Genomic DNA, 143412 nt, shown 5'->3' with positions numbered 1-143412 from the left:
AGAACATTGTGTGTAAAAAATTAACTGGACAGCAAAGACTGATTTTTCTTTCCTTTTTGATGGATTGTTCCAAAATCTTACATTAATGTCCATACAAAGGAGTTTGCTACTTGTTTTATGTTTGGAATAATTATAAAATGGAAACATTTTTATTCAAGGCGTTGGTGTCCATTTGAAACCAAAATATTTAGAAGCCAGAGTTGCTAAGTCTAGTAAAAACCAACAACTCTGAACAGTTTCATACGCCAATTTTGTGCAAGAAAAAAATTCTACGTTCAGTTTATGAACAGTAGAACTAGCGAGGTTTGGAATTGAATTGAGAATGTGAGTGGGCAAGAGAATAAATAATCAAATAGTTACCAACAAAATAAAAGAAAATATATAATTCAAAACTTTGCAATAGAATGATAATATCAGCCTCAACGTCGTGGTTAACACTTCGATCATCTTGTATTGCATCTTTTTCAAAATTATTTATTAGAACCGCACAACAACGGTTCAATACAATATAATATAGAATAATACAATACAATAGAATATATCTTAAACCTTTGGAGAATCTGCTGTGGATTAAAACAGTGTCAAAAGGTAGGACATTAACAAATAGCCAAATGAGGCATCAAGCACTTCTACTTGCGAGTGGTTAGCTTTCTGATCAAAAACATTGGTAACTTCCATTTTACAGTTTGTGATCACTTAGGAATGTGAGGCTCATTATAGATTACACCTAAATTGGTAATATGGTATTAAATTTCGTTTTTGAATTGATTTGTGAAAATATCTATAAATATTAATCTAGCCAAAAAATTCTTTAAAATTAGTACAACTATCTGAAGTGCAATTCAATTGTTCTCCTGTTAGAACGATTTTTAAGTTTATCATTAGAAACAATTTTAAATTTGGTCGTTTGGGATTTCCAAATTTCTTTTTTGTGTTGTTCATTATGTATTTTTGACATGCTTCCTGGAATCTCTTTAAAGGCTAGGAGTAACCATATGTTATACCTCTTATGTAGAATACTGCATTGGGTATAATTAAACCCATAGAACAGATTAAACCAGATAAAAGTCATCACACGTCCTCCAAGAGTAGGTAAATTTAATACAATTACAAAATATTGTACGACGAAGATTACCGAGTACATCGGGTCATCTGGAGATGTTCCAGTTCGCGTGAATATCGCATGTAAAATGAGTGGAACTGAAACTGAAAATAATGAGCCTCATGCGATATATTCTAAACAACAAACTGAAGTCTATTTTTTTTCAAGGGTTATGATTATAATAAGTGATCATTAATGTTAAAATTTATATACAAAAGTATAATAATAAATTTAGTATGATTTTAAATTTGCCAGATACAAAAGTGGTGAGGCGCAGCTTAATTTGCCTCATATGGCGAGTCGCCACTGGTATGTGCGGAGTCAGGTCAGGTTCTCACATGACATCAAGTTATTCATTGTGTCTTTAAAAAATTCACTAAACTGAAATAGAAATGTTATCTATTATCTATTTTCTAAAATGAGATGTTTTTTACTATTCTTAGGGAAGATTGAATGTACAACTATTACGGAGTTGCCTTTTAAACGATTCCTGACTTAACCCTTCTATTCCCCGTTCTTGCGAAAGGAATAAAATTAAGCCAAATTGCACATGCTTTAAAAAGAGTAACACACTTGACCAAACTTAAACCGGAATCGGAAGATTGGCGATAAATCCTTGTTAAAATCAAACCTGAGGAGCGAAGTTTTCGTAAATGTTAAGTAACACCCAAGAGATACTTGTCTTCGTTACTCATTACCGGCATATAACAGTTAAAAAACTATTAGGCCAACTTTTGTAACGGCGGACGTCAGAAATCGAAAAAAATAACTGCTTCGTGCGATGGTTCACAAAAACAAATATTGTTATTATTAAAAAAAGGCTTCTTGAAGGTTTAAATTAGGTTAGGTTAGATATTAACTTTTCAAAATGCACTTGAAGTTAGCGTTTAACAAAAAGATGTGGCAACAGCGCTTGACGTGTTAGGGAGAACCAAATTACCAACCTCAATGAGATCTCTGAAAAATTACTAACAAAAATATTTATTTATCGTTTGAGAGCCAAAACGGCATGCATTGTGTTAAGGCAGATTTAATTCATAGAATAGTGTCGCTCTTTTGGCAAAATTTCGTCCACGGGACCGGTAAAACAGAGAAATAAAATGGTCACGTGATGTAAACAAACGAAATGCTCGGTACCGATAATTATCGTTAGAGAACCAAAATCGCACCCTTTATTACGACTCGGTCGATTTTTAATCGTTCGGCGGCAGTAGATATTAGAGAGACAAAAAATGCAAGTGTGAAAGACTTAATTGCGGGAACTCATTACACAAAAGATGTAAAAGATAAAAAAATTTAAGAATCTGCTACTTTACCGGTTTAATGCTTTTGTATAGTGAGTAATGCAATTAAGCCATAAAATCACTATTTGGTACCTGCTGTAACTGTAACTTGACAACGGAGCTTCAAATACTGCCCGAGTGTTATGACCAGTATTTTTTACCTCTTTTCTTGGGATCTGAAGTGGTATCTAAACAAACTGCCCCTTCCGGGTGACGAAGACTTTATTACTTAAAGCATAATCAAAGAAACGAACGTGTAATCAATTTCGACTTTCTAAATTTTAATCCATTCCCGACCTACTACAACAATAGCGTTTCGAAACAATACGATTTTTCATTAATTTTTCGCATATTGGGATATTTCTCGAAACAGTTACCGATGGAAATTTTATTGTAAGCGTGTGATTTTGGCACGGGGAGAAGTTACAAAAAAAACATATCTACAAATAAATCCTAACTTATTCTGTTCTGATGATATAAATTAAATATTCTTCATAATTTAATTATTAGTTCTAAATCGGCGTCACCCCATTCTCCTTCACACAATTAAAAAAACGACCATCACACAGCGATAGTCGCGATAAACAAATATGAATTTGGCTAAAACAATAAATTAACAAGGGATTAAGAAGTCCTGATGGTCGTTTTAAGGGCCCCACAAACCTCGTTGTTGCACGACGTGTTTGAACGACGTTTTCGACGGTTGGAACGAAACGGTCGGAAAAACCGAGGTCTGTGGGCAAAAACCGTCGTGTTGAACCGACCTCGGTTTTTCCGACCGTTTCGTTCCAACCGTCGAAACCGTCGTTCAGAAACGTCGTGCAAGAACGAGGTTTATGGGGCCCTTTATTGTAGTTTAACAAAAAAAGAAAAACGAACCGTTCATCATAAATATCCCGAAACGTAAGTACCATTTACGACTCGGCCGACATTTAATCGCATTTAATCGTTCTTGCACGACGTGTTTGAACGACGTTTTCGACGGTTGGAACGAAACGGTCGGAAAAACCGAGGTCTGTGGGCAAAAACCGTCGTGTTGAACCGACAGTTTTACCCACAGACCTCGGTTTTTCCGACCGTTTCGTTCCAACCGTCGAAACCGTCGTTCAGAAACGTCGTGCAAGAACGAGGTTTGTGGGGCCCTTTATTGTAGTTTAACAAAAAAAGAAAAACGAACCGTTCATCATAAATATCCCGAAACGTAAGTACCATTTACGACATTTAATCGTTCTAAAGCAGTAAATAATAGATATTAGAGAGACTAAAAATGCAAATGTGTATGATTTAATTAACGTACTTATTACACAAAAGGAGTACACCATCACAACACTTGAGTTAGTTTTGTTATTTATGAGTATTTATAAGTACCGGCATCCACTACACACCCTTTCTCACCAGAAAAAAAAACGACCATCAGACAGGGATAGTCGGGTGGCACATTTTACCCATGTTTTTCATCAATAACAAAATCTGCTATTCGGTAGTTTGGTACTATTGTGTAGTGAGTACTCCAATTAAGACTTAATGCCGACAACTGTTGCATAAATACCAAGTATCTAACAGGCTCTTTTTAGGGGTACTTATGCAAAAGTAGAACAGATAAATGAAATGGACGCGACGAGTATCAAATTTTATTACGACTCGGTCAATTTTTAATCGTTCGGCGGCAGTAGATATTAGAGAGACAAAAAATGCAATTGTGTAAGACTCAATTGCGGGAACTCATTACACAAAAGGAGTAATGTAACGGATTTTCTTGTGTAGGGCTCAAAGAACGGCACCAAAAATTAGAATAATGGATTTATTAACGAATTTGCCAATCAATGATGTACACTCTTCCGTTACTCGGGTGGTACTGCCCGTTTCCCGCGTTCCGTCAGCAGTACCCCTTCCGTTTCGAGCGCTCGTATGTTAGGGGCTCCGTTTGGGTTTGTTACAGTCGGCCACGCTACTACAATCTGCGCCCCTGCAGATTAAGGCTACCTAGAGACAAACCATAATTAGAAATAAATCCAATTTTAAATTGCCCCATAACCCAACGTTCAACAACAATTAGTAAATCAGCAAATAATAGGGTCCATTCTCGGCTGGGTGACCTAAAAGAGAAGAAAATCCCAACAAGACAACCCAGACAAAAGGCTTTGACTTCTTAGTCAAGCTTGTAACACAGCACATCAACCCTTGTTAGTAAATACTCCCTTCGTGAGTGTGTGATTCGTTTCACACCTCACATGTGGTCCTCTCAACAGTATTCGTCTACTGTGAGCTTTCATCACATGATTCTGATTTCGTGTCAGAGTCATTGCTTATTGTGAATCGTTTCATTCGATCCACGGCACATATCCCTTTGTAGAACTTTTGGGATCTGTCTGCTCCAGGCAGGTCTTCTATGTAATACCTTTCGTGAGGTAATACTTTCACCACTATAAATGGTCCGTGGTATTTTGACAGGGTCTTCTTAGTTTTCCCGTCGTTGGTAAGAACTGGTTTCCTGATCAGGACCTGATCGCCTTCCTTGTACTCGATCGGCCTGGTCCTTTTCTGGTCAAAGATTCGTTTCTGTTTTGCCTGTTCACTGCTGATTCTTTCTGCAGCCTGTCGTCTCATTTCAGCCAAAGGTTCGTTCCCTTGACCGCTCTGCACGGTATGTTGCATAAATGCATCACTTGCTGCCCTAGGTTTGTAACCCAGAAACAACTGGTATGGACTTTTACCGGTCGCAGTATTAATGCAGTTGTTCAATGCAAATTGAACTTCAGTGACTGTCTGGTCCCAATGTGCCTCGTCTTTCATGCACGTCATTATGGCACTGATGATTGTTTGATTGTACCGTTCCGCCTGGCCATTTGCCCTGGGAGTAGCCGTCGCTGTGTATATCGTCTTAATTCCACACTCTTGGCTATAACTTGTAAACCGTTTACTTGTGAAAGCGGAACCTCTGTCGCAAACAATCCTTCGTGGGACGCCAAACACTTCAAATATTCCCTTCAGGAATACGATAACTAGCCCAACTTTTGTACTTTGCACAGGCTTCATGAAGACAAACTTAGTAAAGCCATCGACAGCAACCACTAAGTAGGTGTTCTTCTTCTTGGTTCGTACGAAAGGCCCAAGATGATCAATGTGTATTGTGTCCATGGGTTCGGGAATCTTTTCTATTGAATTCAGAAATCCTGGCTTCATCCCGGTCTTCCCCTTTTTATACTGACATTGCAAGCAACTGGCTACATATTTCTTTGTGTAGCGCCTCATGCCTGGGAACCAGTATGTGTCTTTGATTGTGTCTAGAGTTTTCTCTGTTCCAAAATGTCCTTTGTCATCGTGGTTGAATTTTAGAATCTGGTTGCGAACATGTCTGGGGACCAACCATTTGGGAACCAAGAGTGTTATCTTATACACCCTGTTGTCATCTAACTGGAACTCCGAGTGAATGTTTGCTTCTTCTTTATCCACCGGTTTCCTCCTCAATACCTCATTGAGATACTTGCATCTCTCGTCAGTTAACTGTGTAGACAGTATCCAGTCAGAGTCAGAGATATCAATCCCGACGTAAGCAACTTCTACTTGATCATCAAGTGCGTTTCGGCTGAGAGCGTCTACATGACACATTTTAGTCCCTGGTCTGTATTCAACAGAGAAGTCATATTCTTGAATTTCTAACCACCATCTTCCTACTCGTGGTAAGAGGTCTCGTTTGGAAAAAGTCGTTCTGAGAGCATTGCAGTCGGTGACGACTACAAATCTCAATCCCAACAAGTAGACTCGGAATTGTTTCAAGCTGTACACTACCGCTAGTGTTTCAAGCTCATAAGAATGGTATCGTTGTTCTTCTTTCGACGTCTGTCGACTGTAGTATTGGATTGGGTGGAGGTTAACTTTGTCAGGACCTTGCATAAGGATTCCATTCCTATTCCCCATTTAGAGGCGTCCGTGTGTACTTCAGTTACTGCTGATTTCGGGTTGTACAAAGCTAATATCGGCCGGTCAATTAACCGCTTCTTGAGTTCTTCAAATGCTCTCTCTTGTTCTTCTGCCCACTCAAAAGTTACGTCCTTTCGAGTGAGTTTTGTCAGGGGTCTTGCAATTTGTGCGAAGTTCTTGACATATCTTCTAAAATACCCGGCAAGTCCAATGAATTGCCTTATTTCATGAGCGTTCTTTGGTTTCGGGAACTGTTCAACGGCTTTAATCTTTCTCGTTCCGGGCTTGACTCCATCTTGACTTACTTCGTGTCCCAGATACTCAATTGTTCTTTGGAAGAAGAAGCACTTTGATAACTTGAGTGTCAGACCAAAGTTTCCAAATGCCTTAAGAACATTCTCCAATGCTTCAAGACCGCTGTTAAAATCTTTCGATGGTATCAGCACATCGTCCATGTAGGCCAAAGCTTGGGTGTATCGTAATGGACCTAAGACTTTATTGACGGTCCTCTGGAATACAGGCCAAATGGCATTCTCAGATATTCGTAATGGCCATCGGGTGTAATGAACGCCGTTTTCTTGATGGAATCTGCTGCAATTGGAATCTGATGGTAACCAGATGCTAAGTCCAAACTTGTGAAGTATCGACTTCCAGAAAGACGATCCAGATGTTCGTCCGTCCTTGGCAGTGGAAAACAGTCCTTGATTGTTTTCGCGTTTAAAGCTCGATAGTCAATACATAGCCGTGTTTCTCCGGACTTCTTCTTTACAAGTAGAATTGGACTGGCGTATGGAGAATTGCTATCTCTCACGATTTCGTTGTCCGCAAGTTCTTTAACAATCTCTTGAAGTTTGGTTCTTTCAGAAAATGCCAATTTGTAAGGTCGATATGTCACCGGTCGATCGTCATTTAAGTGAATCTCCATCTCTACGTCTTTACATCTTCCTAATTCATTCAAATTTTGAGCGAAACAGTGTCTGAATTTGTTGAGTAAATTAAGCAGAGCGCGCTTTTCTTCATCACTTAGTTGGCTGTTGACTTGAAGATTGATGTCTGGTAATTCGAATGGTTTCCGGACATCGGCAGTTAAAACTTGAATTTTGTCAGGTTCGCGTTCCTGGCAACAAATACTTCCTCTAGCAACAACTTGAGAGGAGCGATACTCAACTGGGTTTTCTGACGTGTTAGTTATGGACACAACCCCATTTGGTGCAGACACAACACATTGAGTGACAAAATGTTCTCTGTTAGGTAGAGTTCGTACTCGTCCCTCAACAAATACATCACCCTGATGTTCTTCCTTACAGAAAACAGGAACATACCCAACGTACTTTGGTGGGATGATGGTTGTCTCGACTGCGCATAAGGTCACATTAACCTTTGGAGCAAATGCGTTGAAAGCTTGAGTTACATCTTGCGATTCTGGGACGACCCTTATCTCGTCGTTCCTCACAAGCAGCACCCTGTTGTTGGTGTTGATGAAAGGTGGACCAACAAGAATGGGAATGCTTTGAATGTCATCCTCCATGACGTAGACGTCGACATCGTCTTCGACTAGGTCAAGTTTGAGATGAACTTTAGATTTGCCTAGAGCTGAAACTTCGCTGTTTCCGTACCCTTTCACAAGACATGGTACCGGATCAATTTTCAGACTCAGGTCTCGGGCTGTAGTTTCATTTATTAGGACTCCAGTACACCCCGTATCTAGGTACCCCTTGAATGCAATGCCGTTTAAGAAGCACTCGATGTTGTAGCATGGATTGCCCCCAATTGTCTCGACGCTAAGGTTCGTTCCTTTCGTCGTCGTCGCAGGACAATCAGATGTCACATTTCCTAGCAGTCTGCAGTTAGAACATCTCTTCTTAGGTTTTGGACACCGATGAGCCAGGTGACCAACGTCGCCACAATTAAAGCATTTGACAGTTCTGCCTGAGGTTTTGTTGTCTGCTCTGTTCTTATCTCCAGACTTATGGGAGACTGAGACTCTGTCCCTCGAAAACTTCTGTGTGTTACCGAATCGCCTTTGAGTTAGTCTACCTCTCAAATCTGATTTGTAACGATCGGATCTTTCAGTGGATGGGAGAGCTGCAAGGAACTCTGAATACAGTAATTCCGGACTGCTGTAACGTCCCGCTCTGGCGCCTGTTTTTATCATAGTTTCATCAATACCGTCAATGACACATGATATGGCGTTAACATCAGAAATTTGACATGCCCTAATCAGTCCCATTTTCTCAAAGAAATAGTTTGCCCATGATTCGTCATGTCTTTTAATTCTGTCCATCATAACTCGAAGCAAATGAGCAAAATCTTTGTGCTCAGGAAAAGTTCTCGTCAGTAAGACTTTCCATTCTTCCCAAGTATGATCGTATGTGGGTAGAGTGTCTTACCAGTTTCTTGCAACACCTTTCAGACGACTCTGCATGTGTTGTATCATGATGAGTTCAGACCAGTCATTTATTCGCCCAAGCTGTTCAATTTTACATAACCATTTAGTAATGGTCATTGCCTTGATTGCTGGGTCAAACTCAGGAATGGCATCGGAGGTCATTCTATACGAGATTGTCGAAGGGTTACTTGCTCTTGACAATCTGTCGACAACTTCTTCGAGTTCTCTTATTCTTTCGCTATCGCTGCGAGACGATGTTGGCACCACGACCTTGGACCTCGGGAAATTACTTTCTGTATGCCTTTCTTGTCGAAGTCTCTTGTTTTGGTGTGTTCTATGCCCTTCATTACTTGACTCACAATCGGTTGAACTGGATGAGTCGATGTGACGCTTTTTGTGCTTGCCCATATTCTCAACTAAATTCTAATTAAGGTTCGTTCCTTAAAATGGTCAATTTTTGAGGTTCGTTCCTCAAAAGGGTCAGTTTTTGAAGTTCGTTCCTCTAAAAGGTCAGTTTTTGAGGTTCGTTAACCTCAAAAAGGTCAGTTCTTGAGGTTCGTTCCTCAAAAAGGGTCAGTTCTTGAAGTTCGTCCTTCAAGACGGTCGAGGTTCATTCCTCAAAAAAAGGGTCAGATCTTGAAGTTCGTTCTTCAAGACGGTCGAGGTTCATTCCTCAAAAAAAGTCAGTCCTTGAGGTTCGTTCTTCAAGACGATCGAGGTTCATTCCTCAATAAAGTTAAGTCTTGAGGTTCGAAGACGAAGACTTTATTACTTAAAGCATAATCAAAGAACCGAACGTCTAATAATTTCGTTTTTCTAAATTTTAATCCATTCCCGACCTACTACAACAAAGTCGTACTCTATTATCTTTAGAAATTGTAGCGTATCGAGACAATTCGATTTTTCATTAATTTTTCGCATATTGGGATATTTCTCGAAACAGTTACCCATGGAAATTTTATTGCAAGCGTGTGATTTTGGTACGGGGGCAAGTTACAAAAAAACATATCTACATCCTAACTTATTCTGTTCTGATGATATAAATAAAATATTCTTCATTGTTTCATAATGAATGAACAGGTAAACAACTCGAAGAAAACAAAACATTCTCAAGGAGCCTGTTCGGCGCTTATTTTTAATATGTAGTACATTTTCAATATCAAGTAGCAAGCTATTTTTTTCAAAGTGTCAATTCCGACTAAATATCAACAAACAGATTTGCACAATCTTATCGAAAGTCAAAGCAGACCTAAAAAGAATACTATATGCTTACAGTTAGACAAAATTTCAACAAATAAATTAAATTGATGCGACGAGTTCAAATTTTGGTGAACATTTACGATTCGGTCAAATTTTTAATCGTTGTAAGACAGCAGATATTAGAAGGATTAAACAAATTAAGCGAATTTTACCGATGTCTTTCACAATGAGAAAGTTTTAGAATCTGCTATTTAGTGGTTTTGTCCTATTGGGTAGTGACTCTACCCCAATTAACCCATAAAATCATTATTTGGTACCGACAACTAGAAGTTCATAGCCGAGCTTCGAATGTTGTTCTATTCTTTCGCGGGATCTGTAGTAATTTGGGAGGAACTAATAGAATTAATGATGTACGATCGAATAAAATAATGTTCATTACGAATAAACCGATAAACAAATATGAACTCCCAGAAAACAATAAATTAACAAGAGATAAAGAATGCGAAACCTATATAAAAAATGCGACCGGACGTCCTGATAGTCGTTTTATTGTAGTTTAAAAAAAATCGTTGACATAAAATACCCCAAAACATAAGTACTATTTACGAGTCGGCCGATTTTTAATCGTTCTAAAGCGGTAGATATTAGGGAGACTAAAAATGCAAGTAGGTATGTATGGCTTAATTGGGGTACTCATTATACAAAAAGAGTAAACTATCACACTACATAATTCTTAATTAGTTTTTAGTCCGGTCAAAATAGACATTTCAAATAACAAAAACTCCGACAGAGCCAAATATTTGTGGAGACCATGGGTACACCAGTAGAAATAAAATGCCGAAAGTCCCCATAGATCTCATGTGTGCTAAAAAAGTTATTCAAGGTCAAAGGTCCAAATTTTCGGTTTTTATGATTTTTCTCGAAAACGGTAAGTTTTTTCGAAAATATAGTTCAAACAAAAATTGTAGATCATAAAATTATCTACAAAAAAGGTCGTTATACTTTTTTCCTAAAGATCACCATTCCTAAGATATTTCCGTTCTAAAAGTTTAAAGAGTTACATTCTTAATAACAATTTAATGCATCAAATACAATTGTTGTGGTTGGTGAAGATTTTGATTTGTTGATACTAAATACAAAAAATAGTATTTAGAAGTTTATCTGGAGCAGGTAGGAGTATAGTTTGAATCGGTTCCAAAGTATTATCTGTTAATTTCCAACCCCAGTCTTCGGGGTTCAGTTGATTGCCTAGCCATGTCTGAACTTGATAGTATACTCGATACAAGTGTTGATGAGCAGAAGCCGATGTTGGAGGAAGACAAGATAGTTGTACTTGTTTTTTGTTTCGTGTATTTTTTACAAAAGTCAAATATCTATACTTGTCAATACAATTAATTTTCTTTGGAGCTCCATAAACTGCAAGGAGAAAGTGAATTCCTTTTGTGATTATCGTTTGAGGAGAAGAGTCAATTTCTTCAAATACTTTAGCGCAATCAATTAAATCCTTTTTTTCAAATAATTTCAATACTGAAATCGAAGAAGACATGACTGTTGAAGTCGAATTTGAAGAATATGAGTCAGATTAAAAAATGAACAGAAATCAGAACTACCGTGTAAATCAATCACTGTATCAATGTCAAATTCAACAATCATCATGCAGTAAATACAGTACTTTCCCATAAAATCCCGTCATAAAATATCGTGGAGTAGGCCTTCCGGGGAAACCACGCTAAAACAAAACGCGCCAAGTACACTACCTTATAGGTGGTGTGGAAATATGTGCATATCGTATATAATGTAACTCTTTAAACGTTTAGAACGGGGTTAGCTATGGGCTCTTGGGTCTAGGGTAGAAAGAGTTGTCCCATAATGTTGAAATTTTGCACACATGTTTTCCTTGGCCCCAATATAACGTAAAAAAAAAATCAACCCCAAATTCCAAAATTTAAGGGTGGCATGTTAGGGGTAGGGGGTTGAAAACAAGAAAAAGTTGAGTTTTTTATTTTTTTTTGAACTCTCCAAGTGCTCCAAAGCCCTTATGTCAAATTTGGCGTTTCTAGGGGGATTATGGGACTCACAATAAATTTATTAAAATTTAACGAAATTGTCAAAATTATGGATAAGGACTTGATTTGTAACGGATAAACTAGCTCAAAAATTTTGAAAAAATTCACGAACACATTGGAGATCAAAACAAACTAGAAAAAAAATATGCCATAAATTTTGCCCATTATTAAGGGGGTGCATTGGGGTGAAGGGGTTGTTTTTTTTAAGAAAACAAAAATGTAATTACCACACGTTTTCGACGTCAGCCAAAGGCATCTAATCTGAAAATCTCGTATTTTTTGCTCAAAGTTTACAATTTATCCAGATAAGGGGGTTTTGTAAAAGCGCATCCTGGAACTCGGCGGCGATTAATAAGTGTCAAGTTTACCACGAAAAAAACGTTCAAAAATTCTGAAAAAATTCAGATGTGCTAGGTTGATTAAGGTGATAAGGAAAAAAAATACTTCACTATTTTAGGCCTTCAGGAAAGGGGTGAAATGGGGTGAGGGGTGGTTTTTTTCGACCAAAATAAAAAAATTACGTACACGTTATTTTGGTTTCTACTAACAGAATCCTCCTCTAAAATTTCATATTTTTTTCTCCAAGTTTGGTTTCAACCCCAAAAGTGGACTTGGAAAATAATCTTTCGAAATCGGCCACCTGTGGGCTGTTGGGTCTAGCCATGTTAGAGTGGATCGAAAATTCTGAAAAAAATCAGGTATACTAGGTTGACTGGGCTAATAAAGAAAAAAAATACTCCACAATTTTAGGCTTCCAGGAAAGGGGTGTAATGGGGTGAGGGGTAGTTTTTTTCAACTAAATCGAAAAAGTAACTAGCACGTTATTTTGCTTTTTAATATCAGGATCTCCCTACTAAATTTCGTAATTTTTCTCCAAATTTTGTTTCAACCCCAAGAGTGGACTTTGAAAATAAATCTCGGGAAACCTGCCGCCTATGGGCTATTGGGTCTAGCCCTGTTAGAGTGGCTCGAAAATTCTGAAAAAATTCAGCTATACTAGGTTGACTAAGCTAATAAAGAAAAAAAATACTTCACAATTTTAGGCCTCCAGGAAAGGGGTGAAATGGGGTGAGGGGTGGTTTTTTTCAACTAAATTGAAAAAGTAACTAGCAGGTTGTTTCGCTTTTTAATAGCAGGATCTCCCTACAAAATTTCGTAATTTTTCACCCAACTTTGTTTCAACCCCAAGAGTGGACTTTGAAAATAAATCTCCCGAAATCTGCCGCCTATGGGCTATTGGGTCTAGCCCTGTTAGAGTAGTTCGAAAATTCTGAAAAAATTCAACTATACTAGGTTGACTAAGCTAATAAAGAAAAAAAATACTTTACAATATTAGGCCTACAGGAAAGGGGTGAAATGGGGTGAGGGGTAGTTTTTTTCAACTAAATTGAAAAAGTAACTAGCAGGTTGTTTCGCTTTTTAATAGCAGGATCTCCCTACAAAATTTCGTAATTTTTCTTCAAATTTTGTTTCAACCCCAAGAGTGGACTTTGAAAATAAATCTCCGGAAACCTGCCGCCTATGGGCTATTGGGTCTAGCCCTGTTAGAGTGGCTCGAAAATTCTGAAAAAATTCAGCTATACTAGGTTGACTAAGCTAATGAAGAAAAAAAATACTTCACAATTTTAGGCCTCCAGGAAAGGGGTGAAATGGGGTGAGGGGTGGTTTTTTTCAACTAAATTGAAAAAGTAACTAGCAGGTTATTTCGCTTTTTAATAGCAGGATCTCCCTACAAAATTTCGTAATTTTTCACCCAACTTTGTTTCAACCCCAAGAGTGGACTTTGAAAATAAATCTCCGGAAACCTGCCGCCTATGGGCTATTGGGTCTAGCCCTGTTAGAGTGGCTCGAAAATTCTGAAAAAATTCAGGTATACTAGGTTGACTGGGCTAATAAAGAAAAAAAATACTCCAGAATTTTAGGCCTCCAGGAAGGGGGTGAAATGGGGTGAGGGGTGGTTTTTTTCAACTAAATTGAAAAAGTAACTAGCAGGTTGTTTCGCTTTTTAATAGCAGGATCTCCCTACAAAATTTCGTAATTTTTCTCCAAATTTTGTTTCAACCCCAAGAGTGGACTTTGAAAATAAATCTCCGGAATCCTGCCGCCTATGGGCTATTGGGTCTAGCCCTGTTAGAGTAGTTCGAAAATTCTGAAAAAATTCAGGTGTGCTAGGTTGTCTGAGGTAATAAAGAAAAAAAATACTTCATAATTTTAGGCCTCCAGGAAAGGGGTGAAATGGGGTGAGGGGTGGTTTTTTTCAACTAAATTGAAAAAGTAACTAGCACGTTATTTTGCTTTTTAATAGCAGGATCTCCCTACAAAATTTCGTAATTTTTCTCCAAATTTTGTTTCAACCCCAAGAGTGGACTTTGAAAATAAATCTCCGGAAACCTGCCGCCTATGGGCTATTGGGTCTAGCCCTGTTAGAGTGGCTCGAAAATTCTGAAAAAATTCAGCTATACTAGGTTGACTAAGCTAATAAAGAAAAAAAATACTTCACAATTTTAGGCCTCCAGGAAAGGGGTGAAATGGGGTGAGGGGTGGTTTTTTTCAACTAAATTGAAAAAGTAACTAGCAGGTTGTTTCGCTTTTTAATAGCAGGATCTCCCTACAAAATTTCGTAATTTTTCACCCAACTTTGTTTCAACCCCAAGAGTGGACTTTGAAAATAAATCTCCGGAATCCTGCCGCCTATGGGCTATTGGGTCTAGCCATGTTGGAGTCGTTCGAAAATTCTGAAAAAATTCAGGTATACTAGGTTGACTAAGCTAATGAAGAAAAAAAATACTCCACAATTTTAGGCCTCCAGGAAGGGGGTGGAATGGGGTAAAGGGTGTTTTTTTTTTAAGTTAAACGTAAAAGTGTCCTATACTTAGAATCGCCCTGTTTTGAGAAGATTTACATGAAAAGGTGGTATTTTTTCGTTAAACAACTTCGGGCAGAAAATACTGGTTTTGTGACAAATTTGCAGGTGTCCGACGGCATTTGTCTGCCAGTTGTATTAATGTGATATTGTGAGCAAAACAAAGAAAAGAGTACCTCTATGTATTATGGAACGTTTGGAAAAGTAAAAAAAAACGGGGACGTTTTATGAATAAGCAATAATCCTTGAATTGGTAAGTTTGAGTACTCTTAGGAAATGAGAATGTGCTTCTTTTTATACTAATGTAATGGATATGGTCTCCTTGAAACTTTAACCCATATTTGCGGCCTGCGACGTTTTGAAAAAATTACTAATACTGAGCGTTGGGTTACTAATACCAACCCTACCACAGATTAAATTCGTCTCCCCACCAGCAGCCGTCAGAAGAAAAGATAACCGCTTCATGTGAATCTGTAAAAATGGAAACGGCGACATGGGTGTCAAAACAAAGTAACAAACGTTTGGATTTATCTCTCGTATCCGATGTACCCTCTAACATCAGCTTGGGTTGTGATTGTTTAAACAAAATAAACGGGTTTTCCACTGGCAACTCAGAATGCACTTGTGTATTGTAAGTTGCATGGTTAGAGTCTCACCCTCAATACAGCTCGATAAAATCGATAGGAAAGTATAAAAATGACAAATAATTCGTTCATTTATTCTACAGATTTCATTTACCCACACCTGCCGTCATAAAGAAAAAATTCCTGTTTCCGTAAATCGGTAAAAATGAGAATGTAGCACGGCGGTTTGGGTGGCAATAAAAGTAAAAAATGTTTGTGTTTATCTCTCGTATCCAGTTTACCTTTGCCGACTGTCGGAAAGTAGGATTGTGATTGTTTAAACAAATTAAAGAGTTTTTCCCGGCAACCCAAAATGCACTTCAGTATTAATTTACGACCATGATGATATCTTGACTGTAGATAGCCTCACCAATTTGAACTTTTAACTTCCCAACCTTTTTTTTACATATCTTTTCTTGAAAGCAATCTGGTTTGGTAAAATGTCACTGGTTTGCTTGCATTGCAACCATTAAATATAAGGATGCCATAATAAAACACAATGGGCAATTTTTGGTAATATTTTATTATTATTAATAAAATGTGGCATAAATCTTTGTTCTCTTGGGTGGTTTTGTGGAAGAAATAGGCATCCTGATAGGAACCGACAGGAAGCCAATGGTCAAGCGTTAAAGTTGTTTGAGCATTGTGAAGTAGTACCGACGCGAGACCAACAAAATGCGCGTTGTCCTGTTTGCAACGTCCCATTCAATCGAAATCCTCCTGTTGTTTTGATGGGGACGATAACAGACAATGCAAGAGAGGGATGGCGCTTCTGTTGCCCCAATGGCCACAAACGCTCACGCTTTTGTGGCACCTTCCTCGAGCGTGCTCGGCTCAACGATGTGGGGGGATCCAGGATTCTGAAGATAATATGTTGCTGGTTACAAGAAACCATACTGTGCATTGTACCACCGACACCATCAACGCGTGGTACAGTTATTGTTGCGACGTTGCGAGGAAAATTGCGTGGCACGACTTCGTTCCGATCGGCGGTGACCACGATATTGTGGAGATTGACGAAATCCATCTCTTCAAACGGAAGAACCATGTTGGGAGATACACACAATGGACGCATCATTGGCTATTTGGGGGAATCTCACGCACTACTGACAAGAGGTTTGGAGTAGTGGTGCCCAGACGTGACAGGAACACGCTTTTGCCATTGATGCAGCAATTTGTTGACTCGGACTCGGTGGTATTTTCGGACGAATGGCGAGCATATCATCGAGTAGTAGGACAAGCATTTGCTGGTCACATGATGGTCAACCATAGTCGAAACTTTGTATATCCACCAAAGGATGAAGACCCACTTTGGGCACCGGCAGGCACATTTCATCCCAGATGTCTGGAAACATTTATCGGTCCTCGTCCTCCAGGTATGGAACAAGCGTATCGCGTTTCTACAAACAAATGTGAACGCTCCTGGAGGGATTTAAAGAAGACGCTGCGAACAGTGAATAATGTTGAGCTGGTCGATGGTTACATTGGGGAGTGGATGTACCGACGCAACATCTTGGACAAACTCCCCGATGACTTAACGGCTAAATATGATCGCTTTCTGAGAGATGTTGCAAGAGCATATCCGGGTCTAAGAGGAAAGAAGATGCAGCCAGACATTCTCAACTGTGACTGTCATGAATGCGATCCATAGAGTTAAAAGGTAAGGCGTAAAGTCTTTCATTATACAGAAATAAAGCTGAGCTCTTTTTGCGATTCATTTCTTTAAGAACGATGAAACATCTCAATTATTGTTCTCATATTAGACGTGTCAAAGTACTTGCTTAATTAAATTTTATTTTAAAAAGAACGCTGCTTTGTGCTCAAGACTTTGCATTTTGATTTTTTATAAAATATATTGCACTATGATAACTGCGTGACCAAACAACCATTTTATCTGCAAATCGTAACTTGTTTAGCCGCCAACTTTGATGTGAATTTTTATACTCACAAAAATTAGTTTTTATGCACTAATTTTAAATCAATTATAATTGACCAGCGTTAGTCTTTGGTTTTTGAAAAAGAATGGTTAAATTATTACAAAGTCCACTTGATTTAATAATAAACTTTAAAATCGGTTTTTTTCTAAAGATATGCACATAACTCTTAAACACGACATCATAGGAACTTGCGATTAACACTATAGATTGTATCAAAATATAGATTATATTGCCCCTAAAAGTTTTTAAGGTAGCAAAACCTTGTCATACATTGTAATACTTATGCTCACTACTCTCACCTCTTATGTTTTAGACTTTATGGATTGCATTCATAACAATCGTAGTTGTGAATGCCAACCTGCATCTTTTCTCTGAAGCCCGGATTTGTTGAAGCAACATCTCTTAGAAAACAATCTAATTTGGCCGTTAAGTCAGGATGGTTGTCCAAGATGGTGTGTCGATACATCAATACTCCAATATCACCATCGGCCAGCTCAAGATTGTTCACTGTTCGCAGCGTCTTCTTTAAATCCCTCCAGGAGCGTTCACATTTGTTCGTAGAAACGCGATACGCTTGTTCCATACCTGGAGGACGAGGACCGATAAATGTTTCCAGACATCTGGGATGAAATGTGCCTGCCGGTGCCCAAAGTGGGTCTTCATCTTTTGGTGGATATACAAAGTTTCGACTATGGTTGACCATCATGTGACCAGCAAATGCTTGTCCTACTACTCGATGATATGCTCGCCATTCGTCCGAAAATATCACCGAGTCCGAGTCAACAAATTGCTGCATCAATGGCAAAAGCGTGTTCCTGTCACGTCTGGGCACCACTACTCCAAACCTCTTGTCAGTAGTGCGTGAGATTCCCCCAAATAGCCAATGATGCGTCCATTGTGTGTATCTCCCAACATGGTTCTTCCGTTTGAAGAGATGGATTTCGTCAATCTCCACAATATCGTGGTCACCGCCGATCGGAACGAAGTCGTGCCACGCAATTTTCCTCGCAACGTCGCAACAATAACTGTACCACGCGTTGATGGTGTCGGTGGTACAATGCACAGTATGGTTTCTTGTAACCAGCAACATATTATCTTCAGAATCCTGGATCCCCCCACATCGTTGAGCCGAGCACGCTCGAGGAAGGTGCCACAAAAGCGTGAGCGTTTGTGGCCATTGGGGCAACAGAAGCGCCATCCCTCTCTTGCATTGTCTGTTATCGTCCCCATCAAAACAACAGGAGGATTTCGATTGAATGGGACGTTGCAAACAGGACAACGCGCATTTTGTTGGTCTCGCGTCGGTACTACTTCACAATGCTCAAACAACTTTAACGCTTGACCATTGGCTTCCTGTCGGTTCCTATCAGGATGCCTATTTCTTCCACAAAACCACCCAAGAGAACAAAGATTTATGCCACATTTTATTAATAATAATAAAATATTACCAAAAATTGCCCATTGTGTTTTATTATGGCATCCTTATATTTAATGGTTGCAATGCAAGCAAACCAGTGACATTTTACCAAACCAGATTGCTTTCAAGAAAAGATATGTAAAAAAAAGGTTGGGAAGTTAAAAGTTCAAATTGGTGAGGCTATCTACAGTCAAGATATCATCATGGTCGTAAATTAATACTGAAGTGCATTTTGGGTTGCCGGGAAAAACTCTTTAATTTGTTTAAACAATCACAATCCTACTTTCCGACAGTCGGCAAAGGTAAACTGGATACGAGAGATAAACACAAACATTTTTTACTTTTATTGCCACCCAAACCGCCGTGCTACATTCTCATTTTTACCGATTTACGGAAACAGGAATTTTTTCTTTATGACGGCAGGTGTGGGTAAATGAAATCTGTAGAATAAATGAACGAATTATTTGTCATTTTTATACTTTCCTATCGATTTTATCGAGCTGTATTGAGGGTGAGACTCTAACCATGCAACTTACAATACACAAGTGCATTCTGAGTTGCCAGTGGAAAACCCGTTTATTTTGTTTAAACAATCACAACCCAAGCTGATGTTAGAGGGTACATCGGATACGAGAGATAAATCCAAACGTTTGTTACTTTGTTTTGACACCCATGTCGCCGTTTCCATTTTTACAGATTCACATGAAGCGGTTATCTTTTCTTCTGACGGCTGCTGGTGGGGAGACGAATTTAATCTGTGGTAGGGTTGGTATTAGTAACCCAACGCTCAGTATTAGTAATTTTTTCAAAACGTCGCAGGCCGCAAATATGGGTTAAAGTTTCAAGGAGACCATATCCATTACATTAGTATAAAAAGAAGCACATTCTCATTTCCTAAGAGTACTCAAACTTACCAATTCAAGGATTATTGCTTATTCATAAAACGTCCCCGTTTTTTTTTACTTTTCCAAACGTTCCATAATACATAGAGGTACTCTTTTCTTTGTTTTGCTCACAATATCACATTAATACAACTGGCAGACAAATGCCGTCGGACACCTGCAAATTTGTCACAAAACCAGTATTTTCTGCCCGAAGTTGTTTAACGAAAAAATACCACCTTTTCATGTAAATCTTCTCAAAACAGGGCGATTCTAAGTATAGGACACTTTTACGTTTAACTTAAAAAAAAAACACCCTTTACCCCATTCCACCCCCTTCCTGGAGGCCTAAAATTGTGGAGTATTTTTTTTCTTCATTAGCTTAGTCAACCTAGTATACCTGAATTTTTTCAGAATTTTCGAACGACTCCAACATGGCTAGACCCAATAGCCCATAGGCGGCAGGATTCCGGAGATTTATTTTCAAAGTCCACTCTTGGGGTTGAAACAAAGTTGGGTGAAAAATTACGAAATTTTGTAGGGAGATCCTGCTATTAAAAAGCGAAACAACCTGCTAGTTACTTTTTCAATTTAGTTGAAAAAAACCACCCCTCACCCCATTTCACCCCTTTCCTGGAGGCCTAAAATTGTGAAGTATTTTTTTTCTTTATTAGCTTAGTCAACCTAGTATAGCTGAATTTTTTCAGAATTTTCGAGCCACTCTAACAGGGCTAGACCCAATAGCCCATAGGCGGCAGGTTTCCGGAGATTTATTTTCAAAGTCCACTCTTGGGGTTGAAACAAAATTTGGAGAAAAATTACGAAATTTTGTAGGGAGATCCTGCTATTAAAAAGCAAAATAACGTGCTAGTTACTTTTTCAATTTAGTTGAAAAAAACCACCCCTCACCCCATTTCACCCCTTTCCTGGAGGCCTAAAATTATGAAGTATTTTTTTTCTTTATTACCTCAGACAACCTAGCACACCTGAATTTTTTCAGAATTTTCGAACTACTCTAACAGGGCTAGACCCAATAGCCCATAGGCGGCAGGATTCCGGAGATTTATTTTCAAAGTCCACTCTTGGGGTTGAAACAAAATTTGGAGAAAAATTACGAAATTTTGTAGGGAGATCCTGCTATTAAAAAGCGAAATAACGTGCTAGTTACTTTTTCGATTTAGTTGAAAAAAACCACCCCTCACCCCATTTCACCCCTTTCCTGGAGGCCTAAAATTATGAAGTATTTTTTTTCTTTATTACCTCAGACAACCTAGCACACCTGAATTTTTTCAGAATTTTCGAACTACTCTAACAGGGCTAGACCCAATAGCCCATAGGCGGCAGGATTCCGGAGATTTATTTTCAAAGTCCACTCTTGGGGTTGAAACAAAATTTGGAGAAAAATTACGAAATTTTGTAGGGAGATCCTGCTATTAAAAAGCAAAATAACGTGCCAGTTACTTTTTCCATTTAGTTGAAAAAAACTACCCCTCACCCCATTTCACCCCCTTCCTGTAGGCCTAATATTGTAAAGTATTTTTTTTCTTTATTAGCTTAGTCAACCTAGTATAGTTGAATTTTTTCAGAATTTTCGAGCCACTCTAACAGGGCTAGACCCAATAGCCCATAGGCGGCAGATTTCGGGAGATTTATTTTCAAAGTCCACTCTTGGGGTTGAAACAAAGTTGGGTGAAAAATTACGAAATTTTGTAGGGAGATCCTGCTATTAAAAAGCAAAATAACGTGCTAGTTACTTTTTCAATTCAGTTGAAAAAAACTACCCCTCACCCCATTTCACCCCCTTCCTGGAGGCCTAAAATTCTGGAGTATTTTTTTTCTTTATTAGCCCAGTCAACCTAGTATACCTGAATTTTTTCAGAATTTTCGAGCCACTCTAACAGGGCTAGACCCAATAGCCCATAGGCGGCAGATTTCGGGAGATTTATTTTCAAAGTCCACTCTTGGGGTTGAAACAAAGTTGGGTGAAAAATTACGAAATTTTGTAGGGAGATCCTGCTATTAAAAAGCGAAATAACCTGCTAGTTACTTTTTCAATTTAGTTGAAAAAAACCACCCCTCACCCCATTTCACCCCTTTCCTGGAGGCCTAAAATTGTGAAGTATTTTTTTTCTTCATTAGCTTAGTCAACCTAGTATAGCTGAATTTTTTCAGAATTTTCGAGCCACTCTAACAGGGCTAGACCCAATAGCCCATAGGCGGCAGGTTTCCGGAGATTTATTTTCAAAGTCCACTCTTGGGGTTGAAACAAAATTTGAAGAAAAATTACGAAATTTTGTAGGGAGATCCTGCTATTAAAAAGCGAAACAACCTGCTAGTTACTTTTTCAATTTAGTTGAAAAAAACTACCCCTCACCCCATTTCACCCCTTTCCTGTAGGCCTAATATTGTAAAGTTTTTTTTTTCTTTATTAGCTTAGTCAACCTAGTATAGTTGAATTTTTTCAGAATTTTCGAACTACTCTAACAGGGCTAGACCCAATAGCCCATAGGCGGCAGATTTCGGGAGATTTATTTTCAAAGTCCACTCTTGGGGTTGAAACAAAGTTGGGTGAAAAATTACGAAATTTTGTAGGGAGATCCTGCTATTAAAAAGCGAAACAACCTGCTAGTTACTTTTTCAATTTAGTTGAAAAAAACCACCCCTCACCCCATTTCACCCCTTTCCTGGAGGCCTAAAATTGTGAAGTATTTTTTTTCTTTATTAGCTTAGTCAACCTAGTATAGCTGAATTTTTTCAGAATTTTCGAGCCACTCTAACAGGGCTAGACCCAATAGCCCATAGGCGGCAGGTTTCCCGAGATTTATTTTCAAAGTCCACTCTTGGGGTTGAAACAAAATTTGGAGAAAAATTACGAAATTTAGTAGGGAGATCCTGATATTAAAAAGCAAAATAACGTGCTAGTTACTTTTTCGATTTAGTTGAAAAAAACTACCCCTCACCCCATTACACCCCTTTCCTGGAAGCCTAAAATTGTGGAGTATTTTTTTTCTTTATTAGCCCAGTCAACCTAGTATACCTGATTTTTTTCAGAATTTTCGATCCACTCTAACATGGCTAGACCCAACAGCCCACAGGTGGCCGATTTCGAAAGATTATTTTCCAAGTCCACTTTTGGGGTTGAAACCAAACTTGGAGAAAAAAATATGAAATTTTAGAGGAGGATTCTGTTAGTAGAAACCAAAATAACGTGTACGTAATTTTTTTATTTTGGTCGAAAAAAACCACCCCTCACCCCATTTCACCCCTTTCCTGAAGGCCTAAAATAGTGAAGTATTTTTTTTCCTTATCACCTTAATCAACCTAGCACATCTGAATTTTTTCAGAATTTTTGAACGTTTTTTTCGTGGTAAACTTGACACTTATTAATCGCCGCCGAGTTCCAGGATGCGCTTTTACAAAACCCCCTTATCTGGATAAATTGTAAACTTTGAGCAAAAAATACGAGATTTTCAGATTAGATGCCTTTGGCTGACGTCGAAAACGTGTGGTAATTACATTTTTGTTTTCTTAAAAAAAACAACCCCTTCACCCCAATGCACCCCCTTAATAATGGGCAAAATTTATGGCATATTTTTTTTCTAGTTTGTTTTGATCTCCAATGTGTTCGTGAATTTTTTCAAAATTTTTGAGCTAGTTTATCCGTTACAAATCAAGTCCTTATCCATAATTTTGACAATTTCGTTAAATTTTAATAAATTTATTGTGAGTCCCATAATCCCCCTAGAAACGCCAAATTTGACATAAGGGCTTTGGAGCACTTGGAGAGTTCAAAAAAAAATAAAAAACTCAACTTTTTCTTGTTTTCAACCCCCTACCCCTAACATGCCACCCTTAAATTTTAGAATTTGGGGTTGATTTTTTTTTTACGTTATATTGGGGCCAAGGAAAACATGTGTGCAAAATTTCAACATTATGGGACAACTCTTTCTACCCTAGACCCAAGAGCCCATAGCTAACCCTGCACTTATTAAAATCTGTCCGAGCTCTGAAAAAAACACAATTTGACATTAATTAATTACGAAAGTTTACTCTCGATTTACAAGAAAATAGATTTTTTACGCATGTTTCGGGTACAAGTATTTGCTTTGGATGGGCTAAATGAGTTCTTTGGGTCCTTATTTCCGTAAAAAAAAAATATTTTGGAAGGTACAGGCAATTTCTGAGTTGGTGTCCTCTAAGCCATAAAATGGGGCTGCTGTAAATCAATAATAATCAATCCTATTTACCCGACTTACGATTTTCTTTTGTGAATGTGGTACAGGTACGACTCTCGACTAAGTGTTCTTCATCTTCGTTCATAACTTATGATAACAGGGGTTGGAAAAGGAAAACAACAAACCACCAAAACGGCATCGATAATAGAACAGCAGTAACATAACTTATCCAAAAAAGGTTGTCAAGAATAACAGAATTCACCTTCTGCGTACATTTTCATTTAAACATAGAAATAAAATAATACAAAATAAATAGAATATTGAAGTAGCAATGATGTTATCGGGGATAATTGAAGTTACAAAATTTATTCAATTTTTTGCTGTCGGTTTTGCGTTTGAGAAGCTATGGGACCTGTCATGGGTCCCAACCATTTTATGACTTAGCGGACACTAACTCAGAAATCGCCTTAATTACTGTGGAATTCCATGAATTGAACTGACGTCATAAACAAAAATTATCAACAGCAGTCTTTCTTTAAAAACTAAGAATCTATTGTGTAATTGCATGAGTTTAATAAAGAGCGCAAATAAACCTTTTTTGCAAACAACGATACCCGAGAGGTTAACCTCCCAGAAAAATCACGAGAAAATCAGGAAAATTAATGAGAAATCACTTGAAAATTAGGGTCAATCAATAGGATAAGAGGAAATCACTAGATCAGGGGAAGTTAGGCGAAATAACTAAAAAATCAGGGGAAAATATTAGAACATCAGAGGCCAATCAAAAGGAAATCAGAGGAAATCACTAGGATATCAGGAGAAGTTAGATGAAGTCATAAGAAAATCAGTGAAATTTGGACGAAATTACAAAAAATCCGAGGAAGTTAGACAAAAATAAATACAAAGAAATTAAGGGAAGTTTGGCGTATGCCATTTTTGAAAAATTTTACTTCTAAGATGAATGTTCCTGGGAAATCAGTGGATCAGTCTTAGTAAATCATTATGAATCAGAGGAGTTCATTACGAAATCATGGAAACTTAAACGAAATAAAAAAAATCAATAAAATTTAGACGAAATTGTTGGAAAATCATTAGTACCATCAGGAGGAATCAATAGGAAACCAGGGAAAGTTAGACGAAATTTAAAGGAAATCAGGGGAAATTAGCGAGGAAATAAGAGGAAGTTAAGTGTATGCCATTTTTGAAAAGTATTAACCTCTGACAAGTCATGTCATCAATGAGAAATCACTAGACAATAAGGAAAAATCATTAAGATATTAAAACATTAAGATATCAAGGGGAAGTTAGACGAAATTACAAGACAGTCAGCGAGGAATCAGGTGGACTGAGCCTCTGGTCAATATCAATTTATGAATGAATAAATTTAAACAAATAGTTCGTTTCCAAGCAATGAGTTCCAAAATATGAATTATTATTGTAGCCCATTTAATAGTTATTGCTGAAATCTCATTTTTTTTGACTCGGCCATTTTTCTGTATGTCCGTTTCAAATATGGCAGCGAAAATTTCAAACACCCTGTGTGAATAATAATTCTTATTATCGGAGATTATTGGAATGCAATGTTTATTTGCGAATTAATGAATTTAATGAGATTCTGTTATATCTTTTTTTCTTGATATGACGTGGTGCCTAAATGAGAGACTACACCGTGTGTCATATTTTTTCTTCTTTCATTGTAATAGAATTTGCAATGGACTTAGAAACCATTAAAGGCGCAGTCTGTCTGATTTATGAATGTTCTGCGTAGTACTGTTAAATTTTAAATAGCGAAGCCCGTTGGTTATTTTTTTTAATCCTTTAAGTCTGTTTTTTTTTTCTAAAATTTTCAGAAAATTCTTCATTTTGCCATGCGTAATTATTTGTATCAGAGTTTCAAAAATCAAAAAACACAAAATATGAAGTTATTTTAAAACTTTCTTTGCTAAATGTTAAATGACAAAATACAATTAACTAGGTGGCCCTCGGAATTCTGTAAAACTCGCCTTTTTTGTTTCATAATCTAACAAATAAACAATCCCAAATTAATATTCAACGTCACGGAAAAGCGAGGTCCACGAAAAAAGCGAGTCTACAGAATTCCGAGGGCCACCTAGTTCGTTGGTCTAATTTCTGTAATCCCCATCATAAATCTCAATATTTTTGTGTGTTTTTTACTAACCGTTATAATAAGAGACGGTCTAAATCAAGAGTAAGAGTTGCCCTAGCTCTACTTTTTTATGTCTACATAATGAAGGAACTTTTCATTGCAATGCTGCAAGTTAACTTAAATTTTATACTTACACCCATTAATGTTGTAAAGTCTTCCTTCCACGCTAGACCCAGACATTTTATTTTCAATTTACTTGATGTTTAAATGATGAGATTAGTATGAAGACACACAGAACACGAGTGTGAGAACAATTTGTGTTGTCGAGTATCTGGCTTTCATTGTACACTTGCTTAAGTTGTATTTTCTTTATTGAATTTGCGTTCATCCGAAGACGAGAACTGTCTTCATCGGATGTTGAAATGAGAATGCAAACACTAAAACTAGCTATGTACAGTAATGGATATTTACAACAGGGCCGACGCCAGGGTCGGAGCAGGTAACACCCTAAAATCCTAAAAATATATACAGGGTCTGGCAACACTTGTGTCCACCCCCAAAATTGTCTTTAATTTTAAAGTTACAATTTTAAAAATTTGCATACGCTCATAGTTGACAAAGCTCTAGAAGCTGACGCAAAAATTTGTTTTTTATCACGGTTTGGTTGGCGTCGCGACGCCTAAGAAGTATAATTTTTAGCGATTTTTGAGTTCTTGCGGAAATATTAGCGATTTCATTTTTTTTTTCAACATAACTGTGATACAAATATCTGAGTTTTTATTTTAAGTCTAATGCAAATTGTGTTTAAAATTCGCGAAAAAAACGCTGTTTTATCAAGTTAGTTTTCAAAATTCTGACAGCGCAGCGGCAAACAACGTTTACACCAAAATTTCACAAGTCACTTCATTCACTCTTATAAAGGTTAATTTTGATTAACACGGGCATGTTGCACTTTATGGACACCAGAAATCGTTAATTTACATCCACAAAGTGAGAATTTCATCAATTAAGACTTTTGTTACAATCTAAAGCGAGCCAAAGGATAGATGTCATTTGTGACACAAGATGTTGACAGATGGGTGTAAACGTAGTTCCCAATTTTGATGTAATGAAATTGGAAACTAACTTGATAAAACCGCATTTTTTTCTCAAATTTTGAAGACAATTTGCATTGTATCTAAAATAACAGCTGAGATATTTTTTACACATTTATATTGGAAAAAAATTAAATTAAGGGTTGATATCACAAACTCTCACAATTAACTAAAAATTACATTTTTAAGGTGTCGCGACGCCAAAACTATCAGTGATAAAAAACAAATTTTTGCGTCAGCTTCTAGAGCTTTGTCAACTGTGAGCGTATGCAAATTTTCAAAATTTTATCTTTAAAATTAAAGACGACTTTGGGGGTGGACACAAGTGTTGCCGGACCCTGTATAAATAAATTAAATATAAATAATATATAAATAAAAAAATATACTCAACATAGGTCGGGCGCCTTGAAAACCCTAGTTTCTAAGATAATTAATGAGCAATGAACATATTTATATAATACAATATAAGATAATGAAAGCCATTTGACAAATATAATTGATCAAATAAAGAATATTATGAATAAGCTAGACTAAGAACTAGATTACATAGATTTTTGAACTTTTAATTGACTTAACATTCGATATAAACATAAAGGTGAGAAAGCGACTTATAATAATAATAATAATAATAATAATAATAATAATAATAATAATAATAATAATAATAATAATAATTGCTTTATTTACGAACTAAACAGTTCTTTACATTAAATACAAAAATAATTAAACGATTGTTAACAAAAATTATATAATCTTCTTTTAAATTGATAAAAAGTGATATTAAAGAAATCTATCTCACTAGATACACTATTATACCATCTCATCATATTATTTAGTGGACATGACGACGCATAATTTGTGATGTACACCGATTCATAAAACATAGGCGAGGCACGGGTGATACGATTAGGGACATTAAAATTAAGGAATTTCAGAATATTCGGAGCTTCACACATGTTATTTAACAATTGCCACTGTGCGAATGATGTCAGTGTAGTTCGAATATTTTGTTATGATGTTACAAGTTTGCTGATTTGTGTTGACTAGTGTGATTGATGATTTTTTGATTTCAGGAATTTCATTTCCCAAATTGGTTGACATAATTGGCCACTGGTCGCTATGGTTTTGCAGCCATGATGGCCCGTGCCACCAAAGGCTTGAATTAACTATTTGATTGGGCATCATGCCCCTTGAAACTATATCAGATGGATTATCTTTAGACGGTACGTGGCGCCATTCATCATTTTTAGTAACTGATTGAATTTCGGCCACTCTGTTGGCAACGAAAGTTTTTAAGGAGTTGGGGACGGTTGCAATCCAGGACAATACAATCATAGAATCTGACCAGAAGTACCGCTTGCTAATATTTAAATCTGGGTTTTTGGATAACGATTGGATTATTGTTTGTGCTAATCGTGCACTCAATAATGTCCCGCAGAGTTCCAAGCATGGTAAAGATATTGTTTTGAGCGGCGCTACACGAGACTTGGCGCAAAGCAGATTTACTTTTGTTGATCCTTCTGTACATATTGTTCGCAGGTAGGCGGCACACCCGTTCCCCTTTTCTAAACTGTGGCAAAATACGTGTAGCTCTGTTAATTTGTTTGGTACCGTAATGTGTCTGGGAATTTGCATAGCATTAATAAACTGTAATTGTTGAAGTAAAGTAGTCCAGGTGGAATGTATTGACATTGGGACGCTTTCATCCCAATCGCACTTTAAAACCCCTAATGACTGGATTAAAAATTTTGCCAGGGCTATAACTGGTCCCAATAAATTCAAGGGATCGTAGATTTGAGCTGTTGTCGACACAATTGACCGCTTTGTAACCCTCTTTTGAGAAACCGGCAATTTTATTTCATATTTCAGGGAATCACTGTTTGTGTCCCACAGTAGTAAACCGGGGGTTTTGGATTTTCCGTCTGCTTCAATAGGATGGTCATGGCGGTTTGTGGTGTTTTTGGGTAAAATTTTAGTGGTATTGGCGGCCCATTAGTTATACTTTTCCAAGTTGAGACTCGTTATTATGGCCCTGCAATTTTTTTTTTTGCTTTTCTCCTTTCATTTTAAAATTTAGTAAATAAAATAAATCCCTGATATATGCCTGATATAATTTTTCAAAGTTTCCGACGTTATATCTGCAGCTTCTTGGCGGATTAAATCTACAACTTTTGAGCTTAGCGTCGGGAAAGTATTTTTTCTTCTTCCAGCAAGCTTTGGTAAACATTTTTGATCATTTCTTTGGCATCTGATGAAAGATGACGGCATCTGCTACGGTTGACGTTTGAATCATCTTCACTCTCCTCATCTGCCAACGCAAGTGGATTATCAATGGCTTCGTCTATGTTAAAGCAAAATTATTGAGTAACGAATATATATTAGAACATAATTACTTATTCAACCAAATTTGAAAGGGTGTTAATCTTGAAAAAGACTGTTTTAGTAAAATCACAACCAGAAAAACAAACAAACAAACAGAACGCAACCGAATACCAAAAAAAGCTCCTTACTGCACTGAGTACGAACGAGAAATAAACTTCTAGGTGAAAATAGAAAGTTTGCTTAAGACTACCTGATTAACCCTTAAAACCTGCCCTTATTAGGATTTACCAACGGGTTGAGGGTATTATCAAATTATCTCTAAATTTTCCAACAAGACGAGAAGAGAAAATTTTTCAAAGACTATTTGAATATAGTTTAAGCAAACTTTTGTACCTGGCAGACTTCATTAAATCATAATCTGTACAAAATCTTTTTTTCCAAATTTTTTACCAAATGTTGCCCTTGTGCTTGGCTACAGAAATTGAGATAAACTAACTCTTGTGATAGTACAGTTTCAGATACAGAAAATTGTTGGATCAATTCTAGGTGTTGACAAAAAATTTTTTATCAAAAATACAATTTACATATTTCCAAACACCAAATTTTGTCAAAAAATGTTGACGTGTGTTTTGATAGCAATTCTACCATTATCAGAGCGATGCTTAAACAGTTTAATCTAATTTAAAACTAATTTTATCCATTTGGCAAATTATCATTGGACACATCAACAGCATTTAAATCATGACAATAAAAGTTTTGATCGAATTGGCTTATGATAGGTATGTATGGTTTACTATTACGAACAGAGTTGGCATCAAAATCACTGTTGTGTCCGGTGCGGTCTTGGTCGAACCCTAGTGATGAGTTGCAACCACAATTTATGGTCTGCATTGTAGAGCCATTTAACTTTTACACAAAGACGTACCCTCATAAAAACGAGTCTCAACTTGGAAAAGTATAGTCCGAAACATCTTTTAGACAGCACGTCTTGTATTTCCTGTCGTAAATTTATTGTGCCCTCAATTGTGTTGGCACCCGTTAACACGTCATCGACGAAAAAATCTTCGCGAATTGATTTACATGCTCTTGGGTGATTTTTGTTTTCAGTTTCTGCTAATTCGCGTAAAGTTTCCGTAACCAAATAGTGATTTTATGACTTAATTGGGGTACTCACTGCACAAAGGGATTAAACCACCGCATTAGCTGACTCTTATATCTTGTTATTTATGACCGGCCTCGGCAAAATTGACCACCGGTTCGTCACTACCTGATGGTGGTTGTGACAAGGGACAATGTTAAGAAAACACGTATATTATGAGAGTACTAATACTATATTATGGCAGTACTAATCCTTGCGATTGGAGACCATAAATGAGCACGAAATGAATGCGGGCCTATTCAACCATCGGTCAACTCTCTACCTAGAACTTTGTCGGCTGCAGTTTACTACAACACCTAGTTTTATTTCTATGGGTGGTTTGACTTACGCCATAAAATGTTTACTAGGTATGTGTCATCTGAGGTTACTATACACAGTTTCAAACATGGTTGGTTTATTAAATGTTAATTTTCTTCTCCATCCTCTTCAATTTCTTCGTCTTCATCGTCATCATTTAAATGTGTAATAATTTCGGGAAAGCTTTGATTTTTCACCAGGTTGTCTTCGATGGATTTTACATGCCGCACACAGTTCGTCCACAATTGGGAATCAATTTTCTTTGATTTTTCTCTAATTTACTCTACCACACTTCCACTTCGTCCCGGGGTGTGATTTGATTTTCGCACCTGGTGTTTCAATTGGCTCCAAACCAATTCAATAGGATTATTTAAAATGCAATAATATGGGAGAAGCCGCAGAACAGTGTGCCCGCACTGCTTAGCTAACTCGTCCAAAACATACACGTTTTTTTTCTATTTTCGTTTTGATCAATTCTAGCAATTGCGGTCGGGTTCTCTTTTCAGGAACTTCAATATTCTCTTTTTTACTTCCTGTCGTGGGAAACTTGTTATTTTTATCCTGTCTAGAATGGTATGGGGCGTTGTCCATTACAACTACGAAGTTCGGCGGAAGTTTTGGGATTAGAATTTCAGAAAACCATTTTTCAAAAAGTTTTGCGTCTATATCCTGATGATAATCCGCTGAACAGTTCATTATATTTTTGGCGGATAACAGTAGGCCATCCTCCACCCATTCCTGTTCATTGCCAGCGTGCAAAATAATTACCCTTTTGCTTCTCGACGGTGGTGCATCTAAAATACAATTACCCGAATTGTCAACCCAACCTCTTGTGACCACGTCATGGGTATCAAAAAAAGTTTCGTCGAGGTAGACCATATTTCTACCTTCATTTCTATATTTTCTAATTTCCCCAATAAATTCCGTACACCACCTTTTCCGCCTTTCAGTTTCCATGAGTTTTTGTCTTTTGTTCAACTTTTTGTACGTGAAACCGATTTTACGTAATAACATGCGTAGAGCAGAATCTGAATAATTAAACGGAATTTCACTCTCGTTGAGTGATACTTTAATGGATTCCACAGTTGGTACATTTTTCTCTTTATAAAGCTTATATACACCGTGGTCCACGAGTGGTAATGAGCCTGACCAAACTCAAACTGCAACCCAACATACATTTTCATAGCTGTCGTAGATATTTAAAATGAACGTCAAAGTTGACAAATTTTTCAGAACAATCTACTCACGCTATTATGTTTTTAATTTATGAAGACTGTTAAGTTTTAGCATTGTTTTTACCTGCTTAAGGCTTCAGAGATTCCACATGCGATTAGAAACTGTCTTGAGTGAAAGAATTTGTCGAAACTCTGACAGCTGTCTCGTTGTAAATATAAATTTGGCAACGAATGCTATGATAATGTATGTTGGGTTGCAGTTTGAGTTTGGTCAGGCTCATTATCACTCGTGGACCACGATGTATAATTCGCTTAATTTCCAAAAGTTCGTGTTTACTAAATTTAGTGCAAATATTTGGCCTACTATTTTTTTTTTCGTTTTAGGTCTTGTTCGTCAGCATGACTAATTTTGTGCACTGTGCTGTACGGAACTTTTGTTAACTTGGCTGTTAATTTAATTGGGGCTGCTGCATTTTTGGCAATTAAGTCACCATTATTAGGTAAACGTAAGATTATCTCTTTCCCTTAAATGATAAGATTAAACAATTATTTTCCGTAATGAGAAATTTATCTTTAACTCTTTTATAACCAAATATATTAAGAAACAAAGTCGCTTTCTAAAAAGCAACCAGGTAGTATATCCAAATTGTTTGAAAATTTAAAGTGCACCCCGAAAATGTACTGTTTTCCTACTCAACTACCAAGGTTCCTGCATCCAATTGTTTCTCCAAATCTTTAAACTACCCTGAGACGGCGATAAACCGGTGGTCAATTTTGCCAAGGCCGGTCATAAATAACAAGATATAAGAGTCAACTAATGCGGTGGTTTAGTCCCTTTGTGCAGTGAGTACCCCAATAAGATCATAAAATCACTATTTGGTTGCGGAAACTGTACTTTTGCATAAGTACCCCTTAAAAAGAGCCTGTTAGATACTTTGGTATTTATGCATTTTTTTTTTATACAGAGTATTAACAAATGTTTGTCCATCAAATGATGATCTGTGTTTAAACAATGAATTCGCGCTTGTAAAGAGAAGTTTCTAAACATGCTTCCAGATGTTCAAGTGTAAGTTACGCAGACAAACCCAAAACACACCTTGATGGTCAAAGAGATCCTGTATCAAAAATAAACCGAACTCAATTAATAAATCAATCTCCGCCAATGTTTCCTTCGTTGCTCGGACCGATTTAAATATGTGCCGAGAAAAAAAGCCGCTACCGTACATGTTGTGTGTACAAAAAATCAGACCCTTTTTTGAAATGTTTATTGCATCTTTATGACTGTCTCTCGACTTAATGGTTATGGTTTTGTCTCCACGAAACCGACGTACGGCGAGATTCCAGAAAATACAGAAATCGTACCCAGAGTTTTAAAAATTTATTTTGCAAAAACCAAACGGCCGAAGAGGACGAAAACCGGCCAGTTTGTTAGTTTGGAGACGCGTAGATTTTTCTAGCGGGGCAAAAGGAGCGAAAAAAGTACGGTTCGGACGTGAAAACTTCCTTAAATTTGCATCTTGTCGAAATCGAACATCTCAACTTCAGAGAGATGCTCACCCAGCGCGTTTTAGTATAGAGTTAATTTTTGTCTACTTTTTATACGTGATTGATACCAGGTACCATCGTTACTATTGTTATTATTTACTTCTGAGTAAAGATATGATTTTTTGCATGAAAACATATAGCAAACCTTACCATACTGACGAACTTGCAAAGAGACATGGACACACCGTTTTAAAGCTGCCTTCATATCATTGTGTGTTCAATCCTATTGAACTGATTTGGTCGGAGTTGAAAGCACACATTCGGCGAAATAATGCAGCGCCCAAATTTAGCAAAGAAGCCTTTGATTTAATTTATCAAGAAGTGCACAAAATCAGTGTTTCTAGCTGGAAAAACAGTGTTGCGCATGTAATAAAGATGGAAGACAATTATAGAAAAAATTATCACCAAGAATTAATAATTAGTTTAAATGACGACGACGATTCCAGAGAAATGGAATTTGATAAAATTGTCTGTTTATTAGTTAATAAATTGTATATATTTAATTAGATAATAAATTATCTCGTAATTTGTTGTTGATTTTTACATATTTTTTTATTAGTACAAAAAATAAAATTCATCTGATATGAATCCTCTTAATTTTGAATTTAGCAAATGCGATCCTAACAATTTGATGTATTTTTGACAGCTTAAACCAGTAGAAATAAATACCGAAATTTATGAATACCCCAACCGCACCGTCGTAAAAACCCTTAAAAGTCAAGTCATTTGAGCAGGTCAGCGCTACATTATCTTGATGGCTGCTATATCAAGTTGGGGGTCCCAATGGTCAATCGCCGGTCGGTCGAGCTGTAGTCGTTGCACCGTGATTAGGATTAGAGATCCCCTGTTGTGAGGGGCTGTAAATCATGGAAACATTGAAGTGTTGGTTGCCGACTTTTAGAAAATTGGGAATTATTTTTACATTACATTTTATTTTTTTTTTTTTTAAGAAACTACTCATGTTTGGAAAAAACCAAGGAGTTTTCCGGATGTAGAATACAATTATCTATCTATCGAGTCGTAGTTTAAGCAAAAATTCTTAAAACTGTGCCCGTAAAACGACATGGCGTTTTTTCAGTTTTTATTTTTTTAAAATAAATTTATAAGAAATTTTTGAAAATCAAAGAATTTCCCGTGTACATTTCGATATTATCTACACGTAAAAAAAATCAAAACTCCAACTTTTAATTTGTGGCCGTAAAAAGTAATGGCGTTTTGCGCTATTTCCTATGCACTTCGGCCGGGGTAGCACATAGCCTTAAATTGTATTTTCTTTATTGAATTTGTGTTCATCCGAAGACGAGAACTGTCTTCTTCCGATGTTGAAATGAGAATGCGAGAATTCACACTAAAACTAACTATGTACAGTAATGGCTATTTACAACAGGGCCGACGCTAGGGTCGGAGCAAGTAAAACCCTAAAATCCTAAAAATATGTTGGTATAGCAGCCGTCAAGATAATGTAGCGCTGACCTACTCAGATGACTTGACTTTTAAGGGTTTTTACAACGGTGCGGTTGGGGGGCCATAAATTTCGGCTCTGAGGCCTGGGTTGTCACTCAAACACTGCTTAGTGGTTCGCAGTTTGGAGTAGTGTTATTATGAAAACTCGTTTTCGCCGTTTTGTTATTTTGAATCTTTTGAGTAATAATTTTCGGTTACGTTTTAAGTTATTATAAGTATTATATTAAGTATTTTGTTCCGTTATATTACAAAAATTACTGGAAAAAATACGCTCGACGTCGGAATTATTATAGCTAATACCGTCTTTAGGTTATTGATTTTTACATATTTTTTTATTGGTACAAAAAATAAAATTAATCTTAAATGCATCCTCTTAATTTTGAATTTAGCAAATGCAATCCTAGCAATTTAATGTATGTTTGACAGCTTAAACCAGTAGAAATAAATACCTAAATTTATGGGCCCCCCAACCGCACCGTCGTAAAAACCCTTAAAAGTCAAGTCATCTGAGCAGGTCAGCGCTACATTATCTTGACGGCTGCTATATACTTTTCCAAGTTGAGACTCGTTTTTATGAGGGTACGTCTTTGTGTAAAAGTTAAATGGCTATACAATGCAGACCATAAATTGTGGTTGCAACTCATCACTAGGGTTCGACCAGGACCGCACCGGACACAACAGTGCTTTTGGTGCCAACTCTGTTCGTAATAGTAAACCATACATACCTATCATAAGCCAATTCGATCAAAACTTTTATTGTCATGATTTAAATGCTGTTGATGTGTCCAATGATAATTTGCCAAATGGATAAAATTAGTTTTAAATTAGATTAAACTGTTTAAGCATCGCTCTGATAATGGTAGAATTGCTATCAAAACACACGTCAACATTTTTTGACAAAATTTGGTGTTTGGAAATATGTAAATTGTATTTTTGATAAAAAATTTTTTGTCAACACCTAGAATTGATCCAACAATTTTCTGTATCTGAAACTGTACTATCACAAGAGTTAGTTTATCTCAATTTCTGTAGCCAAGCACAAGGGCAACATTTGGTAAAAAATTTGGAAAAAAAGATTTTGTACAGATTATGATTTAATGAGGTCTGCCAGATACAAAAGTTTGCTTAAAGTATATTCAAATACTCTTAGAAAAACTTTCTCCTCTCGTCTTGTTGAAAAATTTAGAGATAATTTGATAATACCCTCAACCCGTTGGTAAATCTTAATAAGGGCAGGTTTTAAGGGTTAATCAGGTAGTCTTGAGCAAACTTTCTATTTTCACGTAGAAGTTTATTTTTCATTCGTACTCAGTGCAGTAAGGAGCTTTTTTTTGGTGTTCGGTTGCGTTCTGTTTGTTTGTTTGTTTTTCTGGTTGTGATTTTACTAAAACAGTCTTTTTCAAGACTCCTTTAACACCCTTTCAAGTTTGGTTGAGTAAATAATTATGTTCTAATATATATTCGTTACTCAATAATTTTGTTTTAACAGATTTCAAGGTTTCTATTAATTTTGAAAATGTTCCGCCCTTGGGAAAATACGGAACTGAACCAAGACGAAGCCATTGATATCCACCTGCGTTGGCGGATGAGGAGAGTGAAGATGATTCGAACGTCAACCGTAGCAGATGCCGTCATCTTTCATCAGATGCCAAAGAAATCATCAAAAATGTTTACCAAAGCTTGCTGGAAGAAGAAAAAATACTTTCCCGACGCTAAGTTCAAAACTTGTAGATTTAATTCGCCAAGAAGCTGCAGATATAACGTCGGAAACTTGGAAAAATTGTATCAGGGATGTTGTCGATTTAGAGAATACTTTTGTGTCGCCAAATTTTAGACCTTTTGTAATTAATTTAGAAGAAGATAGCGATGAGTCTGTGAGTGATTATGATTTCGATTAATTGTTTCAATTGTTTGTTTTTTTTTTTAATATACAAATTATACCAATCAGGGATTTATTTTATTTACTAAATTTTAAAATGAAAGGAGAAAAGCAAAAAAAAATTGCGGCCCGGTCCTGGTTTGAGACCTCTCGGACTACCTAAGAACTAATTTATGACAGGGTTCTTTACAACCTCGAAACCACTGCTAATGTTTGCGGTAATCGTTATTGCAGGGCCATAATAACGAGTCTCAACTTGGAAAAGTATACAAATAATGAGAGTTGAAGGGAGATGCTACATTTAACGTTTGGATGTTTAAAATGTTTCATATAATTTTTCCTTTACGCAGAATTTTGAAGCAGAATTTACCGTTACAGTTTGTTAGATATCCCCTTAAGGAAGATAAAAGCTTATTCATTTAAAGTACAAAGCACTGTATTATTTTTTCGTCTAATCTGCAGATACATATTTCGATTTTATTTTAATTTTTATCGTCAAGCGACAAACGCCTGTAACATTTTTTTGCGATTTTTAAAATATCAAATTTGGAAAGTCGTTATTCGTTGGCGTTTTTGGACCACTAATTAAGCTAAAAGTGTCCTAAAATAAACAAATACTACTCAATGGCAGTATAGGTAACACATATTAAAAGGTTTCAACCCAACCATAGTAAAAACACAGTCAAAAATAATTCAATTTTGCATCTAAACAACGCTTTCAATGGTATTTAAATGGACCGGCACGGTTTGGTGATCCTCCATAGTGGAAGGTTGCATATTTTAGAGGCGGTAGTGTCCGCACTTTATGTTTCTTGTGTGCAATGAGGAGTTGCTCTATCCTGCTAAAGGTAACTCTAAGGTTGCAGTTCATCATTACTTGTCAGTCATTCGCAAATAGCTTAGATCAACGACGTACTTCCACGCTGACAAAAGCATGTCAAAGGTAACTGTGATCCGTTTTTTATTTGAACGCACGATACTATGCTTTATCTACAAACACAAAAATGTAGTCACAAATCTTGGATTTTTACGGCAAGAGATTTAGGGTTACATTTCCGGTATGTCTAGAAGAGTACTCATAAATGAATTTTTCTTTTTGTGGCTACACTGGCCCAATATTCAAGCTTATTAACTGCGTCTTTGTATACTTGTTGAAACAGTGGAATTGTCGAAATGGTACCAAGCATCTAAGAAAATATATGTACAGAATTAAACTCTGTTGGTACTTACAAATAGAAAACCGCCGAAAGATGGGAAATACTTGATAAAGTACCAAAGATCAAACTTTTGCAAAAAGAGAACACTTTGAAAAAGCGACAATAATGCTATAGTCAACGACGTGACTACTATTAACATCTTCATAGCAGTGTTTTGGAAAAAATCGAGATAAAGAAAACGAAGAACCCAAAGCGGATCATCTGGAAAAAAATTTGCTAATTACGAACTCGACGTGACATCCATTTAGCAAGAGTAGGAAACAAATTTTTTTTTAAACTCGCAGCAAAATGCAAAATTTGACAAAAAATAATTTACTTAACAGAATTTCCCCACTGTTTAGGAGTTTTTATGTAGATTCAACGATTGGAATTTGAGAAATCGGCACGAATATGCGTGAAATCTAACGAAACAATGCGATTGTGTCTAAAAAACGTCATTTTCAAGTTAAAATGACAATTGAAATAGCAACTTTGTAAAGCGAGTGTAGAAAAAAATGTTTTGATCAAAGCAGAATTCGTAATACGATACCTTTTTTGTTAAGTTTTTCTGCAGTTTGTGTTGCGATGTGTTTGAGGCCTTTCATTCTGGGGAACGATAAAAACTGTTGCCTTCAGTATTACTAGAAAGTTTCATTTGTTCTTCGAACTTTAATAACAAGTTTAAGAATAAAATAGCATAAATACCTGTTCAATAGGTCGTCCATTTGTCCAATGCTTTAAGGATCAAATTGGGTTCAATTACAGTCAAATATTAACTACTGGAAACAAGTTTCTAGTTTTTTTATTGTCTGTGCCACTTTAGTGACATTCTGAAGGCTTTGGTTCTTCACAGTCAAATTAAAAAGTTTTGTAATCTCAAAATATGGAAGCGCGTCTTTAAAAATCTATAAGTAAAAAAAAAAAAACTGAGGATTGCACTTGACGTCGCGTTTTTCTGTGCAATCATGTACTAGTAAATTGGAAGTCCAAGCTAGGTAATACAAACGCTTTTAAAACGGACAGTGTAGCAAAAAATTATGATACTGATGCCAAAAATAACGTCAGCGATGCTGACAATCATGGGGTTCAGTTGAGTTCAGTTCAGTTCGGAATCTAATTAGATATGTACATAAAATTAATTTCTCTTGATATTTACATAAAGAAGATCTCCGAAAGTTGGAACATACTGGATAAAGTACTAAAAATCAGACTTTTGCAAGAAGAGAACGCTTTGAAAAAGCGACAACAGCTCTATGATAAAGAACATGACTTCTATTAACATCTTCATGACGGTGTTTTGGAAAAAATGGAATTAAAGCAGACGAAGAACCCAAAGAGGATCATCTGAAAAATAGTATATTAAGTATTAAGAACGGTAAGCATACTTAAAAAACTAAAAATGTTACAAATAATTGACATTAATTGTTCTTTAATAATTCCTGAAAACTCAAAATTTCGGTATGAGAATGTATGTAAATCCTTTTTTTAAATGACTATTTTTATATTTTTGCTTACCGTTCTAGAACCAGTAAACTCAACTTACTGTTCCAACATCTATCGGGCAAAAAAAAATTGTTAATTACAAACCAGACAAAATTTTTTCTACAATCGCAGAAAATGCAAAATTTGACGATAAATATTTCACTTGACAGAATTTCCGCACAGTTTTGGAGTTTTTACGTAGATTTAACGGTTGGAATTTGGGAAATCGGCGCGAATATGCGTGAGATCTAACCTAAAGTCGTTCAAAACGATTGCGATTGTGTATAAAAAATTTTATAGAGTGATTGTAGACAAAAATTGTTTTAATCAAAGTAGATATCTTTTTTGTTAAATTTTCTTGTGGTCCGTGTTGTGTTTGCGGCGTTTCATTCTAGGTGAATGATAAAAACTGTTAACTTCAGAATTACCAAACATTTTTTTTTTATCGTCTAACTTAATGATAGCAAGTCTATTAATAAAATAGCGTAAATACCTGTTTAATTAGTCGTTCATTATCGATTATTAATAAGGAGTTAAAACAGTTTTTCATATACGATGCGCATGAGTAAAGAGAGGTAAACTGAGTCATACTGAATCTTATAATTGACATCGCGTCTTTCTTTGCAAACTTACGTATTTGGTAAATTGGAAGGCGGGACATAGGCAGTTCAAACACTTTCTGGGGTAAAACAGAATACGCAAAAATCTACAAAGAACTCTATTTTCTGTAAAATTGAATAATAGAGAAGTCTATTCTTCTGCTTCTTTGAATTATTTGTAGTCTATAGATACATTTTTTGGACTTTTAGGGTATCGGGTTTTCTTTCAATTTTTCAATTTTTTTTTATTTGAAGCTCGTTTTAGAATTTTTGGCTTTACTACTTTTTTCAATTATTTTTAAACGCTTCAAAACAAATAAATTAAAAAACATGTTCTAGACACACTTAAGAATACAATCTTATCTTATCGCATCGTACTCGTACTTAACCCCGCCATCTCAGCTGCATTGATATTTTGTAATAATAAAAATGATAAAGTTGACATAAAAACAATAGAAAATGAAATTAGCAGAAGAGCAGGTCATGTAAAAGATTGCGTATCGCGAACAAGTTTTTCAAACTCAGAGTAAAAAATTTTACAATTTTGAAATATTGGTGTGCCACTGTAAAAGCCAGTAAGAATAAATTGAATCATACTGAATCTTGCAGTTGACGTCGCGTCTTTCTGTGCAAACTTGTACTGGTCGATTGGAAGGGCTTAGATGGCTTTCTGGTCAGAACGAACAGCGCAAAAGTCGAAATAAAATTTTCTATTATATCATTGGAACGTAATTCATAAAGCGTTCCAACAAACAATAGAAAACAACAAAAAAAAAAAAATTTTTGTGTGATGGAACATAACGGAAGATCTAAAATTTAAATTTCTTTTAAAAGTACAATCCAATTATCTGTGCTTCGTTTTTCTATCCACTGATTTTAACGGAAGTATGTAAGTACTTAAATTTTTCTAAAATTTAAACATTGTATTACAATTGATTAAAAAAATGCACTTAGACCGTCTTAAGCTTGCAATCTTATCTTAGTTTATCTCGTACTCTGCCGTCTCGTTACACCTAAACTTACCAACAGTCTCTTCCTTCCTGAAAATGGCGTGTTTTTATGAATACAACAAAGACAAAAGCTTACGAAAAGAAGACGTGGAGGCTCTCTTAATTTGGGCAAAAAAACAACCACATTTACCGGAAATCAACGGTAAGAGTCACCTCAATCCAAGAAAATCTAATTTCTTTCAACACTTTTAGAGCTCCAAGCAATCATCTTTCTTCAAAGTTGCTACTACAGCAACGAAGCTGCGAAGAACGCAATCGACACTTTGTTCACAATGAAGACTTTACATTCTGACTTGTTCAAAGAACGAAATCCTTTGTTATCCATGAAGTGAACTATTGATACAAGGTAGCAATTTATAATCTAAGATTGTATTATCACTTTTGCACCAGTTTAGCTGCAATTCTTCCAAAAAAGACCCCTGAGGGCTACACGATAAGTTGTTACCGGAAGGTTACCATCATCGTCTTCTCGGTTAGGATCAGCTCCGTTGTCTAGAAGACAACCAACGATATCCAGATCTCCCATGGTCACACTTTGTACCAAAGAGAAGTTAGTGTGAGCTCCATGCTTGATTAGTTCCTTGACGTTCAAACTCCCATTCTTGAACTCAAAGTTAACGTCAACTGTGCTCTTCAAGAAGAGTTGCAAAATTTTGAAGCTCCCAACTTCGATGGCACTGCATAGAGCACTCGGAATGGAAAACTTCGCCTCGTGGGCTAGCAGCCACTTCACCATTTTAAAGTCGCGTTTTTCCACAGCGAAGATAAAAGAGCAGTCTTTTCGTCGTACGTCTTATTAATATTCATTCCGTTCTCTAGAAGAAAGTCCAGAACTCCAGACATTCTTGGCTTCAATGAGGCTTGATGCAACTCTTTCGTCGTTCACTTCAGCACCTCTATCGACTAGTGTTTTTATTATTTCGAGATTTTTATCTTCATCTCTGGAGCGGTCTTCATGGTAGTAGCTCCCAGAGACATACCCTTCGTCTCTAAGTTGATACTCTTTCATCATTTTACTAGTGGCGTGTTCTAATGGGGTCATCGTACAGTACTTCTGGTGTACGTCAGCTTTGTGTTGAAGCAACGTCGTGACGATTTGCGGGTGATTGTACTCTGTCGTCCACCCTAGGAGTGTCATTGAAATTTCTTTATAGTCGAGATTTCTTCTGATGTACGTGTTTGGGTCGATACCATTGCGGAGACAAGCGAAGACGTCTGTTAGTTATCCGAATCGAATGGCAGAGAAGATTTTGTTTTCCTGAAGAAACAATGCTGTAGACGTAGTTCAAAGATTGACAAATTTCTTGAGGAGACAATTTCTACTTACCATTTCGTTCTGACTTTGATAAATATCATGTGAATTTTTATGTAATCGTTAAATTAGTTTTATTATCTCTATTGTCATCTTTTTCTTTGTTTATCTCTAAGGATTTAGATAAGACAAGGGTTATGCTAATGTTTCTTGTTTTCATTTTTACTATGAAACAGATAAATTTAATGAAGGTTTACGACGCAAGTACGGTTTGTGAGACAAATCGTTCAAAATGTTGTAACAAAATACAGGATGTCCCAGAACTCGCGCTCCAGAGAGCAAGGGAGGGTGCCGACAGCAATACAGATGTTAAATTTCAAAACAAAAATTGACTAAGTTTAATTGTATTCAAGAACTGATAAAAAGTTAACAAACAATCCCGAAAGCTTATTCGAGAAGTGGAGTAAAAGGCCATCCCAATTTCCTAAGCAACGAGAGTCTAATGTTTAACTAACCAATCGATGATAGTGTGTGTCCATAGTTACCAGTTTTTAAATTCTGTTCAGCTTCGGGATTGGCTACAGTTTTTTTGTCTTATCTCGATTATTTTTTGAGTAAGACAATTATGGTTTCAAAATTTTGGTTTAGAATTGTTTTAGACAGTTAATAGATTTTTAGCAGCTTTTTTAATTAATGTAGAACTCATGGGTATTAAATGTTACTTTTACACTGATAAAATTTGTTAAAAAAAATTACTAGCAGAAAACCCTTTGAAAACTTAATTTGCTTAATATCTTGCTTATGTTCCGAGCAAATTACAGTTATTGGTACTCATTTTACGCAGAATTTCTCGCAGATTCCAAATTCGTGCTAAAAATCTATGTACGACGACAAATAATTCGTGCCCGGTCAAAATTTCGGATAGACTTTTTAATGTCGAAATGTTTAGTATCAATATTTCCGAAACTAAGATAGAGGGAAAGATACGGTTTTTTTTACCGGTTTTATCTTTTCCTTTTGATTTTTTGTGAAAAAATCTTCACCTAAAAACAATGATAACAAATCCGAAAAAAGATTTTATAACGTAATTGGCGTGGTGGCAAGTTAAATACTACAAGGGTGAGTTATAAGTGTTATTTTGCTATACATATAACGTTGACATTTTCATTGTCATTTTAATTTCGAAATGACATTCTTTTGGAACAAAGTGCGTAAAGTGATCAAAAGAGTGCGAAAAAGTATGTCACTTTTACAGGAATTTAAATTGTAAGTAAACAATCGTTTTGTATCCCCATTTATAAATAATATTTCGACTTTTATTAATTTTTACTTATATTCATGCAGATTTTTCAAATTATAGCCGTTGAATCTGCGTAGAAACTCAAAACAGTGCGGAAATTCTGTCCAGTGAGGTGTTAAATTTAAAATAACTGTCCGTACTGTCACTTGAATATCTTTAAATTTTGTAGAAAAATAGAAAAATAGACGGGTTGTCCAAACTACCATTTCGCACCAATAGCTATTATCTATGATCAATGATCATGCAAATAATACTATGCTTATAGCACAAATTTTAAACATTTGATTTGATATGATTTCTCATCTTTTTTTTAAATTGGAAATTGAGAATAATCGTAGATAAAATGTCGTAAAGTCACATTTAAAAAGTCTCAGAATGGCGTTTTTGGTTTTTAAAACATTTGCAAATTCAAATGTTATAAAAAATGATTTTATAAACTTGCATCTTAATTAACTACTTACGTAATGCATTCATACATATCTACTTCGACTCGCGAAAACTTAAAATGTAAGAAACAACAAAAAACTGGGATCGAAAAGCAGAACGATTTCTATCGGGCCGCTGGCGCAGTGGGTTGACAATTGAAAAATTGCAAACAGCACAAATCGTATTAACCTGTACAGTGTAAAACTTTCAATTTTCAAAATTTTTCTTTCAAAAATAGAAGCCCTGCCACAAAAAAGCCGCGACACGTGTCTAATAAAATTCAAAGCAGATTGCATAAAAAAATATCACACGATTTTAAGTTTTCAATGTCAGGCCTTTCTCTTGTAAGATAGAGTAAAAAATGTGGTTTTCACTATTGTTTTTTTTGTGGTTTTTTTACTTTAGAATCCGGTTTAGAGAAAAAATTGATCGTAAATTTTTTGTAAAAAAAATTTCCAACCTAAACGATAAAAAATTTTGATTTTTGTCTCAAAAAAGTTTATTAAAAATTTTCTCAAAATGATCTCTTGAACAGTTTTTAATCTGTCTTGTTTATTTGTGAAACAAACTTTAATTATTAATGCTCATTTAACGCTGAATTCACAACTGTCTTAATTTTTACTGTACGTCACCAAAGTATACGCGATTAAAAGTTTAGGTAGTCATTTCAAGGTTATTTCTGATTTTTGTAATATTTCGACAAAACTGTTCTCTATAATAAAAGTACTAATTTTTTTATAAAACTATTTTTAATGTTTAATTTGCTTTGTGTCATAATCTTTGTTTTACGAAACTGTGTAAAGAATGCAGTCCGTTAAAATAGTTTATGAACTCAAGTGTTGCTATCAAAAACCTGCTTAACTGATTAATTTAGATAACATTGTTTTCAGTAATGTTGCTACACTAAATCAAACAATGTTGTAGGAATCGCAAGTTGACTAATATGGAAGTCGACAAAGAAGAAATTATACAGCCGCAAGAACAAATAAATCAATTAGAAGGTCAAACAAAAGTAAGTTTTCATTGTTTTTATTTTATAGTTAGTTATTCTCTCAGTATCACTTTAATAATAATATGTATAATAGGATGAAAATAGAACTGCACAACCAACGACTCCCCGGCCATTCAAACATGAAAGGAAAGAGAATAAGAATGAGCCACTCACATCTTCCAAAATGACTACAGAGAATCCAAAACTCCAGCTCAAACGGAAAAAGAAATCTCCGACTTCAAAAGTGAGTTTCCCAATAATCATAATTAATAGATTTTTTATTTATTTCTATTTATTTTATCGTATTAACAAAAGTAAGCACTGGTTTCTTTCCAGGAGATTCAATTAAAGAAAGAAATGCAAGAACTAAAACAACAGTTGCATGCTATGAAATCGACCGACAAATCATCAGGCAATCAGGTAAATGTGCAATTTCATTCTAATTGAAATGGGGAATTTCAAGTTGGTACGCTAAAAGTTTGTTATAGTCCATTCTTAAAACATAAAAATCAAGTTGTTGCGTCCCAGCGCACCAACGACTAAATTGTAGTCGGCGCAGAGTGGGGGAAAACTACCCCAGTACCCGTAGGTTACTTTAGTTGTAAATAGTTTTTGTAAATTGAGTCTCTTAGCAAATCTCAAGGCCTTAATTTGCACCCCAAGATCCGCACCTTCATATACAAACGTTAGCCACCATAAGCGCTAACATATGGTCCTTCGAGCCGGATACTTGTAAAGCGGTGCTAAGGCTCAATTACAGTGAAGTGTAGTGAAATTCAAGCTACCATTAAACACGAAAAATTCGAAATAATCGATTCCAAGGCGAACATCGACGTAGGAACCGAAAGACGAGATTCTCAGCAGCGCCCATCTGGAGCTCCATCGAAATCCTCATCAGCGTGCCACCTTACCCTAGAGAAGGTTAGTGCATCCTTTTATCCTTATAATTCAAAAATATTCGAGTTAATAAAATATACATTTCTGACGAGAACTAGTACATAATGCATGAAAATTATACGCTATAATATCCAACTGATATCAAACATGTCCGAGGAGGCGAAAAGCGAAGAGGCAAAAATTTATTCGTACAAGGCAACTAAAATAATCGAAACTCTAGGTAGAATTCGTGATTTTGTTAAAGGATTTAAAGATAAACAAGACACAAATTTATTGCAATGCAGGTTACAGACGGTTCGCGACTCATTTACAGAGTTTAATAAATGTCATGCCAAAATCTTCGCGCTCAACGCCAGTAAGGGAGAAACTAAAGCAGAACAAATAGTCTTTGAAAATCTGTACTTTGAAGTAATAGCTAGCATAGAGTCCAAAGTGCAAAAGTTAAATAAGGGTAAATCTACTACTAGTAGTAACGAAAACCCAACCAGTTCAAAATGTAAAATCAATCTGCCGACTATTTCGATACCAAATTTTGACGGGTCATGCGAAAAATGGGGCATTTCGGGATTCATATTTAAAGTTAATACACGTCAACAACGATTTAACGTTATTGGAAAAGATGCATTATTTAAAATCATCGGTCTCGGGAGATGCCTTACGAGCGATTGAAGGGTTAACAGTCGCTAACGCAAATTACGAAGCCGCGTGGACCTTATTGAAGGATCGATATGAAAATACGCGTCTTATTGTACATAGCCATGTTAGAAAATTATTGCAATTACCTCAATTGAACAAAATTAACAATTCGAATCTACGACAACTGATTGATAACGTCAAAGTAAATTTAGAAGCTTTAAAGGTACTAAAAATCCCCATCGAACAGTGGGATGCCATTTTAGTTCCCATTATTACCGATAAGTTGGATTATCACAGCGGCAAAGAATGGCATGCTAAACTCACAAACGAACTTCCATCTACGGAAGAATTGCTTGAATTTTTGAATACGCGTTGCCAATTTGTTGAAATAATCAATTATAACAAAACCCAGCCAATGCAAAATACAAATAAATATAACATCAAAACTAAAACCCCGTCATTTGTGCATCTTGCCACGGGAAAAAGATTGACATGCTTGTTTTGCAAAAAACTAAACCACTATATCAATCAATGTAACGAATTTTTAAGACTAGGCGTCGCTGAACTGTTTGCAAAACAACCACACTACCGAGCAATGCTTGTCAAAGGGTGTGTGTCGCATGTGCAATCAAAAACACCATACCTTATTACATCCAGTTACAGAAAATTCTCAAATAAATCAGCCTAGCACAAGTTCTAATCATCATTCCTCTCTAAACCGTCTTAATCATTTAGAAATCTTACTGTCAACTGCAATGATTTTAGTACAAAATATAAGTGGACAATTTTTGAAATGTCGTGCACTACTTGATAGTGGCTCGCAATCGAATTTTATTTCTCGAAAGTTGTGCAGTAAGTTAGGGTTAAAATCAGAAAAGGCGAGCCATGTCATTAAAGGTATTGGCAACCAGGAGGGCTTCACGACCGAGATCGTAAATTAACATTTAAAATCACGTTTCACGAAGTATAACGCAAAAATCAAATGTTCAATATTAGATAAGATTACTGATCTATTGCCGTCAGTGTCATTTTCGACCAATGATCTAAAGATTCCTGATAATTTGAATTTGGCTGACGAAGACTTTAATATCTCGAGAAATATCGATATTTTGCAGGGAACCGAATTATTCTTGGAACTTTTATTGCATGGTAAAATAAAACTTGAACCTACTCGTCTGTACGTACAAAACACCCAGCTGGGGTGGATTGTCGGCGGCGTCACCAATTTAAACAAAGTTCCCAAGAAATTGAGCTGTAACCATAGCATCTGTGGGACCGAAGCGGAAAATCTCAATAAAACGATAGAGAAGTTTTGGGTACTCGAGGGTCAAAATCATAAATCTCCTCTAGATCAGGCAAACACTAAAGAGGAAATTGCCGCCGAAACGCATTTTCGAAACACGTGTTCCCGCGACGTTGAGGGTCGTTTTGTACTCTCGTTACCTTTTAAAAATAATACGCTGGAATTAGGAGATTCCGAAAACTTCGCTAAACGACGGTTCATTAACTTAGAAAGACGATTAAACAAACAGCCCTCACTAAAGATTAAATATTCCGAATTTATGAACGAATACCTCAGTCTAAATCACATGCAACTTATTCCTGATTCTCAAATTCATAACGATAACATTTATTATTTGTCACATCAACCCAGTTGTTAAGGAGTCAAGTCTCACGACTAAATTACGGGTTGTATTCGATGCATCGATGAAAACTACTAACGGAAAAAGTCTTAATGACAACTTATTAATTGGTCCTAGCCACAACAAGATCTATTCTGTTAAGATTCAGACTTCACCAATACATTTTTAGTACAGACATCGTTAAAATGTACCGACAAATCAAAATTAATGAACGAGATCTGAATTTGCACAGGATATTTTGGCGGAATGATAGTACCGTAGAACTGCAGACCTATTCAATAGGTCAATTGTCACGTGTCGCGTACGGCTCAGCCTGCGCACCATTTTTGGCGGTACGGTGTTTGCAAGAACTCGCACACCAAAATAAGGAACAATACCCAGAAGCGTCTAAAATCATCCTTCGCGATTTCTATATGGATGATCTGCTCACAGGTAGCGATTCCTTACCGGAGCTTTTGAAACAACAAGCCGAAATCAAAATGATACTAAATTCCGGGAAATTTCAACTATCTAAGTGGTCCGCGAATCACATAAGCTTAATACCATCAGAATTTTCGAACGACAACGCGATTATCAATTTAGATAAACAAGGTGAAACAAAAACATTGGGTTTGTACTGGAACTGTCCGGACGACAGCTTAAAATTTAAAGGAAATTCTGTTGTGGTATCCAATAAATTAACGAAGAGAAACATTTTGTCAACAATCTGTATCATATTCGATCCACTAGGATTGATAAGCCCAATAATAATTAAGACAAAAATTATTATTCAAAATTTATGGTTACATAAGTTAGATTGGGACGACGAAGTACCAGCTAACATTGCAGCAACCTGGCAGGCATTGATTCAAGAAATAAACACACTTGATAAGTATAAAATACCACGACTTGTTATCATCAAAAACGCAATCACCACGGAATTAATTGCTTTTTCAGACGCATCCGAATCCGCGTACGGTTGTGCAGTCTTTCTAAAAAGCATCGGATATGTCAGTATTAATTTACTCACAGCAAAATCTCGCGTTGCGACGATAAAAACATTATCAACTCCACGATTGGAACTTTTGGCAGCCCAATTCCTAACGCAGGTAGTAACACATGTAATTCGGGCTCTTGACATAAAAATTGATGCGCAATATTATTACACTGACTCTCAAATTTTACTAGCATGGATAGCTAAACCAGCGTCAATGTGGCAGACATTTGTCGCGAATCGGGTATCTGAAATTCAATCGAATACGGACATCAAAAATTGGTATCATGTCTCAAGTGCAGACAACCCAGCCGACATATTGTCGCGAGGAACATCACCAGCAAATCTATTTAACAACTCATTATGGTGGCATGGGCCAGAGTGGCTAAAATGCCCAGAAACTTCAAATTCACCAATGTCAATTCTTGATCTTGATGTTGATATGCAGAATTTACCCGAAATAAAGAAATAAAAGGTTATTTCACTGGTTACAACTATTCCAAAGAGTGAGCTGTTTTTCCAAATTAATTAGAGTCACCGCGTACATTCGGAGATTTATTCACAACTGCAAAACCTCAAAACAAAGAGAGAGTGGTACTTTAACTTGTGACGAATTAAATTGTGCCAGAATTACTATAATAATATTAACTCAACAAGAAAGTTTTGCGCAGGATATTCATAATTAAAAATCCGGGCAAGCGGTTCCAAAATCAAGCCGATTAATTAACCTTAGTCCTTTTCTCGACAAACATGACGTGATACGAGCTGGAGGCAGATTGCGACACGCCAACTGTCCCCGTGATCAAAAACACCCGATCGTGATTCCCAAAAATCACCACGTGACCGAATTGATTATAAAATACTTTCATATCAAGCACTTACATGCAGGTACGCAAGGTACCTTAGCGGCAATTCGTCAATTTTATTGGCCATTAGCAGGTCGGAGTAAAGTTCGGCAAGTTTTGTATAAATGTGTTCCATGTTTTAAGGCAAGGCCAATTATTTGTCAGCAAAAAATGGGCGATTTTCCAGCAGATAGATTAGAACCTGCTCGACCTTTTCTACAGACGGGAGTTGATTACGCAGGTCCAGTTTATATAAAGGAAGGAAATAAACGATCAAAAAGCTTTACCAAGGCTTATATTGCGTATTTGTATGCTTAAGTTCAAAGGCATTACACACAGAACTTGTAAATGACTTGACGACCGAATCATTCCTCAATGCAATAAAACGGATGATATCGCTGCGCGGTTACGTAAAATTGCTTAGATCAGACAATGCAAAAAATTTCATTGGTGCCAATAAGGAGTTGAAAGAGTTAACTCAATTTTTTAAAGGCAAAGAGTTTACGGACAAAGTAGTTGCCCCTTGTTCCAACGATGGTATCAGTTGGATATTTTCGCCACCACGAAGCCCAAATTTTGCAGGGTTAATGGAAGCAGGCGTTAAGTCAGTAAAGACGCATTTAAAGAGGGTCATTGGCGAGACCCGATTAACTTATGAAGAAATGTATACCTTATTAACTCGTATAGAAGCCTGTCTCAACTCTCGACCCCTTATTCCGTTATCCAACGATCCCAACGACTTATCTGCCCTAACTCCCGCACACTTTCTCATCGGGGAACCGTTGACGGCACCACCTGAACACGACCTGAGCGCCATCCAAATAAACAGGCTATCCAGATGGCAACTGATTGAGCGAATGCGACAGCATTTCTGGGTTCGATGGAAAAAGGAGTTCCTATGTCAATTGCAGACCCGCGGGAAATGGGAGAAAAACAACGAGTCATTGAAGGAAGGCACCATGGTTTTGTTAGTGGAAGATAATATCTCGCCGCTCAGCTGGCCTCTCGGCAGAATTCACCAAATACATCCCGGAGCGGACGGCCTAGTTCGAGTGGTCACTGTGAAGACCCCAGGAATATTTAAGGTGTGCGCGCTTCCAGTGTCGGAGTGATTTAAAGGGACTGTCTTTAAACAGTGATTGTGTTCTCAAATTTAATTTTAAGTTGTGTTTTGATTTTATATGTGTGTCAACACATAAATGAACAAACATTAATTTTTTGGTTTCCCAAGAGGTAAGTAAGTAAATAATTTGACATTATGTCGATGTGTGGTTTTCATTAATTTCAGGAGAAAATAGATTAAATGTGAATACATGCTGGCAATATTGACCTGTACAAGGTACCTCCTTTGGAAGGAGCATAATTAATATAGGGTTGCATCAGTAATTTTTTAATAAATCCTTTCAATATTATTCATGTATTCTTCGACACATCTCTAAATAATTTTATTTTTTGATCATTGTTTAAGCGAAAAATTGCAACGCAACTTTAAACATCTACAAGTTATTATAAGTGATTAGAGGACGAGAAACCTCCTTACAATTATTTAATCAAATAAATTTAATGAAATTCGATTATAATTGTATAAGGTTTCTCTTCCGAATAATCACTTTCCTCCCATACCAACATATCTGCCCCAATTGGAGACGTTGTAATTTTAGCTAAATATGGTTTAATGCTTTAAACATAATAAAGTATGGCTGCCGCCTAGAGACATAGTTGTGCCAGGGTTGGCAACAGAATGTGGCGGTATATTTGAAATGCTTTATTTTTTTGTTTTTCTTTTTCTTAGAAATATGCGCGGATTTGGGCCACGCTTAAGCGTTACTACAAGTTGTTATAAGTGATTATTCGGACCAGAAACCTCATAAAGTCCAGCTCATTGCTATCAGTCCACTCTCCTGTGTAAACTTTCGAAAATTTTTGGGTGTAAATCTGGCTTTCAATTCCTTAGGGACAAACTTAGGGGAAAATTGAATGTAGCGATTTTTGAGGTTATCACGTTGTCAAATTTGAGTGTATTAATCAATAACTAATTGAAAATGTTGCAAAAGAATGATTTTAATAGAGATTTAACAAGTTTTGGCAATGCTGTGAAAGACGATTAGCTTCTAAGCATGCCACAGTTACGTCAAGGTTAAACGTATTTGCTGGCAATTGTTGCCGATAAAAATCACTAAGGGCTGCTGCCAACTTAACTTTTTTATGAGTGGACCGATAGTAATGAGCTCTGGTATACAATTATAATCAATTTTCTTTGAATTCATTTGATTAAATAATTTTAGTTTACCTTAAAGAACTCATTCACTTTGGAACTCTACCTTGAAGTTTGTTATTATGTTAGATCTATTTTCTTTATTTTAGGTTACTTAAGGGAAATGCTGAGAATACAAACAATACCTCTCAATGTAAAAATTATCAATTCTTTTATTTTTTTCACACAAAGTAAAATTCTAGTCAAACTTCAGACTTTAAAATTGAAGCTTTGATATTAGAAACGTCAACAGTCATTTAGTTATGACTCTCGCCAACTGTTACGTATAGAATGTTTTCTTTTTGCCAACCTTAGTAACTTTTATGTTTTGAGTATGGATATTAGTTATGTCGCTTTAATATGCTTCATTTTTATGTTAAATATTGGCATTTTTTAGAAAATTATTTTGAACGTTTAATTTTTGTCTACAGAAATCTGCCAACGAAAGTCTGATGCGCCAATTGCGGCAGCAGATAACTGAGAAAAAACAAGGGTTGCTGGAATTAAAGGCTTTGGAAAAGGTAAGAACTTTTGGTTTTAAACTGTCAGTTTAACATCTATTAGTTCGTTGAATAGCATGACATGCCAAGGAAAATTTATAAGCGTCTTGATGAAAATTAACTTGATCACCCAGATTTTAACCCCAATATCAGACAACACAGTTTAGCATAATGACCAAATTTCGCGTTCCGAAACGTTGCCGTTTCCGAGAAAATAAAATATTCAAAGTTTTCTACAGAAATTTGTGTATACCACTGAAGGCCTGTTTCCAAGTTCACTGTCAGTCCAGGTCATCGAAAAGATAAGCATAAAAACGCTAATAAACAAGTGGCAAAAAATGCCTGTTCCTATGACCCCATATGAAAATGGCGTTTTTCACACGGTTAAATGACTCCGAAAGTTGAAGTTTTCGTACATTCATTTCCGAAAGTAAAAGTCACTAGTGTGATATGAATATATCCGCATAGACCTGTCAAAATTGACAGTTGTTTTGAAATACAGATGTAATTCTTGAATTTTTGTCTCAAATATCTAGACGATTCACTGTAAAACAACATGCATAATGGTAAAATGAATTGGTTAGGTTGTTTCTGACAAGAACATTTTGACAGGCCTGTGCGGATATATTCATATCACACTAGTGACTTTTACTTTCGTAAATTAATGTACGAAAGCATCAACCATCTAACTATGTGGAATACGTCACTTTTATATAAAGTACTAAAAAATGATATTTAGAATAGATAAGAAATGAACTATTGTCAAGATTTATGGTTTCTTCCTGATGATGGAAAGTCGTAGGAAAAATAGTGTACATAACTCGTCGGAAAGTGTCTTTCTTGCACTCGTGTAATATTTGCACTCGGCTGGCACCTCGTGCATCTACTTTCACACTCGTGCGAAATTGGTCACTTTCCGTACTTGTAAATATTTATTATCAGAGTTCTCCTCAGCTTGGCAATAATTGTTGTAGAGAAATGTCGGTTTTACAGCGCCAAATTGTTCAAACTTGGATTAGTTTGTGTCAGACTTTTATTCATTGCCATCGGTTTCTTTAAAAGTGTTGCGATTAACCTAAAGTTACAAAAACTGATTTGTTTACGGTTGAAACTAATTATAATTTACAAGTGATGGATGACATTGTGGATTTTCCACTGGAGGCCATTTGCTCATTTTTCGTAATAGCTTCAGGAAACTTTTTCATTATTTCGTTTCTAAATAAATTTTTTTAGTTTGGTCGCGTTTGATATTGGGAAATTTATTTTTAAGTAGTTAACCTGTCCCTCATATTCGTTATCACAAATTTTTGTCTTATCTTTTGTCATTGATATCTTGCTTAAAGCATCTGAAATATGTATACAATTCTTTACCTGGTTTATATTGCACTTCTAAGTCTCATAAATCTGCAAATCTAACATCATTGTCTGTATTTTTTTTGAAAATTAGTTAATTATTAAATAAACTCACGTATTATTAAAATGAGCGAAGTGCACTTTTGAAGAATCTCTCTGAAGAAAATGAGTAATACCATTTTAAAGAAGTAGAAAAATTCAAACAATGTTTAGAATTAGCTTAGATTACACACTTTTCGTACAAACATTTGTCGTAATTGTAATAATTAACGTTTAATCAATGTTTGATTCATCTTTCTTGTTAACAGAGATCGGACGACCTAGCTTCGGCAAATAGTAAACAAGACAAAAATGAAAAGAACCTTTCCAGGCGATTAGACGATTCTATTGAGCATGAAATCGCAAAAACTGTAAGTGATTTTTTTTTCTGAAAATCGTTTCCCCGACTTTTAAATTGATCATTTATTAATTTCGAAAACGCATTTGAATTTTAAAATAAATTTTTGATAATTCGAAAAAGCATCATCAAAAATACATGTTTTCTCCAAACGTCACAAAAGTCACTATTTTTAGTCGTTTTTAGGCAGTAAAGTAGGCAATTTTGTTATAAGTAATGAAAAGCGCTCGTTGACATGGAAACACTTTTGCTGCCTAGGCAGAAAATGTACTTTTTGTGACGGTTACTATTTGAGACTTATATTTTGTATGGCGCTTTCGCGATCTTAACTTTGAAACTTCTTGAAACCAGTATTTTTTACAGCAAATGTCATCAATGACAACTACATGCGTAGCCATCCGTATTTTTAGTTCAGTTTGCGTTCACTCATTGTCGGTCGTGGAACTGAATTTAACATTTGGAGAAAAAGCAGTATTGCATACGCTTCGCCTCACTATTGCAATTTAATTGCTCGACAAAAAGTACCACTTTTCTGCCGTATAACAAAATTTACTATTATACCCAAACACCAAATTTCGTCAAAAAAATTGCTGACGCGCGTTTTAATAGGAATCATCAGAGCGATGATTAAAGAATTGAAATTGAAATGAAAAAAGCACTTTAACGAATTGCTGCCTTTACAAGTTCAACTAAGATTTTATTAATATTTTCAGTTTACCAAACGAACTGGGACCGTCGACTTTGGAAAAGAATTCGAAAAATTAATGTGCGGTTTATACGCGCTGGTTTTAAGTACCAACGATGATGTCACCGACTTTGAAATGACTTCGAACAACAAAGACTGCGGCGATTTTGATGATATCGAAATCAAAGTTCTTTTTAAGAACAGGACAAAACATAGATATTTATTCCAACTGAAGCACAAAGATCACGCCCAAACTTTGAAAAAAGAACATTTTGAAACGAAGAAAGAGTTTCTGGCTCTGAAATATTTAAATTCCATTTTGCAAATTCAAGATAAAAATGACATCTTCATTCTTTACACCAACAACATAGTGGAGTTGGAAAATGACACACCTCCGACAAAAGACATTAAAGTTCAATGCCGTTACGCGGAAAATGAAGATTTTTTTTTAATTTTTTTAAACACCAAAGAGGATACACCGACAGAGAATACCGTTTTTGAAATAACATCCCAAAAAACAGACAAACTTAAATTCTACGTTTTTGCAAATCAAGACAATGTCGAAAAAATTGAATTCAAGTTGAAAGAAAAATTAAAGAAGGTAATGGAATGCGATATTTTTGATTCATTAAGTCACTACCTAAATAAGTGGTGGTCACAAAATTACGTTTTAACCAAAGAAAACTTCATTGCTAAATTGACCGAACTAGCGTTCTCTCCTTTCCTCAAAAATGTCTCAAACGGGCATGCCAACCAAAACACAGAAAATCTGAGAAAAACAGTTATGCAATTTGACATGACTATTGTAGAAAACTGCGCAGAAGAGTTTATTACAGATATCTGGAACGTCGTTGAGAATGAAAACTTGTCAAACTATTTCGAGCAGATCGTATTAGATAAAAGTGTTGAGTCCACATCAAAAGTATTGTGGTACCTTAAAAAGATACCTCTTATTGTCAATGTGACCAAGACTAATGAAAGAACCATTAAAGCAGTATTGAAATTACTCAAGAAGAAACTTGAAGGAAAACATGTTATTTTACTTGGAAATGTGACTAAAGAAGATTTTAAGGATTGGGACGTTTTTGAGAATTTAGAGGACTTAACTAAAAAAATTCTACCTGAAGAAATCCACTCTCAGATAATAGAAAATTTTAAGGTTTCGTTCCAAGGAAGACCCGAAATTTCTCTGCAGCAGCTGGTCAATATAGATAAAGAAATGGCTCAACATGTTAAGACGAAGCAACTTTTTGAAATGTGTCAAAAAACTTGTCTTATCGGCCGAAAACATCAGGAAATTCCACCACTTCATATTCCGAGATGTGTTTATTTTCCGGGCTCTGAAAGGAAGGTGGCGGAAATAGACATTTTTCATAACATTACCAACAATTTAAATGTGTTTTGCGCACCTGCTGGAATGGGTAAAACAAGAATGATGCACGTTTTAAGCAACAATTGTCCATCAGATTCGTGGTCTTTTCATATTAGATTGATTAACTGCAATCAGCTTTTTGTAAAGTTGAATCGAACAAATACTGAGATGGACAACATTTTGAAAGACATTTTGATGTTTAGTGAAGATTTGGATCACACCTCTACACAAATTAGAGAGATTTTATTGAGACAAACTAAAGTTCAGATATTCTTGGATGGACTAGATGAAGTCGACAGTCAACATCTCGAGTCCGTTTTGAAATGCGCTCAATATATGAAGAAGAAAGGTTTCAGCGTTTGGATTTCATCCCGAGAAAATCTGCGCCAAAAACTGAATGAAGAACTACAAACTGAACCCATAGAAATTGAAGAATTAAACGCAGAACAACAAGAAAACTACATTCGAAAAAAACTGCAAAATCGATATGAAATTGGCGAAATTGAAACGATTTTAGGCGTCATCTTCAAAAGTGTGAACGTCAATAATAGTCAAAATTTGCTTGGAATTCCTCTTCAGCTGCACATCATATCTGAAATCTTTTTGAATAATAAGAATGCGTTTGAAGAAGCTAACAAGCTAAATATGTTTGTGTTGACGCGAATGTACAAATTGTTTTTCGAAAGCAAAGACGAAATCAAATACGAAAAAGTTGGTGTAGACAAAAATGTGGAAACTCAACTCGGAGTGGATTTTGAGCTCGATTTGGAACGTTACGAAATTCCGGCGTTAATGTCATGTTTGAATTTTGGTGATACTAAAAAACTCCAGATAGACCAAAGCCAAAGTGAAAGATTTTTGAGAAAGATTGAAGCCCAGGGGGACAAGAACGCTATAATAACAAGTGTGGACTCTTCTGGTACTGCATTGTTTGAGCATCAAACCTTTGCCGAATATTTTGCTTGTGTTTGGTTAAAGAAGAACAGAGAGAAACTTGTGCTTCTAAAAGACACGTTTTTGACACCAAGATTCGACAATTTGAGAAAGATCTTCGATATTATGATGGCTGAAAATAATCCCCTGCATTTGGCTGTTATTTACCAAAATCTAAGCGAAGTTGAAAAACTGGCCCACACAAATTGTGACGAAAAAGATGAAGGTGGTCGACTAGCTTTTCATTTAGCTTGCACATATGGTAATTTCTTGCAATTATTATCGCATTTGAAATTTAACTTTTCTGAACTAGAAAGGGTGAAACGTGAAACAAGTCTTTATATCAATGTGGTTGATGTATTAGCAGCAAAATTAAAAGATGTGCATCAACGAGACAATTTATTTCAGTTTGATTGTTTACAATATTCACTTTATCGAGGTAGTTTATATCCGATAGAGAGACTTACTGAGATGGACGCATTGACAATTGACGAAATAAAAAGAAACAAGCATGACTTTAAATTTACAGTTTTTACTGTTTATGCATTGAAGATGGGTTACAATAATTTATTGATAAAAATGTTACAACAAAGTCCAGAATTGGCATATCAAAAGTTGCAAATTACCAACAGAGAAATGTATCTGTTGCACATGGCTATTGAAGGTTACACTAAAGATGATTGCAACAAAGACAGAAAAGAAAATCTCAAATTAGTTGAAATCATGTTAGATAAACTAAAAAACATTAATATAAACAATATGTATCAAACATTACGTTACTTCGCTACTGGTACCAAATTTAATCCTTTAGATTATGCTGCTTACCACGAATGCTATGACATGCTTGACATACTGATGCAAAACGGAGCAGAGTGCAGTGAAGGGAATACAATACTACATCATTTGATAAAGAAAGAAAATTTTAATGAAACGGTTTTTAAAATGATAAAAAGTTATGGCGTCAACATCGCAGCTCAGAATTTTAAAGGTCAAACTGCACTCCATCTTGCACTCGGAAACGGATCTTTTAAAAATGCTCAATTTCTGCTAGAAAACAAAATAGATGCAACTATTGAAGATTATGAGAACAACACATCTTTGCACTATCTAATGCAAAGTGAGAAAGAGAACACTGAAATGTTAAAATTATTGATAACAAAAGGAATCAACGTCACCGCACAAAATAAAGAAGGGACAACTGCACTTCATCTTGCCTGCGAAAAAGGTTTTCTTGAAAGCGCTAATATCTTGTTTGAGAACTAAATGGATGCAAATGATATAGATGACATGAAACGAAACACGCACTATTGCACTAAATAAAAATCTAAAATCTATAAGAAAGCCATCACGAACTTCTCCGGTCAATTTAACAAATGAGACGCTAACCGACTCTAACTCCCCAAGACAGCGAATGAGAAATCAAGAAACTTCCAACGCTAGCAGAACGAATCAAGATTTGAAGGAAGCGTCACACGATAGTAAACGTAAAAAAACTCAACTAGTTAAAGAAGAAGGAAAGACTGAAATGGACGAAGAAGAGGCGCAACCAACCCGTGGGAGTGCAGTCGAAGAGCTCAAGAAGAAGATTCTATGTAGTGTGTCAAAATTCTGTGAAAGTGCCGTGAGAACAACATAGATTAAAGGGTAGGTTACAGTGGTAAAAAAGTTAAATTGTATTTAGGTTAGGGTATCGTTTGGGACACGCTGTGTTAAGCTGGACGTTTGTGATGCAATATTTCTGTAGAATTTAAGTTCATTTAAGGATTTGCGTTTTGCTTGTATGGTGGTGGATGGATTTGTTTACTTTTTACACATTTGTAAGTCATTGTGTTTATCAAAAGCGAGATAAGAGAACAAAATCATACATTAGATTATATAGGTACTTATGTTTATTTATTTACATAGTAATTTATTGTTAAATTAGCATTTTTGTGAAGATATCGTACCGACTAATGTCTACCTATGTTTTACTCAGAAATCAAAAAATATTGTTTTCCTACAACTGTGCGATTTTCTATTACCTAATTAAAATTACTAATTAAACGATTAGAAGCAGTATTTCAAACTAGTGTGTTTTGCTTTCGGAAATAAAACATGTATTGTGCTTTCTTTTCAAAAACGTCAAACTGACAAAAGATTTTATTTTTATAGAAATTTATTACTAGGTACACTATTACAGTGACCGAACCTTCGATTAAACCAGAAATTTCAGTTTCTTGAGTATCCATCGAAACAGTGCTATAAATCTTTTCCCACGACCCCATATGAAAGTGGCATTTTCCACACGGTTAAATGACTCCGAAAGTTGATGTTTTCGTACATCCATTTCCGTAAGTAAAAGTCACTAGTGTGATATGAATATATCCGCACAGACCTGTCAAATATGACAGTTATTTTGAAATACAAATGTAACTCTTGAATTTTGGTCTCAAATATGTAGACGATTCATGTAAAACAACATGCATAATGATAAAAATGAATTGGTTAGGTCGTTTCTGACAAATCAGTTTTGACAGGTCCGTGCGGATATATTCATATCACACTAGTGACTTTTACTTTCGTAAATGTATGTACGAAAACATCTATGTAAAATACGTCACTTTTATATGAGGTCGTAGAAAAATTACATTTAGAATAGATAAGAAATGAACTATTGTCAAAACTTATGGTTTCTTCCTGATGATAAAAAGTCGTAGGAAAAATAGTGTTCATATTTCGTCGGAAAGTGTCTTTCTTGCAATCGTGTAATATATGCACTCGGCTGGCACCTCGTGCACTCGTGCGAAATGGGTCACTTTCCGTACTTATTATGTAATAGATATTTACATAACAAGTGCGGAAAGTGACCAACGAGTGTGAATGTAGATGCACGAGTGTAAGAATTAGTATATAGTGAAGCTTTATAAAAGAACGTGTTTTATAATGGTTAATTTAGTGCACGAATTCCCGGTGTATGGGGCGAGTGCACCAATACCATTATAAAACAGGTTCTTTTAAATAAAAAATTTAAATTTTCTAATTCAAAGAGTTTTCGTGTTATACAATTGGTAATTGTTTTCTAACCACGACTTGCCACTTGATTTTCAAATTCAATTTAAAATGTGACATTTATTGAGTTTCACTATCACTGAATTTAAACCTAACGTAACCTAACCTCACAACCTGCATTCACATCTATTATATTTAGGTACATATGTATATTGTTGGCCGCAAAGAACACTTCAATTATATTGATACATTTTTTATTCACGCAGCAATTTATTAAAAACGAATCGTAAAATCCGTAATGTGTAATTGACCAAGAACTAACTGGCTTCGCTATTAAAAATTTAACAGTACTACGCACAAACTTCATATTAAAATGAAAGAAAAAAAAAAGACACACGGCGTAGTCTCTCATTTGGGCACCACGACATAGCAAGAAAAAAAGATACAACAGAATTTCACGAATTTATATAAATAGGTGAGTTTCTATGAATACAGGCGATTTCTGAGTTGGTGTCCTCTAAGCCATAAAATGGGGTTGTAATAATCAGTAATAATCACCTCCTAATTATCCAACTTACGATTTTCCCTTGTGAATGTGGTACGGGTACGACCCTCGGCTAAGTGTTTGCCATCTTTCTTCACAACATTTGATAACAGGGGTTGGAAAAGGAAAACAACAAACCATCGATAATAGAACAGCAGTTACAAAACTGGTCCAAAAAATATTATGAAGAATAAAAGGGTTCGCTCTCTTACTAAATTTTTATTTAATGGAAGAAATAAAAAAATAATAAACAAATATAATGTTGACGTAGCGATGAATGTGAACGGGGATGATTGAAGTTACAAAATTTGTCTAAACTTTTATTAGGGTCGGTTTTGCGTTTGAGTGTCTGTCATGGGTCCCAACTATTTTATGACTTAGCGGATACTAACTCAGCAATCGCCTGTAAATTCGTTAATTCGCAAATAAACATTGCATTTCAATATCCTCGATACTAAGAATTATTATACACACAGGGTTTTTGGTCTTCGCTGCCATATTTATACATATTTATTTTATTTATGGCCGAGTCAAAAATTTTGAGATTTTAGCAATAATTATAAATGGGCTACAATAATTTATATTTTGGGACCCATTGTTTGGAAACAACCTGTTTGATTAAGTTTATTCATTCATAAATTGGTATTGGCCAGAGGCTGAGTTCACCTGATTTTGTCGCTGATTGTCTTGTGATTTTGTCTAACTTTTCCTGATTTCTGTGTGATTTCGTCAAACTTCCTCTGATTTTTTTTGATGTCGCGTCCAACTCCTAATTTTCAAGTAATATTATCTGATTTCCTATTGATATCTTAATGATTTTCCCGTATTGTCTGTCTAATGATTTCTTTCTGATAACATGACTTGTCAGAGGTTAATACTTGTCGAAAATGCCACACACATAACTTCCTTTTTTTTCTCGCTAATTTCCCCTGATTTCCGTTTGATTTCGCCTAACTTCCCCCGATTCCTCATAATTTAGTCTGACATTCCCTGGTTCGTCTAATTTCTTTTTTTTTTGTATTTCGTCAGTTTCCCTGATTTCGTAACGAATTCCTCTGATTCATACTGATTTCCTAAGACTTAGGAAGGTTAATCCCAGAAGTTCAATATTTTCCAAAACAGTATCCGACAAACTTTCCTAGAATTCCTTGTGTTTGCGATTAACTTTCTCGGATTTTCTTGTAATTTCGTCCAAATTCTTCCGATTTTCTTGGAATTTCGTCTAATTTACCCTGATTTGCTAGTGATTTCCTGTGATTTTCTAATGATTGGCGCCTGATGTTCAAATATTTTTTCCTGATTTTTAGTGATTTCGTCTAGCTGCCCCTGATTTTCTGGTGAGTAAAAAAGGTTTATTTGCGCTTTTTCTTCAACTCATGCAATCACAAAATAGATTCTCAGTTTATGAAGAAAAAATGCTGTTGATAATTTTCCCCACTTACCTTTCGAAACATTCGGTTTTTACCGAAATAGGGACCTAAAAAACTCATTTAGCACACTCAAAGCAAATACTTGTATCAGAAACATACGGGAAAAATCGTATTTTTTTGTAAATTGAGCGTACGGTTCCGTCATTAATTCATGTCAGATTATGTTTTCTTCACAGCTCGAACTGATTTCAATAAGTGCCGTTTATCTCGAGGAAAACTATACTTTATATATTTAAACATTGCTTAATTATAGACGTACTTTTTGGGGTATTCAAAGTTCTGATTTTTTATTTTGTTAAGCTACAATAAAACGACCATCAGGATGTTCGGTCCCAATCTTCAGAGATTTCGCATTTTTTATTTTTTGTAAATTTATTGTTCTCTTCGAATTCATATTTATTTATCGGTTCATTTGTAGTGAACATTAACTTATTTATCCAATTCTCATATACCTCCTTCTTATCTCCGCTTGAACAGTTGTCGGCATGACTTTAAAACTCACTACACAATAGTACCAATTTACCGAATAGCAGATTTTGTTATTGATGAAAAACATCGGTAAAATGTGCCACCCGACTATCCCTGTCTGATGGCCGATTCTTTTCCTGGTGACAAAGGGTGTGGAGTGGATGTCGGTACTTATAAATACTCATAAATTACAAAACTAACTCAGATGGTGTACTCCTTTTGTGTAAAAAGTATCTTATTAAGTCATACACTCTTGCACTTTTAGTCTCGTCTAATATCACTGCAATATTTACTGCTTTAGAACGATTATAAGTTGGCCGAGTCGTAAATGGTACTTGCGTTTTGGGGTATTTATGATGAACGGTTCCCTTTTCTTTTTTTGTTAAACTACAATAAAACGACCATCAGGACTTCTTAATCCCTTGTTAATTTATTGTTTTCGTTCAGTTCATATTTGTTTATCGCGACTATCGCTGTGTGATGGTCGTTGTTTTAGTTATGTGAAGAGGAATGCAGTGATGTCGATTTAGAATTAAGAATTAAATTATATAGAATATTTTATTTATATCGTCAGAACAGAATAAGTTAGGATTTATTTGTAGATATGTTTTTTTTGTAACTTCTCCCCGTACCAAAATCACACGCTCGGAATAAAATTTTCATCGGTAACTGTTTCGAGAAATATCCCAATATGCGAAAAATTAATGAAAAATAATAAAGTACGACTTTGTTGTAGTAGGTCGGGAATGGATTAAAATTTAAAAAAACGAAATTGATTACACGTTCGTTTCTTTGATTATGCTTTAAGTAATAAAGTCTTCGTCACCCGAAAGCGGCGGTCCAGTTTGTTTATCACTTCAGATCCCAAGAAAAGAGGTAAAAAATGCAGTAGTATTTGAAGCTTCGCTGTCAAGTTACAGCAGGTACCAAATAGTGATTTTATGGCTTAATTGCAGTACTCACTATACAAAAGCATTAAACCAATAAATTAGCAGATTCTAAAATTTTCTAATTTTTTACTCCTTTTGTGTAAAGATTTCCCGCATTTTTAGTCTCTCTAATATCAACGATTAAAAATCGACCGAGTCGTAATAAAATTCGATAATCGTCACGTTCATTTCATTTATCTGTTGTACTTTCGCATAAGTATCCTTAAAAATAGCCTGTTAGATACTTGGTATTTATGCAATTTTTTTATACAGAGTATCAAGAAATGTTTGTCCATCAAATGATAATCTGTGATTAAACAATGAATTCGCGCTTGTAAATTGAAGTTTTGAAATATGCTTAAAGATTTTCAAGTGTAAGTTACGCATACATACCCAAAACACACCTTGATGGTTAAAGAGATCCTGTATTAAAATAAGTCGAATTCGATTAATAAATCAATCTCCGCTAATGTTTCCTTCGTTGCTCGAACCGATTTAAATAAGTGCCGAGAAAAAAAGCCGCTACCGTACATGTTGTGTGTACAAAAAATCAGACCCTTTTCTGAAATGTTTACTGCATCTTTATGACTGTCTCTCGACTTAATGGTTATGGTTTTGTCCCCACGAACATTTCTCTGTTTCAAAGCATTTTGAAACGTCTAGCACGTCAGCAAAACCGGACGAACGAAAACGATTTTCAAAAGTCTCTCACGCGAAAAGCAAAAGTCGGAAAAAGACCAAACCACACCCACCGTATTCTCGGGAAAGTGTACGTTTGGGAAAGCTCGGCGAAAGTGTCGAGAAAAAATCGGTGAAAGAAGGTACTCGCGCAAAACTACGTGAATCGTTCGCCGGTATTCTCGTTTTAAAAGAGGGGTTGCGCCTGTACACGTTTTATATATATAGTAATAATGGAAAAATTTATTTTAAGAGTACAAACTAATTTTGAAATTTGAATTGCAGATTTATCTGTTTTGAAATAAGCAAAAAATGTTATTTTTTGTCATTTTTTTGTAAGATGGAAAATAAACTTTTTTTCCCTTTTGTGAACTCAATCCGGGGACATACTGTATATCAAAACTTTTTTGACGTTTGTAACAATAATATACATATTTCACATTTTCTCAGAACTTGTGCTATCACCCATCAAATCTTATTTGTTAACTAAAAGACGCATTGATTATGAAAATTTTAAATCTTTTTTATAAACAAAAAAATATGGTTTAAATTGTAATGAAATTTTGTATTTGGAAAATTTGGAATTGTGCTTCGCCGTATCTGTGTTATAAACGGCTTTGTTAACAGATGATAACTCACAGGGCCCGATTTCAGTCAGTGGCGCCAAATTGCCCTTGCGGCATTGCAAATCAGAGTTGCGCCTTAGGAGCCCTAATCAAACTGATGCTACCTTAGCAACAGCGTCAACGCAAATTTGCGCCACTGACTTGAAATCAGACCCTTAGGGTCAATTAGCTATCAAGTATTGGTATTTATTTTAAAGGTGACCAAAAAGAATGACGTTTGAGTGCAAATTGTAATTCAATATTAATTTATCAATCACCAATTAATCTTGACAAACTAAAAGTTGAAGTTTATAACTACATTACAGAACGAAAAACGTCTTTTCAATTCTTAAAGTTGTTAAGTTTTTTATTCTAAACATTAAAACTAAAGTTGACTGCAGTTTGATAAAGATTTCAACAAAATAGGTGTTTAAGAAAGTGTAAATTCGTTTAGATTGTAGATGATACTGTTTGTTTCAAGTATTTTGTTTTTCGCATTTTATCTTTTTACTTTTTTATTGACCAACACCACAAAATTGTAATAAGTAAAATTTAACAATTTATGATAGTTGAACTACCAAACTACCAAAAATATCGTTAACTGAGAGTATGTAATTCATTTTCCTGCACTTTCACTTTAATTATTACATGCAGCTAATATCATTCCCAAAGAGATTTGTTTTCAACGACATATTTCCAAGTTGACAACTTTAATTCGTAACTTACGTTACCCTTAGCAACGAAAATTTTAAGGTAAATAATACTTATAACTTACCGTAATGCTTGTTAGAGTCTGAGTACAAAAGGGTAATAGTATATAAATTTATCAAATACCCAATCAATCAACAAATTAAAAGTTCAAGGTTACGTAACAGAACAAAATACCTCTTATCAAGATTTTGTTTTTTATTTTTTGTAGGTAAACATTCTAGAATAGGTCCTTAAGAAATTGTACGTTCTTTTAGATTGTAGATAATACTGTTTGTTTCAAGTATTTTGTTTTTCGCGCATTTTATCATTTTATTTTTTGATTGGCTTTTCATAGTCGTTCGATTATCGAGGACTATATGAGGCCAATTTAAGGTAGTTCTATTAAATCGCATTTTTAGTTTTCCATCACATTTAATTAAAATTAAATAGTTTTGAGTTTGTGAAGTGAAGACTATTTAACTGTTATTTTGCGTGTTTTATTTTCCAAAAGTAAGTAATAATTTAAATATTAGGAGTAACATATTACAATTCTCTTTTTTTCCGGTATCAGTGTATTTTTAAATCATACTTTCCAATCTGGCCTTTTAACCTCGCGGGTTTAAAATGACTGCATGTTTTTTGAAACTTAAGATTTTCATAAAATTGTACTTTTTTAACATTACCTTCTTGTTTTTTTAATCAGGCAGAATGTAGCATGATGCCTTCTCAAAATTTTAGGGGTAAAAAATTCTATCTGCTATGGAATTAACTTAGGTATCTAATGTTTCGGACACAAAAATTCTAACTGCAGTAGTGTTTATTAAAATTAAATTAATAAATGACTATAGAATTAGTTTTTACTTATTTTTAACAAATACATGTTAACGCCTGTACTGTAACTCTGCCTACTATAATTTTTCTAATAAAACCGTTTTTCTATGTTTTGCTTCGGGTTAAAAATACTGATATTATTTATAAATTAAAATGAAAATCAACGTAAATTAATCAAAATACTTTTAAATCTGCGTGGACATGCATAAAAATTAACAATTAAAAAAGAATAACATGATTTTAACAAAAATAAACAGAACAACATTCATGCTAAAATTAATTTTTTTAAGATTGTAAACAATTCAGAATGTGTGTAGTCAAATTTGGTGCAAGACTGCAAAAACCGTTTGAACAAAAAATGTTTACACTCTCTCTTATCTATCATATTTGTTTAATTTTTACTTAATAACTTTCTGGATTTAAAAACAACATTTTCAAAAGTGTCTATTGCGAAAAATTAATTTGTGTGAAATAAATTGGGCTCTCAAAAGAGCCAATCCTTGGGCAATATTATTAATAAGTGAAACATGCTGATGCTACCAAATTTGTAACCAAATACTTGTACATTTATTAATAAAATTTAAGTTTAAACTGATGCTACTAGCATTAGATATATCAACATCAGCTTCTACTAATTGCTTGATTTGGCTGATTTTTTTTTCTTAGCGTCAAAAATTTTATTATTGCAGTCATCGTCCAGGTTGTATTAAGTGGGCACGGATAATTGCAAACCTGGTTAATCGAGACAAGGTTAACTGAAGTTCCACTGAATTTTTATTTTTAATCGTTAAAATACATAAAATAAAATAGAATATTTCGCTAGGAATTCCAATTTGACAACCATGGAAGACATCTGGAAAAACAAATGAAACAGTTACAAGAACAACAAAAGGAAGCAAAGCAAGAAAAGTTAGAATCCCCAAATCAAGTGTCGACCAAGTTCATTTTCGAGATCAGTTGTAAGTCACAATCACATTTATCTGTAACACAAAACTGCTAATTTAAAAAATATGTATTTTAAAGGTCAAAGTAAAACCCGTCTTCCCAGCATGTCACTGTGACAAATGTGTCAAAATTAAAATTGATACAAAAATGCTTTGCCGTTTAGTCAACTTTTGCTTCTTTATCATCTAATCATACCCATGTCCTTGTCAGAGTTGGTTGCTGCAACAGATTTTTGTATAGTTTACTAAAAAAAATTACCACACGATTTGAATGATTAAACAACTAAAATTTCACTGCCTTAGATTTTTTTGAAATAATAAACGTAGGTGGGCATTTAGTTTGTAAAATTTATGAATACTTAGATCTTATTTTTCATGTTTGTGACAGTTCGAGCTCAGTTTTTGGTTAGTTTCGTATTAACGTGGTTTCTAAACACCTAAAATTTTGCTCTAAAGGTTACTACCAGGTTATCGTCATGCAGAAGAGCTGCCGGCTGCAGCAGCATTTATTGAGCATTCACCAAACATGAGGATCGCATCCACAATAACACAAATAATTGCAACAATTTGCTTAGTTTATTTGAAAAAATTATTGATAATGTCAAATTTATACTATAACTATGTTTGTAACTTTGGTAAAAATAAAATTTACAAACCGATGCCTATGAAATGTGTTTTTTGTGTTGCAGTTTTAATTTGTTAGGGTCCCGTTATTATGAGACTAAATATGAATGTTTCCAGTAAATAAAAGTAAAAATTGTTTTTTTTATTAGGATGACAAAATCTTCAAAGCTGCAAACGTATCTTGAAAACCACCTCACCACAAGGGAAAGTTTCTTCACGAAAGAAGTCTGCGATAAAGGTAAGTGTGTAGCATTTGATTTCGGCAAAAATTTACAAAGTGTTATCTAAATATTACCTAACTAAACCAAACTTGTTTTCGATATTACCGCATTAATAACGTTATTCAACTTTCAAAAATTACTCTAGAGTCTTAAACAATTTTCATTTTTAATCAATTTCAAATTATTTTTATTTTGACAACAAAATTCGTCACTATCGCTTAAGAATGAGAGTTATGTGCCAACTTTAATGCTAATTTGACTTTTGAATAAAATTTTGATACAAAACTAATTGGGGGGGGGGGCAGAGGCCAATTCCAGTACTTGCCAGTTCACGTCTCCTGTCCGAATTTAGCGCCAAAATGTTGTTTGAAAACGGAATGGATGCGAATGTTGAAGATTACATGAAAAACACGCCATTGCACTATGTAATGCGCAATGAAAAAGAGAACACAGAAATATTAAAATTACTGATAAAGAAAGGAGCCAATGTCAACGCACAAAATGTAGAAAAGACAACGGCACTTCATCTTGCCAGCGAAAAAGGTTTTCTTGAAATCGCCAAAATTTTGTTTGAGAATGGAATATATGCGAATGTTAAAGATTTCATGGAAAACACACCATTGCACTATTTAATGCAATGCCGGGAAGAAAACACTGAAATGTTAAAATTATTGATAACGAAAGGAGTCAATGTCAACGCACAAAATACAGAAGGAAAAACTGCACTTTATTTTGCAATCCAAAATCGTTTTCTTGAAAGCGCCAAAATCTTATTTGAGAACGGACTGGAAGCAAATGTTAAAGACGACATAGAAAGCACGCCATTGCATGATCTAATGCAAAGTGCAGAAGAAGACATAGAAATGTTAAAATTATTGATAACGAAAGGAGTCAATATCAACGCGCGAAATGAAATAGGAGAAACTGCATTTCATCTTGCAATTGGAAGTGATTTCCATGAAAGCGCTAAAATGTTGTTGAACGCCGGAATAGATGCGACTGTTAAAGATAACATGGAAAACACACTATTGCACTATCTAATGCGAAGTTCAGAAGAGAACACCGAAATGTTAAAATTATTGATAACGAAAGGAGTCAGTATCAATGCACCAAATGAAATAGGAGAAACTGCATTTCATCTTGCAATTAGAAGTAATTTCCATGAAAGCGCTAAAATTTTGTTGGGAATGGATGCTACTGTTAAAGATAACATGGAAAACACATCATTGCACTATCTAATGGGAAGTACAGAAGAAAACACTGAAATGTTAAAATTATTGATAACGAAAGGTGTCAGTATCAACGCACGAAATGAAATAGGAGAAACTGCATTTCATCTTGCAATTAGAAGTAATTTCCATGAAAGCGCTAAAATTTTGTTGGACGCCGGAATGGATGCGACTGTTAAAGATCACATGGAAAACACATCATTGCACTATCTAATGCGAAGTACAGAAGAAAACACTGAAATGTTAAAATTATTGATAACGAAAGGTGTCAGTATCAACGCACCAAATGGAATAGGAGAAACTGCATTTCATCTTGCAATTAGAAGTAATTTCCATGAAAGCGCTAAATTTTTGTTGAACGCCGGAATGGATGCGACTGTTAAAGATCACATGGAAAACACATCATTGCACTATCTAATGCAATGCCGGGAAGAAAATACTGAAATGTTAAAATTATTGATAACGAAAGGAGTCAATGTCAACGCACAAAATAAAAAAGGAAAAACTGCACTTTATTTTGCAAATCAGAAACGTTTTCTTGAAAGCGCCAAAATCTTATTTGAGAACGGACTGAATGCAAATGTTAAAGACGACATAGAAAGCACGCCATTGCATGATCTAATGCAAAGTGCAGAAGAAGACATTGAAATGTTAAAATTATTCATAACGAATGGAGTCAATATCAACGCACGAAATGAAATAGGAGAAACTGCATTTTATCTTGCAATTGGAAGTGATTTCCATGAAAGCGCTAAAATTTTGTTGAACGCCGGAATGGATGCGACTGTTAAAGATCACATGGAAAACACACTATTGCACTATCTAATGCGAAGTACAAAAGAGAACACCGAAATGTTAAAATTATTGATAACGAAAGGAGTCAATATCAACGCACGAAATGTAATAGGAGAAACTGCATTTCATCTTGCAATTAGAAATAATTTCCATGAAAGCGCTAAAATTTTGTTGGGCGCCGGAATGGATGCGACTGTTAAAGATAACATGGAAAACACATCATTGCACTATCTAATGCAATGCCGGGAAGAAAATACTAAAATGTTAAAATTATTGATAACGAAAGGAGTCAATGTCAACGCACAAAATAAAGAAGGAAAAACTGCACTTTATTTTGCAAGCCAGAAACGATTTCTTGAAAGCGCCAAAATCTTATTTGAGAACGAACTGGATGCAAATGTTAATGACGACATAGAAAGCACGCCATTGCATGATCTAATGCAAAGTGCAGAAGAAGACATTCAAATGTTAAAATTATTGATAACGAAAGGAGTCAATGTCAACGCACAAAATAAAGAAGGAAAAACTGCACTTTATTTTGCAAGCCAGAAACGTTTTCTTGAAAGCGCCAAAATCTTATTTGAGAACGGACTGGATGCAAATGTTAAAGACGACATAGAAAGCACGCCATTGCATGATCTGATGCAAAGTGCAGAAGAAGACATTCAAATGTTAAAATTATTGATAACGAAAGGACTCAATATCAACGCACGAAATGTAAAAGGAGAAACTGCATTTCATCTTGCAATTAGAAATAATTTCCATGAAAGCGCTAAAATTTTGTTGGGCGCCGGAATGGATGCGACTGTGAAAGATAACTTGGAAAACACATCATTGCACTATCTAATGCGAACTACAAAAGAGAACACCGAAATGTTAAAATTATTGATAACGAATGGAGTCAGTATCAACGCACCAAATAAAATGGGAGAAACTGCATTTCATCTTGCAATTGGAAATAATTTCCATGAAAGCGCTAAAATTTTGTTGAACGCCGGAATGGATGCGACTGTTAAAGATAACATGGAAAACACATCATTGCACTATCTAATGCGAAGTACAAAAGAGAACACCGAAATGTTAAAATTATTGATAACGAAAGGAGTTAGTATCAACGCACCAAATAAAATGGGAGAAACTGCATTTCATCTTGCAATTAGAAGTGATGTCCATGAAAGCGCTAAAATTTTGTTGGACGCCGGAATGGATGCGACTGTTAAAGATAACAAGGAAAACACATCATTGCACTATCTAATGCGAAGTACAGAAGAGAACACCGAAATGTTAAAATTATTGATAACGGAAGGAGTCAATATGAACGCACGAAATAAAATAGGAGAAACTGCATTTCATCTTGCAATTGGAAATAATTTTCATGAAAGCGCTAAAATTTTGTTGAACGCCGGAATAAATGCGACTGTTAAAGATAACATGGAAAACACATCATTGCACTATCTAATGCGAAGTACAGAAGAGAACACCGAAATGTTAAAATTATTGATAACGGAAGGAGTCAATATGAACGCACGAAATGAAATAGGAGAAACTGCATTTCATCTTGCAATTGGAAATAATTTTTATGAAAGCGCTAAAATTTTGTTGAACGCCGGAATGGATGCGACTGTTAAAGATAACATGGAAAACACACTATTGCACTATCTAATGCGAAGTACAAAAGAGAACATTGAAATGTTAAAATTATTGATAACGAAAGGAGTCAGTATCAACGCACAAAATGAAACGGGGGAAACTGCATGTCATCTTGCAATTGGAAGTGATTTTTATGAAAGCGCTAAAATTTTGTTGGATGCCGGAATGGATGCGACTGTTAAAGATAACATGAAAAACACACTATTGCACTATCTAATGCGAAGTACAAAAGAGAACATTGAAATGTTAAAATTATTGATAACGAAAGGAGTCAGTATCAACGCACAAAATGAAACGGGGGAAACTGCATGTCATCTTGCAATTGGAAGGAATTTCCATGAAAGCGCTAAAATTTTGTTGAACGCCAGAATGGATGCGACTGTTAAAGATAACATGGAAAACACATCATTGCACTATCTAATGCGAAGTACAAAAGAGAACACCGAAATGTTAAAATTATTGATAACGGAAGGAGTCAATATGAACGCACGAAATGAAATAGGAGAAACTGCATTTCATCTTGCAATTGGAAATAATTTTCATGAAAGCGCTAAAATTTTGTTGAACGCCGGAATAAATGCGACTGTTAAAGATAACATGGAAAACACGTCATTGCACTATCTAATGCGAAGTACAGAAGAGAACACTGAAATGTTAAAATTATTGATAACGAAAGAAGTCAATATCAACGCACGAAATGTAATAGGAGAAACTGCATTTCATCTTGCAATTGGAAATAATTTTCATGAAAGCGCTAAAATTTTGTTGAACGCCGGAATGGATGCGACTGTTAAAGATAACATGGCAAACACATCATTTCACTATCTAATGCGAAGTACAGAAGAGAACACCGAAATGTTAAAATTATTGATAACGGAAGGAGTCAATATGAACGCACGAAATGAAATAGGAGAAACTGCATTTCATCTTGCAATTGGAAATAATTTCCATGAAAGCGCTAAAATTTTGTTGGTCGCCGGAATGGATGCGACTGTGAAAGATAACAAGGAAAACACATCATTGCACTATCTAATGCGAAGTACAGAAGAGAACACCGAAATGTTAAAATTATTGATAACGGAAGGAGTCAATATGAACGCACGAAATGAAATAGGAGAAACTGCATTTCATCTTGCAATTGGAAATAATTTCCATGAAAGCGCTAAAATTTTGTTGGACGCCGGAATGGATGCGACTGTTAAAGATAACATAGAAAACACATCATTGCACTATCTAATGCGAAGTACAGAAGAAAACACTGAAATGTTAAAATTATTGATAACGAAAGGTGTCAGTATCAATGCACCAAATGAAATAGGAGAAACTGCATTTCATCTTGCAATTAGAAGTAATTTCCATGAAAGCGCTAAATTTTTGTTGAACGCCGGAATGAATGCAACTGTTAAAGATCACATGGAAAACACATTATTGCACTATCTAATGCGAAGTACAAAAGAGAACACCGAAATGTTAAAATTATTGATAACGGAAGGGGTCAATATGAACGCACGAAATGAAATAGGAGAAACTGCATTTCATCTTGCAATTGGAAATAATTTCCATAAAAGCGCTAAAATTTTGTTGAACGCCGGAATGGATGCGACTGTTAAAGATAACAAGGAAAACACATCATTGCACTATCTAATGCGAACTACAAAAGAGAACACCGAAATGTTAAAATTATTGATAACGAATGGAGTCAGTATCAACGCACCAAATAAAATGGGAGAAACTGCATTTCATCTTGCAATTGGAAATAATTTCTATGAAAGCGCTAAAATTTTGTTGAACGCCGGAATGGATGCGACTGTTAAAGATAACAAGGAAAACACATCATTGCACTATCTAATGCGAACTACAAAAGAGAACACCGAAATGTTAAACTTATTGATAACGAATGGAGTCAGTATCAACGCACCAAATAGAATGGGAGAAACTGCATTTCATCTTGCAATTGGAAATAACTTCCATGAAAGCGCTAAAATTTTGTTGAACGCCAGAATGGATGCGACTGTTAAAGATAACATGGAAAACACATCATTGCACTATCTAATGCGAAGTACAAAAGAGAACACCGAAATGTTAAAATTATTGATAACGGAAGGGGTCAATATGAACGCACGAAATGAAATAGGAGAAACTGCATTTCATCTTGCAATTGGAAATAATTTCCATGAAAGCGCTAAAATTTTGTTGAACGCCGAAATGGATGCGACTGTTAAAGATAACATGGAAAACACATTATTGCACTGTCTAATGCGAAGTACAGAAGAGGACACTAAAATGTTAAAATTATTGATAAGGAAAGGAGTCAGTATCAACGCACGGAATAAAATGGAGGAGACTGCATTTGATGTTGCAATTGGAAGTGATTTCCATAAAAGCGCTAAAATTTTGTCGGACGCCGGGATGGATGCGACCGTGGAAAACACACCATCGCATTGTTCAATGCAATGGCGGAAAGAGAACACTAAAAGAAAAACAAAAAAAATCGTTGTGAAGGCACAAAATAAAAAAGAGAAAACCCCGTTTCGTCTTGCCTGCGAAAAAAGGTTTCGTGACAACGCCAACTCTGCTCCTAAATTAGGAGATGAAATAGATCTATTTACACTCGATAAATTTTTGGTAGAGAACTGGGGTAAGACACATCCAGACAACAGCAAATACAGTGCTTTACATTACTTAATGGGAATTAAAAACCAAAATTTTGAATTAGCAAAATCTTTAATAGACCAAGGTCTCCAAGCAAATGTTTCAAACAAACTTGGTGAAACTCCATTACATTATGCCTGCAAACATGGTCTTGTCGAAAATGTTAAATTTCTGCACAGCCAGGGCGCTAATTTTTCAATCGCTACTAATGACGGATTCACACCGTTGCACTTTGCAGCGATGTCCCAAAGTAAGAATAATGCATTGATAAATTTCGTACTTAAACAAAATTCAAACATCAACGCTCGCAATAATTTTGGGCAGACTCCATTACATTTCGCTTGCAAGTACGGTTATTTTGAGAACGTGAAACGTCTACATAGCTACAACGCTGACTTTACAACCGTTGATGTCCATGGATTCACACAATTACACTGGGCAGCATTCGCTGAAAGTGAGAATATTGAAATAATGGACTTTTTACTGAAACAGGGCCTAAACGTCAACGCTCGCGCTCAACACTGCAGCACTCCAATTAACATTGCTTGTCAACATAGTTGCTTCAAGAACGTTGAATATCTGCACCACCAAAACGCTGACTTATTTATTGCTGATCTTGACGGGGACACTCCATTGCATAATGCATCAAACACGACTGACGGAAACTTTGAGATAATAGACCTTTTGCTAAAACATAGTTTGGACCTCAACGCCCGCAATAAGGAGGGACAAACACCTTTACTTGCCGCTGGTAAAAAAGGTTGTTTAAAAAACGCGAAATATCTGTGTGAAAAAGGCGCGGATTTAACACATCGAGACAATGACCAGAAAAACATATTAGATTACATAGAGAATTTAGACGATTCCGATGACAAAGAGACACTACTAAGTTACTTGAAAGAGAAGGGCTTGGAAACCACAATAACAAGCGAATATCAAGAGACAACCATCATCAGCAACAACTGTTCGGATGAACCAATTCATTGAGCACATTAGTTTCAGGAGTACTTGAATAATGAAATTCAGCATTGGTAAATTGAAATCATTTAATTTGTAATGTACTTCATCCACTATTTTATTTTCAATTTCAGGTCTCATAGTTTTACACTCAATTTCATTTTCAACAAACATGATTCGATTTATAAACTTGAAACAGCGGTTTCACATCTTGTACATCCGTAAGAAATACTGCAGGATTTTAGGTGGCTGCGGCTGCAACCATAAGTTAAGTATTTAAAAAATTAGAGGGGAGGGGCAAGTAGTTTCAAGGTCAAGATAAGGTCGGTGTGTGAGCAAAGTCTGCTTACATTTCGGATCACAATATTCTGTCAATAAATCTAAACAATTCGCTTATGCGCCCATTGTCTCACGACGCTTAAATACTGCAAATTCTGTCTTGTTTTAGACACACTGGGAATCGACCAGAGCTCTGCAACTGCACAAGCCAACCATGGCGCCCAAAAATCAAGCCTCTTCAGACTTTCAGCAAGATCCGACCCAAAAAGAAGAAGATTGCGATCTGGAATAGTGACAAAAGGTGTCCAAGAAAACTCGACGGTCACATCTGCAACTTAAGGATCCAAAAGAAAGCATCACAAACTTCCCGGGTCAATTTAACAAGTGAAACGCTAACCGACTCTAACTCCGCAAGACAGCGAATGAGAAATCAAGAAAACTCCAAGGCCAGCAGAACGACTCAAGATTTGAAAGAAGTGTCACACGATACTAAACGTAAAGAAACTCAACTAGTTAAACCAATGGGTCGTTCGGCTACAACGAAGGAAAGGCTGAACTGGACGAAGAAGGGGCGCAACCAACTCATGGGAGTGCAGTCGAAGAGCTGGAGAAGAAGATTTTGTGTGGTGTGTCAAAATTCTGTGAAAGTGCCGTGTGAACAATATAGATTAAAGGGTAGGTTAGAGTTGTAAAAAAAGTTAAATTGTATTCTGGTTAGGGTAAAAAGTTTTTGCAAAGAAGACTTTAGTGAAACGAGGTGTAATTTTTAGAAGTCGCCTCTGGACCGGAGAGATGTAAAATATGAGCACGCTGTATAAATAAGTTAAGATGAACGTTTGTAATGTAATATTTCTGCACAATTTAAGTTAATTTAAGGACTTTCGTTTGTGTTCGTTTAATGGATTTGTTTAGTTCATTTGTAAGTTATTAAGTTTATCAAAAGCAAAATAAGAAAGAAGCCAAATCACTTTACATTATGCTTATGTTTATTTATTTACATAGTAATTTATTGTTAAATTAACACTGTTATGTGAAGATATCGCATCGCCTATTGTCTCCCTATGTTTTACTTACTAGAAATAAAGAAATATTTCTTACTGTTAAAGCAATGTTCAAATATTAAAATATAGTTGCCTATGAGGTTGTTTACAATGTAGTTAAAGAGTTGTATAAAAATAAAATAGACATAAAATTTGTGCCTCTCTCTAATTCAAACTATCTAATACTCCTCCAACCGATTTGCGGACAGTTTGCCCCCGACAGTTCGTCCCCGGCAATTGGTCTCAAACACTTTCGTCCCCGGTCAATTTGTCCGCCGGTTTATTCGTCCCCTGCAACCTCAGTTGTGAAAATATTTTGTTATTATTTTGTCTCAGATGAATTTTTCGCAGGAAACTTACTGGTAGAGATTAATTTTCGTATTACTAGATAGATCTAACCTTAAGCTAAAATTTGATATCAAATAGTCATTGAGAAAAATTATTTACACTGACGAAAGAACAGGTTTTTTTGCGCTCCCGTATGACTTTGTAAAAATTGAGATTGCGGTAGTTGCCGCTTAGACGACGATTCATGTTGGAGCCCTGATGGCTCGTATATTTGTACGTTTAAGTAAAATGAATTCTTCTGGTTTAATGTTTATTGTTTTACTGCATACATGTTCTCTCTTTCGAGGATGTCTTGAGAGTCTTAGTGGTCTTTGAATAATACTAATAAGGTACCACACCTAGAAGAGGGGGGAGTCGAGAACTGCCGAGTTCTCTCGACCATACTTAACACAATTCTTAACATACTCCCCGCCTTGAAGCCTTTAGGGTCTTCAATTACAAATTTTGAGTTAAATGATTTGAGTAAATTGGTGAACGCATAAACTTATATCTAACATCTAACTATTACACTACATTATGTACAAACAATGAGAAATTTTTATGTACAACAGAATCCTAACTAAGACAAGAAAATAATTGTTCTTAATGAAAGTTTTTGTATATAAACTCGCACACATTGCACTTCACGCACTATCATTTGTCGACCGTTTCCATGGGTAACGCACACAATTTTCTGACTGAGCGTTTCGTGGTTCCTTGGACGGTGCGGACAGTTGCGACTCGGACAACCCCATCAGATCCTGGGTGGACGTCAACCACACGTCCCATTCTCCATGCTAATGGTGGCGTGTTTTCCTCGATGATCAGAACCATGGTGCCAACTTCTAAGTTAGATGAACCAGTTGCCCATTTTGTACGGTTCTGTAGGTGGACCAGATACTCTCGATGCCAGCGTCTCCAGAAGTGAACCCTCATCCTTTCCACCAGTTGCCATCTTGATAAGCGGTTTTCTGGTAAATGCGTGACGTCGTATTCTGGAAGTGCAGTTAGTGGTTCCCCTATGAGGAAATGACCGGGAGTTAGGATTTCGAGGTCGTTTGGATCAGCGGTTATAGGGGTCAAAGGGCGGGAGTTTAAGCATGCCTCTATTTTGATTAATAAACTTGACATTTCGACATAGGTGAGATGTGCATTACCTATAGTTCTGTTTATGTGCTGCTTAATTGACTTTACGTTGATCTCCCATAGACCTCCCATATGGGGAGATCTAGGTGGTATGAATTTCCATTCGATGCCTTTGTACGCGCAATGATTTTCTAACTCCGTTTGATTGTTTGGATCATTAAAATAGTTTAGCATTTGATTAATCTCATTTCGGGCACCTACGAAATTTGTGCCATTGTCCGAATGAATTTCTTGCGGTGTGCCACGGCGGCCAATAAAACGGTGAAGAGCACCAAGGAACTCCTTTGTCGTGAGGTCCATGACCAATTCGATATGTACCGCCTTCGTGGAGAAACATACAAATACAGCGACATACGTTTTAATTAAACTTTTACCACGTCCGCGAAATTCTCGCACCATCAGTGGTCCCGCGTAATCCACCCCTACAATCAAGAATGGTCGCGCAGGTCGAACCCTTTGCTCAGGTAGGTCTGCCCATTACGGGTTTTAAGTGGACCGGATTATTCCTAAAGCACCTTTGACAGGTGTGCAGTTCTTGGCGGATTAAGCTCCTCGCGGAAATTACCCAATACCGGCGTCTTAAGGAGGCTAATGTAGCTTGTGGACCACTGTGTAGTTGACTTTCGTGTTCGCCTTTACTCAACAATTTTGACACATGGTGTCCCTTTGGTAGAACTATCGGAAATTTCGCGTCGTTTGGAATGAGTGCGTTTTTTAACCGTCCTCCTACTCTTATCAATTGAAATTCTGAAGTTTCAACAGCTCGTTTTTAAATGATGATTTCTGCACTAAGCGGAAGATTTTGACTCGCGCTTTGCGTAACTCCTCCGTGGTGAGATTTCCCGTGCGTTTTTTATCTTTATTATGTGTTCGTGCATTATATAGAAATCTTGTTAACCAAGAAATGACGCGTGTCAATTTTTCGAAGCTTGAGAATTTTTTTAATAATTCAGATTCCGGTTCCGCTTTCGCAACTGTGTATGTCACGACTGTTTCTGGAATTTCAGCCTTATTTATGTTTAGCTCCTTTGATGGCCAATGATTTTCAGTCGACTTTAAGAACGACGGTCCCGAAAACCATTGAACGTCGTTTTTTAACTCACTCGGACTCACGCCTCTGCTTAAGGTATCGGCAGGGTTTAATTTACCCTTAATGTGTCGCCAGTTTGACGCGGATGTGAGATTACCTATCTCTGCCACTCGATTGGCGACAAAGGTTTTTAGACAATTCGCGGGTGTGTGAATCCATGCTAACACGATGGTGGAATCGGTCCAGAAAACCTCCTTAGCGAGATGGGAGTTAAGGCCTAGTTTAACCTTTTGAAATAGGCGCGCCAGGAGTAGGGCCCCGCACAGTTCTAATCGCGGCAGAGTCACTGGTTTTATGGGGGCTACTCGTGATTTTGAGCATAACAGGCTCGTCTCAAAATTGTCATCTTTGCCGCGTGTCCGTAAATAAATCGCGGCGCCATAACCGAGTTGTGAAGCATCACAGAAACCGTGGAGCTTCACGTTTGATGGGAAACAGCTAATTACCTTTCGCTCAATATCAATAGTTTTGATACAATGAACCTCGGTTAAGAATGAAATCAAGCTGCTATGAATTTCCGTTGGTAGGGACTCGTCCCAATCTATTTTGAGGGCCCATAGCTTTTGCATTAAGATTTTGGCCTTCATGATTACTGGGCCGATCAGGCCTAAAGGGTCAAACATTCGCGCAATTAATGACAGCATGATTCGTTTTGTTAATCTGCGCGGAACATGTTCAAAGTTGATTTCAAATTTGAGTTTGTCATTTGAAGAGCTCCAAAATAAACCTAAAGTTTTGGAAAAGTCCTCTTTTATCAAGTGTACGTTTGTTTTATCGTTGACGGCGTTGAAATCTGCGTTTAATGCGTTTAATAGCTCAGCACTATTCGACTGGAACTTTCGGAGTTCGAATTGTCCTTGGCGCAAAATATGAGTTATGTCTCGTTGGATTTGCCGTAATTCTTGTTCCGAATCGGCCCCCGTCAACAGATCATCTATATAAAAATGTTTTTTTATTATATGGCTTGCTTTCGGAAATTCAGCGCAGTTTTGTTCCGCCAGCTCCTTCAAGCAACGCGTCGCGATAAAGCTAGCGGGTTTAGTACCGTATGTTAATGTTGTTAATTTGAATGTCCTTAAATCCTCCTGTGGATTTTCTCGCCAAAATATTAACTGGCAATTCGTATGCTCAGGATGTACGCGAATCTGCCTGTACATTTTCGCAATGTCGGCGTTTAATACAAACTGAAAGGTTCTAAAACCAATTAATACTGTAAATAAATCTGATTGGATGGTTGGTCCCGCCAATAAGTTGTCATTTAAACTTAGACTATTTGAACTCTTCATAGATGCGTCGAAGACTGTGCGTAGTTTGGACGTAGTGGACGACTCTTTAATTACCGCGTGATGAGGTAGATAAACCGCAACATCGGTCACCGATTCGTCTGTTAAAACCTCCATGTGGCTAAGATTCAAGTAATCGGACATAAACTCTGAGTACTGTCTCTTAAGATTTTGATTTTTGCTTAATTTGCGCTCTAATGTATAAAATCGATTGACTGCGAATGATTTTGTTTCCCCGATGTTAAGATGTCCGTCCTTTATGGGAAGTTTGACTACGAAGCGACCGTCAGAATCGCGAGTTGTGTTTTCCCGAAACTGTGTTTCGCATTCCGCTTCTTCCTTTGTTAACGATCTCACGGTGCCGTTATTATCGAGGTTGTTTTCGATTTCCCAAAACCTTTCTAGTTGTTGGTCTAGGCTCACCCGTGGAATGGTCGCCAGATTGCATGCAATTTGGTCGTTTCCCGTTGCATTGTAAGTACCTCCGGCAATAAACCCGAACAAAGTCTTTTGAAATATCAAGCCGGTATTGGTACTAATTTGACCCACGCAAAGCAGCTTATAAAATAACCCGGCACCGAGCAAAAGATCTATTGTTGACGACTCATAAAACTTTGGGTCTGCCAAACGGATGTTTCTGGGAATTTCCAAATTTGCTATCTGCAGCGTAGTTGGAGGCAATTTTTCGGTGACGCTCTCTACTACCAAACAACTTATTTCTTCACTGAATGAGTTAAATCTGGATTTGATATGTGCGCTGATAGCTCGATTTACTACGCTCGCGGTACCATTTACGCCTTTAATGGTGATTTTTGACTGTGATGGTTTAAGACCTAACTCTTTACATTTGTCTGCCGTAATAAAATTGGACATTGATCCGCCGTCTAATAGTACTCGACAAGGTCTGTACTCATTGCGATGATTTCGTATTAAAATAACTGCCGTACTTAGCAGCACCCCGCTTGAATTCAATGCGTGATTATTTATTGTGGATGTCGCTTCGGGATCGGTATTTTGTTGTTCTTTATGTAGCATTGTATGATGTTTTTCGTTACAAACACGACATTTCATGGGCGATCGGCAGTTTGTAAGAATATGATTGTCGCGGAGGCAATTACTGCACAATTTTAGCCGCTTAATCGTTGCTGATCTTGCATCCCAGTGCATTTTCGCGAATTCTGAGCACTGCCCGATCTTGTGATTGCTGTCCTTGCAAAACACGCATTGCGCTGATTGGTACTTGTTTATCGATGTATGAGCAACCGTCCGCAATTTGTTGCCGTGAAATTGATTTTGCTTCGAGAAGTTCGGCTTCGTTTCGAACTGGACCTTTGATGTCGTAACGCTCAAAGCTTGCAAAACAGAGCATCTTTTTTCGAGAAACTGGATGAGAGTTTCATATTTCGGAACACTTGTGTATAAACTCATCTCCCATTCGCGTCTCGATTGATAGTCGATTTTTTCGGAGATGATCGGTACCATCACCGCGTCCCATGTGTCGATTGCAATGTCTAAAGCCTTTAGTGAGTTTACATTGCTGTTTATTACGTCTAACAGCTCGCGTAAATGTGTATGATTTGACTTGAGCACTGAAGGTGCATGCAGAATTGAATGAATGTGATCTTGCACGATCAATCGCGTATTTTTAAACCGTTTTTCTAATATCTTCCACGCTTCTTTGTAGTTTTTTTCGTCTATCGAGAGCGTCTGAATCGCGCGTAATGCTTCTTCTTCCAGACATGACAACAAGTATTGAAAACGTTGTCTATCGTTTAGGCTCTTATTTTCATCGATTATCGATTTGAAGGAATTTTCAAAATTTGACCATTGCTTATAACTACCTTTGAAGGTTTTTAGGTTTAATACCGGTAAATTAATTTGCTTATTTGTCTCGACTTGTTTTGTCTGATTATCCGTCTGAACACCCGATCCGCTGATGGTGGCGGAATTTGCATCGATGATGTCATTGATGGATGCGGAGATTTCGCACCACCGATCCGTGAATTGTAGTCTGGCAATCGTATGATTCTCCATCGGCGTCGTCTTATCATATTGATCAATTTGGGACTGTGCATCCTCGTATTGTGCCGATATATCGGTTAACATAAACAACCGCGCCTTTAATAGGTTGAGACTTTGTTTAGATGAATCAAAATTTGCGACAAAGGCCTCAATGGCTGTTAATTTTTTATCAATAGTTTCGCGTTGTAATTTGGCTGCATCTAACTTCGTCATGATTAAGAACACGCTAAAGAACTACGCAATGCAGATCTGACGTATAATCAAAATTTTAACGATGATTTAAAGGCTGTTACGATGGATATTTTGTGGAAGGATTATAGAATAGGAACCACTAACCTGACCACGACGCTTCTGAATTCGACGGTGTCGACGATGTGGACCTGGACGTCGTTAGGGCCTTGGAGATTTGTTCTCGCTGTCTTGTTTGATGTTTTGATGGAGTTCGGTCCACGGGAGGGTGTTGCACCAGCTTCTGGGGGCAATCACTCTGCTGCCTTCGTTGGACACTTTCACTCGCGTTTACGGATATTTTCGGTTATCCGGCTCGAAGGACCATATGTTGGAGCCCTGATGGCTCGTATATTTGTACGTTTAAGTAAAATGAATTCTTCTGGTTTAATGTTTATTGTTTTACTGCATACATGTTCTCTCTTTCGAGGATGTCTTGAGAGTCTTAGTGGTCTTTGAATAATACTAATAAGGTACCACACCTAAAAGAGGGGGGAGTCGAGAACTGCCGAGTTCTCTCGACCATACTTAACACAATTCTTAACAATTCATTTTATTAAAATTGCTGGAAACTAATGTGCTATTCAAAGTTATTTTTAGACGTTCTCTGCATCTGATCATTAAAATGTTTTTCTTAATATATCGCGACCTGAGAACTATAAGGTTCTAACTAACATTTGCATTAAATTCATCAGTGTTCACGTTATCAGTGATATCTCTTTAATTTATTAAGCATTTATTTAAAAAAATTGCAGGATTTATTAAAATCATTTTGGCTTGTTAAAATATTAACTCACTTCTTTTTTATACATGATAGAAAATGTTTAAAAAAATCACAAAACAGACAATTTAAATTTTCACAAAAAATCACTTAGAACCTTATAATTCTCACGTCGCGATATTACGGATGTACTTTTATGTATTTTTTTACTTTGGCGGACACGGACAGAGTTAAAAGTTAAAAATTCATTTGCAGATGTTTGTTCTTAAAATGAATTATTTTTTTCGATCATTTCATCATTTCAAAATACATGTACAGTAAACCCTCAACATTCGCGAGGGTTCTGTTCCAACTTTTAGACACGAATGTCAAATTCGCGAATGTTAAGTTTATTAACTTGTGGAAATGGAAGGTTCAAAGTTCATAGAAAAAAAACATGTAAACTAAAAAATTAAATTGTATTAGGAAAGAGAATAATTGGTTATACAGGTGTCCCAGAACTCATGACCCCTAGAGCAAGGGAGGGTGCCGACAGCAATACAGATGGTAAATTTCGAAACAAAAATTGCCTAAGTTTAGTAGTATTCGAGAAAAGATAAAAAATTAACAACCAAACCCGGGGGTTTATAAGATTTTAATGAAAATAATTGTAATGTTTTATTTAATTTTTATGGTGTCGGGAAAGTAAAGTTTGGATTCATTATTCGTTCTTAGAACCATTTCGGTTCCAGGATTTTATTGATCGTTTCAGGGGGGTCGCAAATGTTGAATTCGCAAATATCGAACCCGCGAATGTTGAGGGTCTAATGTATTTTGTTTTAATACTATTAAATTATTTCACATGCTGCCAGTTAAACTTTCTTTTAATCGTAAGTTTCTAGCGATGGTTTGTTTCGTATGAAATTGGTGGATGCGCCGGGGCAAAATTAATACATATTGTCACGTTGGTCAAAAAATCAAAAGTCTCGCTTGTAACAATAACAACTTTATTGTGCACTATGAACACTCTCGTAATTCGCAATTATAACACTTTACAGGACTTCCAAATACTAGACTATCTCTTCCTATACCCAATCCTATCACTACTCCCCTATATACAGATATTCCCCTACCACTAGCCTAATGCTGGAGCGCTGCGAGAATATTCGGGAGTTCCGTGTATGAATCAGAATTATTCCACGAACCGCTCGCTCTAGAGCAGGGCGGAACGTTCCAGCGCTGGCGCTCGAAGCTTCCAGAATCTTCTCGTAACAATATATTAATACAGGCTGTCCCAGAACTCACGCCTAGCAAAAAAACAGCAGGTGCCGACAGCAAACAAAAAACCAAAAATGCAATTATTTTTGTCATAATGTGTTTCTGTTTTTGATGAATTTATTTTTACCAAACTTGTGTCATTGACTTGTTTATTTTCTCTACTTATTTTTGTTTTTCAATGCCTACATGACCATGCCGGCCACCTTGAAGGGCTACCTTCAAAAATACAATAATACTGTTAATTGAACATGAATGAATATTATCTGAAGTATCTAACTATAATCAATTGGTAACGGACAAACTTTCTTGATCGAACGCTTGAACATTGAATCAACAGTACGTACAGACACTACACGCACAACACCGTCGGTTCCTGGAAATAATTTGTCGATGCGTCCAAGAGACCATTGAAGTGGTGAAATCTGCTCATCCATGAGTAGAACTAGTTGACCAACTTGCAGATTATGGCTCTGCTCGTTCCACTTGGATCGTGTTTGTAGTTGATGTACATAGTCTCGTGACCATTTTTGCCAAAAGTGTGATTAGCATGCAAATATGTTGCCAACGATCACGTAGTGATCTTGTTTTAGTTGATTCCACGTGAAATGGTTCTGATGCAATGTCGCCTATTAGAAAATGGGATGGCGTTAAAGGAACTAAATCGTTGGGATCGTTGCTAATATGCGTAAGTGGTCGTGAATTGAGACAACTTTCAATGCCAGCTAAAATCGTTGAATATCCTTCAAAAGTCAATTTTTCGTTCCTGACGATTTTGTAAAAGTGCTTTTTCATTGACTTAACAGCTGATTCCCAAAGACCTCCATGATGTGGGGAACGTGCTGGTATGAATTTCCAATCAATTTTCCAGTTAACCAATTTCTTGAAAATTGTGTGCTTGTTGCTCTTTATAAATTTGTGGACATCTCGAAGATAATTGTTGGTGCCTGTAAATGTAGTAGCATTGTCTGAATGTTGTTCTCTTGGACTGCCTCGTCTTGCTATGAAACGATGAAAAGCAGAAAGAATTGCCTCGATGGTTAAATCTGTTACAAGTTCAATATGAATTGCCTTTGAACTAAAACAAACGAAAATTGCAATATAGCCTTTGCTAATGTGCACTCTGCCTCTTCTTTTGCTTTCTAGTAGCTCTATGGGTCCTGCGTAGTCGATTCCGGTTACTTCGAATGGTCTGGTTGGAATGATTACCCGACTCTTTGGTAAATGACCCATAAAATGTGATGGAATAGATGGCTTATGTCTAAAGCAAGTGATGCATTTATAACTAATTAGTTTAGCTGTTCTACTGTAACGGTCAAATTTAGTAGGAAGATCAGAAGGGAAATTTGTAGGCAACCAAGATAACGCGTATCCAACGGCGCGAAGGTGGAGAGTTTTTGTGACGATCGTCAACACTTTTTCTGGAGTATCGCGAGTGGGAGGTTTCACCTTGGTCTTCTTTCTTTTCCGTTTTGGTGGTCGTACTGGGAAGAACGCATCTGGGTAAGCGCTGTATAAAAGCCTCAAAAGTGGTAGTTGAGTGTGAAATCCTTTTGGTGGCAAACGACGGCGTCGGATTTGACAGCGTAATACCCCTAGTTTGGGCCAGTGAAGTGCCCTCGACTGCGGTCGGATTTTGGGAGCGTTCCAGAACCACCCCAAGACAAATAATTCTTTGAGGCCGCCCACCATCTAAAGGTAAAAATCATCCCCATTGTAAGCACTCCGTGATCGTCCACCTAAATCTCTTCTTAATGTTATATTTTTGTGCCGGTTTTGGTTTTTCCTTCGTGTCCACGTGTTCTGTTCGGTGATGGAGGTTATAGTCATTTTTTTGTGGACCCAGAAGTAAATTCTGTAATTACAAGTCTCTCTCTTTCACCCTCTCTCTTTTTCTCACCCCTCGTGTTTCGGGTCTGTAATAATTGGGCAACGTCGTCCAACGTCGTGGGATAATATTCATCTCGGCTCCCACCGATTCCAGGAGTGGTCCGTTGGGTGCAGAAGGGCAAGGAGTCGTCGAGCTCATCCGCCAGAGGACGTCCCAGCGTGATTGGAGATAAGATTTTAATTGATACCATTTTTAATTGATTACGTCCTTCAGACGCCTTAGTTTTGATCGTTCTTTCTGTGTTAGGTCCTTCAGACAGTAAGTTTAATTTTTTTGTCCTTCAGACGTAAAATCAATCTATTCAAATTTGGGCTAGTTAAGGTTCGTCACTTGTTTGTCGCGGGCGCGAGCGGAGGCCGAAATTTGCAGCTGCGATTTTCGCGAAGTGCGCCTAGACGGTGAGTGATTGCGCCGAGCAGTCAAAGCGCTAACCGGTTCATTTGAATATTTTGTGTTTTTGCTGAGTCTTTATTGTTTTTGTAGTATTTCGTTTAAAATTGTAACAATTCGCTTTATTCTTTTATAACTTTAACTTCGTAGTCATTATATATATTTTTGTTGAGACTCTATTTGCTGTATTCCTCATCTCAACCCCCCCTATACACTAACAAGATAAGTTTTCGGGTTTTAACAAGCCTAGTGGCGCTGAGTTTTGGTACCGAAAACCCGTGGCGCCCTTCTGGTATTTTTTTTTGGTTCTTGAACCCCCGCCTCCCGTCAGGGTTGGCCGAGCCGGTACCCAAAACGCGCGCTAGGCCAGAGATTGCGTCACACTACTTCCATCTAATGGCCAAAAATTAAGTCTCACTACGGCTAGAAGATATGTGTCTCTTCCATAATTAAATTGACGATATGATTATCCTTTGGCAAGATTAACGGATGGCGTTGATCTTCCGGAAAGTTTGAATTTTTCAGACGACCTCCAACTCGTATGCAATTTTTGTTGTCCAAGAACGGATTTAGTTTGTAAATGGGGCTCTTCTTAGACACTTGTTGACCCTATTGCAGTTGTCGAATTTCGTCTTGAAAATGTTCTTGTTGTGTAGCGTAAATAGTACATTCCAAAGCTTGTTTAAGTTCATCTGTCGTCAAATGTTCATTGATTTTGTTCTCTGGATAACGCAAGTTATGGCAAAATCGTTTGCAATATGCTATTGCTGCTTTCAAAACATAAAGCTTCGAAAACTTTCGAAATGTAACAGTTATTGGTAAATCAGCTGTGACATTGTTTACCAATACTTGAGCTGTAGTCTTATGTTCCAATGTCGAATCAGTAATGTTGTCAATGTTAATTTCTGTGATTGAAAATGCCTCTTGTTGAATTAACCAGGAAGGTCCTTGCCACCATAACGTATCATTCAAAAGTTCTTCTGGAGATCTTCCTCTGGTCAGAATGTCTGCAGGTTTTTCACGTAATTGTATATGGTGCCAGGATTCTTGATTAGTAAGACGTTGTATCTCGGAGACTCGATTTGCAACGAATGTCTTGAGTTTATGAGGTTCTGTTTGTATCCAGTGAATGACAATAGTTGAGTCTGACCATAAATAGACTTGATGAAATTGAAGTGTTAGCGACTTCTTGACTGTTTCATATAACTTGGACAAAAGAAATGCTGCTGATAATTCCAGTCTCGGCAATGATAAACGTTTCAAAGGTGCAACTCTTGTTTTTGAACAACATATTTGTGAATAGTAATTTCCATCTTTGTCTCTTGAACGTATGTATATGACTGCACCATATGCGGCTTCTGAAGCATCGCTAAATCCGTGGATTTCAACTTCTGTCGGTTCATCAATCAATAAATGACGACTTACGTTCAGTTGTCTTAATGCTGATAGTTGTCCTTTAAACTCTTGCCATTGTCTTAAAATATCTTCTGGAATCACGTCGTCCCAATTGGTTTGCAACTGCCATAACATTTGTAAGAATATTTTGGCCTTGATAGTTATTGGGCTGACCAATCCTAATGGATCGTAAATCTTAGCGATCTGACCTAAGATTTCTCTTTTTGTATTGCACTTCTTTGTAGAAACGTCGATGTCGTATTGAAAAACGTCTTTTTTTGGATTCCATAAGACACCCAATGTACGTGTTGCTGAGTCCTTGATAAATCTTAACTCAAATTCGCCTTTGTTGTCTTCTCCGATGATCTGATGAACATTTGAATTCCATTTTCTTAAATGGAATCCCGCTGACTCTAAAGCCTCATTTCCACGGTCCGTTCTAGAGAAAACAGAATTTGATTTACGATGGAATTTGAGTTATTGCACCATATTTTGCGGTCAGAAAATTTGCAAATCCTATTGCACCCTTGGTTTACAATCCTCTGTTCCGATTCGGGTGGACAAGCTGGTTGAAACGCCGAACCACCACACGGACTACTACATTTGATAATAACCAACAAGTTTAATTACTCCAATTCTTTTAATTTGAACACTATTTGTTTATTATAATGTTAATAAGGTAAATAACACATAAAAATGTGGATTAATTTTAATAAAGATGGTGATAAATATAGATGAACGTACTTATTTCCTGCATTGAAATTTACAGAATCATAGTATGAAAACAGGCGCGAATGAATGCAGATATGTACGTTTCTTATCTCTGTGAGTGGATTTACCCTTTTGAAATAACCGACGGGTCTGTATTTTTGTGGATTTGGTCAGAGTTATTACCTGAAAATTTGAATTTTTAATTTCGTTCTATGAATTGAATTTTCTGGATTTTAATGACAGTTAACATACCAGACATATCCACGTACTAAGTAACTTGAAGTATAAATAAAATAAAATACATTCATGAACTATTGGTTCAAATGAACGAACCATCTTGTCTGTCCGACATCGGTTCGGCGGACATTTCAACACAGAACCAAGACAGAACGCACCGGATAGTTCAACATAGAACGCACAGAATAATTGAAATTAGCCGCTCCTTTGGAGAAAACTTTCGATAAACAATGCATTTCAGAATTTTTGTATACTTAATCTCGTTAAATAGAAATAAATAAAATGTTATTGTATGAAAACAGGCCTGACTGGATGCAGGTGGGTAAGTTTCTTATCTCTGTGAGTGGATTTACCCTTTTGAAGTAACCGGCAGATAGTATTTTTGTGGATTTGGTCCGACTTATTACCTGCAGATTTAAATTTTTAATTTCGTTCTAATGAATTGAATCTTTCTGACTTACGACAGTTTATATGAGAATTTACCTACAATACAAAGTTTACTGCTTCAATTGAACGAACTATCTTGTCTGTTCGACATCGGTTCGGCGGACATTTCATCACAGAACGCCCAGAAATTTGATGTTAAAATAACTTTTCCACCAGTAAAATAATGTCAGGAATCATCAATTTAAATCCAGTAAGATTTTATTTATTCCTACTTAACGTGATTAAGTATACAAAAATTCTGAAATGCATTGTTAATTTGTAGTTTTCTTCAAAGGAGAAATTCTGATTCTGTGCGTTCTGTGTTTTGTTCTGTTTTGAACTGTCCGGTGCGTTCTGTCTTGGTTCTGTGTTGAAATGTCCGCCGAACCGATTCTGTTTTGGTTCTGCGTTGAAATGTCCCCCGAACCGATGTCGAACAGACAAGATGGTTCGTTCATTTGAACCAGAACAGAATGTTCATAAATTTTTTTTCATTTTATTGATACTTCAAATTAAATCCAGAAAATTTAATTCATAGAACGAAATTAAAAATTCAAATTTTCAGGTAATAACTCTGACCAAATCCACAAAAATACAGACCTGTCGGTTATTTCAAAAGGGTAATTCCACTCACAGTGATAAGAAACGTACCTACCTGCATTCATTCACGCGTGTTTTTATACAATTATTCTGTAACTTTCAATGCAGGAAACAAGTACGTTCATCTACATTTATCAACATCTTTATTAAAATTAATCCACATTTATATGTGTTATTTACCTTATTAACAGTATGATAAAAAGTTAGTGTTTAAATTAAAAGAATTGGAGTAATTAAAACTGTTTGGTTATCACCAAATGTTTCAACCAGCTTGTCCGCCTGAATCGGAACAGAGGATTGTAAACCAAGGGTGCAATAGAATTTGCAAATTTTCTGACCGCAAAATATGGTGCAATAACTCAAATTCCATCGTAAATCAAATTCTGTTCTCTCTAGAACGGACCGTGGAAATGAGGCTTTATAACGTTGAAACTTCAGTATTGATTTGTTGCAATTCCTCTATGTCACTGCATCCAGTAATCATGTCATCGACGTAGAAGTCATTTTGAATTACTGAACTTGCTTGTGGGTATAGATTCTTGTTTTCAACTGCTAGTTGAACTAAACATCTGATGGCTTGAAATGGAGCAGAAGCTATTCCATATGTAACGGTCTTCAGCTTATATTCAATGATGTTCTTATCTTCTTGATTTCTCCATTAAATACATTGTAAATCTTGATCTTCTGGTCTTATCAAAATTTGTCAGTACATCTTTTCTATGTCTGATGTCATGACATAACGATGTTGTCGAAATCGAAGCAAAATATTAAATAAATGTTGTTGAATAGTGGGTCCAACCATAAGAATATCATTCAAAGATGTTCCGTTGTCGCTCTTGTGAGATGCATCGAATACTACTCGTAACTTGGTTGTAGTACTACTTTCTTTCAAAACGGCATGATGAGGTAAATAATAAACCTTGTGATTAACATCTTCTGTTACTTGACTCATGTGCTCTAGTTCTTCATATTCTTTGATGAAATCCTTGTATAATGATGCAAATTCTTGGTTATGCTTCATTTTTCTTTCCATAGGAATCAATTTTGTCTCTGCTGCTGCTCTTGTACAACCCAGTGTTTCAACATTTTGTTTGTGTGGCGACAAATCTGCCATTGGAATTTCTGATAGTTGTGTTTTTGAAATGTTCTTCACATTGTAGTTGTTCTTTCGAATAATGCGGATTTTCTGGAATAGTTTCGGTTATCCAAAATTCTTCGATGTGATCATTAAGTGTTTGCATGGAAGCATGTAATGAATGAACTGCTGATGTGTTTTGAGTTTCAACAGGTCCAGAAATGATCCAACCATAATGTGTTTCTTGTAGGACTGTAGAATTTCTGATGATGTATTTATTCGCAAGAAGTATGTGCCATGCTAATTCTGCGCCAATTAGTATGTCCACTGGATAAGGTTTGTAGAAATCAGGATCTGCTAGTTCTATGTTCTTTGGTATGTTAAATGAATCTGGATTGATTTTAACTTGTGGAACGTTGTCTGTAATCTGGGACAAAATTAAGCAATCTATTTTCGAGTTGAAATTGTTCAATCTTGATTTAATGTGAATTTTTGTTCTTTTCTTGATGGTGCTGCTCATGTGATCAATCCCCTTTATTGTTACATTTGTGGCTTGAGTGGATAACTGTAATTTAGCTGCTAGATGTTCTGTGATGAAATTGATTTGAGAACCACTATCTATGAGTACTCTTGCTTTAACCCAGTTGTTGTCGTGTGTTGATACTTCAACCAACGCTGTTGCTAACAAAACTGTGGTTCCTTGATGAAATGAAGTTTTCAAAACAATGTTGTTATTCTTGGAATCCTTTTCAAAATGTTTGTTGGTTTTAGTCTTGTGTAACAATGTGTTGTGCTTCTTGGAGCATTGCTTGCACATTGAAGACTTACAATTCTTGAATGAATGACCTGGCTTAAGACAGTTAAAACAAACGCCTAATTTTGTAACTGTAGCCTTGCGTTGTTCTTGATATTGACTGAGAAACTGCTTACAATGATATATATGATGTAGTTCTTGAGATAAACCGCATAAATTGGATTGTTCTGTCGCTGCGTAAACATGTACGGGTTGATGAAACTTTGAGAACGATTTCTTGTCATGCTTATTTGAAAAATTGCTTGGTAATGAATTGTTGAATAATTCCAATGCAAAACATCTTTGTTCCAAAAAGTCAAAGAAATCTGTTAAAGATGGAAACATGTTTTGATTTTTGTTCTGATTTTGAATTTCCTAATCTTTAATTGAAGCCAGGTCCAGTTTTTGTTTCATGATCAACATGATCAATGTATCCCAATGCTTCACGGGCAAGTTTAGTGCTTCTAATGCCATTAAATGTTGCTATACTTGCAATTACTTAATAACTTTCTCAATTCTTTTACATCATTGCTGACAGGTGTCAAATTGAATAACGACTTTAGATGACAATTCACTGTAAACTGCTTGTTATCATAACGCTGTTTAAACAATTTGATCGCTATGTCGTAGTTTGCAGCTGAAGGAGTAAGAGATTCTGTTAGTTTGGCTGCTTCTCCTTCTAATGATGACTTCAGATATAGAAATTTCTGCACTGATGGGATGCTGGAGTCGTTGTGAACGTCAAAAAGTTGAATGAAACTTTCCTATTGTTCGTAGTTCCCAGAGAAAATTGGAATCTTGCTACGTGGCAAAAAGTTCTTTACATTGATTTGTTGAACAATCTGTCCAGATTCTGGTGCTGTTATAGGTTCCTTCTTGCTGTCAATAATTTCTTCTGCTTGTGCAACTGTTGTGAAGTACAAACTTGAAAATTGAGTCTTTATGTTTACATGTAATGCCATTTCTTCATTATTGCCCATTTCAGTTAATTGTGCATCAATCTTGAGTAGAATGTTGTTCATGCTTTCATATAAAGGTAGAATTTGACTGTAACGTAATGATAATAATTGTCGTAATGTTGTCTTGTCGACTGCTTCGGGGTTAATGCTTTCCACAAATCTGGCATGTTCTTTTAATTGTTCAATGAAATTATCTCGCTTGGCTAGTGATTGCTTGAAATCAAATGATATTTTCGGCGGCATAATAACTGCTAATTATCTGTGTTGTTGCGTCGGATCGATTGTATATCCTCGGCTCGAATGGACCAAATGTTTCTGTTTTTTATGAATTCAATTTCACGAAACTTGTGTCATTGACTTGTTTATTTTCTCTACTTCTTTTGTTTTTTAATGCCTACATGACTATTATGAAACGCGTTTCATAATGAACATTTTGCCGCACGCACGTTTTTAAGGCACGACGAGCGCAGCGAGGAGTGTCGTAAAGTAGTAAGTGCGGCAAAATGCATTATGAACAAGTATCATACGCTATTTTTTCTATTTCGCCTTATTTTGAACGAAAAACTTGATTTCGAAATCTAGGGAATTTTAGGGTAGTTGGCATTTGCAAAATGTTCGGGAAAAAATTCGAAGTAGCCAAATCCAATTTCAGTCAGTTTGACAAGTGTGACGTTTTGAGGTTATCGGAGCGCAAGGGAGCGAAGAGAGCGAAGATGTTGATCATGATCATGATGGTTCTCTTGTGACGAATTACGCAATATGACTCATCAATACGCATTTCGAAATGTTAAAAATAATATTATGCCGGATTGGCGACGTCACCTTAATTTACCACTAAGATGTTACTTATGTACTGTTTATTAATTGTGATTATTGAGGAAGATTGTAGCATCCTGACTCAGGAATTGGTGGGAACCGCTGTGTTTGCATCAACAGATGACGAATCTTTGAGGGCCTACGGTTCCCACTCTGGAGGTGGTAACTTCGATAAATATTGGTACCATCGCCAGGAGAGGAAGATTCTTGATTAATCATTAGAGTAAAGTAGAGTCAGTTATACGTGAATTTTATTCCAAATTTTTAAAGTGTTTTTTTTTGTGTTTTAATTTAATAATTATTCCTAACTTTTAAATTGAGTGTCCCCAATTGATTGCAACTGCCCTGAGTCTGGATATCTGGTAAGTCCTCAGAATTTTACTTGTTTTTAACTCCATGTTCGTCTACTTTTTCGTGTTTTGCCCAAGTTAACTAGTTTCATTATTTTTAATTCGATTTATTTGTATTTTATTATTTTAATAAACATTTTAATATTGATCCGATTGACTATTTTCAACTTATTCACCTCTCCGAAGATCTTTGTCTTTTTGTTAATTCTTTCGTTTTTGGTTGCACACGCCATAAATGTGTGCTGGTGGCAGCGACATTGAGCCTAACCGCTCGCAAACCAATCGTCCCCATAAGGGCCGATTCGCCACACTCTTGCATCCACAGAGTTTTTCTCCGATGAATTATTAAGCCAAGTACAACATGAAATAATAGTGTATTGATCGATTCATCAAGGTTTATCAAAACCAAAATCTAAATTGTCAACGTTGACAGCAGGTTGACAAATATTGGCACGGGATTGCTTCATTACGATACCGAAATACGCTCAAACGCGTATCGAAATATCTTCATTATGAACGCGAAATAGAAAAAATCCTTTTAATACCCAAAAAGGTAGAATTATAGTTTTCTATTCACGCCGACGGGTCGAAAACTGACCACTTTTGTTATCAAATTTAGATTCAAGAATGGATCAAGAGTGGCGATGATTTTCTTGATTTTTAATTTGATAATGCACCCGCCTTCGCCCGGAAATTAAACTGCATTCATTAATAAAGTAAGTTAAAAGTTAGTTGACCATAACTATGTTGTAAATCAACAAATCGCCACACAAAAGAAAATAATTACGTAGCAATAACCTTTATTTGAGGGTTTTACACTGAGGGTCGTCTTTGCCTAAAGCCGCGATTCCACTTGCTTGCTCTAACCCAGACTAGAACAGACATCCAAGATTTGAGTGACGTTTTATAATTCTTCAGCCCCTTTCTGCGGTTGGACTGTAATAAAACCTTAAGATGCAATTGCACCTCTGATTGCTGATGGCTTGTCTGGGCTACGCCAGACAGGCCAAGTTAGTTCGGTTTCATGGAACAGGACGGACATAAATATGGTGCACTTGGTGATAACTGATATTGACTGATATTCGATTAATTACACAGTAAATTTTGTAATGGAAAAAAAGGGTGTATTTAATTTTTTACTGGTTTTGAATTTTAATACAACGGCCGCCGAACCGCACCAACCGGGGTTGTACGGGAACTCGCCAGACACGGGAAGTTGGTTGAGTTTCGTGGAACGGTAATGAAGACTGGTATTTTATTAATTAGACAAAAATCACATTTTAATGCAAATTTTTTCACAATCATATTTTGTTGACTGCGTTTCTTAAGTATGATTTTTGTAAATTACATTATTTTGTGAAATAACATATGTATGTATAAACTGCTTTCATCATGCACTTATTAAATAAAATTTAATTAACTCCACAGATGCCAGTTTCTCAAAAATACTAACTACTTTGCAAATTTTGTCTAATTTTGTCTGATTTATGAACGTCTCGTTGAGTTCAAATCTAATCTCAATTATCAAATTGCTACAAATAATTTACTTCTTTTCAACAATTTTGTCTGGTATTTATTACAGAGGCAAAGCTGATTTAGATGTTTTTTGTGTAATTAATAGAATAGCAGTCATCATCCTGTTCCACAGAACCGAACCAACTTGCCCTGTCTGGCGAATTCCCGGACAACCATGGTTGGTTTGGTTCGGAGGGCGTTCTGTTAAAATTCAGAACCAGCAAAAAATTTAATACACTTTGCGTTTATCATTACAAAATTTATATTATTTCTGTGTAATTAATAGAATATCAGTCATAATCAAGTGGATCATATTTATGTCTGCTGCTTCACGGAACTGAACCAACTTGGCCTGTCTGGCGTAGCCCGGACAGACCACCAGTAACTTGGGGTGCAATTGCATCTTAATGTTTTATTACGGTTCAACCACAGAAAGGGACAGAGAAATTATAAAAACGTCACTCAAATCTTGGATGTCTGGTCTGGTCTGGGCTAGAGCAAGCAAGTGGAATCGCGAAAGAAAAAGGGTGGGAAAAAGGTTGGATGTCTGGTCTGGTCTGGGCTAGAGCAAGCAAGTGGAAAGGCGAAAGAAAAAGGGTGGGATTTTGTTTCTGCAACGACACGAGGTACGATACGATGACCTTCAAAACACCAAATCACTCAAAATGCATTTCTTTTTCAAAATTTTCTTGTGTTTGTATTAATGTAAGAATTTATGATAAGGTAATATCCTGACAGCATCGAATGTTGTTTATTTCTCAGCAAAAGTGGTATAATATTTATGTATTCTAACCTCACATCGTACCTGACATCGTAGAGGTACCTCTACGATGTGAGGTAGAATCAAATTAATTATAAAATACCACTTGTGTTCAGAAACGAACAACATTTGATGTTGTAATCATTTATTGTTATCATAAATTGATCGAATTCAAAAAAATTTTGAAAAAAAGCCGTGTTTTGATTAATTGGGCGGTTTGAAGGTCATCATATCGTACCTCGTATTGTTGCAGAAACAAAATCCCACCCAAAGACAGACATCATTCCGAAATCGCTAAAATTTCAAAAGTTTAACCAAAACTACAGCCGCCCTAATTAATAAATTGACTTTTTCTTGCGCCAATCGGTTTATTTTGAAAATGTGTAGCGTTGGTATAGTTCAGCCACGTTCGTCTGAGCCACCATAAAATCATAAACATTTGCGGGCGACCGCAACGGGACAGCTCGTGGTATTTTTAGATTTACGATGACGACCAGACAGCTGGCCTGTTTGGGGATGATTCTTATATTGCAGGGTGCTTTGGTAAATAAAGATCAGGTAGATATTTTAAATATTTGCAGATTGGGTTGTAATAAAAATTCTGTATTATACAAATGAAAATTTAATCCTCTACCTCGCTTTTGCTATCGTCACTTTCATCGTTTACATGTACAATAATTTCAGGAAATTGTGCTTCTGACAGATAACTATTTTCTATATTAACAATATGGTTGACGCAACTTTTCCAAAGTAAACTATCTAATTTTTTACATTTGGCCCTAATTAGGTCAACGAACTAAGTAAAGTTGTAACGCAAAGATACGAAAATGTAAAAGTTTAGTGGGGGGTAGCACCCCGAATTAATTTGAATGTAACGAGCATTTCCACCACTGATTTAACTTTCATTCCCTAGTATTTTTTTAAATGACATTTAACGGTCCTTAATTATCTACTTTGGGTTTATGTATGTACCTGAACATCTCGGTACCTTATAAGCATAAGAGTCAATCTCAAATTTTTGTCAAAAATGAGTTAAATAACGTTATTTATTACTCTTTACGTTTTCTTTAAGACAGAGAAAAATAATCCCCATTAGATAAAAAACAAACGATTTTAGGTTTCTATAATAAAGGAACTAAGCTACCGCATCATGTTAGAAGCTTAAAGCCAACTCTTTGAAGTTTTTTTTACTTAACTGCTCCAAATTTATTCAAGGTAATGCAACCATGTTGTTAATATAAAAAATAGTTATCTGTCAGAAGCACAATTTCCTGAAATTATTGTACATGTAAACGATGAAAGTGACGATAGCGAAAGCGAGGTGGAGGATTAAATTTTCATTTGTATAATACAGAATTTTTATTACAACCCAATCTGCAAATATTTAAAATATCTACCTGATCTTTATTTACCAAATCACCCAGCAATATAAGAATCATCCCCAAACAGGCCAGCTGTCTGGTCGTCATCGTAAATCTGAAAATACCACGAGCTGTCCCGTTGCGGTCGCCCGCAAATGTTTATGATTTTATGGTGGCTCAGACGAACGTGGCTGAACTATACTAAGTCAAATTTTAATAAAGAAAAATATAACTTTCTAAAATTGAAAAAAAATATTTATAAAACCAAGATATAAATCTCATAGGGTAACGTCACTACAACTTCTTGTGCTCTTTCAAACACAAAAAAACGCATCTAAATAGCTCTTTTCGTTTTCGTGCAATTTTGTACGAACTTTTACATTGAAACGCCCTGTCTTCAAATATGGATAGTTCAACCTTAAAAACAAAATTAAAAATATTTTTTCTCGTTTTCTTCTCCTTACCAATGCAGTTTCTCGGTTAAAAACTGAAAGGCAAATATTCTAACGTGGTCTTTTTGCTGCATTTTAATTGATCAACTCTGAATTTTAATTGATTCAAACTTCTTGCAGCGTGATTCAAGTTTTTTTGCCAAGTTTTGACACGACTAATGGTGGTATAAGGCTAATTTAATGTAACGATAAAAAACTAAATCTAATAAGATAATGTGAAAAACACAGAAGTACAAAAGTGAACCACAATATTTTTTTAGGACTTATTGGTTGAGTCGATTTGGCTCAACACAGAAACCATAGAGTAAATCGTTTTAAGAATCTAAAAGCTCTTCATTAGTTTAATTCTTACATACAGGGTGTCCCAGAACTCGCACCCCATAGAGCAAGGGAGGGTGCCGACAGCAATACAGATGGTAAATTTCAAAACAAAAATTGACTAAGTTTAATAGTATTCAAGAACTGATAAAAAGTTAACAACCAATCCCGAAAGCTTATTCGAGAAGTGGAGTAAAAGGCCATCCTAATATCCTAGGCCACGAGAGTCTAATATTCATCTGACCAATATATGATAGTATGTGTCCATAGTTACCAATTTTCAAATTCTGTTCAGCTTCAGGATTGGCTACAGTTTTTTTGTCTGATCTCGATTATTTTTTGAGTTAAAAAATTATAGTTTCAAACTTTTGGTTTAGAATTGTTGCCTCCATAAGCCCTTTTTCTCTGGGGCGCGAATTCTGGGACACCCTGTATATGTTATAATATAATACTAACTTCAACGCCTAAGTCGTAATTCATTATCACGAATTCACCAAACGCCAGCTGAAGAGTCTTTTGAGAGTTCAACACAAACGTAAAATAACTCATTTTATTTTTAGCATTCCAGTTGTACCAATTAATGGTTGACAGTACTTCGCAAAACTCGTTCGACTATAAAAATCAATAAATCCAAAAAACGAAAATAACTAAAATCTTACGACGTCTTCCAACATTTGGCCGGTCAATATGATATGAATGAAAATTAGTACCGCTGTCAGAATTAAAGAGCACGCATTTGCTTGTCGTCCTTCCAAAGTTCCTGTATACTTTTGAAAAAGATTAAGAAGTTAAATCAAACTGTACTTACAGTGTAGAAGAAGACTAGCATGCAGATGCCCAAAATAACACCAGTGACGCTGTAGAGAAGTATGAGCGGATTAGTTTTCCGCAAGACATCGTGAACAGTACTAAAAAGTCAATAAAAAGAAAAATAAGAACAATATTAAACATACAATAGAATATAAACGTGTCTCTCAATGGCAATTTTCAGTTTCCGCTCCACAACTTCTTGGTAATCTTTCTGATAGAATAACGTTTCGTCGTTTTTGAACCCATCATTAATCTTTTTTACAAAATCAATCAATAAGAACCACTGAAAGCGCACACCAGCCACGGCGTGGTAAGTCATGTAATACACCCCTGGTATCATCAAAGCAATTGGAATATATCCCAACCTAAAAAGCCACGAGATGACTATTTCCCATTCTGGAAAAAAAATCATAAAAAATAGCAAAAGGAAAAAAAATATCAGAGTCGTCGTCCTTCGGCGGCATGTGCACAAGAGCGCAGAAGAAGGCCAAGGCTGTGTTGAGTGCAGTAAAAACGTTGAAATATAGCGCTTCCCAACGGATTCGGTTTTGGGTGGCAACATTGACTGTGCTTAAGTCCCAGTACTCGCTCTGCTAATTGAGTCGTGGTACAGTTTTGCTACTAATGGGACTGTACAAATCGCACCAAGAAACTAGAAAAAAATGAAAATGTTGACGTTAAAATCCTGCCCACAAGTGTACTTACAAAGATAAAGCCTCCGTAAGACGGAAAGTACTTGAGAAAGTACCAAAAGTCGAACTTTTTCAAGAAGAGAAAAAAGTTTGGAAAAGCAACAACATTGTGATGGTAATGCTGATGATCCATACTTGGACTTTCATAAACATATTTTGGAAAGAGTCGATGTAGAGGAGGCGGACGAGCTAGAGACGATCATCTGGAATCAGTGGGGTAATATTGGGATTTATTTTTTAGGGTTGCATACGTTTTTTGGAGTAGGGAATAACTTGTGGGAGTCCGGCAACGTTCATTTTTCAAGACGACTGAAGATAATTTTTTAGCGATAAACTGAAGTTATGTCTGTTACAATTGTTGTTATGGTAACTTATCAATTATTTACTAATTGGAAGTTAATTAACGAAAAATAAGCAGACCGTAATTGTATTGTATAACAAAAGCAATTAGACAAAGATGACCAAAATCGGGTAAATGTGTTTGTTTTTTCATATTTGATTTTTATTTAATATTTTTTATGTTTATGTTTTGTTCATGTTTGTTTTTTCATATTTGATTTTTATTTAATGTTTTTTATTTTTCTTATGTTTGTTTTTTTATATTTGATTTTTATTTAATGTTTTTTATATTTTTTTTCTTTTTCTTAGCTTACAGGACAAATTTTACTCCTAACAACCGTCTAATAAAGGAAAATGAAAATAATTATCATCAACACTTAAGTACCTTCTAGCTATCATCATTATTAGCCATCAATTTTATTATAAGCGATAATGGCCCAAAAACCGTATTAAAATTCATTCGGGTTTTATTTATTGCCTAGGAAATTTGTATTGCTTTTTACTCCACTTCTCGAAAAAGCTTTCGGGGTTGGTTGGTTATTTTTTATCTGTTCTCGAATACTATTAAACTTAGTCAGTTTGTTTTAAAATTTGCCATCTGAATTGCTGTCGGCATCCTCCCTTGCTCTCTGGGGCGCGCGTTCTAGGACACCTAGAAATCTGTAATTTCGGACTGTTTGAGACTTGAAGAGAAGTCGCCATCAGCTCTAGTTTTATCTCGTTCTTAATCGGATCGTTGTTATCGTTGTTCGGATTCTCTAGAAAGCTTCGAAAGCTAGGTCCGGAAGTAACAACTACTTTTAGATCTTCTTGGATAATTTGTTCCAATCCCTTTGACACTGAAGACGAATTAAGTATCTTTACAAAGAAAAAAAAATCCAATTCAAACAATTTTTTTTTGTTTTTTTAATTATGATAACCTTGGATATTTTGATTGGTACACACAACTCGAAGAAATTAACATCGTTTTTGCCCTGAAAAGTTTCTTTTACACCCCTTGACAGATAAAAATTTGGGGTTATCCGAATCAAAACAAAGAATGAGAATGATCACAAAAACTAGCAAAACGAAGAAAACGGTAAGTAAACAGATGGAAAATCATTAAAAAAAAAACAACCGTAGACCTCAATGCACAAGATGGACAGAATAACAGATTGCAAGAAGAAAGAGTAGCAAAGAGTTAGCATTGTTGCGGTCAAAAAGAAGAACGAACCAGGACACGCTCAACACCAAGCAGGCTAACGAGGTTGTGAAAAGGAAGAAAATAGAAGTTGGAAAAGTTGAAGCAAAGACGAAAACTAAACAGTTCCAACCTAGACAACCCCGAGGAACTTGTAGCAGTCCTCCAGCTAAAATTCTGAGGCTCAAACGTATTCCTCCAGTCACCTCCGAACTGGTACCTAACAAAACTGACTAACTAACAACTGACATAATTAAACAGAATTCGTATCGGACAATGAAATTTGCAGAGCTGAAACACTAAAACAGGCAACCAATAAATTACACGTGTCAAAAGATCACGAAAATCAACATTTTCTAACACCTTTCCGTTTAACCCCAAATTTTTTCTGTTCATCTTTGCCTGGAAGTCCAGCAGTTTTCGAATTTAAGGCACTCGCCTTTGAACACTGTCCTTTTGTGTCTAAATTCGTGCCGCCCTTTTTGTATAATAGATCCATGTAACTAGTCGGAACGTCACCAAGGAACATAAAGAAAAAAGTGACTAGGAACTCACACTGTTTTAACTTGTTCAGAAAATCACACACACAGATATTGGGTGATTGTAATCAAATTCGTCATAGTAAACCAAAACATTTACTTAAAATCGTATGGTTGCTCTGAAATTCTGCTGACCATATGACTATACTAGAGCTCATTATAAAGTTAAATTGGCAGCAGCTCTTTACAAATTTTACCGGGAACAGTTGGCAGCAAAAGCGTTTAATCTTAACACAAGATTGGCAAAACTTGTTAGGAGTAAATCTTTATTGTAATTTCTCTTTTGCAGCATGTTTTTAATTAATTGTTAATTTATTACACCAAGCATTTACAACGTGTTAATTTCAAGGAGCTGCACTTTATAAGATCTTTTCTGTGATATGAATTCAAAAACTTTACAAAAATTGCCTGTCATAGCAATAGATGTCTAGTTTAATATACAGTTGCGGCCAAATTATTTTGGACAACATTTTATATGTATACATTAAAAATTTGAGTGTGGTCTAAGCATTACTGTCAATTGGACATGCAAATTTCAATTAATTTTGTGAACAGTGACAATAATAATGAAATACATAAAAGGTGATTTACACAACATTATAACAATTAAATTACTTTGACGCACAAAACAATTTAGCCGCAACCTCAGAAAAGCGATCTTTATTTTTAAAAATAAGGCATATGCACCCTTCCCCCGCATGGGCAAAATTCCGGGCTTACATAATAATTTTATTGAATAAAAATTTAAGAGAATAGGCTAAAAAAATGTAGTCAGATACAGCAAAAGATGAAATTCTGTCAGAATCAGCAGTTAAGACCGCTTTTAGTTTAGAAATTGCAATAAATATTTTATCTTCAGTTAAATATATTAAATACAACATTCTTTCTACAACTAATTGGCCGAGTAAGATGTTGTCAGAACCTGGCTGATTACAGATACAAAAGAATATACAGATTTAACAATCTAAGAAAAATTTGTTAGCTTGATTTTGTTTCTTCGTGTACTCACTGCAATGCCCAAATTATAATTCAACGTCATACTTTGAGAAAATGTCAGTTGAAGGGTCTGCTGAGCGTTCAACACAAATATCAAATAATATTGTTTATTTTCTGAACTCCAGTTGTACCAATTTGTACTTAGCAGTTGTGCACTCAACTTGTTTGACTACAAAAAATTGATAAAAGAATGGAATAAATGAAACTAAAATCTTACAACATTTTCTAACATTCGTCCTGTCAATATGATATTAGCGAACGTCAGTGATGCTACTATACTCAAAGAATAGACTCTAGCGTATTGTCCTTCTAGGAATTCTGGATACTTTTGAAAAACATTTAGAAGTTGAGTAAAGATTTACTTACACTTACCGTGTAGAAAAAAATTAAAAGACTGATACCCAAAATGGCGCCTATGCTGCTATATAGAACTATGAGTGGATTAATTTTACGCAAAACATCTGTACAAATTCTAAAAAGACAACAAATAGTAACAAAAGAATAAAGATATGGCACATACAGATGAATATAAATGTGTCTCTGAATAGCAATTTTCAGTCTTTGACCAACAGTTTCTTGGTACTCTTTCTGGTAAAATAATTTCTCGTCATTATCGAATCCATTATCAATTTTTCCCAAAAAATCGATCAATAAATATAATTCGAAACGCAACCGCGCCACAACGTAATAAGTCAAGTAGAAAACGCTCGGTGTCATCAAAGTCATAGGAATCATGCCTATTCTAACAAACCAAGTTAAAACTTTTTCCCATTTTGGAAAAAACTCGTTGAATATCGCATACGAAAAGACAATATTAACATCACCATCCATTGGCAACATGTACGTGAATCCACAAATGGTGAGCAAAATTATGTTAATCCCAGTAACGGTGTTGAAATACAGCGCTTCAAACTGAATTTTCTTTATGGTGAAAGTGGTGGCTAGGCTCATGTCCCAGTAATGAGAGTTGTTTATTGTATTTTCGTAAAGTGTTGCCATCAGTGGAATAGTGGAAATAGAACCAAGAAGCTAGAATTGATTACAATTTTTTTTTTCAGTTAATACTTACAAAAATTAAAACCCCGTAGCCTGGAAAATACTTAATAAAGTACCAAAATTCGAACTTTACCATGAAGAGAACAGTCTGAAAAAGCAGCAATAGAGTAATGCTGATGGAGATAATTCCTCCTAAAATTTTCATAAAGAAATTTTGGTAAGAATCGATATATAAAAGTCGTAGCAGCCATAGACGATCATCTGAAAAGAAGTGAAGCTAAATTTGGGCATTTTTGGGACTTTATACCTTTTTTGGTGAAGCCGTCCACTGTCGGGTCTCTAAAGACAACCATTTTGCTACACGACAGAGTGGATTTAAAATCGTCAGTCACACTGATTTGAAATTAAATTTGTTGTTAGGGTTGTCGTTGTGGTTACTAAACTGCTATTTAATTTATTGATTAGCTAATCGATCCGTAGGTATTTGTGTTAAGTAAATAAAAGGCATAACTCATAATTTTTAATGACGCAACACACAATTAAGTGACAAAAAAGTAGTTCTCTTTTATTTGTTAAATTTATAATTGTTGTAGGTGTAATAATTCATTTGATTTCTATATACTTTTTCTTGTTTGTCGTTGAGAATCAATCAATTAAAATTTTATTCACTGAAAAGAGTGATAAAATAAAAATCATTTTGAAACGCGGTGTATCTTGGATACAACATTAAATTTAACAGTCAGTATTAGTAAAATACAATATCTAAACACATAGTATTGTTTCTTAGCAATCTGAAGGATCTGCACTATCAGAAATTTATGTAAAGAAAAGCATATTTATTTATCCAAATATTAAGATAAGAATCGACGAGAGACATTTTTGTTGAATTTTGTCATAACTGTGATATCTATATTTATACTTGAATTCAATTGTTTCCTTAGTCCATATTTCCTTGAAAAAAAAATTCATAACTTTCGCAAAATCTACTCGGTAATTTGACTTGGTGCCTGCTTTCCTTGGAATGTGAATTATCGAGAGTCAACTGTAATTTAATAAACTATTAAAATAAAATCGATTGCAATAATCGTTACCTGTTTATTTATTCAGAATTTTTGCAATCAATAGGTCAAAGGATAAAAGGTAGAGGTTATGTCAGTTCAGGTCAGGTCTGAGGGGTGCGATTATCGAGTTCTTATTACGAACAAACTTTGTGCGACCTTGTTCGCATTAAATAATCCGTACGAAACAATAAAATGCTATTTTTGCATTGTTATGCGAAAATAGTTTCGGTTCTTCCAATTGGGTTACCCTCTGGACTGCCGACTTTTTAAGAATTTATGAACAGATTATGTGATTGGAAATAGTTGGACTTACAAAAAAAATAGGTCTTGACATTTAAATTTTGAAAATATTTGCATGCTTCTAAAAATAATTTTGCTCTTTCTATAAAATAAGATCTATTGCATGAAAGAAAGTACAAAAATGACAAGCTTTAAAATTAAAATTTTGAAAATGTTTGTATTCTGTTAAGAATGCAAAGTTTTACCTTGTGTTGGTCGTTTTGTATACAGGGTGTACCCGAATAAAGTGCAAAGACTTTAACCCCAATATCAGACCAGGCAGTTTGACATGAAGGCAAAATTTCGCGTTCCGAAACGTCATCGTTTCCGAGAAAAAATAATTAAAGTTTTATGCAGAAAAGGCAGGGCGCCACTGCATTTGGACCCAATGTCAAGATCAGTCCAGGCCATCGACAAGTTGGGAATAAAAACGCTAATAAACAAGTGGCAAAAAATGTCGTTATCGGAGTTCCCGTCAGGTGAAGAACAATGATCATGGTAAAGAAATGTGGATTTTAGAGTGCCAAATTGCTCAAATGTCAATTATTTTGAGTTAGATTTTGTTTATTCTTTGCCAGTGGTTTCTTCAAAAGTTGAAGCTAAAGTTTCAAAAAGTGTTTTCTTTACGGATGAAACTAAATGGAATTGTTCAATGGACGGCATTTGATCTTTTTTCTTATTAGCTTCAGGTAACTTTTTCATAATTAGATCTCTAACTAAAATTTCAGTTTGATCCACAAAACAAATCGGGAAGTCACTTTGCAAACCCTTTTGAGAGCCTAATTTATTTCAAACAAATTAATTTTTCGCAATAGCCACCTTTGAAAATGTTTTTTTCAAACCAGTAATTAAGTGAAAGTTAAACAAGTACCTACCCATGATTGATAAGAGCAAGCGTAAACGTTTTTATTTTTTCCTCACTTGTAAACATCAGTTTATCAAGTCACTGTATGACCTTGAAAATGTCTCATAAGTAGCAAGGCAGTAAAGTTTTAAAACGCAAGGCAGTATAATTTCATGCCTTCTCTCATATAACTTCGAACGTCAAAATTATTGAAGTGGCAGCCAAATTTTTGAACACTTTAACTATTATTATTAACATTAGAAAATTCTGTCTTATTACTATCGTGTACATTAAATATCATAGTACAGTTGGTATTTCCACTAATATTGAAGATGCCAGGCAGTGCAGATGTTAGTTTTCCTGTGCTTGAACTTGTACCCTCGGTGCAAGCAGATGGCTGGGATTCTGAAAGTGGAAACAGCGTTTTTGACAATTTGATCTTCTTATTAATGGAGTCATCGACCTAGCCCTCTGCAATAGTTGTTGATTTCCATCCCCCTGCACGTTTCAAAGTTAAAATATCACCACCCGCGTCAACAACCATCGTTGCTCCAGTTCTTCTAAACGAGTGACCGGTATACAGTGCAGGCTCCTAAATATTCCGCAATTTTTTTAGGGACTCCGCCAACAGTGTGTTGTCCGGCATTTAGGGCGACACACTTTCCATCCCGGTATGTTAAATCTGCATATTTCCGACAAAAAACACACGGTTTAAAACTGCACCCATCATCCGTTATCGTAAATCTTCTGCTTGTTAAATTTTTTGTTTCATGTAGACTAACGACAATATATTTTACCAAATCTTCTACATCATTTAATTCGAGGGATAAAAGCTCTTCACACCGACAACAACCAAAAATACCAAAAATGGTAATTACTTTGGCAAGCAACCACTTATCGTCAGGAGCTTCAAGTATGAACTTTTCTACTTGCTCTTTTGCCAGAGTTTTAGTCTTCTTGGGACATGCAGTTCATTTCGCCTCTTTAAAAATGCGAGCACTTTATAAAATCTAAAAATGAAAAGTTAATACATTGACAATTTAAGTTTTTCAAAAATTAACCTGCGAACATCAATGTTTTCTTTAAGATCTAAACAACTCTTCAACATCGACCATTTTGACCACAAAAAATTAGGCTTGAACATGTCGCTCAAATTGTTGAGGTAAGCCAGTACAACTCTTCGATAATGGAGGTCACTTCCTTCTTTTTCTGCCACTTTTTGGATTCTTTGTATTCGTTCTCGTATCTTGACAAGGATTTTTTTGGCAGTAAATTTGTCACTGCACTTGCTACCTCGCGCAGAATTTCCTCAGGCCATCCATTTTTATCAAAAACACTAAATGCACCGAACACCGAACGGACGAAAAATTAGTGACATAAATAAACAACAAAACAAGTGACGATTATTTACTATGCAACGCATCTAATGCTCATTCGATTTTATTTCATTATTGAAATTTCGTGAGTAGATACATTTTAAATTATTATTTATAAGTGAGGAACAAATAAAATATTCAACAATACACGCAATGTAACTGGTTTTTACTGGCTACAGAAAGTAACTGGCTCGCCTGGCGGCTCGCCAGTTATACCCTTCTGACGCCAGTAAAAACTCCTTTACATTGCTTGTATTGTTAATAACTGTTGTTCGAACAGTTTTTGTAGTCTTTGGGAAACAGTTATCGAATTCAGTACCATAAGCGTCGAATAACGGGTAATCCAAGTGGGTTTTACCCCATTCGAATTTCGATTTTTTTTTTTTTGCAGAATCATAATCTACAGAGGTGTCTGATATTGAGGTTAAAATCTTTGCACTTTATTCGGGTACACCCTGAATAATGGTATTTTTTGGCTTAATTGTAAAACAAGGTAAGAGTAGCAATATCTTTAAATTTCACATCTGTAGCAACAAAATTTCGAAAATGACACACCTTAGAATCAAACATTTAAAAATTTTTGCATTCACTTGTAATTTGATTTTTTACGGTGAAGCGCTGATTTTATGAAACCAACCCTCATTACAGGGTCGCACCCATTTTCTTTCCTTGAAAGGGTACTTTTAACTACCAACACAATGCTACTTAACTCACCTCTTTCGGAACATCCTTATCTAGTCAGGTCCGGGCTTAGCACAACTGGGGAGTCACGGAATTGGAAAGTCACAACAAAACATATTACCACCTGCCTTATCGGCCTTAATTATTTATAATGCAATGACTTACCGGGCGAACTTCGCCCCCTGCCCCATCGCTGGATAGCGGCTCGGATTACCGACACTGACCCCATTTTCTGCAACGGCAGGACACCCATGCCCTTACTCGGACCCTGGGGAGTCTGCATCCACGTACTGGTAGCATCTCAGCATCTTTCTCTCTCTTCGAGTACGGGAAAGTCAGCCATTACCGTACCCACCCGTGTACTGGAAATGAACCATCCAGCACGCTACCTGTAAGTCAGTCATCCTGGCCTTTTGGAAATAAACCATCCAGGCCCGGCACTCGTACACAACACTTCCGTTCCACCTTCTCTTCCTACGGACCATTCTTCACTGCCTCAAGCCACACATTCTGGCGTCATTTACCCCAACCAGGAGTGCGCACAAGTTACTGAGCCAATCCAAGGGTTCTTAATTAATGACTCCCAGTTACGTCATCACCATTATTACAAATACCACATGTTTATTGTCTTACATTAATAGTAAAAAGACTCGGCACAGTCTGAATGGCCGTGATGTGGAATTAAATTGGCAATTACAAAACTAACCTATACCTCATTTATTTTGAATACCACATTTTAAGGTCATAATTTGTTAATATTGTGGAGCTCTACGGCAAATTTGAGAGGATTTATGTATTGAATTGAATCACGAATGGCTCTTTGGGTGTTAAAGTACTAGTTTATGTTTAATGCAATACATAAATTTTCTTAAATTTGCCGTAGAGCTCCACAATTTTTACAAATTATGACCTTAAAGTATGGTGTTCAAAATAAATGAGGATTGCTTAATTTTATAACCAGAAGATTATCATCGACGACGTTGCCAGTTGTAAAGTGGTGGGAGAGTGCGGTGTTGGTTTTAAAAAAGAACGCACTTTAGGTTTACTAAACTTTTTAAGTGTTTTATTTTCCAGGACCACCGAATGCATAAACAACATTTTTGAGAACTTTAGTTTAATTTTATAAACTGTAGACTTAGCAACATAGTACTTTCATTTAAACATAAACTTAAAAATTTTGCTTTAGGGGGAGCCATGTTTGATACGCACATGCACTCATATGTTTTCTGTGAATAACATAATAAACCGCACACGTATCTTTGACATAATCTTTGATGTTTACTTTATCGAGGTGAAGTTATTTATGTTACAGAGGTTGTGCACTAAAATTATGGTGTTCACGTCAACCGGATGTTCACGTCAGCCAATCGTTACGGTATTACAGGCCTTAGAAACAAAATTTTTAAAATATTTGCATTTATCTGAAAGTTGTCGTTTTTTATGTATTGAGAGATCCAATAAAACTCACCCTCAGTCACCTTTGGAATTCCATAGCATGTCCTTAAATTGCCACTTTGACAGCTGTCAATTTTGAGGTTATAAGATGAAAACTTTCTTGAAATGCAAATAATGGAATGCAAAAACATGTGAAGTGGTTAGTTTTTTATAAAAAAAAACTTTTGGAATTTAATCAAACATGACAGCGTTGCCAAAATCGTTCATTAAAATTTTCACAAAAATTTTCAGTTTGACAACGTCAAATTGCTTGACAAAAACACAAGACTGTTTCTTCAATCACAGACATGCCTTGAAATTTCAAAGCCAACCGCGAATGAGTTTTTATTTGATCTCTCGATATAAATTTTCTCTTTGGTATAATTAAAAACCAACTCAAGAGTAGGAATATTTTCAAGTTTCATATCAATTGCATAAAAATTACAAAAATTACAAGTTTTAAAATTAAAATTTTAATTTTTTTTTACACCCAAGAATAAGGTGGAGAATAGGAAAAAGTCGTCTATTAGAGCTTGGTACAGACCTAATCCAATCGCACATTGATGTCTTCACGTTTTTCGCTGGCTTTTCAATTGGTGGCAATGAAATATCAAAAGCAAAAATCTGTTTTTTATTTATTTTACGTAATCCAACAAAATTATAAAAACAAATTAAGAACAATTGAATAACCTGGCGCAGCCGTCATTTTTATTCTAACACAAATTTTGTATACAGGGTGTCCCAAAAGTGACGCACCACCTTAAAAGGGGGTAATTGGGTGGTTCTCCAGAGTACCAAAAAAATGTTAAAAAAAATTCCAGACTCTCTGTTTTCGCAGGAGGAGTAAAAGAAAATTAGAAAAATGGCAACATTGCAGAAGTGTACCCCCCTATAATTTAAATTTCCAGTAGTCAAAGCCATAGTAACGTTGCTGTTGTATTGTTGGCGTTAGTCAGGTCGGCTCATGAACGAGTATTGTAACTATGGTTTCACGTGAACGATGCCACACTGATCGAGATTGTTAATTCAAAAATTTTCTTAACAGTTTTTAGGCATTTCTTACAAGATTTTTCCGATTTTTTTTGCACCATGCCTTTGCGCAAAATGTTCTTTGGGTAACAAATTTATTTGAACGTAAAATTATTGCACAGAAATCGTTAATTTTCGCATCAAACTTTGCCTCTTCAACCCATCGTATCTCGAAAAATTGAAGACATGGATTTTTTTTAACATTTTTCCGGTGATCTATGGCATTGTCCGATGATACAGTTTCACGGTGGTGCGTCACTTTCGGGACACCCTGTATATATTTTTAATACAGAGTGTCTGGAAAGTCGCGCACCATCTGTATCATCGGACAATGCTATAGATCACCGGAAAATGTTAAAAAAATCCATGTCTTCAATTTTTCGAGATATAATGGATTGAAGAGGAAAAGTTTAATGATAACATTTACTATTTCTTTGCAATAATTTTAGGTTTAAATAAATTTGTTACCTAAAGGACATTTTGCGCAAAGGCATGGTGCAAAAAAAAAATCGGAAAAATTTTGTAAGAAATGCTTGAGAACTGGTAACAATCTTGATCAGTGTGGCAGCGTTTACATGAAACCATAGTTTCAACAACAGCAACATTGTTATGGCTTTAAATACTCGAAATTAAAATTATTGAGGGAACAGTTCACCAATATTACCATTTTTCAAATTTTCTTTTGGTACTCCTGCCAAAACAGAAAGTCTGTATTTTTTTTAACATTTTTTGGTACTCTCGGGAATCACCCAATTACCCCCTCTCAAGGTGGTGCGCCACTTTCCGGACACTGTATGTAAATATTTGGCCTAAATAAACGTAAATTATTTAAAAAGGTTCTTCATATTCCTGAAAAAATTTATTACCAACTTATTGTCAAAATCACTTGCCTACCTTTAATTATTTAAAGTCTCTCTCCTTGAAGTAGTCTAGCATGTGCTTTTTATCATATGATTCCCTCCGCTCCTGTACGTTGCTTATAACAGATTTTCCATTCTTATCCTTGACTGTCAAAACTGCATTTCTTTCGCACAAAATCTTCACGTTTTCAAAACATCCCTTTTGACACGCAACCATTAGTGGAGTTTGACCCAAATCATTGCAGGCGTTAAGGTCCAGATCCTGTTCGAGTAAAAAACTCAAAACTTGTTCGCTACGGGTGTTTCTTTTTGCCGCAAAATGCAACGAAGTGTTTCCGGAGTTATCACAAGCTTTAAAGTCAGCTTTAAGTCGGTGCAAATATTGCAAATTCTCGAAAGAACCACTTCGACATGTGTAATGCACAGAAGTTTCTCCCTTATTGTTTCGGGAATTTATATCAACTTCTTTTGATATTAACATCTCGGCGATTTCAATGCTCCACTCTTGACTTTGCGTAAGGTAATGGAGGGCGGTATTATTCATTTTATCCTCAATTGTAGCATCCACGTTGTTCTCCAATAAGCGTTTTGCCATGTCGTCTAGACGGTTTTTTAACACAAAATGCAAGGCTGTTTGCCCTTTGTAATTAGTGGCATTCATATTAATCTGGCAATTTCTGACTATTTCAAGTACAGGTTCATTGAGTTTTTTCCACCTTGCTGCTTGGTGCAAGATTGTGTTACCACCACTGCATTTGGCCCCATTTTTTATCAGGATTTCCAGCATGTCTGAGCATCCATTATAACAAGCGAAGTCTAAAGGTTTGCAGAAAAAATCGTTTCTGTGCTCATTTTGTTGCTCATTTTTAATCTCACGTAGAAGAAGCTGGACTACCCTGATATTTTCTGGTCTTGGTATCGCATAGTCGTCATTTGAACATCCTTTTATAGCCAACAGCAATAAATAAGTGTCTTTCTTATATTCACCACTTTCTTCATCCCAGTGCTCGTGTTTGTAGATTGCGCCCAACTTACTGTAAGTTAGTTTAGGATTCTTTTTTATTACTTTCTTCACAAGCTCGACGCACCCCAAAGACGTTAAAGCGGCTACAAATATGGAATGCTTCATCCCATGTAAAGTTAGAGTGTCTAAAATATCGTCGAGTGTCCACAAATCGATAAATTTCATTATAGGATTCACCTTGCCTCTGTAAAGCAAGTACTCCAAACAATTAAAATCAAATAATCCGTCTTTTTCACCCACTTTATCTTTTAGTTTTGTTATTAACAAATCAATTATTTGGATTATTTTCCCATCAGATTCGCGTCGTAAAAATTTGAATTTATCATAGCTTCCACCAAAGAAGCTAACAGAGGTGCTGTACGTGTAGAGTAAGTGAAGAAGTGTTCTTCCACCTGCGTCTCTTTGAAGAAGCTCTGCCGTGTCTAAGTATTTCTTAATTTGCTCAAAGTCCTGGTAAATTACAGCAAGATGCAGAGGACTCTTTTCAGCCATCATGATGTCGAAGATTCGTCGCAAATTCTCGTACTGGCGACCGAAGAAATTACGACCTAAAAGACGTACTTTCCTCTTATTCTTTTTAAACCAAACACAGGCAAAATACTCGGCAAAAGTTTGGTGTTCGAATATTGCAGCTCTGTCTTCGGTCACCTGTTTGATTATCCCATTTTTGTCTCCTTTTTCTCTGATATCGTTCAGAAAATTGTTGTTTTTAGTGATGTCAATTTTCAACGCTTTGACATCGTCAGGGTCTAAACAAGACAACAATGCTGGAATTTCGTATTGCTCTAACTGAACATCAAAGCTTATTCCAAGCTGTTCCGTGACGTTTGTTTCAATGCGAAGTTTTTGATGTTTGATTTCTTGTTTTCCTTCAAAAAAGAGCTTGTACATTCGTGTTAGAACAAACATGTTTTGGTTTTCTACTTCTTCAGAAGCTTTCTTATTGTGGAGCAAGATTTCGGTTATTATGTGCAACTGAAGGGGAATCCCCAGGAGCTGTTGACTGTTGCTTATATGCACACTTTTGAAGATAGCACTAATGATGGTTTCTATTCTGTACTCGTCGTACTGTTTTTTCAGTTTTTTTCGTATGTAGTTCGCCTGTTCTTCTTCGCTCAGCTCGTTTATTTCAATCGTTTCTGTTTTCAAGGTTTGTACCAATTTTTCCCGAAGATTCTCTCGCGAGGACATCCAGACATGTAGACCCTTCCTTGTCATGTACTGAGCTAAATAGATCATCAGGTTTTGGTGTTCACTATCAACTTCATCCAACCCGTCTAGGAAAACTTCAATCTTTTTCTGTCGAATTAGAACTTCTTTGATTTGCTTTGTCAGTGAGTCTTCAGTATCCAAGAATAAAAACTTCTTGAAGATTTCTTCCATTTGGGGGGTACTATGGGATTGTTTTGCAAGAAACCGATTGTAATTTATTAGACTGACAGCAAAGGCCCAGGAGTCAGAAGGACAAATGTTGCTTAAAACGTGCATCATTCTCGACTTTCCCATGCCAGGAGGAGCACAAAAAACATTCAAATTGTTTTCTCGGTTCTCAAAGATCGTGTTTTCTTGAGCGGTTTTAGCACTTTCCGAAAAGAAGACAGTTCTTGGGATGTGTTGTTCAGGAAGTTCTTTTTGTTTTTCCCCGATTATATAACACTTTTGAGACATTTCAAAAAGGTGCTTTGATTTCACATGGTCAAGAAGATCATTATTGATATTAATCAGTTCTTGCAAAGTCATTTTTGATCTTCCTTGAAACGAAACGTAAAAGTTCTTTGCAACGTAAGAGTAGATTTCTTCGGATTTATTTTTCAAATCGGATAAGCTCTCAAATACATCCCAGTCTTTAAAATCTTCTTTCTTCGCTGTTCCCAATAAAATAATTTTTTGTTCTCCAAGATTCCGTTTCAACAAGAGTAATATTGATTGAATTGTTGATTTGGTGTCGTCATCAATCTTGATAATCAAAGGTTTTTCATCACGGTTCCATATCTCCTTGATAAAATCGTTATCTGTGCTTTGTACAATTGTCATTTCAAACTTCATAAGACTTTGCTTCAGACATTCTGTTTTATCATTGGATTTTTCATTCGAATAGGGTTGAATAAACTGTGGAAGAGCCAGCTCTGTTAGCTCTGCAATGAACTTACTTTTAGTCAAAACATATTGCTGAGTCCAGCATCTATTTAAAAAATAGGCAAGTGTAGTAAAAACGTCGCACTTTAAAACATTTTCCAACATTTTTTTTAAATTGGTTTCAACACCGTTTACGTCGTACTGCTGGGTAAAAAGATAAAACAGCGTCTTTCTCGACTTTTTTGATTTCACTTCAAAGACCGAATTTTCTATTTTGGACGTGTTAAATAAAAGATCTCTGTGCTCGAGCCCCGTGTACTCCTCAATAACAGTGTCTTTCTTTAACTTTGAATTTTCTAGATTAGCTTTGTTGTGGGTATAAAGGATGAAAACAACGTCTTCGGCTTTATGAATAGCGTCAAAATGCTTCTTTGAAACTGGTATGTTTTCCTTGCATTGGATCATGAACATAAATGTGCGTTTTCTTCCATTTTTAAAGACAACTTCAATTTTGATATCATCGAAACTTTCGTAATCATTACTGCTTGAAGTCATTTCAAAATTGTCGACGTCGTCGTCGGTGCTCAATTTTAGGGCGTAAAAACCGCATAGAAATTGCTTAAGTTGTTTTCTATCCAAGGGCTCTTTTTGCTCGGGGTGCTGAAAATGAATTGTATGCAATTGCAGAAGAAGTCATTTCTACAGCAGAATAATTGATGTAAAATTATAATTTCCCAAGAACATTTGATTTGATGGTGCAAAACTGACTTTTCATTCAGAATCAAAAAGCCGTTCTAATTTTGAAACATCTGATGTCTTCATTACAAAACTTACTTGTCTCGATTGAATCTGATTTTGAGCTTCTGCGTCCAACTGATCGTCGTCCAGTCCTTCTTCCATTGTTTTAATTAGCAATAAGGGTTTTTCTTCGGAGTTTAATTTTTCCGCTGCAGTGACAAATTACTTAGTTAATTCTTTAACATTTATTAGAAAATTATTGAAACTAACCTTTTTTTTGGGTTAGATAAACATACAGTATCGCTATGATTACGATCGCCATGATTATAATTATAAAAATTCCATACAGAGGCATCTCTACAATAAAAATAACAGGAAAAACCGTAATAAAAAAAAGATAATTTAGACAATTCTAGAAGAAAACTCACCGCTTTTAGATACTTTTTCATAAAATGTCAAAGCACTGTACCACTCAGTACCGTCAAAACTAATTTTGTAGCTTTCGCAGTATTGTTCCTTCATTCCAAAAAGTATGCTGCAGTTTACATTGCAATTTCTACCAAACGTCCCATGTTGCTTACAATGAAAAATATTATAGGAGTAATTTTTTGTGTCATTAGTTTCCAATTTCGTCTCTTCCAAAATTTTGCATTTAAAGTCCTTTCGATCTGATGCATTAGCGGGTGTTCTTTTATACGTCTCTATAATAAATCAATGAGAAAATGTAAAAGGAAAGTACTAAATTTTACCGTAATTTAATTTGGTGGCAGGGCAGTGTCTGATATCGATTGCCCAATATCCTTCGGTACTACCATTCATTGTGTATCTTGACAATGATATGTTTACTATTGGCGATAGTTCAATTTCTTGTGGTCTAAGCAAGTCATCTTGCATTGTGTTTTTTCCACTTAAAGTTAGATTCTTTACATCCTCAATGTAAATGTCTAAGAGACAAAATTCGCAAAGATATACATATAGTACTAAACAACTTCTTTCGGTGAATGGAACAGATATGGAAGTTCGTACTTGTGATACGTTATAGGCTACTCGGATTTTATCTAAAAATCATGAAAAATAGATTATTGTCAATTTTAGATTACTGTCTTACAATTTTCAACTTTCCAATAATTTGTCTCCGTCATATTAATTTTGATCTTCGAAGGAATTATAGGGACTTTTAAAAATTCCTTGCAATTCTTAAAAAATCTTGTGGTCCCGTTTCTTGTATAGATATTTAACAGGGTCCATCTGTTCTTGGATTCAACTAATGTATAATATGGTTGATAATTCTCATACTCAGCACCGACATAAAACTCCGCCGGTTCATACACCCAAATAGAAAACGAATTTTTAAACGGCATACTTATTTCAGTGGCATTTTTAATGCCAAAATCTTAAAAAAAGAGATGTATTTATTTGTTTTGCAAAACTGTTATTACCTTGCCATCGTTTGTCTATAATCGGGACATGAAAAGTTTCCGATGAGTTTATCAAACTCCAGTCGTTCCAAGATGCGCCGAGTTCGATTAAAGTGCTGCTTATTTTGTCCGTTGGTTCTTTCAGTGGTTCGATGAAAATTGGAAGAGTTGTGTTATCCGACACGCATATGATATGAGTTTCGTTTTTGAAAGTTATGACTCCTTGGGCGGTGCTGTGGGCCACAAGAGTTGACAGTGAGAGGAAGAAGAGGCGCAAGGAAATCATTCTCTTCACCTAAAAGTATAAAATTTTAAAGTTGTAGTGTATGACATATATTTAATAAATATTAAGTGCTTACATGTTTCACTTATACAATTATTTTGCTTCGATTTTCATCGAATATAGAGCTTATCTTATCAGTGCATTTGTAAGATAATTTTAAGGAGGTCATAAGAACTAACTAAATTTATTATTTACAATTATGGCTTATGTTCTGACTTTCTAGGGTCCACGTCAAAATAATCTAAAAAATTTAAGTTGACTTAAGCTTTGGTTTATACATCTAATAGTCAGTCATTTAAAGGCGGAAATAAATTTGCGAGAAATCTCGCGTGAGTTTCTGTCGGACAGTACTGTTCCTAGTGTTTGACCCTCAGAAACACGCGGAAGTTCTCAAGAGAAATTCTCTATCTAGTGTATACAAGCATTTTTAATCTCGCGCGAGTTCTCTTATTTTTTTTTAAATTAGAGGTCTGTGAGAAATTGCAAAAGCCAAAACTCACCTGATTCTCGCGCGAGAAACTCACAGTATTTCTTGCAAACAGTGTAAACACGTAAGCAAAATCTCACGCAAGTTTCTCGCAAGTCTATTTCCGTCTTAATGATTTATTTCCAGATTTAGATTTAGATCAAAATACTTTTGCATAAATTAAAAATGCTATTTTATTTACAATCGCATGACTAAAAATCATAATAGCAAATTTTCCAATGTCTGTTAACAGATTCACATAAATTATTGCTAGATAGCTTATCTGACTTATCTTTAATAAAATAAGAACGTCCTTGATAAAAACAAATTTTGTAATTGATCAGTTTGTTTCTTTTGGAAACTTAAATCATGCGTTTCTTCCTTGTGTTAGCACTGTTTTCAAAGACTTTTCTTTGTCAAGCAACAAAATACAACGGCCCCCTGATCACAGGTTTTTCGTATTGCTATAATCTGTAAACCTCACTGAAATTTTTTTTTAGACGACTGGAAACTTCAAAATGCTTCAGAAACCTTTCAAGGACCTGTGAGAGATGATCGGTACTTAGGTGATGTAATTTCCGCTAGTAAAAACTGTAAATTAAATGCGAATTTGTAGATTTCGAAATAATTCGCAATAAGTCTATAATTCTTCATCCCAAGTCTTCAATGTCTTTCTCTCTATATCCATCGTACGACATCGTCTTTTCTGTTGTCAGCTTAAAGAACCAAATCTATAGTCAATATTCACGTGAGAAGAGTGACAGAGGCAATTGCATTTTTTACACAATTTTGATAAGAGATAATGTAATGTGTTTGTTTGAAGACGACATGTTTCTTACAACTTTACCAGTCTTCTCGCTTTCCCACATTGTGGTGACAGCAAAATACGAGACTAACTGGAGGATTTATGATTGTGTGAATTCATTCTTGTTTATCTTAAACTAAACTTTGATTTTAGATTTATTGAGGACATCTAATCACATTTCTAAAGAACCAACAACTATTAGACTTCCATCAAAATCATCACTTTTATATGTGTACACGTGCTCACACTGTTATCTCGAAGTAGAATTACCAGAAAACGCCCAAAAGTACAATCTCACTAGCAAGAAAAGTGGTTACCTGCAGTTGTGGAAGCCTGCCACTTTATTTATACAGGGTGAAACCAATATAACACTACGGAGGAAAACAACAAATGGGAGATACGATGGATATTGGGGTTTTGATCTGAGATCTTCCAAAGCGGTTAACAAGGAAATTTTTTCTAAAGATTCAAACGCAGAAGGAAATAAAATATGCAACTGTGGCATTTTTGCAAACTCTGAAGATGCATGTGGAAATAGTTGCCACACTGGTAGGTGAAAACCAATAATTTCTGTTAACTTAAATGTCCGTCAAGTTTGAGCATCATACATCGCAAAAAAAATTCAAGCCTATGCCATAATTTTGTGCTAATTCTGTGCCAATTTGTGCTGCAATTTTTAAATTCTGTGCTCTTTTCGTTTTCGAGTTATTCAAGAAACAAAAATGATGCTCAAATTTGACGCCTAGCATCATGAGTCACAAAAAGTGATTAAATTGGTCTTATAATTGTGTGCTACTTTGTGCTGAAAGTTTTAAATTCTGTGCTCTTTTCATTTTAGAGTTATTTCAAAAAACGTACAAAAAATAGTAGGCAACCCAAAATACAGATTTCAACTAATTTTCTTTCAAGAAGCGTCAAGTTTAAGTATAATGCTTCACGAAGCAGTTTAAATAATATGTCATAACTTTGTGCTAATTCTGTGCTGATTGATAGTGCAATTTTTAAATTCTGTGCTCTTTTTGTTTTTAAGTTATTCTGATAAACAAATTTGAACAATCGTCAAGTTTGAGCATCATGCATCGCAAAACAGATTAATTGATATGCTATAACTTTGTGTTAATTCTGTGCTAGCTAATGGTGCAATTTTCAAGTTCTGTGCTCTTATCTTTTTTGAGTTATTTTAAAAAATGTACAAAAATAATAGGTAACCCAAAATACAGATTTCAACAAAGTTTCTTTAAAGAAGCGTCAAGTTTGAGCATCATGCATCTCTCAAATCAGCTTAAGTAATATGCGAAAATTTTGTGCTAATTCTGTGCTAATTTCCAAATTCTGTGCTCTTTTCGTTTTTGAGTTATTTAAAAATGTAAGAAAATAGTAGGCAACCCAAAATACAGATTTTAACGAATTTTCTTTGAACGATCGTCAAATGATTGGAGCTTTTTGATATTCATATTTAGAATTAAAAAATTTTTGTTTTGATTACCGGACACACTAAATGTACATACATAATTTAATTAACGCCCTTTATATTCTTCACAATTTAAAAATTTGCTGAGTAAGAACTGTTCTATCATTTATTTTTCTCTGAATCACGTCGTAAAATGAGTGTTCCAGGAATAGTTGGCCAGGCGCGTTAGAATAATGTCTTTAGAGAATATTGCTTTATTCAAACACAAATACTTGACGCTTCTCGAAAGAAAATTCGTTAAAATCTGTATTTTGGGTTGCCTACTATTTTGTACCTTTTTTGGGATAACTTAAAAACGAAAAGAGCACAGAATTTAAAAGTTGCTGCACAAATTAGCACAAAATTAGTATAAAATCATAAGACCAGTTTGATTAATTTTTGTGAATTATGATGCTAGGCGTCAAGTTTGAGCATCATTTGTGTTTCTTGAATAACTCGAAAACGAAAAGAGCGCAAAATTTAAAAATTGCAGCACAGATTAGCACAGAATTAGCAAATTCATTCAAATTCAAATTATGGCAAATGTTTGAAATTTTTTTGCGATGTATGATGCTCAAACTTGACAAACCTTTAACTTAAGACGTTGTAGCTGCACGAGTTGAGTTCACCCACGTCGAGTTTACAAACTTTACCTTAACGTTTTATTGGAATACTTCAACCAATTGCCAGACTAATCGCTTTGTGGTCGGTTTCCAAAAAAAGCTTTACAAAACGGATCGTTTTGTGTTTGTTATGAGAAATTTGGACGGCTGTACAAATTATACTGTTTATGTAGCTCCAATAAATGGTTTTCGTATCGGGAAAGAAGCGAACATGACTGTCTTTACTCAAATGAATAGTAAGGTAAAGTTTTTGGAATCATGCAAGTGGTTGAATTTTTCTAGTTTTTAGAGAATTGTTCGATTTACAAAAAAGAAAGATTTTATTCGACGCCACGGGGGAGGTATATAAAAAGATTTTACCATGCATAACACCGAACCACAAGCCTTGGAGCAACCAAGGTACCATTTCAAACGAGGCTTCCATAGAGTTACCATTCCATGCGAATACCCAAAAAATGAAATTTACGGTTAAATCCTTATGTATTTAACAGCCAAAATTACCATTACCGTCTCTAAATTCCCATTTTTAGCCTCAGGACCATTTGATCTCGTTGACTTATCTCTTGGTCAAACCAACATAAAAGCAAAATTTAAAATAAACGACACAAATCTGATCATCCTGCCACATGTCGATGGTATCAATTTAACTTTACCGTCAGATTATGGATTTGAAATATTGAAAAACGGCAACGTTTATTTTCTCAGGTTTCCAGCGCCGTTCGAAATTACAAATCAAAACGATTTGTACCAAATCATCGTAAAATTAGATCCACTGAAGTGTTGCCACAACGAGACGTTCCCAGAAGTTGCGACAATCGTACATGAATTTATTTACAAAGTCGCGTTGAAACGGTTTAGGGTGTGTTACTGTGGGGAAAGGAATGGTTCTTCAGTTAGGGGTTGTATCGATACCAATCAAACTTCAACGGATGTTCCGCTTCGACCTCTGCGAAGATATTCCATCAGTGTTGCAGCTGTGACGAATTATTTTACTTCTCCATCGGTTTCATTACCGCTTTTTGAATCGAATTCTGGTGGTACGTGTTGATGAATGTGAAAAAAATACTGATCGTTTGTCTAGTTCCAGTTTTGACTGAAAATTTCACTCCACCAACAACAAATGGTACGAGGGCTAATTTTACATTTTCAAAGCTGAAATTTAGTGATGGTGATGGTAAAATTGTCGCTTATGGTCTTTTTTTGTTAACTGGAGATGTAGAAAGAATGACAGACTATGGATTTTGGAATGGAAGCAAAGAAACTTGGCCTTTGCCCCCCGAGAATTCGACGCAACTAACTCCAGTTTTCTGGAACCCCTTCGAAAATGCTTCAAGTGTATCTTTCATTATCGATTCTCCACCTTTGGAAATTAATAAAAACTATTTGTTGATAGTGCGAGCATTGACTGATCGAAGTTACAAAGACAGCCCCTCGTTGCACTTTAAAACAGGTAATTATCCAGAAGAAGCAACCTGAACTGTCAGAATTTTTCAGAACTTTTGCAACCCGATGTTACAAGAAGTACTTCTAATATTTTGTATTTCACGTGCGTCTTAATTGTATGTTTTTTTTTACTACTTATTTTTGTGGGGTACAAATTGTATCCGTACCTAAAAAAACGCAGAAATAGAAGAAGTGCAACGACAGATGAAACTCACTATGAGTCGACATTTCTGTTGTGCGAGTTGGACATGTTTAAGGCCATCGAAGTGGCACAGTTTGACCAGTTCTTAACTGATGAGTTTTCTTATAGAATTAAACGAGAATTTGATGTGAGTTTTTCCACTACATTTTATTTTATAAAACGCAAATTTTTAGACTTTTGAGGTACGAAAAACGCAGCCTCTAACTGTTGCTCTGCAGGCCTTGAATATCAATAAGAACAGAAGACGAGAGGAGTATTTGCCATGTATGAATTATTTGCATGATAACAAAACAAAATTTACTTTTTTATCTATCCTTGGGCTGAAATCAAATAAGTTGTTTAATTTGAAGGATCACTTTCTTTTTTTTGTTTTTGAAATGACAATTTTTATAAGCTATATTGAATACAGACTAATGTAGTTACAAAATTGATCCAAAAGAACCTAAATTTCCACCACTTCTTATTCAATTCGGTAATTTAGGAAATTTCAATTTTAAATAAGTAAAAATTTTGAATTTTATTACTTTCGACTTGTTTATCAACTCTGCTAACTTTCAGAATTTTAGAACATAATACAAAAGTCTTAATGAAGAGGAACCAAAAATTTCCACCACTTTATGTAGAATTCAAAATGTCTACTTTAAAACGAACCAAAAGTTTCCAAATATCTGTAATTTTGAGTTTTTATTCCAAAACAGTGCAGTTTGTAGATTTTGACTTAATTATAATATTATCAACTGTGCTAAATTACACATTTTTAAACTAAAAAACATTTTTTTACTATGAAATGAACTAAAATTTTCAACAATTTTGTATTAATTATTTTAATCTCAAAGCAGTATAAAATTTGCAGATTTGCAAAATTTTAAAATGAAAACACAAGTTTCTATTATTTTGAATTTGAAGATGGGCTAAACATTTTCACCACAAAATTTTAAATTCAAATTGCTAATTTGAAACAAATCAAAATGGAATTTTTACTTTGTAATGAGCCAAATTTTTTTATACTTATTTTAATTTTAATAGTGTGAATTCTAAAATAATGTTATTTCCATTTTTCTGCTTTCGACTTAGTTATCAACGGTGCTAAATTATAAATTTGTGAAATAAAAAACAGAATATTTAAGGATTTTCACTTTGAAACAAATCAAAACTTTCTAAATTTGTTATGAATTACTTTAATTTTGATAATTTAAATCTCAAAACAGTAAAATCTGCTTTTGTCGTAATTATCAATTGTGCTAAATTCCAAAATTTCAGAATAAAAAGTACATTTTTTAAAAAATATATGATAAATATATATAAATATACATATATAAATATAAAAAACAGACCAGAAATTTCCACCATTTTGTTTAGAATTCAAAATTTCTATTTTAAAGCGAACCAAAATTTTCCAAATATTTGTAATTTTGTGTTTTAATTCCAAAACTGTGCAATTTGCAGATTTTGACTTAATTATCAACCGTGCTAAATTACAAATTTGTGAAATAAAAAACAGAATAATTAGGGATTTTCACTTTGAAACAAATTAAAACTTTCTAAATTTGTTACGAATTACTTTAAATTTAATAATTTAAATCTCAAAACAGTGAAATCTGGTTTTTATCGTTATTATTAATTGTGCTAAATTCTAGAATTTTAAAAAAATGTATGATAAATATATTTAAATATACATAATATAAATATAAAAAAACATACCAAACATTTTCACCACTTTGATTAGAATTCAAAATTTCTACTTTAAAACAAACCAAATTTTTCCAAATATCTGTAATTTTGAGTTTGAATTCCAAAACAGTGCAATTTGCCGATTTTGACTTGATTATCAACTGTACTAAATTACAAATGTTTAAAATAAAAAACTTTTTTTTGGAATTCTTACTATTAAACGAACCAAAATTTTCTACAATTTTGTATTAATTACTTCAATTATGATAGTTTTAATTCCTAAACAGTAAAATTTGCAGATTTTTAAAATTTCAGAATAGAAAACAGAAGTTTCTAACATTTTGAATTTGAAGATGGGCCAAACATTTTTACCACAAAATTTTAAATTCAAATCAAAATTTTTCAAAAATTTGCAATTTTAAGAGTTTTATTCCAAAACAGTGAATTGGTGGATTTGACTACATTTTACTTGATTTTATCAATTGTATGAAATTTCAAATGTTTAAACGAAAAACAGATTTTTTTTGGAATTTCTAATTTGTAATGAATCAAAATTTTTTATAATTATATTAATTTTAATAGTGTGAATTCTGAAATAATATTATTTCTATTTTTTTGCTTTTGACTTAGATATCAACCGTGCTAAATTATAAATTTGTTAAATAAAAAGCAGAATATTAAGGAATTTTCACTTTGAAACAAATGAAAACTTTCTACAATTTTTTATAAATTACTTTAATTTTGATAATTTAAATTTCAAAACAGTAAAATCTGATTTTGCCGTTATTATTGTGCTAAATTGAAAAATTTCAGAATAAAAAGTTAAATTTTTAAAAAATATATGTTAAAAAAATATAAATATAAAAAAACAGACCAAACATTTCCACCACTTTGTTTAGAATTAAAAATTTTTAATTTGAACAAACTAAAATTTTTCATTTTTATCTAATTTTAACATATTTACTTCCATAACAGTGCAAATTGCCGATTTCATTACTTTTAACTTGATAAATCAACTGTGCTTAAATACAAAATTTTAGATAAAAAACTAGAAATTGTAGACATTTTCATTTTAGAAGGAAAAACATTTTTCGCTTTTTTTTAATTGGAGGGTGATACTCAGCCTCTATTTATTTATTTAGCTAATATCGTGTGATTCATTAAATTTCCATTCTAGGTAGACCGTGTATTTTGGACGTGCGTTGACTTCTTGTTCGATAACTAGCAAATCTCGCAAATATTAAGTCGAAACTACTGTAATGGTGTTAGTTACGACATGAATTTTTTTCCCAAAGCCAACTGCGAGTGGAAATTTAATGAATCACACAATAGATTTCGTTTATACTATACGTATTATGCAGAGGACAAAACCTGTGTTGTACAGTATAATGAGTTTTTTGTAGATGATTGTAACAGAGTAGTTCTAAAAAAGTTGCCGGGAGTTGGAACAGGAAACTACATCAATGCCAACTACATCGATGTGAGTATTCCACGATTTTTCCATATTTTTTTCAAAATTCTTTATAGGGGTACAACCGCACCAAGGCGTACATAGCGGCGCAGGGACCAAAATTTAGCACTCTGAAAAACTTTTGGCGGATGATCTGGCAAGAAAACGTCGAGGTTATTGTTATGGCCTCAAACACTTTCGAGAACAAAGAGGTAAAAGCTACACTCTCTTCTTCCAAAGTCTCTACTTGTCATTTTTAGAGAATGTGCGCTGAGTATTGGCCACCAAAAGAAAACGCAATTTTTGAGTGTGGCAAAATGATCATACGATCAATCAGTCAATCAATTTACGATTGTTATATTCGGAGGAAACTTGAAATTTCTTATAACGACACGACGAAAGTAATCATCCACTTCCAAATAAAAGGACATGAAAAACTTTATCCCAACTATTTTTTGTCCATCATTAAGTTCTTGCGAGAAACTGAAATTTTTAGCCCGATTCTCGTTCATTCAGGGTGAGGATTATCAATTTTTTACCGTAAAGACAATGTTTTTTTTAGGTACGGTGTTGGCAGAACTGGGGTTTTAATTCTGTGTGATTTAGCCCTTCAGATGATCAAAGATAAAGGAAAAGTGGATTTTTATAACTTGACTCAGACGTTAAAGCAGCAGAGACTTTTTATGGTTAAAGACTTGGTGAGCTTGATATGAAGGTAAAAATTGTTGTTTAGTTCGGTTTTAGGAGCACTACGCGTTGGCTCATTTTACTGTCAAAGAATATATTATGGACCAATCAAATCCATTTAATGAGAAAAACGATATGAAAGAACAACTTGAATATTTGGAGATTTTGTGTAACCACGATATCATCCTCCAAAAACTGACCACTGAAAAAGAAAATCCATTATCGGTGGTTTCAGGTAAGTTAATTAAGCAACTTTGTCTTGTAATTAGAAAGTTTAGTTCTACGTTATGGAGATGGAGGTAAATTTTTGGTATCACAAGATCCTACAACTGAAGACTTTGCTCGGTTTTGGGTTACTGTAGCTGACGAGTCCATCGAATACGTCGTCTTTCTAAATAAAAAAATTCCGTTCCAAACTGATTTATTTCAAGGTGATAAAGAGGTCATCCAACTCAAACTACTGAAGACGAGTCAAGCGAACTTTTGCACAGTCAAGAAGTTCTCGCTGCTAATCTACGACGCCATCTCCAAGGAGGTAAAACCTGCTGCTTTTAACCCACCGACAGGAATCTAAAATTGCAGATTATCTATGAAAAAAATGTCTATGTGCTCGAATTTGACGAATGGAAACCGAGAAAGTCTTTACCTAGATCCATTGAAAATTTTGTTGAGCTCGTGGTCGCTGTGAACAAACTACATCCGCCGAAGCCAACCTTGATTTTGTGCAGCGATGGCTGCACCGCTTCTGGTTTATTTGTGGCACTGTCGTACGTCCTTGGTCAGTACAAATCAGAGTTGGAAATTGATGTGTGCACTGCAGTAAGAGTTGCACGAAGAAGCGGGAAAAAGTTTGTCCATACTGAGGTGAGCTACAATTATTTTTCCCACAAATAATTTTTTTTTTTAGAAACAACTCAAATTTATCTACGAATGTGTGAAAGAGTTTTGTAAAAATAACGAAAGTTATCAAAACATAGACTGCCTGTGACAAGTCTAGTTATTTTAATAAAGTCGTTTATTTGCTTCTTATCTTTTCCGATTAGTTTTCATCTACTTTTGTTCTTTTTTTTATGAGCCGTATATTTCCTACTTAAAAACACACTAATTTTCTCATTAATCATTGACATTGCGTGAGCATAAAACCAACATCCTGTTTAATTATTTGTTTGTTTAAACTTTTAAAATTTATTACGAACGTGAGCACGCATTCTACTATGAATTAGTTTATTAAAAGATCGAAATTTGCATTCAAGTAATGAAATTGATTCTCGAATTTTTACTAGTGGGATTCAAAAAACGTCCAATATTTTTATTCAGTTTTATTCATATTTTTTTGTAGATAACTGTTTACATGTTCTTCAACAGTCTTAAGCTTATCGGAAGGCTCAAACGTCACCAACACAATAAAAAATGTAGCCACTGTACTAAAGATATTTAAAATCGTCGAACGCCTAATGAGAAAAAACCTCGCAGCACTAAACTCCGGAACATTCATTGACAACATGTTGCTGAGATTGATTAAATCTTCACGATCGTGAAGACCTAGCGCTCTTGATGAAGATTTGGACACTAGAAAAACAAACTTCTGGTACTCTTCATAAACGTGGTCACACTTTAAAATGGCTCGAACTGTTGGTACCTTCAAACAAAATTTTAGAAATTGTAATAACATCGAAGTCACAACTTACAAAAGTAATAAAAATAGCCAAAATCTGCGTGATGATAGTCTGCATTAAATTGTCTTTCCCATAGTACTCACTTTGAAGATTATATTCGAGGTAATTTAAAAACTGAAGGGTGGTGAAAGCTATCAATAAAACTAAAGACCACCCAAAGTTGTCGTTAAAAAAATTGACCACTTCTTTGAGCGAGCAAACAACGAAGCAGATTTGATCCGTTTTCATTGTTCTTTCACGAAACTGCTGCTTGAGGCCTTCGTACCTCTCACAGATCATCTCCAAGATCGTGTAAACGTAAAACGTATAGAAGAATTGAATGAAAATTTCTAACGTTTCGACACTGTACTGCTTTACGTGCAGAAGTCCCAACACCGATACCCAGTACCATATTGTGTAAATTTGAGAAGCCCAAAATAAAATTTGTGGTAAGAAAAAGTTAAAAAATATCGTTTTTTGATGGTTCTTGTAGTCTTCTCTGTCGACTGGTAACACAATCGCGGTCTGCTTCAAGCCGTCAATCAATTCCGACCACTTTTGCACTTTTCCAGCATCTATGATTACTCGACAAGTAAAAACACATAAAGTGAAATCAGTGAGGATGCAGACTGTGATTTTCGCCATGTTAAACTCCATGTAGAAATTTCTGTAGAACATCGACACCACAACACCGATTATTATAAAAATTACCATAAAAAACTGATGAAAACGACGACATTTTGTGCTTTTTTCACTCTCACACGATGATGGTGTTATCGCCAAAAATTTTCCCACATTTATGTAAACTCGTAGTAATTGGAAGATCATTTTGGGGTATTTACACCGCCGTGGATCGTAATGAACTGCTTGGTTGCAGATTACCATAATGGGTCACGCAGGTTTATATCAGAACTACTCGAAATTGCGTAAAAATGCTTTAGTTGCGTACAAGGGGTTAACATTCCAGTTATGAGAACGTCGCTTGTTGCAATTTAAATTTATTGATTTTCAGACGCGTGCAATAAACTTGTCACGTTTTAGAGAAACCAACAAAAATAAATTATTAAATTATGAGAAAATTAAGTTTAAAGGTATAATAACAAAGAGTGCCCGAAAATTTTCTCTTGACACTTTGTAGTATCAAAAAATTCGAAATTCCTCAATTTTTTAAAAAAATAAAAGTGAATAAAACAGAAGAACGTTGGAAAAATTAGCACAGATTTGTATTGCAATATAAAATGTTTATTCAAAAATCAGATATTTCGTTTAGTTCAAGCATCTAATTTCTTCACCATCTTGTCCTCGTAGTGGACAGTAGCATTAGCCATGCGCATGTTGAGGGTTAAGTACTGCTGCAAAGTCTCACCATTCCTCGGAAGACTGTTAAAAGGAATCCCATGGAGCGGCGATCAGGATACAACTTGTCTTTGATTTTGCAGTAAGTTCCAGCATCATTGCACGCTCCTTCCATGCTCTGCTCAACTCTGCCGTCATCATTGTTGGAGATTATTACACTTCACTCTTTAAGCGTTTTCTTTGGGAACTAAGCGATGTTGAGCTCATCATGTTAAATCGGTCTAGTGCTTTAGAGGGGTCGCTACCTAAAATCCTTAAAGGCAATACAAAGTAAAATTTTCTTATCATAACTCGAAAACTATTGTCATAGAGAATTGAAATTTTAAATATATGATGTCCTTACAATTGTCTACAGATTTTCTATTGGGTTTTTTAATATGAGTTCTCTAACATTAATTACACTTCACCAGATTTGGGTGAAAACTGTAACTTCGGCTTAGGTTGTTGAATCAAAATTGTATCTGGATTGATTGTAGAATAAGTTGTTCTGAATACAATCGTTCAAAGTTTAACAAAATATTCTTATAATTAAGAGAGTAATTGTAGAAAAGCGATTTAGACTTTAAGAGCGGTCGCTACCTAAAATCCTTATGGGCAATGCAATGTAAACTAGAGCCATCATAACTCAAAAACGGTTTGGACTAGAAAACTGAAATTTAGAATATATACTGTTCTTGAAGTTATCTACAAACTGCATGCTTTTTTTTATTGATATCACCCCTGGAACGGTAATTACACTGCATCAATTTTGGCTGAAGACTGTAACTTCGGTTTGCGTTGTTGTATCAAAAATGAATCCAATCGGATTGTAAAGCAAGTCGTTCTGAATACAACGGTTCTAAGTTTTAAAAAATATTCCAATAATTAAGCGAGTATTCGTAGCGTAAAATTTTAGATTCTCAATCAAAGCTGAAATTTTGTAATTTACAACCAGCAATTGCCGGCAAACCACAGAAATTAGTACTTCTCCACAAGCACAAAATTTATGATGGGGTCAGGTAGTTTGACGAAACCAAGAGGTCCAGCTGTTTGTGAAATAATAGTCATAATCATCATTTTCAGTTTCAGTTCCACTCATTTTATATGCGATATTCACGCGAACTGGAACATCTCCAGACGATCCGACCTACTAGGTAATCTTCGTCGTACAATTTTTTGTAATATTAAATTTACCTTCTCCTGCAGGACGTGTGAGACTTTTATCTGGTTTAATCTGTTCTAAGGGTTTAATTATACCCAATGTGGTATTCTACATAAGAGGTAACTTATGGTTACTCCGTGCCTTTAAAAAGATTCCAGGAAGCATGTCAAAAATACATTGTCAACAACACAAAAAAGAAATTTGGGAATCCCAAAGACCCAAATTTAAAATTGTTTTTAATGAAAAACTTAAAAATCGTTTTAATAGGAGAACAATTGAAATACACTTCAGATAGTTGTGCTAATTTTAAAGAATTTTTTGGCTACATTAATATTTATAGATATTTTCACAAATCAATTCAAAAACAAAATTTAATACCATATTACCAATTTAGGTGTTATCTACAATGAGCCTCACCTTCCCAAGTGATCACAAGCTGTAATATGGAAGTTACCAATGTTTTCGATCAGAAAGCTAACCGCTCGCAAGTATGTTAGAAGTGCTTGGTGCCCCATTTGGCTACTTGTTAATGTCCTACCTTTTGACACCGTTTTAATTCACAGCAGATCCTCCAAAGCTTTAAGATATATTCTTGTTTTGAGCCGTTGTTGTGAGGTTCTAATAAATAATTTTGAAAACGATGCTATACAAGATGATCGAAGTGGTAACGACGACGTTGAGGCTGATAATATTAAAGTTTTGAAATTATATATATTTTTTTTATTTTGTTGGTAACTATTTGATTATTTATTCTCTTGTCCACTCACATTCTCAATTCAATTTCAAACCTCACTAGTTCTACTGGTAATACACTGAAAGTAGAATTTTTTTCTGGAATACTATCTATTCTCTAATCAATTGCTAAAATCAAAGTGTACAATTCGGATTATTTTTTTCGACTTTGGCATGACTACAAGAAAACACTGGGTAAGAAACTTGAAAATTTTCGAATTTTGTATTGAAATAAAGACAGTGGCATTAGAATGAAGTAAGTTCACTTAGCAACTCTGGCTTCTAAATATTTTGGTTTCAAATGGACACCAACGCCTTGAATAAAAATCTTTACATTTTATAATTATTCCAAAGATAAAACAAGTAGCAAACTCCTTTGTATGGACATTAATGTAAGATTTTGGAACAATCCATCAAAAAAGAAAGAAAAATCAGTCTTTGCTGTCGAGTTAATTTTTTACACACAATGTTCTTCATGTTTCATCTAAATAATGAAAAACTAACCTTAGAAATAAATACAGGGTGGGCCAACGAAAACGAAACAGAGGCGTTTTGAAGCACTTACCGGTGGGATTTCAAAAAACGCTGAGACCGGTCAATTTTGGTTGTGAGGGGGACACACAACACACGTATTTTCAACTTTTTGCAGTCAGCTCCCTAAGAGGGGTGAAATTAACTCATTTCATTTTTAAAGATAGGTATAGGACATGGCACCTTTTTTGAAAGGTCCATTGAAGACCTTTACAGTGATATAATATTTTTTTTATTTCTAAGCCCTATAAAAATTTTTTTGAAAACGAAACTTTGGCGTTTTGAGGCACTTACTGGTGGAATTTCCAAAAATGCCGAGACAGGTCAATTTTAGTTGAAAAGGGGACACACAACACACGTATTTACAACTTTTTGCAGTCAACTCCCTTTGAGGGGGTGAAATTAAGCCCTTTAATTTTTAAAGATAGATATAGGACATGGCACTTTTTTTGAAAAGCCCATTGAAGACCTTTACAGTAATATAATTTTTTTTTATTTGCCATTTTTGTTAGAATGTATTTTTCAACTTTGGGGTAATTTCCACCCTGTTGATAAGGTTATTCTAAAAAATACAAAATTGCTATTGTTTTTGAAATAAAATGTACGTATTTTAGTGCTATACATGCCTGGTTATGTTGATAGATATGTACATAAATTCATCGCAACTGTTTAGTGCTAATATTTTTTTATAGAGGTTAGATAGAAAAAAAAATTTCTATCATTGTAAATGTCTCCAATGGGCCTTCAAAAAAAGTGCCATGTCCTTTACCTACCTTTAAAAATTAAAGGGGTCAATTTCACCCCTCATAGGGAGTTGACTGCAAAAAGTTGTAATTACATGTGACGTGTGTGTCCCTCACATCTAAAATTGACCTGTCGCGGTGTTTTTTGAAATTCCACCAGTTAGTGCCTTAAAACGTCCCAAATTCGTTTTCGAATATTTTTTTATAGGGCTTAGAAATAAAAAAAATATTAATATTACTGTAAAGGTCTTCATTGGGCCTTTCAAAAAAAGCGCCATGTCCTATACCTATCTTTAAAAATTAAAGGGGTTAATTTCACCCCTCAAAAGCAGTTGACTGCAAAAAGTTGAAAATACGTGTGTTGTGTGTCCCCCTCACAACTAAAATTGACCGGTCTCAGCGTTTTTTGAAATTCCACCAGTAAGTGCCTCAAAACGCCTCTGTTTCGTTTTCGTTGGCCCACCCTGTATAATACTTTCCTGCATTTAGCTATCGTCGCATTTCTCATTGAATATAATTCAACATAAGTTGATAAACGTTAATTTGTAATTTTGCTTGTCTTTCGTAGTGAGTAAACAAACTGTTGAGGTTATGTACTACCGAAAACGTCTTTTCATCTGGGTTCAGGCTGACGAGAAGTTTTTTGTTGCAGTACCGATAATAGCTGCGTAAGTAACGAAAACTATAGCGTCAGTACTCGCAACTAGGATGACGTCATTGACTTGTACATTGACTTGGACAAAAGTCAGATAAGAAATACGTGTTCTATGGTACGAATTGTCAAGAAAATATTTGGTTATAATGTTCTAAAGGCTTTATTATGGTTTTGTTCCGTCCAAACAGGTCTTACCGGCTTCGTCGAATTTCGGCGCCAAGAAAATGTGACCCATTTTGGTACCAGGGTTGGTATAATTCACCGTGATGTTATAAGAGCAGAGTTGGTGTTGAAGATGAGCGATGATTGGACCTTGTCTCTGGATAAATCAATATTAGATTCATGCCAGAAGGTTAATAGAATCGTTAACAAAAATTAAAATAGTGAAAAAAAGTGATTCTTGTGTCCATTTACGAAATATTTAATAATACATTATGTCATTAAGAGCAAAAATCAAGCTTTGTGTGTCTGCTAAACGTAGTGAGACAGACATTAAAGCGAAGCTCATTTTTGCTTAGAATGACATATACGATTTTTTTGCAAAACTATAGAAAATGACTCTATTTTACTTAAAAAAAAAATAAATTCGTGCAGAATCATAGTGTCATGGAAACATTTCTATGGTTACGGTGGTGCCCAAGCATATAAAATGCTGTGTTCTGCCTTATACCCTGACAATCGAGCAGGATAATGTGTCAATTTTTGACATCTGAAAAAAAAAAAGCACTTACTACTTTATTCGTGAAATTTCTTAATATCAGGAACTGGTTGCAAATCTAAAGTGATTTTTATGTCGTAAATAGTATATTTGCAATAGACGTTGTAATGTTTAAATAAATATTTGTAAGAAAACTTAATAGCAGTCAAAAGACTAAATGACACACAAAACTTGTTATATTGATAGATGAAATTGATTGACAGAAAGTGAATATTGACCTGTTTATTCTACGTGAAAAGCGTATTTCTTATAAAAGTAAAACAAATTTGCTTTTACACTCCTATCGGTTTTTTTTCGTTGTACCACTTCATATATTAAAACAATTAATCAAATAAAAACCAAATAGTAAACAAATTGATGAATAACCGTCTTAAATTAAAAGTTGTACTAGAACAAGAAACCAGAACATGTCTTTCGAGATTGTAAATAAAATATTTGCGTTAGGCAAAATATTATCGATAACGCACCAAATACAAATTTTCGACTGTTATAGCAGTATTCCCAAAAGAATTCTATTTAAAGGACATTCATATCAAAATTCTTATCAATGTTTTGAACGACTGTTTTCTTTTAGGATTCAATATCGTCACAATTCTGAGTGTCCTTTTGTGGAAAACCACCCAATGGAAACAGTTACTACAAAACTTACAGCAGTCTCAGTTTGAAGAGCGTCACAGTTTTCGCCCCCTTCGCTATGGGTACTGGCGATTCTTCGGATGGAACGTTTCAGCTTTGATTTCTTTCGTGTTTCATATCTATGTAAATTTCGACGGATTTTTAAAGAAATATTATATTGTCAAGTATATTCAATCGTACTCGAAAACTCTCTATATCAATGTCTTATGGGAAATCAGTTTAATAATATTCTCCAAGTATAAGTTTGTGAATAAAAACCTCCATGTTATTAGCAATAGGAAAATTATGGTTAAACATGGACTGGTCTTGAAGCAACACAAAGAGCACATCCAGGTATTGTCTGAAACTGTGGATATTTTTAATGATATTTTTGGATGGCTTGTTCTCATTCTTATCTCATACACTTGCTTCCAACTTTTGATGCATCTCAATGACGCTTTGTTTTCATTTGAGGGTGATCGTTTCAGATTTTTCCTTGCAAATTCTGGTTTTCTATTTTTTAGTGTTGTGAGTATATCAAAGACTTTGAGGATTTTCCTTTCACAAAGTTTTTCAGTGTGGTGCTCTAATTTCTGTCATATCTTCTGATATGGTTTTCGAAGAGTCTAAAAAACGACACTTTTGGCCTTCAAGTTAAAATGGAAGTTTTTGGAAACGGGGCAAGAAAGGGAGTTCGATAATTTTTCTACTTTTGTTAAAGACCATGAGCCTAAGTTCTCAGCTGCTGGGTTCTTTGATGTTAACAGATCTACAGTTCTGAACATGTTGGGAACGATGACGACATTTTTCATTGCTTTGATACAGCTTCAACAAAGTGGGCCGAAAACTGATTAAAAGAGTTTGTTTAGATTGTCTGTTTAAATTAATAATTAAAAAATTAGTTAGTTTACAAATCAGTTCTATGTCAGAGTTAAGCACTTTTTCCTCCGCACCTAGAAGTCGCGAGTTCGATTTTCGTTTGCGTTTTTTCATATCTCTGCAAGTCTGACCCAAACTATTAGTTTTACAGCTTATCTTTTTCTATTTGTAACTTCTTCATTTTTCTTTTACCTACTGCTTCCTGTTTGTTCCCATTTCATTTTTCTTTTGTTCTTCTTTGACTCTTTTAAAAACTCGTTTAGGTTATTATTATTGTTATTACAAATAATATGCCAAGTGTTTTTAAAATACACCATCAAAAAAAGACGGAATTGGTGAAGACAAATAGAATCAATTGGCAAAATATGCTTTATGTAAAAGTCTTTTCGTTTCCGAAATAAAATTAATTGGTCAAAATTCTCAGTTCTCCACTGAATTAATTGTTAAGGTCCAATCAAGTGATCAGTGATCTGTCAGTGATAAATAAGCTTTTGTTTAACAACACGAAATAAACTTTTGGAATTCTTCCTTTTTCCTTTATCTAAACCATAACAAATTGGCGACGAGGATAAAAAAATGGCTGCTGAAAGAAAGTTGATGGACAGGTTGTTGGAGTTTTTGCAGAGTCATCACGAGTTTACTCAACAGCATATGGATTCCATGGCTCAGAGACAGGAAACTTTTATGCTGGAACTCACCAAACATCTACAATCAACAGCATCGCGAAGCGACGAGGAGTTTCGAATGGAAGCTCTGGCTCACAGCATTTCTGAATTCACATACGATCCAGAAAGTGGACATATTTTCGATTACTGGTTTAGGCGACATGAAGGTATTTTTAAGGAAAATGGGAGGATACTCTCAGATGAAGCAAAAGTTCGATTACTTTTAAGAAAATTGAGCACTCCAACTCATCAACAATATCTTGATTTTATTCTGCCGCAAGAGCCTCAAGACATTGGTTTTGAAGAAACCGTGAAGAAGTTGACAGAAATGTTTGGTAGGAAAACGTCACTCTTCAATACGCGCTACCAATGTATGCGTCTAGAAAAGAAAGCAACGGAAGATTTTGTTTCCTATGCGGCGAATGAATAAGGCCTGTGAAGAATTCAAGATAAGTGCAATAACTCCAGATGCGTTTAAAGTCCTAATCTTTTTGTGTGGATTACAATCATCACAGGATGCAGAAATCCGGACAAAACTTTTAGCGACAGTCGAATCTGACAGCACTATTACGTTACAAAAGTTGACAGCATATCTCCAGTGGAATTTTCGGACTGGGCAGCACCAATTGTTGTGGTCAAGAAGGCTAATGGTTCAATACCAGAAGAACGCATCACTACAAAAGGCGGTGGAGTACACAAAGACTTCTAAATGGCCGGATTTAAAAGAAATAGCAAACGATGAGCTGAAGTCATTACATGCGAGAAGAAATTCTCTAAGTGTAGTAGATGTGTTTACTGTTCAATAATAGGATTATTGTTCCAGCAATTTTCAAGAAAAAAATTTTGAAAACTTTACATGCTGGTCATCCGGGAAAGGAGCGAATGAAATCTCTGGCGAGAAGTCATGTTTATTGGCCAAATATCGATCAAGATATTGCAGATTTCGTCAAAGATTGTGACAATTGTCAATTAGCCCTAAAACTTCCTTGTAAAGTCCCACTTTCACGATGGTCTGTACCAAACGGTCCTTGGAAAAGAATACACATCGGTGTAGCTGGTCCTCTACATGGATTTTACTTTCTCATCATCGTAGATGCTTTTTCAAAATGGCCCGAAGTTTATTCAAGTAAGAGTTTTCCATCGTCTTCCGTGATAAATATTCTGCGAGAATGTTTTGGAAGATTTGGATTTCCAGAAACGCTTGTATCAGACAATGCGACACAGTTCAAGAGTGGAAGAATGTGGTGTTCAGCACATGACGATTCCTGTTTATCATCCACAATCTAACGGACAAGCTGAAAGATTCGTGGATACTTTCAAAAGAGCCCTCAAGAAAAGTAAAGAAGATGGTTCTCTTTATGAACAAATTCAGAATTTTTTATTGAGTTATCGTTCGACTCCAAACCCAAATGCTTTTGATGGAAAATCACCAGCGGAATTGTTACAAGGACGACAAATTCGGATTGCATTGGATTTGTTGAAACCGAAAATTGCAGCTCTTTACAATGAAAAATATTTCAACAAGAAGAATGGAGTCAAATCGAGAAAATACAGTCCTGACGAAGCAGTTTTGGCAAAAATTCATAAGTATAACTCTTGAAAGTGGTATCCTGCAAACGTAATCAAACGAATTGGTAACGTCATGTATATGGTATTCATAGAAGGGTTGGACAGAAGAGTTATAATGCACGCGAATGAGCTGAGATCTCGAACAAGAGCAGCAGCGGCGAAAAGCTCGCAAGGATTGCTTCAAGTTCTTAAGGAAACTTTTGAATTGCCGTTTCAAGCTACAGGAGCAGATCGTTTTTCCATTGGCCTCGCCAGTCATCCTTCAAAACTCAAGGGGGAGGAAAGTGTTAAGGTCCAATCAAGTGATCAGTGATTTGTCAGTGATAAATAAGCTTTTGTTTAACAACACGAAATAAACTTTTGGAATTCTTCCTTTTTCCTTTACCTACACCATAACATTAATGAATAAAATCTTGATTGATTAGCAACAATGAAAGTTTTGTTTTAGGTTGATATTTTCATCAGTGATGTTTCAAGTGAGAGGTTTTTTTATCGTTAAAAAAATAAAAATAGTCAATTCGATTCCTTAAGGCTGCCAAAGACCTTGTTTAATTTTTGGTACCGTATTTCAAAACCACTCTGTTCACATAAAATGAAGTGCTTGTCAAGACCGGAATGCAACTCAAAATACATGTTAAGCTTCGATACTTTTTTGTGATATGAATTGATCGACGATCATAGTTATCTGAATTTGTTTTGATAATACATGTGCTGACAGTTGAAACTTCAACGTTTTGGAATGGCAGACCTCATTTCTAAACCTATAAAGAGATTAATAAAACTATCTTTTCAATAAATACAAAATCTAAATTTCTTTCATTGTGGGGTAATTTCCTGTGGACTATCAACGATGTTTAATTTAGTAGTGAACTTTGTCTAGGTCCTTATCAAAATTTTCAGTTGATTGGGACGAAATATATTTGTTCTAAAAGTCTGATTCAAGAACTTGCTTTCGTGATTTTATCATTTCTTTTCCGATGAATGACTTTCATTCATAGATCGCTGTAGAAGAATTTAATTAAATATAAAATAAAAAAAAATTAAACCAAATTACAAATTAACATTTCTTGTCTCAATCAAGTTTGTGTTAGAAGGAAATAAAACTGCGATCTGTCAGTTTTAGTTTCTACCTACTAAATTACAAAAACACTTTTTTCATCATCATATCATAATTTCTTCCAATTTTTTGAGTTATAAAAATTTCTTCCAAACTCCTCGACAACAAGAATACTTAAGAGAAAGCTTTTTGACCTCTGTACACCACTTTAACTGGAATCTGCTAATGCAAAGAACGTTATCAAAACACTTCTCATCAAACTTAAGTGAACATTTATGTATCTAAGTTCCAATCGTTCCCTTTTAACTCTATCAAAATGTTTCCTTTCGTGCTCGCCATTTTCTTTTTTTCCTCAAGTTGCGTCTCATCACCCAAAGTTTTGTCTGTGAATTCACATCTTCAACACAGAAGCAGCCGTATTATCAATGGCGAAGAAGCTAAAGAAGGCCAATTCCCGTGGCAAGTAGCAATTTTCGGAGACTCAACCGAGTACGGTCACTACCGCTGTGGAGGAGCATTGATCAGCAGCGAGTGGGTTTTAACAGTAGTGCCTTGTCTCGACGGGTAAACAATAATCGTTTTAAGAATGTATTTGAAACTGACTTTCAGTAAGAACACTATTGAAATATATTCGGGTTTCACGAAGATCTCTGATGACGACAAAACCAAGAGCGAAGGTTCAGAGTTTATTATACACGAAGATTTTGATTATGCAACTTCAAGCAATAACATTGCGCTGATAAAATTGAAACACCCATTGACTTTGAACGGTAAGTGAAGTTAAAGTTAGAACACTAAGAACGCTTATTTTTTTGGATAAAACCCAAGCTGTTGCGTTAGCTGAAGAAGAGCTGGAAGGCAACATAAACGTGACAGTGAGTGGATGGGGAATGGACAACAATGGTACATAAATTCTTTGTCTTTCTGTTCTACTTCTGTTTTTTCAGATGACTACACTTCATACACTGACAGTTTAAAATACATCAGTGTGGTCACAATGGAGCAAGAAGCTTGTGTTGCGATTTATGGAGATCAAGTAATTGATTCTGGTATCGTTTGTACAAATAGTGAACCTTTTCGAAGTCCGTGTTTTGGAGACTTTGGGTCTCCGGTTGTGATGGAGACGGCTTCAGGTATGGTGCATGTTGCTATTTCTGCACTTGTCAGTGGTGCTGGGTGTGAGGCACCGTACCCTGCAGGTTATACCAGAACCGCTTCTTATCGAAATTGGATTAGAAATAAAACAGATATTTAGAAAAAGTCATGAGGAATTTATGAAATGTTTTAAAAATGTGTTTTAATTTTTTTTTATGTTAGTATTGACCCTATTTGTACCTACAAATTTTATCAACTGTGTCAAAATACAAAATTTAAAATGATTTTATAAAAGACACCAAATACATACTTCTATTGCATTAAAATAATTATTTTTCAAAAATTTGAGTTTCATTACTAAAACCCATGACACCTGTCTAATGAATTTCCCAGTAGATTGCACAGAAATTAAGTGGCATTTTGAGTTGTTAGGCTTTTCTGTAATTTTCACCTTTAGATCTAAAAATCTGGATCAAGAGAGTTGTCATGGCTATAAAGTTTTGCCAATTAAACTCTATTTGAAGTACATTTTGCGACTAAAACTATCTGCTCGTTTTCTAGAGGTTTCCATCTATGTAACGTGTGATCCACAAAATTTTTATTTAGGGTAGGCTTTGACAAAATTTACGTAAGTCAAGAAAAAATTTGACAGTAGTTTGACCTTTGTTATTTGATTTAATTTCAATTAGTTCTCAGTACATTATTGATTCTGAATACATTTTTTCTTATTTGCGCTTTGTAATGTTACACATTTTCATAAAAAAATTGAGGTTATATCAAAAACAAAATTTCACTCCGACATGACTTCTATGTTTGTCTCTCTCTTTCATGGCCTACCCTAAACAAAAATTTTGTGGCTCTCATGATATAACATTCTAAACTCAAATTGTTCCACAAAAAAATATAACTTTTGAAAATCGAAACGTTGATAACTTGTCTTTTCTTGTTCATTGAACCTCAATAGTTTCATCTGCTTCAAATCTAAACCCAGATTCGATTAAAAGAATGCAAAACGATCCCCCTAAGGTTCAATTCAGAAAACTTGGCGATTTGTTTACAAACATGTTTAGTAGTCAAAAAAAACACCCACATCACGTAATAGAAATCTTTTATTATCCACTTTTCATCAAATGAAATGTAAATCTCTTTGCATTTTCAGTAAATTTCTGATTCAACCAAAAGTGTGAATCAAAATGTAAACAAACTTATTTTGACACTCCCCCACGCTAAATTAGTATTAATTTTGGTAAAAACCCCTAACTTGAGAAAATATACTCAGCTCTTATATACACTTTCCGCCACTAAAATTGGGACCTTTTTTAGGTAATGAATCGGTACCTCAGAAGCATAATGGTTTATCTCCAATTTTTGTAAAAAATGAGTTAAATAATGTTTTTTAATATTCTTTCCATCTTTTTTAAGGCAGAGAAAAATCACCATTAGATGAAAAACAAACAATTTTAGGTTTCTCTAAAGAACTAAGTACTAAAGTACCACATTATGTTAGAAGCATAAAGAACCAACTCCTTACAGGTCTACATTTCGAAGTGATTTTATTACTCAACTGATCTAAACTTACTCAAATTGATGATAAACGCAAGTATATTATTTAGAGATACTAAAGAAAAAAATCCGTGTATTTGAACATTCCTTTAAAATTTTCGTTGTAACACCAAAAAAATGCCACCAATTTTTTTTAAGATCCTGTAATTTCTTTATTTTTTATGCGCTTTTAACAATATTTGTAGAGATTATCTCTCTCGACTACCTTATTAAGAGTATTACTTTATTAAGATTTAGAAAAATTTAGACCGAAAAAGAGAATTTTTAGAAATTTTAATTTCGAGGAGCAAAGAAAAATTTTTGTATTTTGACTAAAAAAAAAATTATCAAACATTTTTAACGATCTGTAAGTTCTTCATTTTTAATGCCACTATAACCAAATTTGTAGAGTTTATAAGTCTTGACTGTCTTATTAAGAGTACCGATTTAGAAAAATTTAGACCAAAAAAGAAAATATTTAGAAATTTTTATTTGGACAACTGTCAAAATATCAATTTTTTCCAACACTGTAATTTCGTTATTTTTAGTACGACAGGAACGAAATTTATGCATGTTGTTTCTTTTAGTAATACCACTAACTTTGATCAAAAAGTCGAATTTTTAGAATCTAAGAAATGCCACTATTTTTTTTTTAAGATTATGTAATTTCTTTATTTTGTATGTGATTTTAACGAAATTTGTGGAGATTATCAATCTTGACTCTCTTATTTACACTGCCGATTTACAAAAATTTAGAGGGAAAAGGAGAATTTGTAGAAATTTTTATTTCCAGTAGTTAAAAAAAATCCAAAAAAAATTTGAACGCGCTTGAATTTCGACATTTTTGTTGTCACAAGAACGAAATTTATGGGAAATGACAGAAATGCCACTATTTTTTTTTTAAGATTCTGTAATTTCTTTATTTTGTATGTGATTTTAACGAAATTTGTGGAGATTATCAATCTTGACTCTCTTATTTACACTGCCGATTTACAAAAATTTAGAGCAAAAAGGAGAATTTGTAGAAATTTTTATTTCCAGTAGTTGAAAAAAATCCAAAAAAAATTTGAACGCGCTTGAATTTCGACATTTTTGTTGTCACAAGAACGAAATTTATGGGAAATGACAGAAATGCCACTATTTTTTTTTAAGATTCTGTAATTTCTTTATTTTGTATGGGATTTTAACGAAATTTGTGGAGATTATTATTCTTGACTCTCTTATTTACACTGCCGATTTACAAAAATTTAGAGCGAAAAGGAGAATTTGTAGAAATTTTTATTTCCAGTAGTTAAAAAAAATCCAAAAAAAATTTAAACGCGCTTTAATTTCGACATTTTTGTTGTCACAAGAACGAAATTTGTGTTTTGTTAATTTTCCCGAATTAATGGAGATAAGCACTTATACTTCTGAGGTACCGAAATGAGGTTTTTGTACTGCGTACTGCGTGTGTTTGCGTTGAATTCGCTTTACTTACCAGTTCGACCATTTTGTATATGAAGCGCCTCGTACCTGTTCAAGGTTATTAAAAAAACTCAACATTCTTCTAAAACAGTACGAACTGATTCACGTAACTTTACGACCCTTAGACATCCCTTGAAAAAATTAGACAATATGAGGATTATTATCGACAGCCTCAAGAACCATAATGTCGTTTTTAAAATTCGAAGTCATCAGTTCTCTGTTTTCT

At 35.3% G+C, this 143412-nt stretch overlaps 11 protein-coding genes, 3 long non-coding RNA genes and 1 pseudogene across 15 annotated transcripts; 5 read left to right on the top strand and 10 right to left on the bottom strand.

The window, feature by feature from the left end:
- Positions 1-28015: 28015 nt before the first annotated feature.
- Positions 28016-29001, bottom strand: LOC148176875 (uncharacterized). The gene is made up of 2 exons (XM_088033215.1): positions 28936-29001; positions 28016-28891 (listed from the first exon to the last, which is right to left on the bottom strand). Exons 1-2 carry the CDS (start codon positions 28999-29001, stop codon positions 28016-28018), a joined length of 942 nt encoding a protein of 313 aa, XP_087889341.1.
- A 12464-nt stretch (positions 29002-41465) lies between these two features.
- On the top strand, positions 41466-58906 carry LOC148176874 (uncharacterized). The gene is made up of 7 exons (XM_088032929.1): positions 41466-41532; positions 45089-45176; positions 45250-45399; positions 45492-45575; positions 52835-52924; positions 54565-54666; positions 55367-58906. The coding sequence occupies exons 2-7, from the start codon at positions 45108-45110 to the stop codon at positions 58904-58906; spliced, it is 4035 nt and encodes a 1344-aa protein (XP_087889055.1). The 5' UTR covers positions 41466-41532; positions 45089-45107.
- A 148-nt stretch (positions 58907-59054) lies between these two features.
- LOC148176873 (uncharacterized) lies at positions 59055-67703 on the top strand. The gene is made up of 2 exons (XR_015769807.1): positions 59055-59287; positions 67630-67703. It is a non-coding gene; the product is annotated as an uncharacterized LOC148176873 (long non-coding RNA).
- Positions 67704-68529: 826 nt separating this feature from the next.
- On the top strand, positions 68530-76420 carry LOC148176872 (uncharacterized). Its single transcript, XM_088032925.1, has 3 exons — positions 68530-68612; positions 68901-75952; positions 76013-76420. Exon 2 carries the CDS (start codon positions 68955-68957, stop codon positions 75906-75908), a length of 6954 nt encoding a protein of 2317 aa, XP_087889051.1. The 5' UTR covers positions 68530-68612; positions 68901-68954; the 3' UTR covers positions 75909-75952; positions 76013-76420.
- Positions 76421-78178: 1758 nt separating this feature from the next.
- LOC148176871 (uncharacterized) lies at positions 78179-83278 on the bottom strand. The gene is made up of 4 exons (XM_088033214.1): positions 79460-83278; positions 79390-79396; positions 79145-79345; positions 78179-79092 (listed from the first exon to the last, which is right to left on the bottom strand). Exons 1-4 carry the CDS (start codon positions 83276-83278, stop codon positions 78179-78181), a joined length of 4941 nt encoding a protein of 1646 aa, XP_087889340.1.
- Positions 83279-87351: 4073 nt separating this feature from the next.
- LOC148176870 (uncharacterized) lies at positions 87352-89701 on the bottom strand. The gene is made up of 8 exons (XM_088033213.1): positions 89689-89701; positions 88318-89357; positions 88218-88241; positions 88009-88158; positions 87819-87932; positions 87687-87763; positions 87490-87625; positions 87352-87408 (listed from the first exon to the last, which is right to left on the bottom strand). Exons 1-8 carry the CDS (start codon positions 89699-89701, stop codon positions 87352-87354), a joined length of 1611 nt encoding a protein of 536 aa, XP_087889339.1.
- A 1635-nt stretch (positions 89702-91336) lies between these two features.
- LOC148176869 (uncharacterized) lies at positions 91337-93131 on the bottom strand. Its single transcript, XM_088033212.1, has 3 exons — positions 92072-93131; positions 91629-92025; positions 91337-91571 (listed from the first exon to the last, which is right to left on the bottom strand). Exons 1-3 carry the CDS (start codon positions 93129-93131, stop codon positions 91337-91339), a joined length of 1692 nt encoding a protein of 563 aa, XP_087889338.1.
- Positions 93132-103841: 10710 nt separating this feature from the next.
- Positions 103842-104872, bottom strand: LOC148176868 (uncharacterized). Its single transcript, XM_088033210.1, has 4 exons — positions 104394-104872; positions 104246-104345; positions 104091-104198; positions 103842-104042 (listed from the first exon to the last, which is right to left on the bottom strand). The coding sequence occupies exons 1-4, from the start codon at positions 104870-104872 to the stop codon at positions 103842-103844; spliced, it is 888 nt and encodes a 295-aa protein (XP_087889336.1).
- Positions 104873-104927: 55 nt separating this feature from the next.
- Positions 104928-105224, bottom strand: LOC148176867 (uncharacterized). The gene is made up of 2 exons (XR_015769827.1): positions 105177-105224; positions 104928-105130 (listed from the first exon to the last, which is right to left on the bottom strand). It is a non-coding gene; the product is annotated as an uncharacterized LOC148176867 (long non-coding RNA).
- Positions 105225-107277: 2053 nt separating this feature from the next.
- Positions 107278-108161, bottom strand: LOC148176866 (uncharacterized; annotated as a pseudogene).
- Positions 108162-108202: 41 nt separating this feature from the next.
- Positions 108203-109276, bottom strand: LOC148176865 (uncharacterized). Its single transcript, XR_015769854.1, has 2 exons — positions 109144-109276; positions 108203-108389 (listed from the first exon to the last, which is right to left on the bottom strand). It is a non-coding gene; the product is annotated as an uncharacterized LOC148176865 (long non-coding RNA).
- Positions 109277-111160: 1884 nt separating this feature from the next.
- Positions 111161-118096, bottom strand: LOC148176864 (uncharacterized). Its single transcript, XM_088032967.1, has 9 exons — positions 118049-118096; positions 117711-117984; positions 117380-117664; positions 117021-117329; positions 116700-116972; positions 116542-116628; positions 116368-116480; positions 112468-116193; positions 111161-112422 (listed from the first exon to the last, which is right to left on the bottom strand). The coding sequence occupies exons 2-8, from the start codon at positions 117973-117975 to the stop codon at positions 112474-112476; spliced, it is 5052 nt and encodes a 1683-aa protein (XP_087889093.1). The 5' UTR covers positions 117976-117984; positions 118049-118096; the 3' UTR covers positions 111161-112422; positions 112468-112473.
- Positions 118097-118756: 660 nt separating this feature from the next.
- LOC148176863 (uncharacterized) lies at positions 118757-127842 on the top strand. The gene is made up of 18 exons (XM_088032380.1): positions 118757-118889; positions 118939-119004; positions 119055-119351; positions 119397-119792; positions 121304-121552; positions 121599-121796; positions 121847-122353; positions 122398-122766; positions 122811-123088; positions 123135-123225; positions 126036-126112; positions 126160-126294; positions 126343-126599; positions 126645-126780; positions 126827-127004; positions 127048-127304; positions 127352-127633; positions 127677-127842. The coding sequence occupies exons 1-18, from the start codon at positions 118808-118810 to the stop codon at positions 127755-127757; spliced, it is 3936 nt and encodes a 1311-aa protein (XP_087888506.1). The 5' UTR covers positions 118757-118807; the 3' UTR covers positions 127758-127842.
- LOC148176862 (uncharacterized) lies at positions 127816-129252 on the bottom strand. The gene is made up of 4 exons (XM_088033209.1): positions 128458-129252; positions 128114-128408; positions 127962-128048; positions 127816-127919 (listed from the first exon to the last, which is right to left on the bottom strand). The coding sequence occupies exons 1-4, from the start codon at positions 129250-129252 to the stop codon at positions 127816-127818; spliced, it is 1281 nt and encodes a 426-aa protein (XP_087889335.1).
- Positions 129253-139351: 10099 nt separating this feature from the next.
- LOC148176861 (brachyurin-like) lies at positions 139352-140492 on the top strand. 2 transcript variants are annotated; one of them, XM_088032850.1, is made up of 4 exons: positions 139352-139649; positions 139695-139855; positions 139926-139988; positions 140033-140492. In XM_088032850.1, exons 1-4 carry the CDS (start codon positions 139402-139404, stop codon positions 140338-140340), a joined length of 780 nt encoding a protein of 259 aa, XP_087888976.1. In that variant the 5' UTR covers positions 139352-139401; the 3' UTR covers positions 140341-140492. The 2 variants fall into 2 exon arrangements, with proteins under 2 accessions (XP_087888976.1, XP_087888974.1); XM_088032848.1 differs by having other exon boundaries at positions 139914-139988.
- The last annotated feature ends 2920 nt before the right edge of the window (positions 140493-143412 follow it).

The sequence above is a fragment of the Gnatocerus cornutus genome, chromosome 3 (genome assembly GCF_029298725.1).
Source record: "Gnatocerus cornutus isolate USDA-ARS CGAHR chromosome 3, icGnaCorn1.1, whole genome shotgun sequence".
Taxonomy (NCBI): Eukaryota; Metazoa; Arthropoda; class Insecta; order Coleoptera; family Tenebrionidae; genus Gnatocerus; species Gnatocerus cornutus.
The sequence above is the reverse complement of the archived record's forward strand: the minus strand, read 5'-3'. Positions and strand labels throughout refer to the sequence as shown.

Bases quoted from the DNA above. Each gene is read 5' to 3' on its own strand.
- LOC148176875 (XM_088033215.1), bottom strand. From the start codon at position 29,001: ATGACCATCCTATTGAAGCAGACGGAAAATCCAAAACCCCCGGTTTAC. The intron at 28,892-28,935 runs GTGATTCCCTGA...GTTTCTCAAAAG, and splicing joins ACTACTGTGGGACACAAACA to AGGGTTACAAAGCGGTCAAT.
- LOC148176874 (XM_088032929.1), top strand. From the start codon at position 45,108: ATGGAAGTCGACAAAGAAGAAATTATACAGCCGCAAGAACAAATAAAT. The intron at 45,177-45,249 runs GTAAGTTTTCAT...TATGTATAATAG, and splicing joins AATTAGAAGGTCAAACAAAA to GATGAAAATAGAACTGCACA. The intron at 54,667-55,366 runs GTAAGTGATTTT...TAATATTTTCAG, and splicing joins AGCATGAAATCGCAAAAACT to TTTACCAAACGAACTGGGAC.
- LOC148176872 (XM_088032925.1), top strand. From the start codon at position 68,955: ATGTTGTTTGAAAACGGAATGGATGCGAATGTTGAAGATTACATGAAA.
- LOC148176871 (XM_088033214.1), bottom strand. From the start codon at position 83,278: ATGACGAAGTTAGATGCAGCCAAATTACAACGCGAAACTATTGATAAA. The intron at 79,093-79,144 runs GCAGACCTACCT...TCTTGATTGTAG, and splicing joins CCACTTAAAACCCGTAATGG to GGGTGGATTACGCGGGACCA.
- LOC148176870 (XM_088033213.1), bottom strand. The intron at 87,933-88,008 runs GTCAATTTAATT...AGATGGAAGTAG, and splicing joins TGCCAAAGGATAATCATATC to TGTGACGCAATCTCTGGCCT. The intron at 87,764-87,818 runs GTACCAAAACTC...TTATCTTGTTAG, and splicing joins AAGGGCGCCACGGGTTTTCG to TGTATAGGGGGGGTTGAGAT.
- LOC148176869 (XM_088033212.1), bottom strand. From the start codon at position 93,131: ATGTTTCCATCTTTAACAGATTTCTTTGACTTTTTGGAACAAAGATGT. The intron at 92,026-92,071 runs GTGAAGAACATT...TTCCAATGGCAG, and splicing joins TTCGAAAGAACAACTACAAT to ATTTGTCGCCACACAAACAA. The intron at 91,572-91,628 runs GTACTGACAAAT...TATTTAATGGAG, and splicing joins ACATCAGACATAGAAAAGAT to AAATCAAGAAGATAAGAACA.
- LOC148176868 (XM_088033210.1), bottom strand. From the start codon at position 104,872: ATGGCAACACTTTACGAAAATACAATAAACAACTCTCATTACTGGGAC. The intron at 104,346-104,393 runs GTATGTGCCATA...TTGTCTTTTTAG, and splicing joins AGACACATTTATATTCATCT to AATTTGTACAGATGTTTTGC. The intron at 104,199-104,245 runs GTAAGTGTAAGT...GTTTTTCAAAAG, and splicing joins TTTTAATTTTTTTCTACACG to TATCCAGAATTCCTAGAAGG.
- LOC148176864 (XM_088032967.1), bottom strand. From the start codon at position 117,975: ATGATTTCCTTGCGCCTCTTCTTCCTCTCACTGTCAACTCTTGTGGCC. The intron at 116,481-116,541 runs GTTAGTTTCAAT...TTGTCACTGCAG, and splicing joins TTATCTAACCCAAAAAAAAG to CGGAAAAATTAAACTCCGAA. The intron at 116,194-116,367 runs GTAAGTTTTGTA...ATTCATTTTCAG, and splicing joins ATCAGATTCAATCGAGACAA to CACCCCGAGCAAAAAGAGCC.
- LOC148176863 (XM_088032380.1), top strand. From the start codon at position 118,808: ATGCGTTTCTTCCTTGTGTTAGCACTGTTTTCAAAGACTTTTCTTTGT. The intron at 121,797-121,846 runs GTATTTAACAGC...TCCCATTTTTAG, and splicing joins ATTTACGGTTAAATCCTTAT to CCTCAGGACCATTTGATCTC. The intron at 126,295-126,342 runs GTAAAAGCTACA...TGTCATTTTTAG, and splicing joins ACACTTTCGAGAACAAAGAG to AGAATGTGCGCTGAGTATTG.
- LOC148176862 (XM_088033209.1), bottom strand. From the start codon at position 129,252: ATGATCTTCCAATTACTACGAGTTTACATAAATGTGGGAAAATTTTTG. The intron at 128,049-128,113 runs GTTATCTACAAA...GAATCCCACTAG, and splicing joins TGTTGAAGAACATGTAAACA to TAAAAATTCGAGAATCAATT. The intron at 127,920-127,961 runs GTAATAAATTTT...ATAATTAAACAG, and splicing joins TAGAATGCGTGCTCACGTTC to GATGTTGGTTTTATGCTCAC.
- LOC148176861 (XM_088032848.1), top strand. From the start codon at position 139,402: ATGTTTCCTTTCGTGCTCGCCATTTTCTTTTTTTCCTCAAGTTGCGTC. The intron at 139,650-139,694 runs GTAAACAATAAT...ACTGACTTTCAG, and splicing joins GTAGTGCCTTGTCTCGACGG to TAAGAACACTATTGAAATAT. The intron at 139,856-139,913 runs GTAAGTGAAGTT...ATAAAACCCAAG, and splicing joins ACACCCATTGACTTTGAACG to CTGTTGCGTTAGCTGAAGAA.